We start from the raw sequence: 144,179 nt of genomic DNA on the forward strand, positions 1-144,179 counted from the left end.
AGTCAGGGAGGATGGGTCGAGACTAGAGTTGAGCGACTTTGGTCGGATCGGGTTTCGTGAAACCCGAATGAAACAAAATAAGTTTCAGATGAAACTCGTCCGACTAGAGCAAAAAAAGTCGGAGTTTCGTCCGACTTTTATTTCCCATTGACTTGCATTGGGGTCGGGTTTCGGACGAAACTCCGACTTTGTTTTGCTCTAGTCGGACGAGTTCCATCTGAAACTTATTTTGTTTCATTCGGGTTTCACGAAACCCGATCCGACCAAAGTCGCTCAACTCTAGTCGAGACTAATATTAATAGCCCCCTTCTGGCCAAAAGAGAACTTGGTTCTCCTGGCTGAGGATGTTATCGATCACAGATCCTTGGGTTCTGCCGTATCTCCCGGACCTCCCTTCCCAGGAGCCGGTTTTCCACCCTCGATCAGCGAACCTTCATTTAACAGTATGGAATTTGAGGGGGCGATATTGAGAGAGAGGCTTTTCAGAGAAATTAGTTTCTACCCTTTTAAACAGTAGAAAAGCTGTCACCACAAGAGCTTACTGTAAGACTTGGAGAAAGTTCCTGTACACCTCAGGTGTAAGAGTTCAGGATGGTGTCCCAATTACTGCGATCCCTGAGAGTTTTTACAAAAAGGGCTAGAACGGGGCCTGGCAGTCAGTACCTTTTTAAAAGTACAAGTAGCAGCACTAAGAGCATTATATAATCATGATGTAACGGGTGACCCGTGGGTAGCACGCTTCATCAGAGCCGCCGCTAGATCTAGGCCGATAGTCAGAGGCTACCATCTTGGGATTTAAATCTAGCCCTATCAGCACTAACAAGGTCCCCCTTTGAGCCTCTAGATTCACCTCCTCTCAAAATCCTACCCTTCCGGGCTGATGTTAAAGCCACCAGGAGAGCAGTTTTGAAGGATAGTGATATTCAGGCCTTATCTGCAGGTCCTACCTTCACAAAGATACTGGATGATAGGGTTATTTTAAAACCTGACCCGGCGTACTTACCAAAGGTAGCATTTCATTTCCATATGTCCCAGGAGGTAGTCCTTCCTTCCTTTTGTTCTAACCCTAGGAATAGGGAAGAATGAAGATTCCATGCCTTAAGCCCCCGTCACACACAGCGATCTTGCTAGCGAGATCGCTGCTGAGTCACAAGTTTTATGACGCAACAGCAATCTCACCAGAGAGATAGCTGTGTGTGACACTTACCAGCGACCGGCCCCCCTGCCGGTTATCGCTGATCATCCTGGAATGGCCAGGACATTTTTTTGATCGCTGGTCTCCCGCTGGCCAGCACGCATCACTGCGTGTGGCAGGCGGGAGATCAGTGAGCTGGCGCTCGTAACTAAGGTACACATCGGGTTTCTAAGCGGCGTGCAGCGATTAGAAACCCGATGTGTACCTTAGTTACCAGCACACTGGTGCAGGGAGCTGTATCCAAGGTACACATCGGGTTGCTAAGTGCCGCGCGCCGCTTAGAAACCCGATGTGTACTTTGGTTACCAACTCCCTGCACCAGCGCGCTGGTATCTAAGGTACACAGTGGGTAACTAAGCGACTTACGTTGCTTGTTACCCGCGTGTCGCTGGTGCTGATCGTTGGTGAAGCTGCCTGTTTGGCAGCTCACCAGTGATCCTGAAAAGGTCATATCGTTGTCGGGATCGCTGGTGAGTCGCTATGTGTGACGGGGCCCTTAGATGTTAGGAGATATCTGATTCAGTACCTAAAGTCCACCCAGAAGTGTAGGAAGGATGGATCTCTCTTTGTGTGTTTCCAGGGACCTAGAAAGGGACTCAAAGCCTCCAAGAATACCCTGGCAAGGTGGATAATAGATGCTATAGCCTTGTAGTGTATTTATGTACAGGCACAGTGTTTTTTTCTGATATGCAATATGATAAAGTATATAAATTTTGCTGTTATTATCCTGGAGGTCCTCTGATGCTCTGTAAACCAACTGATGTGAGGGAGATATATAACAGTTGGTATATGGAGTCCGACTGACTGCTCTAGTGACTCAGTCAGAATAAAGGCCCTTTTACATTTAGCGATGCACCAGCGATCCGACCCGGTCAGGATCGCTGGTGCATCGCTAAATGATGGCTAGTGAGCTTTCATACAGAAAGATCTCACAGCGATGCAGCAGCGACGCAGCGCACGATACTTACCATTCACACACAGCGATCCTGACATCCGCCCGCCCGCGTCCAGCGTCGCTCGTCGTCACAGCAGGAAGTCTCAGCAGGAAGCGCCCGACGAGAAATGGAGCCGGACATTCTCGCGCGATCAGCGATGGACAGCGGGGGAGCCGGTCGGAGGTAAGTATCACACATAGCGATATCGCTAGCAATATCGCTATAACGTCACAAAACCAGTGATGTTTTAGCGATATTGTTAGCGATATCGCTTAGTGTAAAACCCCCTTAACTCAGAGAAGACTATTTTAAGATCAGATAAGATAATCCTTTAATCGTCCCACCATGGGGAAATTCAGAGCATTACATCAGCAAGGCAGGAACAAGTACAGATGCATAAAGGCATTACATTGACAGTAGGTAGGTACATATACAAAAAAAAAGATATAACCGGACTATCACAACTTTGGATCTATCAATTCACTGTTTGGGTCGTTCTCTGTTTTGGACAGTGCTGGTTATACAGCCTAACTGCAGCAGGAAGGAAGGACTTTCGATAGCGCTCCCTCTCACATTTTAGGATGAAGTAGCCGGTCACTGACAGTACTGCACATCTTTGTCACGGTCTCATGCATGTGATGGGAATCATTCTGCCCCATGTAGCTCACCTTGGCCAGTATCCTCCTGTCTCTTACGTCCTGAACTGGGTCAAGGGGGGATCCCAGGACAGAGCTGGCCCTTCTAATCAGTTTGTCCAGCCTATTCCTGTCCCGGGTTGATATGCCACTACCCCAGCACGCCATACCAAAGAAGATGACTGATGCCACAACAGAGTTGAAGAAGGATGCAAGGAGTTGCTCCCCTAACTCCGAAAGCTCTCAGCCTTCTGAGCAGATAAAGCCTACTGTGGCCCTTCCTGTACACTGCATCCAAGTGATGGGCCCAGTCAAGCTTATTGAGGATCACACCAAGGTACTTATAGGTGTCGACTATTTCAATGTCATTTCCCTGAATGTAAGGTAACCCCCTACATGCAGAAGAGGGTCCTGCTTCCTTTTCCTAATAATTCACCATATATTGCTCAAATTGATTTTTACTATAACTTTGGAAGGACATGTAACAACTGCAATACAGACGAAAGTGACCCTACTGTCAAGCAGACACACATTCATCTGAGAAGTAATTATTAATAAGATGCTACATATATTGGGCAGCAGGAAAAACACAAACAAACAAACAAATCCCTGATCCGGTCGCCGACGGTCCTTTGTGCCACCAGTCATGGGCGAAAGTCGGAATTCAGCAGGAATGTGGTGGGAGGCCGGAGAACGTGCCCTATGGACAGATCACTACAGAAAGAATATACCAACCAAGTTAGTAATGAGAAATTGCATTTAATCAGCTTTGCTGATTCAATTTGCTTGTATTGCATAATATTGCAGCCTCCCTATACACTTATCCAAGAGGTTTGAACCAACTACTCACACATTAATAGCCTATCCTAAAGGTGATAATACACATGAGAAAAGTCTGCCAAACTTGAAAATTTGAGCAGAATTAGATTACTGTTTTATATACATGTGCTAACTCCTCTCCAACATCATATCAGGAAAAGGAAGGATTGGAAGTGCTGAATTTTAACATGCACAATCCTATGTATTCACTTGAGATGAGCTGCGAAAGTCACCTGAACGTGCTGATTTTGGTGGGACCATCTGATGTGTATGGGGCCATCCGAATTCTCCGCCCAACAAATGATATCAAGGAAGAGAATTGGATCGTTGGACTTTCAACTAGCATCTCCCCTCCACTGAAAACACATGCACACTCAGTCGACCTGAGAGTGCATGTGTATGGGGGAGTCAGGAAAAATACCGTTCCCCACCAAAGTTTTGTTGAACTGAAAATCGCCAGAGGCGTGAGGTTCAGATGGAGTATGGAGGTCTGGGAGTTATGTCTGTAATTCAGACAGTAAAGAATGGCTGTATTTTGGCCAACTAAAACTCACCTTTAGTTGCCAGAAAAAAAGACGACATATCCTCCTAAATTATGGCTGAAGACAATGACCTTGATGGATTGCAATAATTGAATTCTATACCAAAAAGCCCCATGTAGACCTCCTCGTATTTGGACCTCGGCTACTGGAACGGATCAGGATATTGTCAATAAGGAAGACTACAGTAGTCGCTAACCAGAAGGGTTCACAAACTTATTTTCATCAATAACCTTGATTGTTTACGCCATTCTTTAAAGAAAAAAAAAAACCTGGCACTGTAAGAACTAAGCTGTGTGCCGAATAATAGTACCTTTATTCATGATGGTGACTTGGATGAAGATATCATCAATTTTCAGGAGCTTGTGCTACGGACTCATAAAAATCGTCATGTATGACAGCGGTGCGAACGTCATTAGACGTCAGGCAGTCGATGTGGATTCAGAATCATTTTTCCTCAGCCCATGGCTTTGTGTAAGACATGGAAAAGAGGATTGTACTCGAGATGCTGGGCTTTATAGAGAGCGACGTCACCGCTTTATCTGTATACTCACCTACTTGTATGGGAACGTCTCTCCTTGAAATCTAAATAAAATCTGAAATCCTCAAAACTCAAATTAAACCACTCACACGGTCATATAGAGGACTTAGCACTCTATTACATTTATAATTTCACTAATTTCGCTTTACACTAAAAAAGTTTTATGTTGTATGTAAATAAGGGTCCTCGGTGCACCCCTGGGGTGGCCCAGAGCTCGGTGCACCCCTGGGGTGGCCAAGACCTCGGTGCACCCCTGGGGTGGCCCAGTGCTCGGTGCACCCCTGTTGTGGCCCAGAGCTCCGTGCACCCCTGTTGTGGCCAAGACCTCGGTGCACCCCTGGGGTGGCCCAGAGCTCGGTGCACCGGTTTGCCCCCTCGATTACAATCCTCCAGACTGCCCCTTATGTTGATTGACAGAGAGCACTGCCTGATTTAAATCTCCAGCCCTGCACACACTGACAATGTAGGAGCAGAGAGCACACACAGTGTCTGTGCAGGCTACTCTCATCTCTCGCTCCTGTCTGCAGCAGCTACTCGTTGCACGTGGATATGGAGAGCGGGATGACAGCGCACACAATGTGCACGCTCAGCCCCTGCAGTGTCACTGTATTAGCGTTTTCATCTCCCTCTCCTGTCAGCGTTGGCCATCTGCTACTGTGTGCAATGAATAGCTGCTGCAGACAGGAGCGAGAGATGAGCAGCCTGCACTGACACTGTGTTCTTTGCCCTGGCAGTGTCATCTCCCTCTCCTGTTAGCAAAGGACGTCCACTACTGTGTAATAATGTGTGCAAATAGGAGAGGTGGATCAGAAAATTCCTGCACTGACACTGTACGTGCTCTCTGCTCCTGCAGTGTCCGTGCGTGCACGATCTGAAGCGATTGCCGTCCATCATTATAAGGAAGTTGTGGGGGATTGTAAATGAGGGGGCAGAACGGAGCACTGAGCCCTTGGCCACAGCAAGGATGCCCTGAGGACCCCTTATTTACATATGTAATAAAGCAAAATTAGTGAACTCTGTACTATAGGTATAATCTTTATAAGTGATAAGTCCTCGATATTGAGTTTTGGGAGTGACAAACTATCTTGTCCTAACATGGCAAATTATAACTTGTCCTTGCTGATAGGTTGGACCCTCGCTGATCTTGAGAACAGGGGTCTGAAATGCCCCATTTGAATGGAGCTGTGTGCTCCCACTCCATTCATTGTCTAGGGGTCAACTGGAAATGCAGTAGCAAAGTGCAGCACTCAGCTATCTCCAGCAGTCCTATAGACAATTAATGGCGCGCTCGTCACTCCATTCAAACGTGGTGCTTCAGGATCGAGATCTATGGACTGGTAGGACACCCAGCGATCTGCAAGTTATCACCTATCCCCAAGTCTTCCAGTGCCACCAGTCTAAGTGGACCACCGGACTGGTGGAACTGGAGCACTGGGTGACGGACCGAAAACTAGTTGGGTCAATCACATTATCTGTCTACATCTTATTCATTTACTGCAAAACTAAAAATAATGTCTATATATCGAAGTAGCTTTCACATGTTCAATATCAGCCCTGCCCTGTTCATGCACTACAGGACCATGAAGGACCAGGCACTGTGCCGGCGACGTGGTACCACCTATCGGCCATCCAGGGCTCGGTACGGCTTGCCAAAAACGATGTTGTGCAAGGGGTTAATTTTTTAGCAATGACAATAGAGAGAAGGATCAACCTGTTAACTTGGAAGGACACAGCCTGAGAGCTGCCAGACAGGTTTAGGCAGAGAAGCAAGGAGGTATTCTCTTGAATGATCCTAGCTCCGGACTGATAAGCTGCAGTGTGACCTGGGGGGACACAAACAACTGACCCTGTCCACATAGAGAGGGCAGCGCGGGTCTAACACAGTGCTACTGTGCCCATGCCAAAATAGCCGAACCGATCAGGACTCTTCGTGAGAAGTTGAAGGGGCTGCTGTTCTTGGATTTCAAGGAAAACATAAAGAGTCTTATTGATTCCTATAAGCATTGCTCTCACCTAGAGAGGCTGACAAGCGGCAGGCGGTCCGGCACCCAGCAGCGTTATGCGCTCCCTCTCTGAGGACATCTTTACTGCTCCACGGCTGGCAAGTCGATGGCGATACGGTGGTTTTGTTCCCGGAGTGAGAAGGAGAGGTAAGAAAAAGTAAAGGAAATGTCAAATTTTGGCAGAAACGTATTGCTTCTAAGGGTATGTGCACGGTTGTTTTGTTTTTTTTGACAAGCGGGTCTGATTAAAAAAAAAATGCTTAAAAATCTCTTGCTATACATTTCTATTGTAAGGCTGTGTGCACACGCTGCGGATTTTGCTGCGGTTCCGCAGCGGTTTTGGCCGCTGCGGACCCGCAGCAGTTTCTGCTGCGGTGTACAGTACCATGATTCCCTATGGGAATCAAAAACCGCAGTGCAGACAGTGCGGAATTTTCCGCGCGGATTATCTGCGGTTTTCAATCCGCAGAAAGAATTGACATGTCAATTCTTTCTGCGGATTCTCCTGCGGTTTGCCATCTCCTCCATTGAGGAGATGAAAAACCGCAGGGCAAAATCGCAGAGCAATCCGCAGGTAAAACCGCAGGTCTTTTGACCTGCGGTTTCACCTGCGGATTGTACAAAATCCGCGCGGATGAATCCGCACCTTTTCCGCAGCGTGTGCACACAGCCTCAAACCACTTTTGCTGCTCATTTGAGCGTTTCCTTTCCGCTCTCTTTTTTGAAAAACATCAAATAGGAAAAAAAAAGAGAAAGTGAATGTGACATTTTTGAATCGGATCCAAAAGAGACACTGGCTGGTCAAAAAGTTTCAGGGGAAAAAAAAGTTTTGAAAAGTTTTAAAAACTTGTTTGAAAAAGAAAGCCACCCACCTCCAAAAAATCTTTATCTATACTGCTCATTGACTTAATTTGTCAACTAATTACTTCTATGTTGTAAAAAGTTAATAAACCGGCTTCAGACGTCATATGAAAAAATCATGCCTGGCTCCACATGCTCATCGTAGGGCAGACAAGTGGAAGCGCTGCCTTCTATCGCGTGCGCTATTAAAGTGTGCTGCAATAGTGCACGCTGCAAATTGGCACATTGGTAACGGTCCGCTCCATTGACATGCACAGCACACGGACTGAAAACACGCTCGTCTGAAGGAGCCCAATAAAAATCCTAAAAATAAACGTATCTGCACATTTTTGTATAAAGTGCTTAAGAAGAAAATTGGCTAAAAAAAGGCCCAGTAGTTTCTCAGATGCAGGGAGCGGGTCAGAACCAGAGTGCAATGACAGATATAGCGAACATCTGCCATATTAGAGTACATTATATTAAGGGTATTGTATTGATAATGATTCCCTGCTCCATATGCATTTGTCTATATCCATTGATGATTGCCATTTTTCAATTAATATTCAAAATCCAGATAAAATTTACATAAAAGTTAACTTGCAGATACATTACATTATTTACACTGTACTTGAGCTACATCTTGTATTATAGTCCAGAGCTGCACTCACTATTCTGCTGGTGCAGTCACTGTGTACATACATTACATTACTGATCCTGAGTTACATCTTGTATTATAGTCAAGAGCTGCACTCACTATTCTGCTGGTGGAGTCACTGTGTACATACATACATTACATTACTGATCCTGAGTTACATCCTGTATTATACTTCAGAGCTGCACTCACTATTCTGCTGGTGCAGTCACTGTGTACATACATTACATTACTGATCCTGAGTTACACCTGTATTATACTCCAGAGCTGCACTCACTATTCTGCTGGTGCAGTCACTGTGTACATACATTACATTACTGATCCTGAGTTACATCTTGTATTATACTCCAGAGCTGCACTCACTATTCTGCTGGTGGAGTCACTGTGTACATACATACATTACATTACTGATCCTGAGTTACATCCTGTATTATACTCCAGAGCTGCACTCACTATTCTGCTGGTGCAGTCACTGTGTACGTACATTACATTACTGATCCTGAGTTACATCTTGTCTTATAATCAAGAGCTGCACTCACTATTCTGCTGGTGCAGTCACTGTGTACATACATTACATTACTGATCCTGAGTTACATCCTGTATTATACCCCAGAGCTGCACTCACTATTCTGCTGGTGCAGTCACTGGGTACATACATTACATCACTGATCCTGAGTTACATCCTGTATTATACCCCAGAGCTGCACTCACTATTCTGCTGGTGCAGTCACTGTGTACATACATTACATGACTGATCCTGAGTTACCTCCTGTATTATACCCCAGAGCTGCACTCACTATTCTGCTGGTGGAGTCACTGTGTACATACATTACATTACTGATCCTGAGTTACATCCTGTATTATGTTGAATCTTTTTATTGAAAAAACAAATAGACAAATGTAACATACAAGACAACAAACATTATACACCAAGCCGTACAAAATCGCAGTATAGTCAGTCTCGAATAAAGTTGAAACATCTTCTGAATCGAGGGCTCGTAATGTCTCGGGGAGATAAATATTGGTGTATATTCATATACACTACCATGTACAAAAAACAAACCAAGTACTTGGCACTATAGGTTGGTAAGCTCAGCTAAATAATAATTCGTTGTACATTATTTACTTATGTGCATTGGAACAGTTGGAGAAATGTCATTCCTCCCCAAGTATCCTCTGATACATAAGCAGTGCATATGGTCAAACTCAAGAAAACAATTGCAAACAAACGTAGCAACATCTTTACGTGTAGCAGCAGAGGTGTATTTCAGAAGAAGAGAAAAAAAAAAGTGGGGGGGGGGGGGAAGCGGACACCAGAGCTCCAAACCGATCTCTAAGAAGCCTCCTCAACCAATTGAGGTAGTTCAGTAGTTTCCTTGAACAAGATCCAAGGTTGTCACACACGGATTAAACGGATGTTGTCCCCTTCCATTTCAGCCATCAATTCTTCCATATGGAAGATGTCTGCGAATTCCGACACCCATTCCGCCGTAGTTGGCGGTGCCGCCGTGTGCCAGTGGCGAGGAATTACGATGCGTGCCGCGGTCATACAAAACCGGAGAAGGCTCCGTTTCTGAGTGAATATGGGACCCGGAAGGATCGAGAGGATGGCAATTTGCGGGGAGGGGAGAACATACTCTACAGAAATTCTATGATAAGCCAAGAACACCTTCTTCCAGAAGGGCCGTATAGCGGGGCACTGCCACCATATATGGAATAGTGTGCCTCTCTCGGCTCCACACCGCCAGCAGGTGTCGTCTACCAACGGGATAACAGACTTTAGTCTGGGGACAGGTACCATCTGGTCAGTATCTTAAAATTTTTCTCATGTGCGCCCCCAGCCGAGGACATCTTGTGTGTGAAAAGGTAGGCTTTGTCAAGGTTTTCAGCAGAAAATTTATATCCCATCTCCTCTTCCCATGCTCGGATGTAACTCGGTATCGCATCCGAGTCCCCAGCATGGAGTTCCTTGTAAAAAAGGGAAATCAAATGAGAGGGAGGGTCCTGCTGTTGTAGTAAATTTTCTAGCCTTGTCATGGGGGGACGAGAAGTGCGGTCAACCAAATGTCGCCCTCAATTGATTGTATTCCATCCAGGAGAGTAGCCTAGTGGGAAACTTTCCGTAAGGTTTCCAAAGATGGAATATCCCCTCCCACCAGAACCTGTCCCAGGCGTAAGTCAGTACTAATATGCCAACCCAAAAATTGGTCTCTGTGACATCCAGGAGGAAAATCCGGGTTACCAAAGATTGGTGTCAACGGGTTCAGGGTACTGATCAATTTCTTTTTAAATCGGTTCCATAGCTGTAGAGCTTCTCGCGCCAAAAAGCCTGTGGATCCCTCAGGGTTGTCTGCAGCAAAGTCATAGCGTCGGATCCATGGAAGGTGCCGCAGAGGGATATTAAAGGATGTCTGTTCTAGTTGAACCCATTGTTTGGAACGGTGGCCGAATTGCCAGTCGAATAGACGTGCAAGTATGGAGGCTCGATGGTCAAGTTCTAGGTCAGGGAGGCCCGCACCGCCTCTGGATTTCGGGGTAGTCAGGATAGTGCACTTTAGACGGGGCTTAGAGGTCTGCCAAATAAAACGGGTCAGTGCAGATCTGATGGTCTGGAAGAATGCCTTCGGTGGTATAATCGGAACCGCCTGGAACAGATATAAAAACCTGGGAAGAACATCCATCTTAAATGAGTTCATCCTGCCAAACCACGAGATATTCTTTCGTCCGTACTCAAACGTTTCAGGGTCGATTCTAAGAGGGGCAAATAGTTTAGTTTGTAAAGGTCAGTCATGGCGGTAGGATTTGAATACCCAAATATTGAATGGCTCCGGATTTCCACCGAAAGGGGAAATTCCCCATGGTCCTCTCAAGCTCTGCCTGTCCCAGGGATATGTTAAGGGCTTCGCTTTTCTGAAAATTAATTTTAAAATTAATGACTGCACTATATTTTTGAAACTCTGCCATCAACGACGGGAGGGTAATGTGCGGCTGGGATACGTACAACAGTAGGTCATCAGCGTAAAGAGAGACCTTATAATGAGCGCGGTCCACCGATAGACCATGCACACTGGGATTCCTTCTAATTGCCACCGCCAAATGTTCCATTACCACCGTGTATAAAAGGGGCGACAGAGGGCAACCCTGTCGTGTGCCATTCCCAATGGTTATGGAATCTGATATTGCCCCATTGACTCTAACCCTTGCCGAAGGATCGGGATATAGAGCTGCAACCCTATGTAGGAAACTGTTCCCTAGGCCCATCTGTCGTAAGGCTGAAAACATGAAGCCCCAGTGTACACGGTCAAAGGCCTTCTCCGCGTCAATCGACAGCAAAGCCAGTGGCTTGTGTTTTAATTTAGCATGTGCAGTCAAAATGAGGGTCTTGCCTATGCCGTCTCTCGCTTCTCTCCTCCGTACAAACCCCACCTGGTCCGAATGTACAACTAAAGGCAGGAGGGGAGCCAGTCGGTTAGCTAAAATTTTCGCGTAAAGTTTTACATCAACGTTCATGAGGGATATTGGGCGATAATTAGTCACCACCTTGGGGTCTTTCCCTGGCTTCGGTATTACTGTAATAAACGCCTCTAAGGATTGTGGGAGAAACGGGGAGTCGCTTGAGATGGAGTTAAAGACCAACGTCATAATGGGATTAAGTTGTTCTCGAAACATCTTGTAGAAATAAGGGGAGAAGCCGTCCGGTCCCGGACTTGTACCAGCCGGGGTGATCCGAATGACCTCGTCAATCTCCTCAGTCGTAAAATCAGTGTCCAATGGTGTCGTTAAGTCTGTGGCCAATGTCGGGAGGGCAGTATCATGTATATAAGATTCTATTTGTGGTTGGGGGTCCAGGGGCGATTGAGGGGAGCCATCTCCGTTAATATTGTACAATGATAATAACGTCGCATTATGTCAAGGATTTCCGTTGGGTTCGACGTTGTCTGACCGCGGTGTTGCTGGAGAGATGGGATGTATGTGGTCTGACTTCGTGGCTGCAGAAATCTAGCTAACAGACGTCCACATTTATTAGCATGGCCGTATAATATACTCTTAAAGCGATTTCTATGATGACTGGACTTCTCGTTTAGCAGGGACTTCAGGTCATCTCTACATTTGATCAGGTCAATCTGCATCCCCGTCCCCAGACCCGTCTTATGTCTTGCCTCCAGGGTTAGTATTTTTTCCGTGAGGTCCATAATTTCCCTATTTTTCGTTTGTTTCAGGCGGGAGTCGTGTTTAATAAGTACCCCTCTAAGGACGCATTTAAGGGTTTCCCATTTGATAGGCACAGCGGTGGTGTCGTGTGATCTTGTAAGAATGCTGCTATGGTAGTCTTAACATCAGCCACACAGGTAGGGTCTTTTAAAAGATTATCATTCAATCTCCACGTCCACTGGCGCGTCCCCGAGTCAGGAGGACTGATGTCCAGAAAGACTGGAGCATGATCCGACCATGGGAAACTTCCAATGGACGGTTTTGGGTCCCAGGCCAATGCGCAATGACTAAGGAGAAAGAAGTCTATTCTGATGGGCAGATGACATGGTGTAGTTTGCCTGCCCACTCATCGCAGGGTCTGCTTCCCCCTGTACTGTGGCACCATTGGTGGTGATAGGATTGGCGTTAGGGGGGGGTAAAGATGCCTCCCTGAAAGTATGGTGTGGAGAGCTCCGGAGAAATCTCCTCTGGATCCTCGCATGCTTCGCTGGTGCGAGGCTGTACTGGTTTGTCTGCGGGGACTCCCTGTGAGAGACGGGCCTCCATGGGCTCGGCGGTTTTATTATGGGGAGAGCACCCTGTCTCCTGCGGGGCCTCTGAGTTCACCCCGTCAGATCCCCAAGGGGTCCCCCTGCGGTCCTCCTTCCCTTCAGACTGCTCCCCCCCCCCCCACCTTCTGTACCTTGCCTCCCTTTGACGGCGGAGCCGGTTGCACTTTGTGCCGCATCCATCATGGCGCCTGCGGCCTTCTTCCTCCCCGCTCCTGTGAAGTAGCGGGAGATGTTATGGGGAGCCTGTTCGGATGCCACAGGGCCGGTGGACGTGCTCCCTCTGGTTCTCCTGGTGGACATCGGGGTAGAAGGCATCTGAGTAAGTCTCTGATCAGGTCGGTTACCGGTATAGGAGCGTGAGGTCTCCAGAACACGTCCTTACTCCTCGCCGGCCATGCCACGCCCCCTACATCCTTTATTATACTCCAGAGTGGCGCTCACTATTCTGCTGGTGCAGTCACTGTGTACATACATTACTTATCCAGTACTGATCTAATGTACACAGTGACTGCATCAGCAGAATAGTGAGTGCAGCTCTGGAGTATAATACAGGATGTAACTCCGGATCAGTAATGTAATGTATGTACACAGTGACTGCACCAGCAGAATAGTGATTGCATCTCTGGGGTATAATACAGGATGTAACTCAGGATCAGTAATGTAATGTATGTACACAGTGACTGCATCAGCAGAATAGTGAGTGCAGCTCTGGGGTATATATAATACAGGATGTAACTCAGGATCAGTAATGTATGTACACAGTGACAGCACCAGCAGAGTAGTGAGTGCAGCTCTCGGGTATAATACAGGATGTAACTCAGGATAAGTACAGGAGAAGTAATGTAATGTATGTACACAGTGACTGCACCAGCAGAATAGTGAGTGCAGCTCTGGAGTATAATACAGGATGTAACTCAGGATCAGTAATGTAATGCATGTACACAGTGACTGCACCAGCAGAATAGTGAGTGCAGCTCTGGAGTATAATACAGGAGGTAACTCAGGATCAGTAATGTATGTACACAGTGACAGCACCAGCAGAGTAGTGAGTGCAGCTCTGGGGTATAATACAGGATCTAACTCAGGATCAGTAATGTAATGCATGTACACAGTGACTGCACCAGCAGAATAGTGAGTGCAGCTCTGGGGTATAAAAAAGGATGTAACTCAGGATCAGTAATGTAATGCATGTACACAGTGACTTCACCAGCAGAATAGTGAGTGCTGCTCTGGGGTATAATACAGGATGTAACTCAGGATCAGTAATGTATGTACACAGTGACTGCACCAGCAGAATAGTGAGTGCAGCTCTAGAGTATAATACAGGATGTAACTCAGGATCATTAGTCTTTTTTCAGGAGTCTCCCCACTAGAAAAAGTTTTAGTCACTGACCCAAGGTCAAATACAGAACAAACTGTAATCACAAGGGCAATAATATACTCTGATTTCAGGATGTACAGTACCAGGAAACTGGACCAGCAGGTTGTTGTTCTTGGAAGAGCTGCAATTAATTACAGTACCTGCTAGTAGCTAAGTATACAACATCCCATAGTATGAGAATGAGCCTGACCCACTGCTGGAGACTGCACGAGACTGCACCTGTATAATGTCCTGTACCCCCTGACAGAAGTCTGCCTATGAAAGGTTCAGACCAGCAGATGAGATCTGTACAGGGCTATGGCTTGTGATTAAAGGGGTTATCCACATAAAACATTATTGCTTACGGGGTCGATTAAAAACGTTCCACCCTTTGGCATTCAAAGGCTCTTTGTTTCCTTGCACTTTCCACTGTGATCTGGTCTGTGGTCATAAATCAGCTGAGAGGAGCTCAGGAATAGACAGATGAAAAAGCTAAAAACTCTCCAACCAGAAGGAGCTCACTGACAGATTCTCATTTAACTCATTCTGCAGCAAGCAATGGAAGCTAGAAGCTATAAAAGGTGCAACATTTTTAAAGAAGCCTAATTGCAAAAATGATTTTTACCCTCCAGATATAAGCATTTAAGTAAAGAAAAAAATTGAAAAAATGTCCCCAAAGGTGGACAACCCCTTTAAGTCTGCTGATGAGATCTAAGCCGAAACTCAACCCTCTGATGAAATGTCGAGAGATAAACCCACTGTCAGGATCTGATCGACGGTTATCACATGGCATCAGTGACTTTACGTGACTTGTGCTGCTTTTACACAACTGCATTTTATATTATCTCAGCTGTTTGTTGTTGATGGGTAAACTGGGCGCAGCCGGGTTATATTTACGGTTGGCACTGCCCTCATACACCCAACAAGAGTTATTGACCTCCTGAGTGTGTACAACCATCTAAATGATATTTCTGACTGCTACGATAAGCTGTGATCTGGGTGGAGATTCATGAACACATGTTCCGTATACCTGCAGCACCCCCGCAGGATAAAATCGGCATTACACACTTAAAAAAAAAAATCAATGCGTTTTTTTAAATAATACACGGATCTTCCAGACTCACTAAAGTGAGGTAAGCTCTTTATAGTCAATTGTGTAGTTGATTAATAGCTGATGGTCATGACTGCAGCATCCCACTCCGCCCTTTTATAACAGAATTTCTTAAAAGCGTATTTGAAAATCGGTTTCCTAAAACAGACTTCCCCTTCAATTTGTTCTTCTTTTTTCCTAAGCACGGACTTGCCCCATGGGCTCTGACTCAGTCAGTTTTTCTAGTACCCATCCTGCATGCTGACGGTTTCCAGGTAGCAAGATAATATTGAATGAAAAAGGCGAGATTTTACCAGATACGTAAAGTTGGGGATCCGACCTCTGAGACGGGAACAATTCTTGGAATGATGGAAGTGGCGCACTGGTTGCATTTTTCCCTGCTTTTTGGCTGTCCAAGAAGTTTGGCCGCCCGCTCTCCAGGGAAATGCAGCAATGGGGATAGCGCCAAAATAATCACTTTTATGACCATTATTGCACCTTGTAACTCTGACTGAGCTTCTGTGCAGCGAGAAGAAAGTGAGAGGGACACTTATGTTGTATCACTTACCGACTAGTGTCCAGATCACACGATCATTCATTAATTTTGCATCTCTTGCAAGAAGCAGCTGAATTATGCATGCCGGAGCTGAAAGCACACATCAATCCATATAACCTGTGCCTTCACCAATCTCGCTGGATTCTACCTTTTCATGCTTTTTCTCATCGTGTAAATGGCCGATCTTGCAATGCGTGGGCACCGTGGCTATCTATTCTGCAGTCTGATCACAGGGGTTGTCTCACCAACAATCCTATTCATGGGCCACCTCCAAATCTGCGATCACTTGGTGCATACCCCCTGAGATCGCGCAGAGTCCACAGCTCCGTTATTTGGTCACTGAATGATGCCACCTTGGATCACTTTCTGCAGGGTCTTAATATTTTTTGCACTTTGAGGAGTATTAGGAAATGGCCTAGCTCTATTATCTGATGGAATATGTGGGCAGTATATGGCGGTATTATTTTTGCCAATGCATGCTTTCATTATTTTGGCTAAGTATAAAGTATTTTTTGGAAAACTGCCTAATTCTATAACCTGTGCCCTGAATGATGTCACACTTGGGCACTCTATGGTTCCACTGTTTGGGAGATGTACGTAGTGTCATTTGGACACAGTATGGGTTTATTATTTGTCGTACTGGTGTGTATAATTTCCTGCAGGTGTACGACATTCTTGTTTTTCCTGTAACTTTTTTTTTTTAAGTTACTTTGTTTTTAAAGCAAAGTTTGCCCAGGGGCGCCTGCAAATCCTTGATCTTTATATTTTCGCCATAATCCACTTCACTACACTTGTCCTTATTCTTCAGTGACAACCTGTGTGCGATGGACCCCCACAGTACGATGAGGGGAGCAGGACACAATGTTTGTACTTGAAACATTACTGAGCTGATGTTAGAAACTGTCAGCATGTACACTGACCTGGAGTCATATACCGTGTCCGGTGAGTAACGACTGGTAGTCTGACCGTTGGGATCTACATCAATCACTAAAATGGAGGTCCAGATTCTGAATGGACAACCCCTTTAACGTGAGCCTGTCAGCAGTTTTGGCCGCTATAATATGCAGCCACCGCCTTTCAGAGCCGATCTACAGCATTCTATAATGCTGCAGATAAGAGAAATAAGTTTTATTATACTCACCCAGGGGCGGTCTAGTCCGATGGGTATCACAGGTTTGGGTCCGGCGCCACCCTCCTCCTTGCTTCATGGCTCCCCGGCATCGCACTCCTGCGCAGGCGTACTTATGTGCCCTGTTGAGGGCAAAGAAAAGGACAGAGAGGCCCAGCGCCTGCGCACTGCAGGAATCTGCTCTGCACTCAACAGGACAGATCAGTACACCTGCGCAGGAGCGTGATGCCGGAGAGCCAAGCAGCAAGTAGTAGGGTGGCATCGCAAGATGGGAGGTGCTGAACCCAGACCTGTGACACCCATCAGACCGGACCACCACTGCATAATAAAACATATTTTGCTTCTTTTGCATGTCGGATCAGGGGCTTAGCTGCAGCTTATATCAGCTCTGAACGGCGGTGGCCGCATCTTATATCTGCCAAACCAGGTGACAGGTTCCCTTTAACCAGTCGTCTCCTAAACGCCACAACTTTCAACCTGGTTTCTCCCACTGCATCTGGTGGCCAATGCGGGGGTCTGCATGGCCATTACCTTTATTATTGTGCCTCATTAGCCCCCACCTGTGGTTGTGATTTTGGCCACATGAAGGATGGGTATGGCACGCTGTCATCGGGGCGGGCAGCTATAATTGCCAGCTTTCTGATCAGACTATTTTAGTGTGTAATTACAGGTTGTGCTGTTAATAGAGCAATGTAATTAGTGCCATGTCTGGTAAAGTATAGCCAATTAGGGTTATTTACGGTGATGGATTGGTTGCTACACCTATAACATGCACGAGGAGGCAATATCCCCCTAAAAAGTGACCTTCAAAATGTATCTAGCAACCAATCTTACTGAGATCCATGCATCAATAATCTATAGGATACTGTAACAAAGGGAATAATCAGAGAGGTGAGTGCAAAGTGGTGATCTAATGTGCAAAACAAGTGAGTACACCCTGCCGCAGTTGAATGTGAAGGAGCACTGGGGAGGGGGCCACTACCACCTCCAGAGCAGCACATAAATGAGTGCATTCGCTATTGGACTGTACAGGGCTCACATACTGGTCCTCCACAGGAGGCGCTCTTTGGATAGACAGATAAAAAAGCAAAAGCAGCAACAGCAATGGATCCAGGTGCTGTGCCTCTCAGGCACACACCAAACATTCAATATTACAGAAATCATTGGAGGTAGCACACCAGCTTGTACAGGTGAAAAAAAGCTATTTAGTAGCCCATAATGGCGACGTTTCAGCTACAAGTGAGTACTTTAGAATCATACAATGTTAGAGTTGGAAGGGATCTCCAGGGTCCTCGTGTCCAACCCCCTGCTCAATGCAGGGTTCACTAAACCATCCCAGACAGATGTCAGTCCAGCCTCTGTGCGAAGACTTCCATGGAAGGAGAACTCACCACCTCTTGTGGCACTCTGGTCCACTCACTGATCACCCTCACTGTCATATAGTTTTTTTTCTAATATCTCTCGGCCCCCAACAGGTCATGTTTTCAGGATTTCCTTAGTATTTCACAGGTGATTGAAGTATCATCAAGGCATCAGGAATTCTCTCACATGTGTAACACTATGGAAATCCTGAAAACATGACCTGTTGGGGTCTGTGAGAACTGGAGTTTGGGAACCACTGCTCTACACAGTGACATCCCTTCAGATATTTGTAGATGGTTATTATGTCATCTCTTTTTTTTACAAGCTAAACATTCCCAAACCCTGTAACCGTTCCTCGTAGGACATACTTTGCAGTCCGCTCACCATCCTGGTAGCTCTTCTCTGAACTTGCTCCAGTTTTTCAATGTCTTTTAATGTGTTGTCCAGAACTGGACCCAGTATTCCAGATGAGGCCTGACCAAGGAAGAGTAGAGGGGATAAAGACATGACATGATCTAGTCTGTATGCTTGTCTTATTGCAGCCTATAAAACTGCCTTTTTTGCTGCTGCATCACACTGTTGACTTATCAGCAGTCTGTGATCTATTAGTATACACAAATCTTTTTCACTCGTGCTGTTGCTTAGATTCCTCCCATTCTGTAGATGTAATTCTAGTTTTTCTTGCTCAGATGTAGAATCTTGCATCTCTCCTTGTTAAATACTATTCTATTACTTTCTGCCCATTGTTCAAGCTTATCTAGATCTTTCAGATTCCATTTGCCATCCTTTCTAGTGTTACCTATCCCTCCTAGCTTTGCATCGTCTGCAAATTTGACCAGTTAACCTTCAGTTCCCATATCTAGATCACTTATATAAAATGAACACCCCTGGGGCCAGGACAGAGTCTTTTTGTACTCCACTTGAAACACTCTTCCAATTGGATGTGCAACTATGATCACGGGTGCGATCACTAAGCCAATTATGAATTCACCTAACCGCAGCCTTGTCAATCCCATACTTTAAGGTTAGTATGTGATACTTTATCAAATGCTTTGCTGAAGTTGAGATATACTATATCTACCGCATTTCCCCGATCCACCCAGTCAGTGACTCCATCATAGAAGGAAATTAGAGTCATCTGGCATGACTTGTTTGCTACAAACCCAGGCTGGCTCTGGTTACAGTATTCTTATCCAGGTACTTGCATACCTGCTGTCTAACAATTTGTTCCGATAGCTTTCCTCGAAAAAGCCTGAGCGAGGTTCCCACTTGTTGCCATTATGTGCTATTAAACAGCATTTTTTTCACCTTTACAAGCTGCTGTGCTGCCTCCTTTCTATATTAGATACACAGAGACTGATATAGATAGTAGTAGCTGACAGATGTGATAGATGAAGGCTATGACACAGAGAGGTCACTGATGACGTCATGGCAGGCTGTGATACTACGGACAGTCGGTGACGTAACCATCACGTGCCTCTTGTCGCTCAGATCAGTCGCCTGACTGGCACTTGTTGCATTCCGCCGTCTCATTGGCTAACAAGCGACAGAACTCGCAGCCAATCAGCCGCACATGCTGACAGCACGGTCTGCTGCTACGTCACTCTCCAATCCCCGCCCAGGAATCGCGTCATCCTTCGTAAACACATGTCAGCGCATGTCACGGCTCAGCTCCGCCCTTAGTTACCGTCGCTAACCGTTGCTGGCTCGTCTAATCCGTCCCCTTAGTAACACTGAAACTCCGCCCATCTCCTTGGAACGGTCTCTCAGCACAAAGGCCCCTCCCCGCGCCTGCGCAGTAGCCTGTCAGTAGGGGGGCGTGCCGTCGGTTCCTGTCAGTGTGTGAGGAGAGCGGAGCAGCGGACCCTGGGACTTCACGAGTTATCCGCGCAGCTGCTGCTGGCCCGGGCGGCCATGCCCTCCGACTTTATATCGCTGCTCAGCGCCGACCTTGACCTTGAGTCCCCGAAGTCGCTGTACTCTAGAGGTGAGCGGGGCCCGGGGGCGGCTGTGGCGGGGAGAGGGGACCTCCAGCTGCGGCTGTTGCGCCTGACTTTGGTTGCCGCGGAGGATTCTGGGATAGCAGCGCCCTTTCTTTGGGGCTGGTTGTCATGGTAACGTGCTTCTTGTCCTAGGAGCTTGCACTCTGGCCTAGGTGTCGGGTTGCGGCCACTTCTGGTCATTGTGTCATGTCCCAGCGACTGTCCCCACATAACGCCTTGAGCTGGTGACAAGCCTGCCGGGTGTTTAGTGACGAGTCACATGTTACCGCTTTAGTGTGTGCTGCTGACGCCAAAGGTGTCGCGAACCCCCAGTCACACGGCGCCTCCTGACGAACCACAAGGCTCAGCACTGAAGCAATGAGTGACACCAGGCACTGGTGAAGGACCGGTCCCCTGTCCTTGTCCTTCTGTTATTCCTCTGGGAAATGTAGGGCTTTCCTCACATTCCCAGTTCAAAAATAAATGGACATGAAGATTGTCGTTAAAAAATGGTCTGACTCGCATTTCTTGTTCTGTCCTGAACGGAAGCCTTTTTTTGATTTTTTCTGGGCACGTGCGGCGCTCAATAACCGGTGATATCCCTTATCATCCGTCTGCTATAGACTTTAATAAAGAATGGATCCGTCTGCTTCGCTTTTTTTTTTTTTTTTTTAGACCGACAAAAAAAAAAAAATTCTGTCCTCCTCTGTTCCAAAACAGACAGTCAACAGAATGAGGGGGACGTCTTGTAAGGAATGGGGACCGTGGCTGAGCGCTTCTATTTTTATGCTCCCTAAATGGATCCAAAAAACGGAATTAAAAGCTGGCCGTGTGACCGGCGGGGGGGTTACTTGATGGGGGGACACGTGTCTGTGCCCACGCTGACAGTGTCCAGTCGGCGCTGCCTGTGTCACGCTATGAAGGGACGCGCCACCTTCAATGCAAGTCATTTTATTCCAAAATTTCCAGGAGGCATAACGGAGGACTGTCACAACACAGTTGTCAATCAGTTCTGTTATGGTGAACTCCGATGCAGCAGGGGTGACACGTTTTATAAGAGATTTTTCTGTTCTTTGCAGCAAAGAAAGTTTTCTGCGTTTCCTAGCATGCTGGTACTACAACTCCCACAGGAATTCAGAGCTGGAGACCAGTGACTGATGATATTTTGTCACCTGTTATTGATTCCCATCATGACGTGAGACTTTTTTTTTTATTCCTCTGTCCGCAGCATACTTGAGACCCATTGCCTACGTCATAATCGCTCTCTGTTCTGAAGAGCTTACGCTCTGTGTTTGCTATGCGCTTATCCCAATAGATTTGGCAATCTGAGAGTATGGCAGTATTCTGCAACCCGGTGCACAGAGAGAGCTCCCACATTGCCTGGCGCCGGCTGTGCTGTTATGCTAGTAGTTGTAGTCTTAATTGTCTTGTATGCAATCTGTATGGGGATTTAAGCCTGGGTCAATGCATAAGTTTTCACCCCCTAGCCATGGCCTGCTTTCACGTGACAGGAGACTTGCTTGGCTAGTTTCTGGGTAGTACGACATTAACTTGTTAAGTGTAAATAAAATTCCTTGTTTTTTTTTTTTTTCTCTTTTTCTAACCTGTCACCTATAAGACATCTGACTCGTCCCCGAGGACAAGCAATAAAATATTCTAGGTATGCTTCTTTCTAACTGTTTCTGGGAAAGCTGTATGATCATCTGTGCTGGATTTAATTTGGAAGTTATCGGATCAAAACGATTTCATTTGTACTTTGATGGGAGTTGTAGTTGCCCAGCAGCCACAAGTTGCAGAGCACGGAAATATGGAAAAATCCTATAATTTGCTGCTAGTGCCCTGCACAGGATGGCATGTGATCACAGATGCACATGTAGGCGATCTGCTTGTCATGCCGCCTTATGTATAACTATAAATCCCCTATTTATCCTTTGCTGGAAAATGAGCAGATTTGATCACGACGGTATATGCACCTGTAAGTGTATAAAGCGCGATCAATGTAGTCGCGTGAGAAGATTAATTGGGCCATTCCTTCCAATTAAACAAGCGCTGACACTAAGGTCAGGAGCTTATAGGGAAAGCTGCCGCTGTCAGTCACATGGGTGGGTATACAGCTATATCTGCTTAGGGCCAAGGGGGAGATACAGAGGTGCCCGTGGGGTCATGAATTTTTCTAGCGTTCCTATTGAAGAACGCAACAATCTGCATCTACCTAGATTAAAATGGCTGATTACTGAGAACAGTAGATAGAAGCTGTCCCTCAATCTGGACACTGTCACGTTTTGTTCAGCACTAGCTGCCCTTTTAAGACATGAGACGCTTAGATCGGAGGGAGTCCACGTGTTGAGATGTGTAGTGTTCAGTATAGCAAAGGACCAGGAGCCTTTTTTTTTTCTTTTTTTTTTTTAAAGGAGTATTCCCATCTCCCAAGACCCTATCCCGTTATGTAGTAGGTATTATAATAATAATTTTATTATTAGAAAATGTCGCCAATTAGAAATGTAGTATAGTTTTTCTGATTTGCTGTGTCTCTTTCCTCATGTGCAGGCATTGCAGGACCACTAGGTATCCATAGTTAGGACCATTACCAACTAGCTGTCACTATATCAGTGGTTGTAACCATGGATACCTAAAGTCCTGCAATGCCTGCGCATGAGGAAAAGGACATAGCGAATCAGAAGAACTATACTACATTTCTAATTGGAGGCATTTGTTAATATTATTTGACCTACTACATATTGGGATAGGATTGTGGAGTAGGGCGCTCTCTTCTGAGACAGTAGGCTTTCTATAGAGCCTGTAATGGGTCTCAGAAGAGAGTGCAGCTTGACCGTATAATGTTATATTCTAGCGATATTTGAAATGTAGACAATCCCTTTGTATAAGGAGAGTCCTCAAACTTATATCACAGGGGCTCCTGTCATCTGTAACCTTTGATTGTGCTCTGTTTCTATACAGCGCCACCACAAGTGAAATAAAGTATTAAAAGTTCCATGTAAAAGTCAATGGACAGTGTGTGTCACAAGTGGAAATAAGGAGAAAATGGAAACCGGTCTTAGGAGCGCTGGAAAGAGACTCAGACAAGAGATGGGTTTAAACCACAACGCGTTTCGACGGAGGATCCGTCTTCATCAGGTGGAAGTTTAAACTTCTACCTGCTGAAAAAGGATCCTCCGTCGAAACGCGTTGTGGTTTAAACCCATCTCTTGTCTGAGTCTCTTTACTGCGCTCCTAAGACCGTTTCCATTTTCTCCTTGCTACTATCCTCCATTGGAGGTTTTCAGCTGGAGCTGCGGTGGAGACCTGACGACCTTGTCTGCCCCTGGGTTGCTTCCTAAGCGCTCCTGTATGACCGCTTATCACTGACTCTTATACAAATGGAAATAAGTCCTATAAACTAAAAGATGCACGGGAAGTTCCCTAATGAGGGACACCCCATCTATAAACTCGTATTTCGGAATAGGTACAGTTTCTTCCAATGCTGCAGTTGCCATGTGTCATAACTAGAAAAGCTGGGTGACAGTCCATGTGGGGGCTGTAGCCATGCTGGGCCTTCCAGGAATATCACTTGTATGATGATAGGCGTGATCTTAGGCCGGGTAGTCTCATCCGTGTATTTTTATATGCTGATGAAATCACTAAGTTTTGTTCTGCAAATATGTGATATATTTAGAAGCTGTAGGAAAGGGTACTTGCTGCCGTACATACTATGCGGAGACTGATCCTCCCCACACTCTATGCATTGGCCCATGCAAGAGAGCCCTAATCTATTGCTCATTGGCTTGATATATCTGTGATTGGCCCTCGCAGAGATGCTGGGTGACCACCAGGAATGGCTCCTATGACCATGTCCAGAACAGATCTGGACATCCCAGAAACCCTGAGGCCAACGTGCCCAGAAATTTGCAATAATTTCTATCAAGGGATATTTTTATTGTTTGGCCAAGAAAGTCACATTGGCTACCAAACTGATTTTAAGAGTCGCCTTCGATCTGAGCTGATCCTTCTAACCCACAAATTCTCATCAGAGGCACCAAGTCTGTGCCTACCTAATAAAAGGGAAGGAATCTATGTTGATGGTGCCACCTATTGGAGGTAGCGAAAGGTGGCATTTCGAGGTGAGCACTAATCTGCATATTTTTCCGATGGAGTATTGCCAGTAAGATGCCATACACAATAGAGGAGAATGGAGATGGATGAGCAGCCTTTCTGGTTTATATGAGGTCTCCGACATATTATTATTATTATTATTATTATTATTATTATTATTATTTATTATTATTATTTATTGTTCTAGCGCCATTTATTCCATGGCGCTTTACATGTGAGGAGCGGTATACATAAAAACAAGTACAATAATCTTAAACAATACAAGTCATAACTGGTACAGGAGGAGAGAGGACCCTGCCCGCGAGGGCTCACAATCTTCAAGGGATGGGTGATAATACAGTAGGCGAGGGTAGAGCTGGTCGTGCAGCGGTTTGGTCGATCGGTGGTTACTGCAGGTTATAGGCTTGTCGGAAGAGGTGGGTCTTCAGGCTCTTTTTGAAGGTTTCGATGGTAGGTGAGAGTCTGATATGTTGTGGTAGAGAGTTCCAGAGTAGGGGTGATGCGCGAGAGAAATCTTGTATGCGATTGTGGGAAGAGGAGATAAGACGGGAGTAGAGAAGGAGATCTTGTGAGGATCGGAGGTTGCGTGCAGGAAAGTACCGGGAGACGAGGTCACAGATGTATGGAGGAGACAAGTTGTGGATGGCTTTGTATGTCATGGTTAGGGTTTTGTAATGGAGTCTCTGGGCAATTGGGAGCCAGTGAAGGGATTGACAGAGGGGAGAAGCTGGGGAATAGCGGGGGGACAGGTGGATTAGTCGGGCAGCAGAGTTTAGAATAGATTGGAGGGGTGCGAGAGTGTTTGAGGGGAGGCCACAGAGCATGAGGTTGCAGTAGTCAAGGCGAGAGATGATGAGGGCATGGACTAGGGTTTTTGCAGATTCTTGGGTGAGGAATGAACGGATGCGTGAAATATTTTTGAGTTGAAGTCGGCAGGAAGTGCAAAGGGTTTGGATATGTGGTTTGAAGGAGAGATCAGCGTCAAGGATTACTCCGAGGCAGCGAGCTTGTGGGACTGGGGAGAGTGGGCAGTCATTTACTGTAATTGATAGGTTCGTAGGGGGGGTCACGTGAGCTGGGGGAAAGATGATGAATTCTGTTTTGTCCATGTTGAGTTTCAGATATCTAGTGGAGAAGAAGGATGAAATAGTGGACAGACATTGAGGGATTCTGGTTAGTAGGGAGGTGATATCTGGTCCAGAGATGTAGATCTGTGTGTCATCAGCATAAAGATGATACTGAAAGCCATGAGATTCTATGAGCTGTCCCAGGCCAAAGGTGTAAATAGAGAACAGCAGGGGCCCAAGGACTGAACCTTGTGGGACTACGACAGATAGGGGGCGAGGTGAGGAGGTGGTGTGTGAGTGGGAGACGCTGAATGTCCGGTCTGTTAGGTATGATGAGATCCAGGAGAGGGCCAAGTCTGTGATGCCGAGGGATGAGAGGGTCTGGAATAATAGGGAATGGTCCACTGTGTCAAAGGCAGCCGACAGGTCCAGGAGGAGGAGGACAGAGTAGTGTCGCTTGCTCTTGGCAGTTAAGAGGTCATTGGTGACCTTAGTAAGGGCAGTTTCAGTGGAGTGGTGTGACCGGAAGCCAGATTGTAAGCGGTCGAAGAGGGAGCAAGAAGAGAGATGGGAGGACAGTTCAAGGTAGACGTGTTGTTCCAGTAGCTTGGAGGCGTATGGGAGAAGTGATATAGGGCGATAGCTAGATACAGAGGATGGGTCAAGAGAGGGCTTTTTGAGGATAGGTGTGATTGAGGCATGTTTAAAGCTTGAGGGGAAAACACCAGTTGTTAGTGATAGGTTGAAGAGATGGGTTAGGGTTGGGATGAAGACTGTGGTGAGGTTTGGGATGAAGTGGGATGGGATCGGGTCGAGTGCACAGGTGGTGAGATGTGATCTTGAGAGTAGAGTGGAGAGTCGATCTTCTGTAATGGTGGAGAAGTTGGTTTTGAAGGTGGAGGGCTGGGAAGTCGGGAGGAAGGGCTCTGGGGGTTGTTGACCAAAACTGTCCCTGATGTTATCAATTTTCTGCTTGAAAAATGAGGCAAAGTCTTCAGCTGAGATGAGTGGGGAGGGAGGAGGTGCTGGGGGGCGGAGGAGAGAATTGAAGGTGTTGAATAACTGTTTAGGGTTGAGCATATCTGAGCATATGTGCATTGATGATGCATCCCATGCTTACTTATGACGCTCATTATGCAAGCTCTCATGTCATAGACTGAAGTATTAAATAATGGGACAGGTACTTGCATGTTAGCAGACTGGCACCAGTCACTTACAAATAATGGAAGTCGGCCAGTTTGTATTTAATAATATAACCTAGGAATGTGCCAGGGACTCAGCGTATGACGCCAGCCAGATCTCTAGGAAGCATCGGCATCACCGAGGCACCTTTCTGGTCATTTGCCGAAGCTATTTGGTTTTCTTAGTGGGACGACAATTATTGACGCGAGTGGAAAATAATCCAAAAATGTGTTCACCAGTAACAGATGCGTCTATATTTTAAGAGTAACTAAACTTAAGATATTTTTAAGGCATTTTCCATGTCTGCATATCATTGGGGTCCGGCTCCAGAGACTCCCACCGATAGCTGAAGAGTGTACAGCTCTGAGTATTGGTACTCCTCGCTGTGTGCTCTCCTGCATCACTTTATAGCTGTCATGTGGGCGATCAGTGGGGGTTTGGGTCATGGGACATGTAAGGTGCCTACAAAATCTTAAAAAAAGTATATATATTAAAGGGATCAGTCTTCTCTTCTTATTGTCTGTGGGTGAAATCAAGGGGGACCATATGTACTCTTGTCACTTGGTCTGATGAGATTGAATGAAGCTCTGCTAGAATTCTAGGCTGACAGTTCTGTAATACAGTCTAATTCCTTGAAAGCAGCATTTGATGTTTTAGGAAGCTCTGATAATTTGGCATCAATTTCAGTACAGAAGGTTTTGTTCCCATCCACAGTGTCACCCTTGGTCACCCTCTGTGCAGATAACTGCAGCAGGACCCCATGCAAAAGAATGGCGCCAGTTGTAGCTCACTGCACGGACATCTGCTGCTGCATATAGAAAATGTAATCTCTTGGCCAAGCAGGGTGTGTATATGTGTGTGTGTGTGTATATGTGTGTGTATATATATATATATATATACATATATACACACCCCTAGTGGTTCTAAGAATGAAAGTATATCTCTGTATAGGGACCGACTGTGCAACCATCTGATGTGATGTGCAAAGGGAACTTTAAACCAGTGCTGCAGCCCTTTAATTCTCAGGATTGCTGGGAGTCCCTTAGGTTGTATTTTCATTGATTATAAAGTGAATATCTTTGCAAAATGCCATCACGTTATATCCTCCCCTTAGGATATTACCCAAAGGTACCAAAATTCTTCCCCTACCAATGTTTAATTGATACTTATTTTTGTGTCCTAATCGTGGCACTTTGCATGGAAACGCAGCACCGCCACCGCACCCTATAGATCCTTTTGGGTCATTTTTTTACACATTTGTTTATCCTTTGTGGGAAATTAGTATAAAAAGTAGTAGTAGGAAATTGCCAGTCATGCAATTTTCCAACATTTAAAGGGAAACCAATACTTTGTCCATTACCGGTGTCATGGTGCTTTATGTCAGTCGTCTGAGAATTGTGCTCAATTTGCTTACCGCTGTGATATAAACAAGCTGAATTTCCTAATCTGCCCAGTTAGTGCAGTGAGATGTTTCTTGCTTCTCTATAATGGTTTTCCTGCGCTGCCGGATTTTTCCTTTTGCCCCATCAGATAAACAGGTGTTTCAGGTGGCCGGGGTATGTAGCGCACGCAGGCCTATCTGTTACCATGGGACCTGGCCTGCTTCGTCAAGGTCATTCACTCGGCACAGTCGTCCTTGATTTTGCACGAGGAGGAGTCATGGCTTCGGAGGGCTCGGGAGGAAATCGTGAGCCTAACAATGCAGATCACCCGCCTGACCCCCGTACTCTCCTGCCCAGGACTTGCATCCAGCATCTGCTTTTCCGTGACACTTTTAAAGAATGCGAGATCAAAACCGATCTGAATAGTAACGTGACTCTGACATGTGAGGTCACGGAAAGGACTGGATCGAGTGGTTTCCCTTGGAAGTGACAGAATTTGATTGCAGAAATGGTGCCAGCTTTCTGAAACCCTTGGCAGGTCCATTCACGTGGATGCCAAAACTATGGCCAGAGTTATTTTTATGTACAGATGCATTGTGTCCGCACATCCCTGGCAAGACAGCAGGGGAATTGGGGGGGGGGAATAAAAAAAAAAATGAAGTTCCTCTCACAGTTTTCATGTTGCAGGGCTCAGTTGAATTGCATTAGTCTTTGCATGGTATTAATCCAGCCCCAGGCTTTCCTCGTAGATCACAGGCTCCGCTATAAGCCGGGCTGACGTAGGTTTAAACTCCAAAGTATCTTAGCAGCCTAGAAAAATGCAGTCTCCAGCATCGAGGTTATTACCGAGCGCCGAGACCCACAAAGCTCCGGAGAGGGCGGAAAATGAGAGATCCGGAGGACCAGACCTGGTGCACCTTAACACTGTTCATTACCAGTAAGGACGAAACATATAAAATAATAAAAATCCAGAGCAATAGCAAAGCAATGATGGTGAGATAATATAATGTGAGTACATTGCTTTCTTGGTCCTGAGTTACAACTTCTATTATAGTCAAGAGCTGTATACATAGTTCTGCTCTTTGTTGTTGTAAATAATATAGCGTATGTGAGCTACAATAATCCAAGGAAAACAGTTTATTTACTTTCTAGAATGCAGCTCGTCAGAGCAAACGCTCAAGAGACTGAATTAGCATGGATTGCTGCAATATATCCTTTCTGAAGCTTACAAAATTGTGAATGCAGCTTAGGGGTATAAGACCAGGAATGTATCAGAATATTAGAGAGTGCAGCTCTGGAGTACAGTATGTACTTCAGGATCAGTAATGTAATGTATGTACTCACGACTGCACCAGCAGAATAGTGAGTGCAGCTCTGGGTTATAATACAAGATGTAACTCAGGATCAGTAATGTAATGTATTTACACAGTGACTGCACCAGCAGAATAGTGAGTGCAGCTCTGGAGTATAATACAGGATGTAACTCAGGATCAGTAATGTATGTACATAGTGACTGCACCAGCAGAATAGTGAGTGCAGCTCTGGAGTATAATACAGGACGTAACTCAGGATCAGTAATGTATGTACAGTCATGGCCAAAAGTTTAGAGAATGACACAAATATTTTCACATGATCTGCTGACCTCTGGTTTTTATGTGTGTTTGTCAGATGTTTTTATCACATACAGAAATATAATTGCAATCATATTATGAGTAGCAAAAGGTTATATTGACAGAATGAGTTAATGCAGCAAGTCAGTATTTGCAGTGTTGACCCTTCTTCTTCAGGACCTCAGCAATTCTCCCTGGCATGCTCTCAATCAACTTCTGGATCAAATCCTGACTGATAGCAGTCCATTCTTGCAAAATCAATGCTTTTATTTTGTCTGAATTTGAAGGTTTTTGTTTGTCCACCCGTCTCTTGATGATTGACCACAAGTTCTCAATGGGATTAAGATCTGGGGAGTTTCCAGGCCATGGTCCCAAAATCTCTGTTTTGTTCCATGAGCCATTTAGTTATCACCTTTGCTTTATGGCAAGGTTCTCCATCATGTTGAAAAAGGCATTGTTGATCGCCAAACTGCTCTTGGACGGTTGGGAGAAGTTGCTCTGGGAGGACATTCTGGTACCATTCTTTATTCATGGCTGTGTTTTTAGGCAAGACTGAGAGAGAGCCCATTCCCTTGGCTGAGAAGCCACCCCACACATGAATGGTTTCAGGATGCTTGACAGTTGGCATGAGACAAGACTGGTGGTAGCGCTCACCTGGTCTTCTCCGAATAAGCCGTTTTCCAGATGTCCCAAACAATCGAAAAGGGGATTCATCAGAGAAAATGACTTTACCCCAGTCCTCAGCAGTCCACTCCCTGTACTTCTTGCAGAATATCAGTCTGTCCATGATGTTTTTTCTGGAGAGAAGTGGCTTCTTTGATGCCCTCCTTGAGACCAGGCCTTGCTCCAAGAGTCTCCGCCTCACAGTGCGTGCAGATGCACTAACACCTGCCTGCTGCCATTCCAGAGCAAGCTCTGCACTGCTGGTAGCCCGATCCCGCAGCTGAAACACTTTTAAGAGACGGTCCTGGCGCTTGCTGGTCTTTCTTGGGCGCCCTGGAGCCTTTTTGGCAACAAGGGAACCTCTCTCCTTGAAGTTCTTGATGATGCGATAGATTGTTGACTGAGGTGCAATCTTTCTAGCTGCGATACTCTTCCCTGTTAGGCCATTTTTGTGCAGTGCAATGACGACTGCACGTGTTTCTTTAGAGATAACCATGGTTAACAGAAGAGAAACAATGATGCCAAGCACCAGCCTCCTTTTAAAGTGTCCAGTGGTGTCATTCTTAATCATGACAGATTGATCTCCAGCCCTGTCCTCATCAACACCCACACCTGTGTTAATGGAGCAATCACTGAAACGATGTTAGCTGGTCCTTTTAAGGCAGGGCTGCAATGATGTTGAAATGTGTTTTGGGGGATAAAGTTAATTTTCTAGGCAAATATTGACTTTGCAAGTAATTGCTGTTAAGCTGATCACTCTTTATAACATTCTGGAGTATATGCAAATTGCCATTATAAAAAATGAAGCAGTAGACTTTGTAAAAATTAATATTTGTGTCATTCTCTAAACTTTTGGCCATGACTGTACACAGTGACTGCACCAGCAGAATAGTGAGTGCAGCTCTGGAGTATAATACAGGATGTAACTCAGGATCAGTAATGTATGTACACAGTGACTGCACCAGCAGAATAGTGAGTTCAGCTCTGGAGTATAATACAGGATCTAACTCAGGATCTGTAATGTATGTACACAGTGACTGCACCAGCAGAATAGTGAGTGCAGCTCTGGGGTATAATACAGGATGTAACTCAGGATCAGTAATGTATGTACACAGTGACTGCACCAGCAGAATAGTGAGTGCAGCTCTGGAGTATAATACAGGATGTAACTCAGGATCTGTAATGTATGTACACAGTGACTGCACCAGCAGAATAGGGAGTGCAGATTATAACAATGCTTTTTATAAACATGTTTAATGCACTTCTCAATGTTGAGTGAGCAGGACACAAATGTGTGAAATGTAAGTTAATGCTAAATTTTACACAAATTATTACTTTTTAAGCAGTGTAGTTTGTTGTATTAGCAGACAATTTATTTGCTTGATTATTACGTTTACATTCAAGATGAATTACACAGGTCAACGAAAAAAAATTTTTTTTCTGGTGTCCAAAATATTTTAATGAATTTGGGGTATTTTTGGGGTGCTGATTCTGAATATGTCATCAGTTTTGCCAGATTGGCTCAAGTTTTTGAGATTTTTGGTATCTTATTTATAGCACTTGTTGGTAAATGCGACGCATCATCTCATTAATTTCTTTGGATTAGTACTTGAACTGAGCAGTTCTCAATATAGTTTTGTGTTAATTAGTGTTCTAAAAGTTTGTTCATAGCTTGATTTTTGCACTAACTTTATGTTGTTGTCTGTTTTCCAGTGAAAAGCATGAACTCATCATGAAGAAGTTGTCTTAACGATCCAGACTCATTCTGTTACATTTGTGGTGAATATACACTGCCAAAACATAGAAGAAACATAACAGACTTCGTAAAAAAAGTGTATTTTGCCTATTTTGGGGTTATGCTTGGGGACCAAGACAAGTTTTGGGCACCACACATAGTGTGCAAAGCATGTATCGAATTATTACGAAAATGGAGCAAAGGACAAAGAAAAAGCTTCAAATTTGGTGTTCCAATGGTGTGGAGAGAGCCAAAAAATCATCATGATGACTGTTATTTCTGTGCAGTGCAAGTGCAAGGATTCAATAAGCATAAGAAACGAAAATGGGAGTAACATGGAATCTGCAAGAAGGCCTGTCCCTCATTGTGAAGATGTGCCTGTACCTGTGTTTACCATAAATAACAGTCATCATGATGATTTTTTGGCTCTCTCCACACCATTGGAACACCAAATTTGAAGCTTTTTCTTTGTCCTTTGCTCCATTTTCGTAATAATTCGATACATGCTTTGCACACTATGTGTGGTGCCCAAAACTTGTCTTGGTCCCCAAGCATAACCCCAAAATAGGCAAAATACACTTTTTTTACGAAGTGTGTTATGTTTCTTCTATGTTTTGGCAGTGTATATTCACCACAAATGTAACAGAATGAGTCTGGATCGTTAAGACAACTTCTTCATGATGAGTTCATGCTTTTCACTGGAAAACAGACAACAACATAAAGTTAGTGCAAAAATCAAGCTATGAACAAACTTTTAGAACACTAATTAACACAAAACTATATTGAGAACTGCTCAGTTCAAGTACTAATCCAAAGAAATTAATGAGATGATGCGTCGCATTTACCAACAAGTGCTATAAATAAGATACCAAAAATCTCAAAAACTTGAGCCAATCTGGCAAAACTGATGACATATTCAGAATCAGCACCCCAAAAATACCCTAAATTCGATGAAATATCTTTGGCACCAAAAATGCTGTTGACCAGTGTTATCTAACATCTCTGCACATGTAACATTAGGGTCAATTAAAGATAAGACCCCTTATTTCTATTCCACTATTTATAGTTTAGAAAAGCGCCCTCTTGTGTCAGGAAAGGGAAACAAGTTTTGTCCCAGGATAAGTCCATTTTGGATTCTGTAATTCTAGGTTCTTGTCACGTCTGATTGACAGCTCAAAAGAATCATAAAGAGTTAACCCCATTTTGCCAGCCTCAGTGTTTCTAACTAGCCAAACTTTTACACTGAAAAAATATAAGTTTGTCCATTCAAGGTGAATTTTATGGGTGCCTTTTGAGATTGTACCTGTAAAATCATGAGCTGTCACCAGTGTGGAGACTGAGTCATTCCTCTTTCACACAATGCAGCCGATAAGCTTTATAGCCATTGTTTTACCATTGGTAATCCTGACAAGAGGTCGGCCTCTTAATCCATGTATGCGATGTCCTAAAATACAGAGACTCATTTAAACTAAAAAAATTAGCAATGTTTTTATCATTAAAGCCTGTCTGCAGGATTCTCTCCTACAGGGCCTCATTTTCTCAAATGACATAATCTTTTGTTAAAGACCGTTCGTTAGCATGCGTGTTCAGTACTGTAATGGAAATCCTCTCTCTGCACAGACTGCCTGCTGATCTTCTGTGCTTCAGTGTAGCGAGAGGCAAGTGTGGAGACATTACAGGCCATGTTATGTGTAGGCCACTCGGGTTGCTCACAGAAGCACCAGCAACATGCGGCCTGGCACTGTCATATTGAAAACGACTCCTAGGACACTTAGGAGAAATGATCACAAAACAGGATCCACCGTCAAATAGATGTGACCTTGAGCTGTTGCTATACCTGTAGTGAAGACTTTAGGGGTCCTGCTACTGTACGTTATGCCCACCCATACACTACTCCCAGGAGTAGGAGTGATGTGGCATTTCTTCTTCACCATAGCATTTCCCCTGTGGATTTCCAGACCAATTTTTGTCTATCATTGCATCCAAGACAAAAGCAGAGCTTGTCGCTGAAGAGGATAGACCTGCATTCTAGCCTTCAATTTCCATTTGGAGATCATGTGTGCAACGCCGTGAAGAAAACTCTCCACAAAACATAGTTTTTGGATTCTGGCCTCTGTTTATAAATTAGGGATCCTTGAACAGCTCCATGAACGTCTCGAGGTTGTATTACACATTCCTCCCAACAATCACTTGCTACACAGAGATACTCGATGTGCAGGTGTACACCAAATTCAGCTTAGCTATTTTGTGGGTATGACTGGGATGCGCAATGCTGGGGCCTTGAGGGATTGTCCAGTGCCTCTCACATCAGCATCGGACCTAAAAAATGCTGTACACATGGCGTCCATCCAATGCTTGGGCAGGTATCGCGCACCTGCCCTAATAATGCATGATGGACACCACCCCAGCAGCTTGTCTCAGCTCCCAATTTATTGGGTGCTGGTTAACCTTAGTAAAATGTGCCATGATTTAGGAAGTTGTAAACTGGACTTTTTTTTTTTTTTTTTTTAATAACTCATATTAGTCCAGCTCCAAAGCATTTGGGCAGCTGCTTAGGACCCAGAAGCACCTTAAAAACCGCTTCCTACTTGCCTTTCTAGTACATGTGAGGGACCAAGCTATTGAATTTCATAGCTCCCAATTACTGGTGGGTTGTTAGAGCTCATGAGTGCTCCATGAGGAGCTGTTGTAAAGAAAAGGGGCCTATATACCATTTCTGAATATGGGGGGTCCCTTTTAGCTCTGTGCACCCCGGACCAGCTGTGCCATTGATATGCCAGTTTTATTACAAATGCTCATTGCTGTTCATACTAATTGCATGGGACTGACAGGTGACCTAACCTTTCAGCTGTGATCTGAGACTGCACTGCCAGAAGAGACAAACAGCAGATTTTTATTTTTTTTTATACAACTCTTTGGATGCGAATGGAGAAGAAGGTGCAGCGAAAACCAGAGCAAAAAGTTTTTTGCAAAGTTTCATCAACTGCATTTGGCCGTGAATTAACTCCAGTACGATTTGGATCCGTATATATTCCACAGTGATCATATGTGGGCGCTAAATCTATTTATGTACCCGAAAATAATGTGCAACCAGTATCTTAAAAAAAAAAAAAGCCTTAAAAATAAAAGGTGATAAAAAATCCTGTGACCCTTAAAGGCCAAAATTGATTCCGTCCTTATGAGGTTAATATAAAATATTACATAGAGGTGGGGTTTTCCTTTAAGCTTGTCTGTGTAGGGTTTAAATGAATTGTCTCCTCTTGCCAGGAACGCAGCTCCTTCCAGGGTTGTGCGAATTGATCCGTGAGCTGAAAGCTGAGATCTTGAAGTAGTTACGCCTTGGTGACTTGGTTTCGCCGTGGTGACTTGTGACCTCTCAAGCAGACCATTGTAGTAGATGACCATGTATAGGATCTCCGCAGGCCCTGGGTGTATCGTCTTAGTAACTGCTGAGATGCCAGTAAGGGACCTTTAAATCCCGGAGGACTAGTTCTGGGTGAGATCTGTGATCTATGCAGCGGAGGGATGTTTTTCACGAAGATGAAAGCGACCATTCACATTTTGAGCAGAGCTCGTTACTGGCGATGTGCCACATACACAAGTTTACTTAAGTTTCAGCCCTGAAAATACTGTTCTTTTGTGAGAAAATTGTCTGTTTGAATAAGCCGGATTTATGTGATGCGTCGTATTTACTCGGTTATGACTGTGTAGTCTTAACAACACTGCTAATTCCTTCTTGGTCAAGGCCGTGAATGGCGGAGTACAGAATGGCAGATCCCCCATAGACTCGTGTATGATGGAAGCGAGTCCAAGAACCTGATGTACTGATCTGCTAGAGTGCAAGGCTGGAGCAACTTCAGGCAGCCGATGCGCCAAGAAAAATTCTACCAGCTCCCCTAATAATTTTTGGTCTTGTTTATGATATCCATGTCACTAAAAGTGGCCCCTAGCGTAAGCTAAAAAGTTTCTACAATGTTGTAGCCATGCCTTGTTTAATATGAGTTAAAGGAATATTTCAACTGTTATGGCGGCTTCCAATGACTTACTTCCTCATGGGAAGCGAAATATGGATAGACCAGGGTCACTAGTATGGAAAACCCGGTTAGTACCTCTCTGCTCTATCCTCATAAAGAGGGTAGTCTACTGCAAATGAGTCATCCTTTATAATTACCCTATTGTCTTATAGGGCATGTGATAAGGGATTGTCTTTAGTTGCCTCTTCATTTTACATCTGACAGCTATTCTATGGGAACTCAGAATACACATGTATACTAAGCCTCCAAACTTTTCCTGTGTGAACAAAAGGATTGGGCATGTTAGCATCGAGCAGCCCCATCCTAATTTCCTTCGATTTGTCTACATGGGGAGTCAAGAAACCGCTCCATACCCATTATATAGTTGGTGGATTGAGACAACATTTTAAAGGTTTGTCTGGGTAAAAGTTAGGATCAGTCAGATTGGTGAAGGGTCGACAGCCAGCACCCCCCAACTCCGCTATTAACTGGAGCAATGGCTGTAATGGCCATTTTCAGATTGGGTTTTCATCTATTGAAACTGTGGAAGCCAAACCTCAATGTTGATAGTAGGGGTATTGTGTGGACCCTAAGGAACTTTTGAGTTTATGCAAGATATCCTCTGCTCAGGACCCTCATCACTGTCCCTCTCTCTCTCTGGAGGACCTGACCTGTCCTATATTACACCGATAACTTATTAATGTAAATGGATCATGTGTAATTCCTAATTTTTCCCTGTGGTGGTGTAGTGGGTAAAATGAGCACTGATCGCCACTGATCGCTGAATGTCCAAATAGGAGGTCACTTCACCATCTGGTAGTTGTCAGGAATGGTACAAAGCAGAGGACCTTTTTAAAACAATGATCCAACAGGTTGGCCATTTTTTAGGCCTTATGATAAGAATAGGTAGGTAATTCATTGACATAAGCCTGTATAGCTGATTACAGCAGTGGAGATCGTGTTTTCTTGGCTTTCTCTGTTGATAACGAAGAGGGAAATCTCTAGACCATGCAAATCCCCTGTGCAAAATTAAGGATATTTTTAGACAAGAACTCAAGGGGGGCATAGAGAGAGTTAAGAACCCCGGGGCCCCTCCTTTTACCGCGCTGCTTTGTTGTGTAACCAAGACTTAGCATGTTTTGGAAATAGTTTTATACACATGGTGACATAGACATAAGGGCTGCGATTTTCCTACTGATGATGCCGGTGTCTATTACACTGTCGACAAGGCTGGCATCTGTGCCATCACTCATAAATATGGCCAGGGAACCTGATGCTGCTTGCAGCTCGTGCGTGCACGTATGTTTATATCCCTGCACAACTTAGAACTTTTAAAAAAGACAAGCCATTGATATCAAATGCCTCCATTTCCGTCACATCGCTGCTCCCTTCTTGCTGAGGTTACTGTTTAACATGTATGTCGTTAATGCTGGCCTAAGATTGTCCGCGTATGTATGTGAAGGAACTGTAATGGAGGGCATGCTGCATTGTTAATCTTTAGCGTTTTGTTGGCCTACCGTCATCCCCTGCATTCCTTACATACTTGGTTGGCTTTGGAAAGTGGCTTGGCTCTTCATACTGTACTTTAACCCCTGGGTGGCTGAGCAGCCATTCTGCAAGGGGTTAATGCAATGTAGTTATATCAAAGGCAATTCTTATTCTTCAATTGATTTAAAGGGTAATTCCAGTTAATAACAATCCTCTATGTAGTAAATTTGTGTCAAAGGAGCACATTCCTGAGGTTTTCCTAGGCTCCTGTTGCAAACCTATAACTACTTGTAGTTTGGACGTACTGGTAGTAGTTTCCAAAAAGCTACAGAGCCAGCTGTGTAATTATTATTTATTTATATAGCGCCATTAAGTCCATGGTGCTGTACATGAGAAGGGGTTACATACAAAGTTAAAGATATCGTTTGGGCCATGTGCACACGCTGCGGGTTTTTGCTGCGGTTCCGCTGCGTTTTTGGCCCTGCGGAACCGCAGCAGTTCCGCAGACATGGTACTTTACCATGTTAGCCTATGGGTTTTCAAAACCGCTGTGCTCACGCTGCGGTTTTTTCCGCGCGGTTTTGCTTTTTTTTTTTTCCGCAGCATGTCAATTATTTCTGCGGATTCTGCTGCGGTTTCACACCTTTAACATAGTAGAGGTGTGAAACCGCAGGGCAAAACCGCAGGCCAAACCGCAGCAAAACCGCAGGGCACTTTACCTGCGGTTTTACCTGCGTTTCCGCGCGGAAAAAAACGCAGCGGAATCCGCAACGTGTGCACATAGCCTTACAGTAAACAAATTTACCATGACAGACTGATACAGAGGGGAGAGGACCCTGTCCTTGCGGACTTACATTCTACACAATAATGGTTAAGAGACAGAAGGTCGGGGGTGCAGCTGCTCGGGCGGTGGTGAGGCGGCAGAATGGTTATTGTAGACTGTAAGCTTTCCTGAAAAGATGGGTTTTCAGATTCCGTCTGAAGGATCCGGGGGTGGTGGTTAATCGGACGTGTTGAGGCGTGGAATTCCAGAGGATGAGGGTATTCGGGAGAAATCTTGGAGGCAGTTGTGTGCGGAACGAATAAGTGTGGAGGAGAGTAGGAGGTCTTGGGAGGATCGAAGATTACGTGAGGGAAGATATTGGGAGATTAGTTCAGAGATATAGGGAGGGGACAGGTTGTGGATGGCTTTGTAGGTCAGTGTTAGTAGTTTGAACTGAATTTGTTAGAGAATTGGGAGCTAGTGTAGGGATTTGCAGAGGGGAGAGACAGGGGAGAAACTGGAGGAGAGAGGTGAATTAGTCGGGTAGAGTTGCGGATAGACTGGAGTGGTGCAAGAGAGTTAGCGGGGAGGCCACAGAGGAGGGTGTTGCAGTAATCAAGGCGGGAGATGAAGGCATTTACAAGAGTTTTAGTAGATTGAGGGCTGAGGAAGGGACGGGTTCTGGAAATATTTTTGAGTTGGAGGCGACAGGAGGTGGCAAGAGTTTGGACGTGCGGTGTGAAGGACAGGGCAGAGTCGAGAGTTACTCAGAGGCAGTGGATTTCAGGTGCGGGAGAGAGTGTGATGCCGTTTACCATAATACATAGATCGGGTAGGGAAGATACGTAAGATGGAGGAAAGATGATGAGTTTGGTTTAAGACTTTGCCAACAAACAGCAACCTTGTACGCCCTCAGAGTCCTCCTGGATGGAGAAAGAAAAATGTTGTGAAGAAGAAACGGAGAGTGGTGGTCATGGGGGATTCCCTGCTGAGAGGAACAGAGGCCGCTATCTGCAGACCGGATATAACTACAAGAGAAATGTGCTGTCTTCCAGGTGCAAAAATTAAAGATGTGTCTGACAGGATATCAGGACTCTTCAGACCTACAGATGACTACCCATTCCTGCTACTACATGTGGGGACAAATGACACCGCAAGAAACGACCTGGAAATCATCTGCAGAGACTTTGAAGACTTAGGCAAGAAAGTGAAAGAACTGGGAGCGCAGGTGGTCTTCTCTTCCATCCTCCCAGTGGATGGCCATGGAACAAGGAGGTGGAATAAGATTCTGCAGGTGAACAACTGGCTACGTCGATGGTGCCGTCAGCAACGATTTGGATTTCTGGATCATGGAGTGAACTACTTATACGATGGACTACTTGCTAGAGATGGGGTGCACCTTACGAAGACTGGAAAGCATGTATTTGGAAGTCACCTTGCTACACTTGTAAGGAGAGCTTTAAACTAGAACAACATGGGAAGGGAAGCAAAAGACCAGAAAAAGCCATACACCTGACAAATGCTATTGAGAACTCTGCTATTAGAAGTGGAAAAGAAGAACAAAGACGAAAGAATCTAATTAATAAAAATATTGGAGAAAGAGAAACCAATCACAAACTAAAATGTTTCTATACTAATGCACAAAGCATGGGCAACAAACAAGGAGAATTGGAACTACTAACACAGGAAAAGAAATATGATGTCATTGGAATCACTGAAACTTGGTGGGACAATACACATGATTGGAATACAAGACTAGAAGGATACAACTTATTTGCAAGAAACAGACTTGATAAACGAGGAGGGGGTGTTGCATTGTATGTTCGAAACGCGTATATCTGCACAGAGATTGAAGCTTCAGAGACTGGGAGTTCTGTGGAAACTGTTTGGGTAAGAATACAAAGACAGAACAATGGAAAGGACACCATTGTAGGCATTTACTACAGGCCGACTGTGCAAGCCGAAGATATAGATGAACTCTTTATGCATCAGATGGCCAAGTTCTCCAAAAAATATGACATAGTTGTCATGGGAGATTTCAACTATCCAGACATTTGTTGGGAATCTCTCTCAGGCAAAACTAACAGGTCAAGGAAATTCTTATCCTCTCTTGCTGACAACTTTATCTTCCAAAAGGTAAGGGAGAAAACAAGGGGAACTGCTACCTTGGATCTAATCGTTATAAACAGGGAGGAAATGGTTGAGGAGGTAAAAGTGGCTGGGACCCTAGGAGGTAGCGACCATGCTATTTTAGAATTTTGGATAACTAGAGGTGGAAGACCTGTGAAGACTCAGACGTCAAGGTTAGATTTCAGAAAGGCAGATTTTAAGGGATTCAGAAAGAGAATTGGAGGGATCCAATGGCTGGATATCCTTAAAGACAAAAATGTCCAGGAAGGATGGGAAATCTTGAAAAATGAAATTCTCAAAGCACAGTTGTTAACAATTCCGAAAAGAGGGAAGAATAGGAAGCATTTAAGGAAACCAGGATGGATGAACACAGAACTTAAGCACATGCTAAAAAGGAAGAAAAAAATGTTTATAAAATGGAAAGAGGGATGCATATCTAAAGAAGAATATAATGCTGTCTGCAGAACCTGCAGGGCACAAATCAGATTAGCTAAAGCTGAAAATGAACTGAGGCTTGCAAGAGATGTCAAAAGCAATAATAAAGGATTTTGGGGATATGTCAAAAGTAAAAGAAAAGTCAAAGATGCTATAGGATTTTTACAGGATGAAAATGATGAAATGGTAAGACAGGATGTTGAGAAGGCTGAACTTTTAAATTCTTATTTTGCATCTGTTTTCTCTCAGAAAGGAAATGCAACATCAACTGTTATTCACTGTCCTATTAAGGGAATAGAAGAATCCAGGATATCTATAAACAGAAAGATAGTGAGGAAACACTTAGCTAACCTAAATGAATTCAAGTCTCCAGGTCCAGATGAATTACACCCCAGAGTACTGAAGGAGATAGCAGAAGAAATTTTTGAACCCCTCTCCATAATCTTTGAAAATTCTTGGAGAACAGGAGAAGTGCCAGAAGACTGGAGAAGAGCAAATGTTGTTCCTAGCTTCAAAAAGGGGAAGAAGGTGGACCCAGGCAACTATAGGCCGGTGAGTCTGACTTCTATACCAGGAAAGATCTTTGAACAAATTATTAAACAACATGTATGTCAATACCTGGATAAGAATGAAGTGATTAAACAGAGTCAGCATGGGTTTGTAACTAATAAGTCATGTCAGACTAACTTAATTTCCTTCTATGACGGTATCACTGATTGGGTGGATCAAGGAAATGCTGTAGATATAGTATATTTTGACTTCAACAAAGCATTTGACAAAGTCTCTCATACAATCCTTATTGAAAAAATGACTAAGTATGGAATGGACAAGGCAACTGTTAGGTGGATTCATAACTGGCTTAGTGATCGGACCCAAAGAGTGGTCGTAAATGGCTGCACATCCAGTTGGAAGAATGTCTCAAGTGGGGTACCACAGGGCTCTGTCCTGGGCCCTGTATTGTTCAACATCTTTATCAACGATTTAGATGAAGGAATTGAGGGTAAACTGATTAAATTTGCTGATGACACAAAGCTAGGAGGGATAGCTAATACTAGAGAAGAGAGAGAGAGGATTCAAAAAGATTTAAATAAACTGGAGAAGTGGGCAGCAACTAACAGAATGGTTTTTAACAGGGAGAAATGCAAAGTACTACATCTGAGCATTAAAAATGAAAAAAGCATATATAGAATGGGAGGAATAGGGCTAAGTGACAGCACATGTGAAAAAGACTTGGGTATACTAATAGATCACAGACTGAATATGAGTCAACAGTGTGATGCAGCAGCAAAAAAGGCAAATGCAATTCTAGGATGTATTAACAGAAGCATACAGTCTAGATCACGTGAAGTCATTATTTCCCTCTACTCCTCTTTGGTCAGACCTCATCTGGAATATTGTGTCCAGTTTTGGGCACCACATTTTAAAAAAGACATCAACAAACTGGAGCAAGTTCAGAAAAGAGCGACCAGAATGGTGACCGGTCTGCAAACCCTGTCTTATGAGGAAAGGTTGCAGGATTTGGGAATGTTTAGTTTGCAAAAGAGAAGACTGAGAGGAGACTTAATAGCTGTCTACAAATGTCTAAAGGGCTGTCACATTGTAGAAGGATCAACTTTATTCTCATTTGCACAAGGAAAGACTAGAAGCAATGGGATGAAACTGAATGGGAAGAGACACAGATTAGATATTAGAAAAAACTTTTTGACAGTTAGAGTGATCAATGAGTGGAACAGGCTGCCACGAGAAGTGGTGAGTTCTCCTTCAATGGAAGTCTTCAAACAGAGGCTGGACAGACATCTGACTGGGATGATTTAGCGAATCCTGCTTTGAGCAGGGGGTTGGACCAGATGGCCCAGGAGGTCCCTTCCAACTTTATGATTCTATGGTTTTGTCTACATTGAGTTTTAGGGAGCGAGAGGTGAAGGAGGAGGATATGGCTGATAGACACTCCGGTACTTGGGACAGCAGAGAGGAGACATCTGGGCCAGAAAGGTAGATCTGAGTGTCATCCGCATACAGGTGGTACTGGAAGCCATGGGACTTTGAGTTGTCCTAGGCCAAGGGTGTAGATAGAAAAAAATAGGGTCCCCAGGAGGACAGAGCCTTGAGGGGACTCCAACAGAGAGGGGGCGGGATGAGGAGGTAGAGTGAGAAATGCTAAATGTGCGGTCTGAAAAGTAAGAGGGGATCCAGGACAGGGCAAGGTCTTTGATGCCAAGGGAAGAAAGAATCTGCAGCAGTAGGCAGTGATCGACTGTGTCAAAGGCAGAGGGCAGGTCAAGAATAAGGAGGATGGATAACTGTCTGTTAGCTTTGGATGGGAATAATTCATTAGTAATTTTGGTCAGGGCTGTTTCGGTGTAGTGGTGGGGGCGGAAGCCAGATTGGAGGTTGTCAAGGAGAGCGTTTGATGATAGGTAGAAGGAAAGTTGAGCATGGACATGCTGCTCAAGGAGTTTGGAAGCAAACGGGAGCAGTGATATGGGGCGATAGCTGGGCATAGCAGTTGGGACACGGTTTGTTTTCTTGAGAATGGGTGTGATGGGTTGAAGAGATGAGTTAAGGCTAGTGAGCTTGGGGAGCAGGTGGGAAGGGATGGGGTCAAGTGCACAGGTGGTGAGGTGTGATTTGGAAAGGAGATGAGTAAGCTCTCCTTCAGTGATGTTGGAGAGGGAGGTTATTAGGGAAGGGCAGAGGTCTGGTATATGGAGTGGTTGGGGTGGTGGAGCAGTAAAGGTTTGCCTTGTTTGGTCGATCTTACTTTTGAAGTTGGTGACAATGTCCTCGTCTGAGATGAGGGGATTTGGAAGTGGCAGTGGTGGGCGGAGGAGAGTTGAATGTGCTGACCAGTTGTTTTGGGTTGTAGGATAATGAAGATACAAGATTTGTGAAATAGGTCTGTTTAGCAGAGGTGAGGGCTAATTTGAAGGCAAGTGCAGCTTGTTTGAAGAGCAGTGAAGTCGTCTGGCTGGCGTGTTTTCTTCCAATGCTGCTCCGCGACCCTGGATGATTGTCAAAGCTTTTTGGTGAGATTGTTGTGCCAGGGTTGCCTATTGATTTGTCGCACTTTGCCATGTGTGAGAGGAGCGACTGAGTCTATGGCTGATATGAGGGTGGCATTATAGAAAACGGTGGCACTGCCCATGTCGTGGAGTGAAGATATGGAGGACTGAGGTAGAAGAGAGTCTGAGAGTCTGTGAATGTCTAGGTGTGCAAGGTTTCTGCAAGGATGGTCTAGTGGCTGGACATGGGGGGCAGGTGAGGAGGACAGGGATGAGGCGAGTCGGTGGTCAGGGGGAGGGGAGAGGTTGTGAGATTAGATGGGGAACAGTGGCTGGTGAAGATGATGTCTAATGAATGTCTACCTGTGTGGGTGGCTGTGGAGGACCACTGAGTAAATCCAAAGGATGAAGTAAGTGACAGAAGTTTGGAGGCTGGTGGGTGTCAGTAGGGATGTTAAAGTCACCCACGATGATGGTGGGGATGTCAGCAGAGAGAAAGTGAAGAAGCCAGATGGAGAACTGGTCATGAAGGCAGTGACTGAGTCCGATGGTCGGTATGACAGCCATTTGGAGATTAGAGGGAAAGTAGATACGGACAGAGTGGACCTCGAAAGAAGGAAGGATAAGGGAGGGTGGGGGTTGGATAGGGTTGAAGGAGCAGTTTTTAGAAAGAAGGAAACCCACTCCTCCGCCATGTCTGTTGCCAGAGCGAGGAGTGTGGGTAAAGTGGAGGCCACCATTACTCAGTGCAGCAGGGGAGGCCAGGTCTCGCTGAGGGCCAGAAAGGAAAGGTTGCGGGAAGTAAAGAGACCGTGGATCGCGTGGAGCTTGTTGCAGACGGAGCGGCGTGTAATGATACTGTACATACATTACTGATCCTAGGTTACATCCTGTATTATACTCCAGAGCTGCACTCACTATTCTGCTGGTGCAGTCACTGTGTACATACATTACATTACTGATCCTGAGTTACATCCTGTATTATACCCCAGAGCTGCACTCACTATTCTGCTGGTGCAGTCACTGTGTACATACATTACTGATCCTGAGTTATATCCTGTATTATACTCCAGAGCTGCACTCACTATTCTGCTGGTGCAGTCACTGTGTACATACATTACATTACTGATCCCGAGTTCATCCTGTATTATACTCCAGAGCTGCACTCACTATTCTGCTGGTGCAGTCACAGCGTACATACATTACGTTACTGATCCTGAGTTACATCCTGTATTATACCCCAGAGCTGCACTCACTATTCTGCTGGTGCAGTCACTGTGTACATATATTGCATTACTGATCCTGAGTTACCTCCTGTATTATACCCCAGAGCTGCACTCACTATTCTGCTGGTGCAGTCACTGTGTACATACATTACATTACTGATCCTGAGTTACATCCTGTATTATACCCCAGAGCCGCACACACTATTCTGCTGGTGCAGTCACTGTGTACATACATTACATTACTGATCCTGAGTTACATCCTGTATTATACCCCAGAGCTGCAATCACTATTCTGCTGGTGCAGTCACTGTGTACATACATTACATTACTGATCCTGAGTTACATCCTGTATTATACTCCAGAGCTGCACTCACCATTCTGCTGGTGTAGTCACTGTATACATACACACGTGGTCAAAATTGTTTGTACCCCTCATTTAATGACAGAAAAACCCACAATGTTCACAGACATATCTTGAATCTCACAAAAATAATAATAAATCAAAACTCTATGAAAATGAACAAACGTCAGACATTGCTTTTCAACCATGCTTCCACAGAGTTTAAAAAATAATAAAACTCATGAAAGAGGCCTGGCCAGAAATTATGGTACCCCTGAAAATAATGTGACTAAAGGGACATGTTAAATCTTGGTGTGTCCACTAACTAGCATCACAGGTGTCTACATTCTTGGAATCAGTGAGTGGCCTGTACAGAGGCTACAGATACTCACTGTGCTGTTTGACGACATGGTGTGTATCACACTCAACATGGACCAGAGGAAGCGAAGGAAAGAGTTGTATCAGGAGATTAGAAAGAAAATTAAAGACAAACATGGTAAAGGTGAAATTTATAAGACCATCTCCAAGCAGCTTGATGTTCCACTACAATTGCACATATTATTCAGAAATTTAAGCTCCATGGGACTTTAGCCAACCTCCCTGGACGTGGCCGCAGGAAGAAAATTGATTTTATTGAAATTTCAAGACTATCAAGGGATTCTAGAGAGAAATGTGCTGCCAAGTGTCAGAAAGCTTGGTCTCAGTCATAGGTCATGGGTTTTGCAACAGGATAGTGACCCAAAACACACAGCTAAAAACACCCAAGAATGGCTAAGATGAAATTATTGGACTATTTTCTGAAGTCTGGAACCCTAGGAGGTAGCGACCATGCTATTTTGGATAACTAGAGGAGGAAGACGTTTGAAGACTCCGACTTCAAGGTTAGATTTCAGAAAGGCAGATTTTAAGGGACTCAGAAGGAGAATCGGAGGGATCCAATGGCTGGATATCCTTAACCCCTTCACTACCAAGGGTGGTTTGCACGTTAACTACCGGGCCAATTTTTACAATTCTGACCACTGTACCTTTATGAGGTCATAACTCTGGAACGCTTTCATGGATCCTGGTGATTCTGACATTGTTTTCTCGTGACATATTGTACTTCATGTTAGTGGTAAAATTGCATTCAAATAACTTGCGTTTATTTGTGAAAAAAACGGAAATTTGGCGAAAATTTTGAAAATTTCGCAATTTTCCAACTTTGAATTTTTATGCCCTTAAATCACAGCGATACGGCACACAAAAAACTTAATACATAACATTTCCCACATGTTTACTTTACATCAGCACAATTTTGCAACCAAAATTTTTTTTTGCTAGGAAGTTATAAGGGTTAAAAATTGACCAGCGATTTCTCATTTTTGCAACACCATTTTATTTTTAGGGACCACTTCACATTTGAAGCCACTTTGAGGGGTCTATATGATAGAAAATACCCAAAAGTGACACCATTCTAAAAACTGCACCCCTCAAGGTGCTTAAAACCACATTCAAGAAGTTTATTAACCCTTTAGGTGCGTCACAGGAATTTTTTGAATATTAAAAAAAAAATGAACATTTAACTTTTTTTCACAAAAAAAATACTTCAGGTTCAATTTTCTTTATTTTACCAAGGGTAACAGGAGAAATTGGACTGCAAAAGTTATTGTGCAATTTGTCCTGACTACGCTGATACCTGATATGTGGGGGGGAACCACTGTTTCGGCGCATGGCAGAGCTCAGAATGGAAGGAGCGCCGTTTGACTTTTTCAATGCAAAATTGGCTGGAATTCAGATCGGACGCCATGTCACGTTTGGCGAGCCCCTGATGTACCTAAACAGTGGAAACCCCCCCAAGTGACCCCATTTTGGAAACTAGACCCCCCAAGGAACTTATCTAGATATGTGGTGAGAACTTTGAACCCACAAGGGCTTCACAGAAGTTTATAACGTACAGCGGTACAATTAAAAAATCATATTTTTTCCACAAAAATGATCTTTTCACCCACAATTTTTATTTTTCCAAGGGTAACAGGACCCTAAAAGTTATTGTGCAATTTGTCCTGAGTACGCTGATACCCCATATGTGGGTGTAAATGACTATTTGGGCGCATAGCAGAGCTCGGAAGGGAAGCAGCGCCATTTGACGTTTTTGGCTAGAATTGAGATCGGACACCATGTCGCGATTGGAAAACCCCTGATGTACCAAAACAGTGGAAACCCCCCACAAATGACACCATTTTGGAATCTAGACCCCCCAAGGAACTTATCTAGATGTGTGGTGAGAACTTTGAACCCCCAAGGGCTTCACAGAAGTTTATAACGTACAGCAGTACAATTAAAAAATCATATTTTTTCCACAAAAATGATCTTTTCACCCTCAATTCTTATTTTTCCAAAAGTAACAGGACCCTAAAAGATATTGTGCAATTTGTCCTGAGTACGCTGATACCCCACATGTGGGTGTAAACCACTATTTGGGCGTATGGCAGAGCTCGGAAGGGAAGCAGCGCCATTTGACGTTTTTGGCTGGAATTGAGATCGGACACCATGTCGCATTAGGAAAGCCCCTGATGTACCAAAACAGTAGAAACCCCCCACAAATGACACCATTTTGGAAACTAGCCCCCCAAGGAACTTATCTAGATGTGTGGTGAGCACTTTGAACCCCCCAGTGCTTCACTGAAGTTTATAACGTCCGGGCGTGAAAATAAAAAAATCGTATTTTTTCCACAAACATGATCTTTTAGTCCCCATTTTATTATTTTCCCAAGGGTAACAGGAGAAATTGGACCCCAAAAGTTGTTGTCCAATTTGTCCTGAGTACGCTGATACCTCATATGTGGGAGAAAACTACTGTATGGGCACACGTCGGGGCTCGGAAGGGAAGTAGTGACGTTTTGGAATGCAGACTTTGATGGAATGGTCTGCGGGTGTCATGTTGCGTTTGGAGAGCCCCTGATGTACCTAAACAGTGGAAACCCCCCACAAGTGACCCCATTTTGGAAACTAGACCCCCTAATGAACTTATCTAGATGTGTGGTGAGCACTTTGAACCCCCCAGTGCTTCACAGAAGTTTATAACGACCGGGCGTGAAAATAAAAAAATCGTATTTTTTTCCACAAACATGATCTTTTAGTCCCCATTTTTTTATTTTCCCAAGGGTAACAGGAGAAATTGGACCCCAAAAGTTGTTGTCCAATTTGTCCTGAGTACGCTGATACCTCATATGTGGGAGAAAACTACTGTATGGGCACACGTCGGGGCTCGGAAGGGAAGTAGTGACGTTTTGGAATGCAGACTTTGATGGAATGGTCTGCGGGTGTCATGTTGCGTTTGGAGAGCCCCTGATGTACCTAAACAGTGGAAACCCCCCACAAGTGACCCCATTTTGGAAACTAGACCCCCTAATGAACTTATCTAGATGTGTGGTGAGCACTTTGAACCCCCCAGTGCTTCACAGAAGTTTATAACGACCGGGCGTGAAAATAAAAATATCGTATTTTTTCAACAAACATCATCTTTTAGTCCCCATTTTTTTTATTTTCCCAAGGGTAACAGGAGAAATTGGACCCCAAAAGTTGTTGTCCAATTTGTCCTGAGTACGCTGATATCTCATATGTGGGAGAAAACTACTGTATGGGCACACATCGGGGCTCGGAAGGGAAGTAGTGACGTTTTGGAATGCAGACTTTGATGGATTGGTATGCGGGTGTCATGTGCGTTTGGAGAGCCCCTGATGTACCTAAACTATTGAAACTCCCCACAAGTGACCCCATTTTGGAAACTAGACCCCCCACGGAGCTTATCTAGATGTGTGGAGAGCACTTTGAACCCCCAAGTGCTTCACAGAAGTTTATAACGCCTGGGCGTGAAAATAAAAAAAACATTTTTTTCCGCAAAATTATATTTTTGCCCCCAATTTTTTATTTTCCTAAGGGTAACAGGAGAAATTGGACCCCAAAAGTTGTTTTGTAATTTGTCCTGAGTAGGCTGATACCCTACATGTGGGGGTAAAACACTGTTTGGGCACATGGCAGAGCTTGGAAGGGAAGGAGCACCATTTGACTTTTTCAACGCAGAATTGGCTGGAATTGAGATCAGACGCCATGTTGCCTTTGGAGAGCACCTGATGTGCCCAAACAGTGGAAACCCCCAATTATAACTCCAACCCTAACCTCAACACACCCCTAACCCTAATCTGAGCCCTAGCCCTAACCCTATCCCTAACCCTAGCCCTAACCCTAGCCCTAACCCTAGCCCTAACCCTAACCCTAACCCTAGCCTTAACCCTAGCCCTAACACTAGCCCTAACCCTAACCCTAGCCCTAACCCTACCCTAACCCTAGCGGGAAAATGGAAATAAATACATTTTCTTTTAGTTTTATTATTTTTCCCTAACTAAAGGGGTGATAACGGGGGGTTTGATTTACGATTTATGGCGGTTTTTATGTTTGGCGGAGGTCGCACGCTAAAAGACGCTTTTTATTGTAAAAATAGTTTTTGCATCACCACATATTGTGAGCTATAATTTTTCCATATTTTGACCCACCGAGTCATGTGAGGTCTTATTTTTTGCGGGACGAGTTGTCGTTTTTATTGGTACCATTTTCGGGCACGTGACATTTTTTGATCGCTTTTTATTCCGATTTTTGAGATGCAGAATGAACAAAAACCAGCTTTTCATGAATTTCTTTTGGGGGGTGCGTTTACACCGTTCCGCGTGCGGTAAAATTGATAAAGCGTTTTTATTCTTCGGGTCAGTACGGTTACAGCGATACCTCATTTAGGTCGTTTTTTATGTTTTGTCGGTTTTTTGCAATGAAAACAATTTTATATAAAAAATAATTATTTTTGTATCGCTTTATTCTGCGAGCTATAACTTTTTTATTTTTTTGCGGATGATGCTGTATGGTGGCTCGTTTTTTGCGGGACAAGATGTCGTTTTCAGCGGTACCATGGATATTTATATGCGTCTTTTTGATCGCGCGTTATTGCACTTTTTGTTCGGTGGTATGATAATAAATCATTATTTTTTGCTTCGTTTTTTATTTTTATTTTTTAAGGGGTTCGCTAAAGGGGTTAACTAATGGGACAGTTTTATAGGGCAGGTCGTTACGGACGCGGCGATACCAAATATGTGTACTTTTATTGTTTTGTTTTTTTTTATTTTCAAAAAATGGATTTATTGGGGAATATTTTTTTTTTTTTTAACTAATTTATTTAGCGATTTTTTTTAAATTATTTTTAACACTTTTTTTTTTTTTTTTTTTACTTTATTACCTTGTCCCAGGTGGGACATCACTGTCCTGTGACAGATCGCTGATCTGTCACATCACAGATCACTGTGACAGATCAGCGATCTGTCACAGGCACTGCTGCAGACTTCCTCATGCCTGCGCTTTGCAGGCACTGAGGAAGCCAGCTTCCTCAGGCCCCCGAAGGCCCCCGTCGCCATCTTGGATTCGGGGGCCTGGAGGAAGGGAGTCCCCCGCAGCAGCGCTGCACATTGCGCTGCCGTGGGGGGCTCAGGGAAGCACGGAGGGAGCCCCCTCCCTGCCGATGCTTCCCTTTAACCCCCGGTACACCGCGATCGCGTTTGATCGCGGTGTGCAAGGGGTTAACGTGTCGGGGGCGGTCCGTGACCGCCCCTGACACATTGTGCCGGGTGTCAGCTATGATAATTAGCTGACACTCGGCCGCGATCAGCGGCGCTCACCACGTGGGCGCCGCTGATCGCGATGACGTAATATTCCGTCCATGGTAATTAGGTCCATGGTCACATGGACGGAATATTACGTCAATTGTAGGTAAGGGGTTAAAGACAAAAATATCCAGGAAGGATGGCAAATCTTGAAAAATGAGATTCTCAAAGCACAGTCGCTAACAATTCCCAAAAGAGGGAAGAATACGAAGCATTTAAAGAAACCAGGAAGGATGAACACAGAACTTAAACATTTCTTTCTTCCTTTTTAGCATGTGTTAATCAAATGGAAATGAATGATATGTCATCCCCTGATGAAGTGGTATATACTTTGAAACGTGTTGGAAAATAAACGGTTAATCTTTCTCATAACCTGGATAAGTGAATTTGTCTAGCAGCGCACTGAAGTCCATGAATTTATTCCAAAGAATCTAATGGAAAGAGGGAGGCATATCTAAAGATGAATATAATGCTGTCTGAAAAACCTGCAAGGCACAAATCAGATTATCTAAAGATAACAATGAATTAAGGCTTGCAAAAGACGTCAAAAGCAATAAAAAAGGATTTTGGGAATATGTCAAAAGTAAAAGAAAAGTCAAAGATGCTATAGGATTTTTACAGGATGAAAATGATTAAATGGTTAGAAAGGATGTTGAGAAGGCTGAACTTTTTTAAATTCCTATTTTGCATCTGTTTTGTCTCAGAAAGAAAATGTAGCATCAACTGATCTTTACTGTCCTATTAAATGAATAGAAGAATCCAGTTTATCTAAAAACAGAAAGATAGTGAAGAAACACATAGCTAATATAAATTAATTCAAGTCTCCAGGTGCAAATTAATTGCACTCCAGAATACTGAAGGAGATAGAAGAAATTTTTGAACCACTCTCAATAATCTTTGAAAATTCTTGGAGAATAGGAGAATTCCCAGAAGACTGAAGAAAAGCAAATGTCACTATCTTCAAAAAGGTGGACCCAGGCAACTATAGGCCGGTGAGTCTGACTTCTATACCAGGAACAAAATGAGAGAGGAGGGGGCTTTCCTGGTGTGATACCCAGTGGTCAAATAGAGGAGGTTAGGAACAAAGTACACTAACCTGCCGTGGTTATTCTGCGGGCATAACCACGTTTGCAGAGCCTGCTGTGCTTATCATGCACCATTCGTCATCCTGGCTTACAGGTTCAGAGGTTAGCCGGTCACAAGGGGCGTCAGGTGATGCTGATGTCACCACAGGTCCTCCGTCTTTCAGGTCTTACAGGATGGTTGGAAGTCTGCTGGGTCCATGCTGCACCAAGCCGCTCACCCAGAAGGGTGTAAAATGCAAGGAAATAGAAGTACGGTGGCAAAGGCGGATTCACCGCCGAAAAGCTTTGTGAGGACAGAATGACCAAGTAAAGAAGTTTCTTTTCCATCCAAAACAAGTGTCTGTCTTGGTCTGAGCGCCCTAATCAGCCGTACTTCTCTTTCCTTCTATACCAGGAACGATGTTTGAACAAATTAAAGAACATGTATGTAAGTACCTGGATACGAATGAGGTGATTAACCAGAGTCAGCATGAGTTTGTAACTAATAAATCATGTCAGACTAACTTAATTTCCTTCTATGACAGAATGACTGACTGGGTGGGTCAGGGAAATGCTGTAGATATAGTATATCTTGATTTCAGCAAAGCATTTGGCAAAGTATCTCACACAATCCTCATTGAAAAAATGATTAAGTATGGAATGGTTTTTAACAGTGAAATACAAAGTGCTACATCTAGGCAATAAAAATGAAAAAATGCATATACAGAATGGGAGGAATAGGGCTATGCAACAGCACATGTAAAAAAGACGGGTACAGTAATAAATCACAGACTGAACATGAGTTTACAGTGTGATGCAGCAGCATAAAAAAGCCAAATGCAATTCTGGGATGTATTAACGGAAGCATACAGTCTAGATCACGTGACGTCATTATTGCCCTCTTCTCCTCTTTGGGTCAGACCTTATCTGGAATACTGTGTCCAATTTTCGGCACCACATTTTTAAAAAGACATCAACAAACTGGACAAGTTCAGTGATGAGCTACCAGAATGGTGACCGGTCTGCAAACCATGTCCTATTAGAAATGGTTACAGGATTTGGGAATGTTTAGCTTGCAAAAGAGAAAACTGAGAAGAGACTTAATAGCTGTCTACAAATATCTCAAGGGCTGTCACATTGTAGATGGATCATCTTTATTCTCATTTGCACAAGGAAAGACTACAAGCAATGGGATGAAACTGCATGGGAGGAGACACAGATTAGATATCAGAAAAAAAATTTGACAGTTGGGGTGATGAGTGAGTGGAATAGGCTGCCACGAGAGGTGGTAAGTTCTCCTTCAAATAGAAGTCTTCACATAGAGGCTGGACAGACATCTGTCTGGGATGATTGAGTGAAGTCTGCTTTGAGCAGGGAGTTGGACCAGATGACCCAGGAGGTCCCTTCCAACTCTACCATTATATGATTGTGAAAACTACACACTAGACTTCCAGCAGCTTGGATTGTGGCCTCTCCACTCTTTCTCCAGACTCGGGCACCTTGATATCCTAATGAAATGCAAAATTTACTTTCATCTGGAAACAGTACTTTGGACCACTGAGCAACAGTCCAGTTCTTTTTCTCCTTGGCCCAGGTAAGATGCTTCTAGCTTTGTCTATTGGTCATGAGTGGCCTGACACAAGGAATGCGACGCTTGTAGCCCATGTTCTGGATCCTGAGTTACACCCTGTATTATACTCCAGAGCTGCACTCACTATTCTGCTGGTGCCGTCACTGTGTACATACATTACATTACTGATCCTGAGTTACATCCTGTATTATACTCCAGAGCTGCGCACACTATTCTGCTGGTGCAGTCACTGTGTACCTACATTACTGATCCTGAGTTACATCCTGTATTATACTCCAGAGCTGCGCTCACTATTCTGCTGGTGCAGTCACTGTGTACATACATTACTGATCCTGAGTTACATCTTGTATTATACTCCAGAGCTGCACTCACTAACTATTCTGCTGGTGCAGTTACTGTGTACATGCATTACATGACATTTCTTATATCCTGAGTTACAGCATGTATGATATTCCAGAGCAACATTTTCAATTCTTTTTTTTTTTAATTTGTTTATTAACCAAAAGAAAATAGAATGTACACACTTGTATATAGTATTAAACAGGAAGCAGAATGTACATGTTCATATATCATACAAAGCATTTACAGATGGACTATAAGTTTTGCACAATGAACTAAGATTATCCAAGTTTCATGTTACTATATAAGTAATAAACCAATTGACAATTGAACTAGGATCATTGAGTACTATTCACTCTTATACTTGCTCGGTAGTACATGGCTAACATTTTCAATGCTGCTTGCTTCAGAGCAGATATCTCGAAGTCTACCTTGCTGTCTGACACAGAACTTCAGAGATCTGGTAATTTCCATTATAAGAAGAGCGTCCTGCAGCACTATTATGGTTCCTCCACGCTGGTCACAGTGTCTCTGTCTCACTACAGGCTTGTTGGCTGTTTTCAATGCAGCAGATTTGTGACGGCAGCTCTCAAGCCTTTTCTTAATACAAAGTTTATCTTTAGTTCATCTCTCATTTTCATGTGTGACTTCCTTCTGACACCTCGTCCTATCTCGCACCCGTCGTCATCTTGCATGCACTGAATTATTCGAGCTTTTATCAGCTCTTCATCAGTCGTCTCCCCTCGCACATCTCCTATGTAGCAAGCAGCCACAGTCTGTTGTGCAACACTGAAGACCTGGCAGGAGGGCATCGACTGGCACTGCCGATGGAGAATGTGGTCAGATCGCGGACACAGCAGTATCACTCCATGGAGTGTTTGTATTTGGAAGATAAATATTAATGAACACCAGGATTGTGTCGAAGGAACAATTTTATTAAAACCTGTTTGCAGATATTGGAAAATTAATATTTAATTTGCAAAGGCATATGGGCCTCATAGGGGTGTCTGCTCTTCTTTTAGCCGGAGAAGAGAGGACACAACCATGTAGTACATGGGCGCCAGTTAATTGATTAAGGCCACATGTAATGCGACTTACTCGGTGACTCTTTCTCCTACAATCAGAAAATGATTTTTAAGAGTAGCTGGGATTTTAGAAAAGAGAAAGTACAGAAATCCAATTACGGTGCCAGTAATCTTAACGTTGGCCAACATCACAGTAGTCCTGTCCAGATGGATATTCGTCAAGCGACGATTTCCAGACCAATATTTTATTGATTTTGCTTTAGATGATTTAGAAGTAATGCTTGATTTAAAGGCATTGTTGTCTAAAAAAATATAAATAAAATTCTCACCTTGGGATAAATGTTTTAACTGCTGAACCCAGTGACCAAACAACTAATACTGAGAACTTGGGACTCAAAGTTCCCTGTGTTTTAAGGAGTAGTACTGAGCGTGGGCGACCAATGTTGCGGTGGTCGCACATGCTCACTATCGTTCCTTTCACACAACGGACATTTTATCTGATCCCTATTTTTGTAACTGACCACCAGTAATCATATATTTATCCTGTTGATGGGTAATATCTATGTGATCTTTGTGTGTGTTGTAGTCCCTTTACTGGTCTTATGGCTTATGAACCAGGGCTCTGGAGTAGGTAAGCCAAACCTGCGACTCCGACTCCTCAATTTACCTTACTCCGACTCCCACATATATTGATTATATTTAAGTGAAAAATGTATTGTAGTACAATGTGAACATCAGACATTTAATCATTTGTGATCCAATAATCAAGATATTTAGATAGAACATAAAATCTATTTATTGGAATACAACTTTATAACACAAAAAACTGTAATAAATTGTAAATATGTAATACACTGTATAATATCGATTACATACATACAGTACAGACCAAAGTTTGGACACACCTTCTCATTCAAAGAGTTTTCTTTATTTTCATGACTATGAAAATTGTAGATTCATTCTGAAGGTATCAAACCATGAATTAACACATGTGGAATTATAAAATTAAAGTGTGAAACAACTGAAAATATATCTTATATTCTAGATTCTTCAAAGTTGCCACCTTTTGCTTTGATAACTGCTTTGCACACTCTTGGCATTCTCTTGATGAGCTTCAAGTGGTAGTCACCAGAAATGGTCTTCCAACAGTCTTGAAGGAGTTCCCAGAGATGCTTATCACTTGTTGGCACTTTTGCCTTCACTCTGCGGTCCAGCTCTCCCCAAACCATCTCGATTGGGTTCAGGTCTGGTGACTGTGGAGGCCAAGTCATCTGGCGTAGCACCCCATCACTCTCCTTCTTGGTCAGATAGCCCTTACACAGCCTGGAGGTGTGTTTGAGGCCATTGTCCTGTTGAAAAATAAATGATGGTCCAACTAAACACAAACCGGATGGAATAGCATGCCGCTGCAAGATGCTGTGGTAGCCATGCTGGTTCAGTATGCCTTCAATTTTGAATAAATCCCCAACAGTGTCACCAGCAAAGCACCATGACACCACCTCCTCCATGCTTCACGGTGGGAACCAGGCATGTAGAGTCCATCCGTTCACCTTTTCTGCGTCGCACAAAGACACGGTGGTTGGAACCAAAGATCTCAAATTTGGACTCATCAGACCAAAGCACAGATTTCCACTGATCTAATGTCCATTCCTTGTGTTCTCTAGCCCAAACAAGTCTCTTCTGCTTGTTGCCTGTCCTTAGCAGTGGTTTCCTAGCAGCTATTTTACCATGAAGGCCTGCTGCACAAAGTCTCCTCTTAACAGTTGTTGTAGAGATGTGTCTGCTGCTAGAACTCTGTGTGGCATTGATCTGGTCTCTATTCTGAGCTGCTGTTAACCTGCGATTTCTGAGCCTGGTGACTCGGATGAACTTATCCTCCGCAGCGGAGGTGACTATTGGTCTTCCTTTCCTGGGGCGGTCCTCATGTGAGCCAGTTTCTTTGTAGCGCTTGATGGTTTTTGCCAATGCACTTGGGGACACTTTCAAAGTTTTCCCAATTTTTCGGACTGACTAACCTTAATTTCTTAAAGTAATGATGGCCACTCGTTTTTCTTTACTCAGCTGCTTTTTCCTTGCCATAATACAAATTCTAACAGTCTATTCAGTAGGACTATCACCTGTGTATCCACCAGACTTCTGCACAACACAACTGATGGTCCCAACCTCATTTATAAGGCAAGAAATCCCACTTATTAAACCTGACGGGGCACACCTGTGAATTGAAAACCATTTCCGGTGACCACCTCTTGAAGCTCATCAAGAGAATGGTAAGAGTGTGCAAAGCAGAAATCAAAGCAAAAGGTGGCTACTTTGATGAACCTAGAATATAAGACATACAGTATTTTCAGTTGTTTCACACATTTTTGTTAATTATATAGTTCCACATGTGTTAATTCATAGTTTTGATGCCTCCAGAGTGAATCTACAATTTTCATAGTCATGAAAATAAAGAAAACGCTTTGATTGAGAAGGTGTGTCCAAACTTTTGGTCTGTACTGTGTATATGTGTGTGTGTATGTGTGTATACACATACATGTGTGTGTGTATATATATATATATATATATATATATATATATATATATATATATATACAGTGCCTACAAGTAGTATTCAACCCCCTGCAGATTTAGCAGGTTTGATAAGATGCAAATAAGTTAGAGCCTTCAAACTTCACACAAGAGCAGGAATTATTAACAGATGCATAAATCTTACAAACCAAAAAGTTATGTTGCTCAGTTAAATTTTAATAAATTTTAAACATAAAAGTGTGGGTCAATTATTATTCAACCCCTAGGTTTAATATTTTGTGGAATAACCCTTGTTTGCAATTACAGCTAATAATCGTCTTTTATAAGACCTGATCAGGCCGGCACAGGTCTCTGGAGTTATCTTGGCCCACTCCTCCATGCAGATCTTCTCCAAGTTATCTAGGTTCTTTGGGTGTCTCATGTGGACTTTAATCTTGAGCTCCTTCCACAAGTTTTCAATTGGGTTAAGGTCAGGAGACTGACTAGGCCACTCCAACACCTTCATTTTTTGCCTCTTGAACCAGGCCTTGGTTTTGTTGGCTGTGTGCTTTGGGTCGTTGTCTTGTTGGAAGATGAAATGACGACCCATCTTAAGATCCTTGATGGAGGAGCGGAGGTTCTTGGCCAAAATCTCCAGGTAGGCCGTGCTATCCATCTTCCCATGGATGCGGACCAGATGGCCAGGCCTCTTGGCTGAGAAACAGCCCCACAGCATGAAGCTGCCACCACCATGCTTGACTGTAGGGATGGTATTCTTGGGGTCGTATGCAGTGCCATCCAGTCTCCAAACGTCACGTGTGTGGTTGGCACCAAAGATCTCGATCTTGGTCTCATCAGACCAGAGAACCTTGAACCAGTCTGTCTCAGAGTCCTCCAAGTGATCATGAGCAAACTGTAGACGAGCCTTGACATGACGCTTTGAAAGTAAAGGTACCTTACGGGCTCGTCTGGAACGGAGACCATTGCGGTGGAGTACGTTACTTATGGTATTGACTGAAACCAATGTCCCCGCTGCCATGAGATCTTCCCGGAGCTCCTTCCTTGTTGTCCTTGGGTTAGCCTTGACTCTTCGGACAAGCCTGGCCTCGGCACGGGAGGAAACTTTCAAAGGCTGTCCAGGCCGTGGAAGGCTAACAGTAGTTCCATAAGCCTTCCACTTCCAGATGATGCTCCCAACAGTGGAGACAGGTAGGCCCAACTCCCTGGAAAGGGTTTTGTACCCCTTGCCAGCCTTGTGACCCTCCACGATCTTGTCTCTGATGGCCTCGGAATGCTCCTTTGTCTTTCCCATGTTGACCATGTATGAGTGCTGTTCACAAGTTTGGGGAGGGTCTTAAATAGTCAGAAAAGGCTGTAAAAAGAGATAATTAATCCAAACATGTGAAGCTCATTGATCTTTGTGCCTGAAATACTTCTTAATACTTTAGGGGAACCAAACAGAATTCTGGTGGTTTGAGGGGTTGAATAATAAATGACCCTCTGAATAAACTTTTCACAATTTAAAAAAAAATTAAACAAAGAAATAACATTCTTTTTTGCTGCAGTGCATTTCACACTTCCAGGCTGATCTACAGTCCAAATGTCACAATGCCAAGTTAATTCCGAATGTGTAAACCTGCTAAATCTGCAGGGGGTTGAATACTACTTGTAGGCACTGTATATATATATTATATACACACACACTATGACTTATCTCGGCTAAGATAAAGCCTAGATCCTCAGGCTACATTCACACTATGGGCGTAGCCGCGATCAAACCTGGGGGGGTGGGGGCAGAACCTCATACTGTTACGCAGAATTTCATACTGCCCACCTCAGCTGCTGCAGAACCTCATACTTCACACCCCTACACTTGAAAATAAAGCCTGCACCTTAAGAAGATGTGGTGGTGAATGCAGTCTATTTATTCCAACTATCAGTTGATGTTACTGAAGACGAGCAATGCCTGTCCTGGGCGTCCTTTTGGGCAGCTATGAGGTGTACCTGACTGGTGCTAAAAAAAGGAGTGTTAGTCTGTGTGCTATCCGGCTTTCATTCTTTTTGGTACAGATATGATATGGATAGACAGATATGGATAAATGGATAGAGCAGATTTCTAATCTGCTTTTGCTATTGAAAACATTATCTATGAGCTCAAAAACCTTTCAGGTGATGCGGTTTTTTAAAAAGCTGATCTGCTTTTGCAACTGAAAAACGTATCCTCAAAAAGCGCAGGAAAAACGCTGTGTGTGAATGTAGCCTTAGATCAGGAATAGAACAGTCATTTATAGGACATTTCATAACTTTCCCAAATTCCTATGAAAAAATATTCAGCACATTCTGCATTGAACTACTGTACCCGATTTATTATATATTTTAGGAGTCTGAGTCGGTCCATTTTATACCGACTCCACCAAAATGAGTACCGACTCCACGATTCCGACTCCACAGCCCTGTTATGAACAGTGCGGGGTTCTGGGTTAAGGAAAGGAAGTTGAGACGGTTTCGCCTTGGGCCATTTGGCTTGGAGGCACCTTTTTTTTTTTTTTTTTTTTTTTAATTTTCCATGTCTCCATCTACTTACCATATTATTGTAGCCCTGCACAGAGTGGTATTATCACGCCAAAAAGCACACCGTCCTCTGCCAAACTAACCCTCCGCAACACTGCTGCCTCGGTCGTGACGTTGCTGAGAGCGGCTTATAAACTTCATCCATTTCCAACACTTTGCTTTCCTACCATGAAAACGTAAAGGACTGTGAAGCGTCACGTGGCTCTGAACTATTTTCTTTGGTTTTTCCTTGTTATTTTTTTTTCTTTATGCTTTTATTAAGGGTCATGGAGAGTTTATAGGACTGTTTTTGTTGCCTTGTGAATAGTTTGCATACTTTTTTTTTTTTTTTTTTTTTTTTTTTATACAGATCGACCTCATGTTTCCTTTCTGGAGATCTATAGCTAAAAATATTCCACTCCTTGCTTTGTCATGGATTGTAAGCTCTTGAGGTGAGCGTTGGCTGTGTAGGGGATGTTCACGGAATTTTTAGCTTTATTCTTGCAAGGCTTGGGATGAAATTTGTTCAGTGTTTTTGGCGATATACAATTTTTTATATATATATATATATATATATATATATATATATATATATATATATAAAAATTTTCGGAAGGAGGAAATCGTAAATTATAATGTCATAAAATTCCGCTTTTAACATGAAACCCCAAAAAGTCGCAGTATGCACATAATACCCTGCACACATACGGGTGCAAGAAATGCAAGAGCCCTCCACCCCTAAGATCACACCGATGAGTCCATCCACACCAATGCCACATAAGGAGGAGATAGGGGCCATTCTTTGGCATCCAGTACCTCCCAGCAGTGGACACCCAATCAGCAAAAAGCTGAATTTTGCAAATGAAAGCTATAGCCTTTGTATTGGATGCTGGGCATTCAAATGGATGGGCTTGGATCCAGCCATCATTAGAGGCTCTTACAAGAGGATCCTAAGAAGGAAACCCCTTCTGTGACCACCACTCATCCTTAAAAGACATACATATGGGGGGTTGTCCACGTTTAGCAAAACACTGCTGCTTTCTCCTTAACATAGCACTACACCCACAAACGACCAAAGAAACCATCAGCAAAATGTACGAGCTGCCGTTTATGGAGACCTGTATTTAGCCTAAGGAGACGCACATACAAACTGCCCTAAAACAGCTCAGTTTCTAATAAGTCCGTCCATAAATCTAATTTTTACTAAAAGTTACAGGTACGCGGCAAACCATCGGCCTTCATGTTTTTGCTGGTTTGTGTTGGTAGTATTTGCCCTATGTATACACCTATGTGTAAGTCCTGTATATAGTGCATTTTAGGCCACTGTCTCCCACTGTAAAATTACATATGCCTCCTGCCATATGATTTTTAGAGTGTCCGTGTACTGGTATATAAGAAAGTGTCATCAAAGAAAAAGAAAGTTATTGCACACAAGATTGTCAATTGGAATTTGGTTCCCGTGCTTTTTATGGAACCCTTCCCCCTCATATCAGTTGATCTTGATTCCATATATTTAGTGCTGGATATCTCTATCATATGTGTTCATGTGTACGGTATATCTATAAGGGAAACATGCCCCATAGAGTAAAGGTGGACCTGCCACACTCCTTTGCAGCTGGAGGTGGACATTATATACCGTCGGTCCTGTACTACATGACAACCATATCTGGGTAGGATTTAATATTAATCCGAGCCCAGTTGTGAGGGGCCAACTCTCAGTAAAATTCTCAAGGTTCCTGAATACAATCTCGTACATTAGGTCACATTTTATGCCTATGACCTTAGAAGACCGACATGGCATTGGGCCAGCAAAAAAGATCCCTTGTATAGATGTCTTCAGTGGAGGGACGGAAGGAAAACTTGGAATACAGTAAACAAGCCCCTGGTTTTAATTTGGCATCTGGTAGGAGCAGGCCGGGGGTTAAATAGCGCAAGCATTGCTGGCATGGCGCAGGCACCACTTCCTTCTCAAAAAGTTGGCCACTGCAGATACTAGCACAATCACAAGCCCAGGGGGACTTTGTTTCCAGGCTTGGGATCACCTCTCAACCCTTCAGACCTCCCCCGCACATATTATCTTATTTGTTTCTGTTTTTTTTGGAAATTATGTAGACACTGAAGATCTTAACGGTATGGGTACAACAATGTGTTTATTTCTCAGGGAATTGGGAAATTAGTTGCGCCATATCCTTTTCCATGCTTTAGAAGATACAACTATTTGTATGCTTGTTGCTAACCGTATTACTTTTTTAGATTGACATCAGAATGGCTTGTGTGTTGCGAGTGGTCGACCCATTTAGCTTCGGTACAGTCGGGTGATGCCCACCATGGCTTCAATTATTGCACCTCCGTAGGGCCGATCGTCCGCTCTTTTACATGGCTGGTCTGCAGCATTTGAGACTGGAATGTCCTAATGCATCTCAATGGTTGCCAAAATTACCTTTATTACACTTTAAAGGGGTATTCCATCATATGTAGTGATGACAGGTTAGCCCTTTGTGACCCTCAGTAACCCAAATGCCAAGACTCTGATTTATAACTTCAGATCTCCCGACCGCCGTCCCTGCATGGTACTAGATCGGGCCACATCTACTTGAATAGGGCTGCACTACAGGTCCCAACACAACTGGGTCACTTTGTAGGAAAACGAATAGGGTGAGGCTGCGCTAAGTAATCGAATGGTTCTCTTATTCTCACTATCCGTGGTCCTGTATATATGCAATAGAGATTGTCTGCTACTTCTGTAATGTGGCCAGTAGCGGCTACACCTGGGCTACCATATCGTTATGTAAAATGACTAATTTAGTTACACAAGCTGCAGTTAATTGCTCTGAGCATTGACACTCCCTGCACTTCTAATTGACTTTTATCTCCTACTGGTTCATATGTCTCAATTTCGGCTTATGTAATTATTATTAACCCTCTGGCTCCATCTCCATTAGGGACTGTGTTTTCCAAAATCGGACATGTTGGAACAACGTCTCTTTGAATCATTAGTCGCCCAGCGTTCCATAGACATTAGCCCATCGTCCGAACCCTTCGATGTCGGCGTGTTCTGATGACATTAATCTAATGTGTATGAGGGCATAAGATCTATGGCCCATTGTCGCTTCCAACAAGAACAAGCAGGTGGGATTTTTACTATCTGTCCTTGAGGACCACAGATGACTTGGGGTCACTTTAATACTTCTCTCCATAGAAATAATGAGCTCATTCCGATGAGCCAAGCATGTCACAGAGGACGTCTAGCTCAAGAAATAAAAGGTGTTTTAATATCAGTGAAAAAAAAGATTAAATTTACTGATATACTTGAATTAAGAAAGAATCTCTGATCTTGAGATATCGATGCCAGTCTCCTATACCTTTATCAACATTTACCTATGTCTTACTGGTACATTGAGCTTTTTCATTTTGCTTTTTTTTTTTGTTTGTATCTTAATCCATTTCAGCCTGTTCTTTCTTTATTTTTTAGAATCGGTTTATGACCTTCTCCCAAAGGAGCTGCAGTTACCCACATCCCGTGAAACCTCTGTCGCACCAATGAGTCAGACGAGCGGTGGAGAGGCAGGATCGCCTCCGCCGGCCGTAGTCGCTGCTGGTACGCATATCATTTCATCTCTCTAGTTCAATAGATCGATTGTTGTTTTTGCCTTGTTGTTTTTTTTTGTTTTGTTTTTTTTTGTTGTTTTTTTTTAATTCTAACCCTGGCCTAAATGAGCAGCGCTGGTAAAGTGGAGCATGGTTTATGTGAAAATGTCTAAAAAGGCTAAATTGAGTTATTGCAAAAGAAAAAAAAATGGATATAACCTTGAATTCCTTATTTTTTTATATATATATATATATATATATATATATATTTATTTGAGTGCATGCCGTTATTTGCACGCAAACGTGTTTCTGAGCCGGGCAGAATTACACCAAGATTCCAGCACATGAGAAGCATTTATTGCTGCGGAGGAATTGGTTGGCAGCCGGAGCGCTCCCTTTATAAATTATTATGTAATCCTGTTATATTACATCCTAACTCCATCTCTGTTAGACTAGTCGCCCCTTTCCTTTATTTGTTATTTCTCTTTGGTTCTTATTATTAGCATTTATTATAAATGACTGGTTTACCATATGTCCTTTTTATACTTATTTTGAATATTCCAAATTTAATTTCTGACCCCTATAGATAAGGATTCATGGTGATTAAATTGCTTTATATTCGCATTGTGGCCCTGGATATTTCTATTGCTGGCACGATATAATCCAGAGTCATACATACACCCCACTCCACATTTCATTTTTCCTGTGAAATGTATTACTTTACAGCGCCGCTCATTGTCCTGTCTCCGCCATCGGAGTTGCTCCAAATCTGTGGTTTTATTGTGTTTGTTTTATCCCAGTGCAATTTTTTTTTTTTTTTTTATAAACCCAAAAGTTTATTTTTTCCTATTGCACTGCCATTTTTCCCAATAAACCCACAGATTGCCGCGTGTCTATTTTTTTTCTATTGCTTGGTTACTTGTGTATTGCCATACAAATAGCCCTAATTCATTACATGGAATATACCGCCTGTTGCCTCCACGGCTTTTCCCGCTTTTGGACTAAGCTAAAAATAATGTGTCTTGTTTATATTGGCTGCGGGCGGGGCGGTAATTAGAGATTACTCTTATCGGCTGCGGTTATCACAGAATGTGCACGGGTTGATTAACCTACTAAATCAGACCTGACAGTCCGGCGTTGGTACAGTATGATTGGAGTCCGCTCAGGGAGAGGGGGAATGGGAAAAAAAGAATTGGGTGTTATATTTTATCTAAAAATAATTGCAGCTTTTACGCTCCAGACCTCCGTTCACCCCGCAAAAAAAAAAAAGAGAGGAAATGTTGACCTTGGCCGCATGATTGGTGAAATGCAAACTTTTTTCCCTCTGTTTTCCAATAACAAGCGTTTCGGTATATTCCGGCGCTTTTGTGTAAATACATAGAGGATATATTTTGATATCAGGAGACTTCCTGCTGTTTAGATCATCGCAGAATATTTTGGAAAATTCGACCATGCACCTGGAGGTATAATTCTTGCTGCAAGATGAGGCTAAAGTATAAAAAGCCTAAAACTTTTAATGGGTAAATAAAAGTTTGGGAGCGCTTGAAATCTGGAGTATTAAAGGGGACTACCAATTCCAGTCCCTATCGGGGCTGTCACTGTCCGCAGACCGGGGAAGGCGTACAAATTTGAGCTTCAGTGTGACCATTAATGGCGGCCCCAGTTTAAAACACATATATAGACCCCCTCCCACACTCATTGCTTCATGGGAGGGGGCAAAAAATCAAGTTAACGTCCGTAAATAAAGCAACTGAAATAGGCCTTGAAGACTTGAAATATACCACCGCTTGAAAAAAGAAATTTTTTTTCATACTAAGCCCAGGAAGAATTTACGCTATACCAGGACAAGTTCTTGGGAAATAATTTGATATGGACGCCCCCTCCCCCATGACAGCAGTACGATTTCTAGATAACGAACCCCACCCCAATTTCTGAAGTGGGATGCCATGCACAGGCTGTAAATTCTTGATTTCCACGAGATTTCACTGTATGGGAGTTCAGTAGTTGTATCTGAAATTGAATATATGTTGCTAGCAAAGCTGCAGTGTAAAGCATGGGGGACAGCATAATCGCCTGAGCTTCTATGACTTTAACTCATCATACCAAAGCCGAACTAAGAGTAGCCAAGACTAAACAAAACTACAGTAACCCCCTTAGTGTAAATTTCAGTAGATAATTTTTTTTTTATGCCAAGATTGTAAATTACTGCCAGTTTGTATTTCATTATCACCACCGCCCCTAACCGCAGCCTAGACATTTTGGGGGGACACGCAATCAATCAATCCTTTTCCCCCAAGGCAACCGGCTATTGAATTGTGACCCTGCTTACTAATTTAAGCTTACGCCAGCGTAAATATATTTCAGACGTAAACCTGTGTATGGCAGTATGAATTTCGGAAAGATGGGGGTTCGAGGGAGGGGGGTATGCGAATGCAGACACGACAGTATTTCCGAGAGAATGTGGCCTAAAATATTGTTGAAATTGGAATTCCATGTGATAATTGGATTGCTTTATTTTTTCTTTTTACCTTTTTTCTTATTATTTTATATTTGCTGGGATGCTAGCTGTTTTCTCTATTAATACAGTTAACTTGCATTCTAGCTTCTCCACTCAGAGGCAGGCATCGTGTGGTGGGTTGTGTGACTATGTCTGTCTATCAATAGTGAAGACAAATATTGCCAGAGACACTAAACCCATCCAAACTCACCCAGGGTATAGGTCGGTCTCGTTTTCAGACTTCTTCCTAAGCCTTTTTTTTTTTTTTTTTTTCCTTTCTTTCTTTTCTTTTTTTTTTTTATTAATTTTATTTATTTATTTTTTTTTTCAGTTTTAAATAGTGGATTGATGATGAATGTTGGTAAAAATGTTCATTTCTTTTTATTTATTTTTATTCACAATATTTAAAAAAAAAAATAATAATTTGGCTAATTAATTTTGACTATGGATTTGTGGCCACGTTGCTTGTGCATATGTTTTTATATGTCCCTGGGTGTTCGTAATGACCAGTCTACATGACATACTGTCAGTCACAAATTATCGTTTATATATCCAGTACTGGATTTGCTAAAGGAAAGGCATTGGGTATGAAATCTAATATTTTTTATAATTTACTATATGCTGCCCTTCCTTTGTGATCACAGATTTTGGTATTTTAGTTACATCCACAGTAGCGTCACAAAAAGAATTAAATATTTTTTAAGCAAAATTTGAGTGTACACAAACTTAAAAAATAATTTACTTTAATTGATACCTATATTAACGTATTTTCCCACCCATTATTTTTTTTTTTTTCCTATTCCATTACTTATAATGTTAAGAAAATCCAACAGAAAAGTTTTGCTATTTCAAATAGACATTATATGGACAAAAGTATGAGCCACCTCCAGGTGATGTTGTGCAGGAGCCTTTATGACCTCCCATTCTAGATCCATAGACTTTAATATGGAGTTACCGTTCCTCTGGTGAGATTTTCTACAAGGTTTTGGAGGGTTTCTTTGGGAATCTTCCACCATTCACCCCAAAAAACATTTGTGGTACACTGATTTTGGGGGAGGTCTAGCTAATAATCTCCAGTAGTATCTCATTCCATAGCTGTTGGATGGGGTAGAGAGCCTGACTATGTGGTCATGTTCTTCCACCAAACTCTCCCAACCATGTCTGTATAGACCTTGTGCACTGTGCACAGTCATGGAGAACTGGAAAGAACTTTCCCCAAACTGTCCCCACAAAGGTGGAAGCTGCATTTGTCCACAATGTCTTGTGCTGAAGGAGAACTGGAACTAAGGGGCCGAGGCTAAACCTTAAAAAAACAAGCCCATAGCGTTATCCCTCCTGCAGCAAACTGTACAGCTGGCACAATGCCGTCAGGCGAGTAATGTCCTGACACTCCACTGATCATGTTTCCACTGCTTCAGAGTCCAGTGGTGGTAGCACTACACCACTCCATCCAGCACTCTACATAGTGCTTGGTGATGTACAGCTGCATGCAGGTGCTCGGCCATGAAGCTCCTGACCGGGGGCGCAGTGTTTGTTATACCAGAGGCGGTCTGGACTCTGCAGTTAAGAGGTCAGCAGAGCGGTGGTGACTTTTCTTTCCTCGTGCTCCGCACTCGGTGACCCCACTCTGTAACATTATGGGGTCTTCACTTTGAGATTGAGTTGTTCCTTCCACTTTTCTATAATATCACTCACACATGATGGGGGAAGATTTAGGAGGAAGAAATGTCATTAACGGATGAGCTCTGTATGACCTGCCGCTCTGTCACGTTAGTAAAAGCAGACCGCATGGCAGGGGTTTTTACACCGGGGGCGAGGGATCAGAGGTTATACACCAAGGGGCAATGGGGAATGTTATACAATGGGGGGCAAAGGGCCGAATTTTATACATCCAGAGTAATGGGACTGAATGATTAAAATATGGGGCCCAATATGTCCGTCCATTTAGTATTTTTCAGAAAGCGATAGATAAGTGATGATTTTTTAATTTTAATATATATATATACATTTTTAACAAAAATATAAAAATAACTTTAAAAAAATCCTAATGGATTAAGCAAAGTGGCTTCAAATCTGGTCAAACAAAATTAATATACAAGCCTTAATATAAAGCATTTTCTTAATGCATGACCAAGAACAACCACAGCTCCTATACAGTTCTATGATTTTCTTTTTCAATGTGAATGCTTTGGAAAGTCACTGAATTTTTTTTTATTCTATTTTTTTTATTTCAGCTGCAAAGTATAGCAATGTGCACAAACGCTGTGTAAAATGGAACTGATAAGAAAAAATATATTTTTTTTTTTCTTCAATTTCCCCAAAATGGCAATTTTAAGACAAGTCGCCATATTTTTTATTTACCCCAATGTCACCATAATTATAGCTATGGACAAATGTCTGGAATATACCGGTATTCACCCCCATCCCAAAAAGAAAAAAAAAAGAAAAACGCAAATGTTATTTTTAACGGGAATGACTTCTAACACTTGGGGGGACATCCTCTTAATAGTACAAGTTAATTTGTCTCCATTCTGCCAATTTTTTTCTCAGTTTAGTTTGTGACCGAATGTCTTATTTAATAATTGAGTCATTAATTCTTATTATACACACTGCTCAAAAAAATAAAGGGAACACTAAAATACCACATCCTAGATATCTCTGAATGAAATATTCCAGTTGCAATTTTTTATTCATTGCATAGTGGAATGTATTTAGAACAATAAAACATAATTATCAATGTAAATCAAAATGAATATCCCATGGAGGTCTGGATTTGGAATGATACTCAAAATCAAAGTGGAAAATCAAATTACAGGCTGATCCAACTTCAGTGGAAATGCCTCATGACAAGTAAAAGATGCTCAGTAGTGTGTGTGTGGCCTCCACGTGCCTGTATGACCTCCCTACTGTACAATACCTGGGCATGCTCCTGATGAGGCAGCGGATGGTCTCCTGAGGAATCTCCTCCCAGACCTGGACTAAAGCATTCGCCAACTCCTGGATAGTCTGTGGTGCCACGTGATGTTGGTGGATGGAGCGAGACATGATGTCCCAGATGTACTCAATTGGATTCAGGTCTGGGGAACGGTCGGGCCAGTCCATATCTTCAATGCCTTCATCTTGCAGGAACTGCTGACACAATCCAGTCACATGAGGTCTGGCATTGTCCTGCATTAGGAGGAACCCAGGGCCAACCGCACCAGCATATGGTCTCACAAAAGGGGTCTGGGTATCTCATCTCGGTACCTTTACTTCAATAAATTTTTATTGCATATTTTTGAAAAGGAAAAACCTATAAGTAGCAACACCCCCAACGTAGGGGTTTAAACAAGGGAAACATAAGCATAAATGCGCATACTCAGAGATTGACATAATGTATAAAACAGAAAACATATCGACACTTGCATAAAAAAAAAAAAGTCATATGAAAAGATATATATCTTCAATGCAAAGGGGCAGACCTCTGACTAAGTAACCACGGTTCCCATATTTGATCAACCTTTTTCTTGGTAACTGACGAGTGCGCCAGAGATTGATCATATTGACAATGTATATTAATTTTGTCCACCACTTCTCTCATGGTGGGAAGAGATATCCCCTTCCATTTAGCAGCAAAGGTGAGCCTAGCCGCAATCAGAATATGTGACACTATACCCCTGATATTTAAAAGAAAATCAGTTGTCCCTATGCGCAACAGTCCCATTGATGGTGTCAAGTTAACCTGAATCCAAGTCACCTCCCTTAACAACATTATTTATAGTATTCCAAAACTGATCGCCACCGGACAGGACCAGCTTTTAAGGAAATATTTGTTAAAGGAATATTTAGAAGGCTTGAAGCAAATTTCCTCCAATAACATATTGCTGTTGATGCGGTAGGTAGACACGGGGTGTAGTTACTAAATTTAATAGCTTCCATTTCCAACGTAAGCCGCGTAAAGTTCAATTTAGAACAAAATGACTCCATCTGAAGCCACTTGTGTCTTATCCAATAACCACCAGTCTCTAATACCCGATAATACCGCCGCTTTATGATAAGCCTGTAAGTTAGGGGCACCCATCCCTCCAAATTCATAAGGATAATATAGAAACCTACCAGCCACTCTTAGTTTTTTATATGCCCATATCAAGTCATTAGCTATTTTTTTAAGAGATTTAATTATCCTAAGAGGAATCTGGACAGGGATGCAACAAAAATAATATAAATCCTTGGGAAGTACCAACATCTTATAAACGTTTCATCTCGGTACCTAATGGCAGTCAGGCTACCTCTCGCGAGCACATGGAGGGCTCCAAAGAAATGCCACCCCACACCATTACTGACCCACTGCCAAACCGGTCATGCTGAAAGATGTTGCAGGCAGCAGATCTCACTCCACGGCGTCTCCAGACTCTGTCACGTCTGTCACATGTGCTCAGTATGAACCTGCTGTCATCTGTGAAGAGCACAGGGCGCCAGCGGCGAATTTGCCAATCCTGGTGTTCTGTGGCAAATACCAAGCGTCCTGCACGGTGTTGGACTGTGAGCACAACCCCCACCTATGGACGTCGGGTCCATTCCTTTATTGAGGGTGCCAATAATTTCCATCTGTTGTCTATTCCATTTGCACAGCAGCATGTGAAATTGTCAATCAGTGTAGCTTCCTAAGGGGACAGTTTGATTTACTTGCAGTTATGTTCTGTTGTTTAAGTGTTCCCTTTATTTTTTTGAGCAGTGTATAACGCCTCTGTGTGAAATTTGACCAATAGAATGACCCCTTTGGTAAACGGAAACCGTATATTAACATATTATATTATGATTTACTTGCTTATTATTTATGAAAAGCCATTGTATAAAGGCTTGATGCCTTAATAATCCACCGGCATAAATAATAATTAATTTTGACTTATAATCGAACCAGTCTTTCAAGAAAGTGGCATAAGGTCAACGCCCCGTCTATTAATGACCTTAATTACCCCCCTTTTTACATACTATTTAGGGTCCAACTCTGCATCAGTTCCATTTTGCGTAGTATGTGAGTTTGTCTCTTACTACTTCTATTATTTTATTTATTTTTTTTATCTTTTCTTATTTTTAATAGTTTGATGAACTGGAATAATTAGCAGCTGTTTCTCATTTATTTTCTCATATTTTTATTCCAGGATTTGCCTCTGAAGCAGGGAGTGTCTGCATTAAAAATGACCTGTAGTTCTCTGCTTCATAGGTTAGAAACTTATTTTAATATTTTGTGGCTACAGTCAGTCCCATTTAAAAAAAAATAATAAAATAAATACATGTACTAATTGGCAATACATGTTGCTTACCACAAAAACATTTTTTATGGGGGTTCAAATAATTTTTCTTTTTATTTTTGCAATTGTCTGAAAATTTCTAAATTCTATCTAAGAAAGTAAAATTATGTAACTTTTTTGGATTTATTTATATTTTTTTGTAGCCTTTTCTGTCTTAAACGTTATTGGCACAGCCAGTACAGATTGGACATTATTTTTTAGCTATTGGCTAGTGAAATTTTAGCCAATTTTCTTGCAATTTTTTTTTTTTTTTTTTACCAAATTTCAACATTTTTGTGGGAATTTTAAATAATTTGGATATATTTTTGAAGGAAAAAAAAATCATTTAAATCCATTGGGACTGCTGGCCAGTGCCGATGAAAATGTGTGTATTTACTGTTGGATTATACACTGCAGATGCCTCATCTTCCTCCTCTTCCACCATGGGCGGTGCACGCAGTTCCTTTACCACCACTTCCAGCCCTTCTAATTACTCTACCTCACTCACCGATACCAAAGCTATGCAATCCTCTACCACGGGGGTAAGTAAGCCAGGGGTAAGTGACCAGCTGTTAGCCAGTAATGCGGGCCGGCAGCAGTCCGTGCCGTTAAGATGGACAGTCCTAAACATTTCTCCACCCCCGGAAGACCTGCTGGATAGCAGTCAGATGTCCTGCCAAGATGAAGGGGGTGGACTGGATTCTGAGCAGAGCTGCAACATGTGGACGGAAGACTCCGCATCCAATTTCAGCAACATGAGTTCCCATTCTTACAACGATAATACGGAAGTCCCACGTAAGTCACGCAAACGAAACACCAAGCAGAGGCCCGGGGCCAAGAGACGAGATTCCAACATGGACGTTTTTGATGCAGACAGCGCCAAAGCTCCTCATTATGTTCTTTCCCAACTCGCCTCGGACAGCAAAGGCAACGGCCAGGCTGGAAATGGGTTGGTATTTGAGTTTAATACGCATTTTTCCCTCTTGTCCTATTCAGAAAACTTTACTTTTACTGTTCGTGTGTAAATCAGTAGATTCTAGTTAAATACCATCAAGTCCTGTAGGATGGTGGGAACGTCAGAGTGCGCAGTCATGGGCAGTCTAGGCACTGTATACATCGTGGACTCTGCCGACATTTGGTGAAGCCGCCATTGACTGGTGGTCACCAATATTCGTGAAAAAATAGTTTTATAAGCATTTATCCAATTATTGATCCTTCCACAGATGCCCCTTGTAGGTCATTGACTGGTTGTACTCTGCGCACATGATGCATTGCTATGGAAGAGGGCACCATACGTGTGTAGCACTCTGATTTCCAAGTACCATAAAGCTGCTCTCTGTAAAGAGCAATGGTTTTTAGAAAGGTACATTACATAGTGGGTGGCAAACCTAAAGGGGTTACATAGGTAGAGAACACCGGGAAGGTGGACACAAAAGGTTACTCTGCTGCATATAAGGACTACGATATCCTAAATACCACATGGTAGATGGGGGCGCTATTACAGATTTCATATTGGTACTCGGGAGCAATAAGTTTGGCCTCTTTCCATAGATATTGATAAAATGTCTGTGCCCTAAAAAATGGGAAATGTCAACATCAACTCAATGTATTAATTTAACAAAGTGAATATTGATGAGGAGGTAAAGGGGCTCCATTAATTATTATTCAATTACCGTATTTTGTGTATAAGACAAACCAGATTATAAGACGCACCCCAAATTTTGAGGAGAAAAATAGGAAAAAAAAATTTATAAAATGGTGGTGCGTCTTATAATCCATGTGTATTGCTTACCGGGTTGGTGGCTGAGGTGAAGCGGTGTCGCTGCTGCAGGAGGCAAAAGTGGTGCGTTGCTGCAGGCTGGGATGAGGGGGTGTTCCTCTGTGGTGCGGTGGGCTCCGCCAGCATTTTTGTGACAGCCCGGAGCCCGCCCCCGCACATCCATTACTGCAATGCGATGGCCTCCGGGAAAATGGCCCCCATGGGCGTCACATATTCAGATTGAGAACTCGGCAACGAAAGCTCGTTGCCGAGTTCTCAATCTGAGCATGCGCCGTCCCCAAGGCCACCGCTTCACAGTAATGGATGTGTGAGAGGCTCCTGGAAAATGGCCACCAGGGGCGGCGCATGCACAGATTGAGATCTCGCAACGAGATCTCGTTGCCAAGGTCTCAATCTGAGTGCGCCGCCCCCGGCGGTCATTTTCCCGGAGGCCACCGCATCGCAGTAATGGATATGCAGGGGGCTCCAGGCTTTCACAAAATTTTTTGGGGAAAAGTGAGTCTTGTAATCTGAAAAATACGGTAATTGCATTTCTTTAACAGAATAGATGATAACTGCATGATCGCTGGGTGTCCAGCTGCTGAGCCCCCCACTGATCCCAAGAGCAGTCCCCTTTGAGTACGTGTGACCACCATTGTTGTAGACTGTGAATAAAGCATATTGCATATACATATAATAATGCATGCTCCTTGCCACCCCAGGGACTGCAGGACCCTCATTCTCATGATCAGTGGGGGTCAGTAGTTGTCAGGTTCATAGTGAATGCATGGATTACGGGTTTAGATGTCATTGTCTTTTCTGGCAGAATGGCAGAAGCTTCTATGCAGCCTCCAATAGTTGTTCTCCGTTATACATATGATTTGTAGTGTCCCCTGTAATCCCTTGCAGCTCTTGGTAAACATCGCCACAATTTTGAGGACTTCCCTGAGTGATCCTCTGCAAATATCTAATGTGTTAGCGATCATTTAACTTAATAACCTTTTGTTTTAATTTATGGACACTTGTAAAATCCTATAATAAAACTCAGCAGAGATTTTACAGGTTGCTTGTTTGTTTAATTTTTTTTTCAGACCTTTTAAAAGCCACGTTATTAGCCAAACGAGTGTACATTGCACCTGTTCCTTATCATTGGCCTTTGTACATGGCAGCCATACAAGCAAAACACTCATTTGTCCGCTAATTGGATTATGCCGGACTATAAACATCTGCTTGTGGCAATGGGATGTGCTGCCAACAACATGCATACTGTTTGGAGTCACAACAGTTATATTAACTGTCAGTCTGTCATCGTACAGTTTGTATTTGCTTTGAAAGGGCATTTAAGAGTGTGGATCAACTTATTAGCTCGTCAATCGGCGCTCGGTATGGGCAGAGATCCACCTGTGTAAATCTACTTCTTTTGATGACATATTAGAGAATTAAAGGGTTGGCCTTTCCATTCGATTCACATGTTCTTCCTCACCACAACTGCCATCCTGTTAGGGTAATTGGCCCTCTGTGTTCTAGAGGTGTGGAGCATTCATGTATTACACACAGCTATTGATTTGGGATTGCCACATGGTCTTCCAAGTTCAACTAACTGGTGAGGTTAGAAGCTGTGGGGGTGGAACTTGGACAGAACCTCTGGGGTGGAACCTTGGGTGAAACCTGTGGGGGTAAGGACCTTGGGTGAAACCTGTGGGGGTTAGGACCTTGGGTGAATCCTGTGGGAGGCTAGGACCTTGGGTGAAACCTGTGGGGGCTAGGACCTTGGGTGAAACCTGTGGGTCTAGGACCTTGGGTAGAATCTTTAGTAAGAGGAGCCTTAGAACAGACATTGGTTTTAAAGGTTGGGATTGTGACGGCATTATAGTAAGATCTTGCTGGGAGATCACTAATGTTGTGTTTGAAGTGTATCTGAAAAGTTTTGTTAAGAAGGATCTTCTAACATTAAGGGGTGTAAGAAGTATTTTGACCTTCTGCAATGCGCACTGTTAGAGTTTGGTCCCAGAGCATCAATTTTGGACCTTCATGGAAGTGATCCATGAGATCCACACTTTTACGGGTCAGATAACAAAAATATCTTGCATGTTAGCCCAAGATGCGTAGTAAGCAGAGGGTAGAGATGGGGTAACAGGGACATGTGCCCTGGGTGCTGACTCAAGGGGGCACCAACAATCCACTTTTTGCTTTGACCTGGGTTGTTGGATACAGGACTAGGATGGCAAATTAGGACTTCTCACAGAACCATCTTATATGACATATTATATATATACCAAGCACTGGGAACAGACCACTGTGATCGCCAAGATTCCTGAAAATAGGTTAGATTTAGTTGAGGTCACCCCTGAGTGGTCACATTGTATTGAAATGAATGGAAGTAGCTGTCTGAGGTAGTCACTGGCAAATAGTCTAAAGGAAAGTCACGTGGCTGTAGAAACCAATCCAGGTCTATATTATGATGGCTATAGGCGACACTTCCACTTCTCTTTTCTTCCTTGTATGTCATATTGCAGCATAGTAAATCTATTATTGTACTGATTGAAATCCCGAGGCATAAGGCTTAATGTAGCATGTCCACCCCAGAGCCACAGAGTCTCCAAAGGGAGGGAAGAAGAGTCCATTACTGTGTGAGCAGTTTCCATCGAAGAGTGAAGGGAAAGAACTGAAGATTGCGGTACAGCCGGAGACTCAGCACCGCGCCCGATACCTGACAGAGGGAAGCCGCGGCTCTGTGAAAGACCGGACGCAACAGGGGTTTCCTACAGTGAAGGTGGGTGAAGCATGGGCGTGTTACCCTGCCCTAAATATTTTACTCTGGCGCATGTACTGCTCCTGAACTGTTGTGAAACTGCAGCTGTCATAGTGTTGGAAGTGCCAGACGGCATTGACTATAGCTTTAATTGGTGTTTCCGAGATCTTTAATATGACGGCTGCAGATAATCTCTGACATCAGCAGTCGTGTGCCATACATGCAAGCTTTACCGCTGCTTCCTATAACTTATTACAGAGCTGATTTAGCGCCTTGTCTTGAATAGAACAGAGGTGTTCATGCTCTTCCTCTGCTCTGTGGACTGCCAGAGAAAGGCGAGTGCAGCGCTCGACTCTTTACAACAATCCCATAGACCATAAATGTGCATGTGTACCTTCACTCTATTCAAGATGGGACTCTGCAGAGCGCCGCTCTTGGGGTTCCTGGGGATGCCAGTGATTGCACCACCAATGATCATTAACTTATCCTATGGCTGGCTAGGGAATAGCATTTGATTCTGGGTACCCACCTTTAGTTAGGAGTTTTTAGGGAAAAAATATTGTATAAAAGTGAAACACCTTCCTACTGTAATATAGCTCTGTTTGGCCAGGTACCTCCACTGTCAGATCCTGATAGGAAGTCATTTTTTGCTGTGCCATAAGTGTTGGTTATGAAAGGAGACTGGCTGACCTAAGCCAATTCCCCCTTTTCTGTCATTGCATCAGCCAGAGAAGGGGGCTGGCTTAGCAATTAAAATAATCAGTCAGGCAGCCCCCTTCGTATGCTGCTATGCTATTCAAGTACTAACACAGGGAACACTATCCACTGTTGAGCACAGGACTGGAGGTGAGGCAGCCGGATACAGGATGGTGGGGCTACCTGTTCATAAGGACATTTGCTCTAACTGAACTTTTCGCATGGAAAAGTCTGATTAGAACACTGCATTGCCATTTAAAAGTGTGCAGTTTTGATGTAGTTGATGCATTATCTAACTGCACCATGTGAACCCAGCTTAAGGCAATAGAGTGTGTAGCTATTGCATATATTAAGCACATACTGTGCGTCCTACAATATGTGTAATGGGTACGTTTACCAGCATCGTAGGCACCTTATGTTCCAAAACAGTGATGAGATGTCATTCCTCTCTTCCAGCTGGAAGGTCACAATGAGCCTGTGGTGCTCCAAGTGTTTGTAGGCAACGATTCCGGCCGAGTGAAGCCGCACGGATTCTACCAGGCCTGCAGAGTGACTGGAAGGAACACGACTCCCTGCAAGGAAGTGGATATAGAGGGCACCACAGTCATAGAGGTCATGCTGGACCCAAGCAACGTGATGACTCTGGCGTAAGTAAATAATCTACCAGCAGCTCCTACCCCGAGGATCTGAATTGCCGTACCCCTTGTGACAGGTCTCTGTCGCAGTGCCATGCGTGCATGCCTCTTATTATTGGGCCTTATCAGACATCTTTATCTAAAATGCAGAAATTCCAGATTCTATCACTACTGGGCCATGCCAAGAATGCAGACTTTCCTGAAAATCTCCTTTGAGCAAAAGAAAAAAAATAGAAAACCCTACAGTGACCCTATAAATTGTTTTTTTCCCTTGCAAAGCCAGAGCTGAATTGTATAAATCATTCATAGAAGTCAAATTTTTGTAAGCGTGTCCATTAGGATTTCATTAATATTGTTGGGCATGTCTAGAGGGGAATGTTTCTCCTTGTGCAGACAATTGGCAATGCTTTCTAGGAAAAAGCAATGGAATTTTTTTTTATATGTTATACCTTTGTTTATAATCTTTTTCTCCCATTTTTATTGCACTTGTCCTAACCCTAGCTCAGACTGTATTTTTAGGGTTATAAATAGTGGGAAAACAGTAAGCCTGCTCTTGGTAATAAATGGAGGCACCATTTCAGTCTGGGTCGCTGCTGATGCAGGGCGCAGCAGTAATGTGTTTTATCATCGGACGACGCTCTTTGTTATACTGAAAGCTTTGTCATCTCTGTCGCTACATGTGCAAAGCGCAGCAGCCGATGATAAAGCTTATGTCCACTGCTGCGCTCTGTATAGGTGGCTCCGTGCAGGCACTCGCTGCAATTTTCTCAAAGGAAGCAATATTTTCCAACTCTGCTCATTTAGCAGAGGATGAGGTGAAATTTTGCAACCCCATAGACTACCCATCTTTTTAAATAATTGCCAGTTGGGACTTCCGGCCGCTGTCCCCGAATCCCATAAGGCACCGCGGCAGTGTTACTTGCACTGGGGCAGTTCATGGCCACAAGGCCACGAACTGCGCCTGCCCAAGCGACATACACGTCTCCTCTATTCCCACGCATGCACAGTAACAGCCGCATTGTTACTGCGCATGCGCAGGAATAGCGGTGACGTGAATACATAAGTCACTGATCATGGCAGTGCCAATATTGAATAAATGGTGTAGCGGTTTTATTATAAATTTCAGACCCCCATCTTTGTATAGTTTCAGTTACTTTTTGCGTTGAGCCGTTTGATAGCTTTCTAACACACAATCTGCAGATAATATTGGGCTTTGCAGCTGTTTTCCGCTAAGCTGCAGTTTTTGGCATCCTTTCTGTATTATGCACCCCGCGTTCCAGACAGGTTTTTATGGTGTTAATTGCAGTTCAGCGATAATTGCCATAGAAACCATACCCCGCCATGATTTCTGAAAGGCGTTGCATTAAAAGCCTCAGCGTGTTAACCCTTTCCTTACATTGCTCATGCGGCAGGGTCGATTGTGTTGGTATCCTGAAACTCAGGAACGCAGATGTCGAAGCCCGTATCGGGATCGCCGGCTCCAAGAAGAAGAGCACACGAGCGAGACTTGTGTTCAGAGTGAACATCCCTCGGAAGGACGGCTCAGTTCTAACTTTACAGACCCCCTCATCCCCAATCCTCTGCAGTAAGTGTTTTTTCACTGTTTTGTCACTTTTTTTCCTCACTCATATACGCATACCTGCCGGAACACTTGGACCATCAGTAGGTATTCTGATGAATACATTAGAGCAGGAGGAGAAACCCTTGAAGAGTTGCTGTTGTGATATATCAATCACATATTGCGGTCCAGCCAGATCCATGTAAGTGGGGTCTTCTAGGTGCCCTCAATATCTGCACCATGTTAAAGGGGAGCTTACAAGACCGAAGCCAAAAAGGACTTCATTCCTAGGATCTTTGTCGGACCCCATCAATTATTAAGGGATGGCATATCCTAGCAATATGCCATGATTTACTAAGATGAGACTACCCTTTTAATAAAAGAGAGCTATTTTGGGGGGTCTGGAACAGCCAGCTATTATCTGCTTTTTTTGTTTTGGCAGGGTAGGGCGAACAATGATGTGTTTTTAGGGCTTGTGCCCTTTGTCCGTACTTTTCTTTCAATCTGCTGTATACACACAAAATCTATTTCATTCGTGCAGCTGCCAAAGTATACACGGCCCATGTTTTCTGATCAGATCAGCCTGCTTGAATGCAGCTTTGGCACAGACTCCAGAAGTGAAGCTTTGGAAAAGAGCATTATATGTAATACTATGTGATTTGGACTACTGTTCATAGTCGTAGATTGTCCGTGGCTTAACTGGAGCTGTGTTTTGCCAAACTCTCCCCGTAATACCAGACTAGCTGATGTGACTCATTACAGTGACAGTTGTTAGCCTTGTCCACTTTTTTCCTATATTATTTTGGACTAAATAGGAGCTTGTGTATAGCAGGAGTTTGGTGCCTGCAGGAAAAACTTGTTCACATGTAGTTTAATACTGGAGTCATTCAGCCCTTGAGGTTGTCGGTCTCAGCACTGTGATATCTGGTCATTTGCCCTGCACTACTTCAGTGGCCAGCCTCTAGGGGGCAGCACTTTCCTTGGGCACTAATAAAGCTTAGTTCCCCAGAAACCCTTGATTATTTTCTTTTTAATTTGTTACTAACATGCCCTATTCTCTCCTCTTCAGCTCAGCCTGCAGGGGTGCCTGAAATTCTCAAGAAAAGTCTGCACACCTGCTCTGTAAAAGGAGAAGAGGAGGTGTTCTTAATAGGCAAAAACTTCCTGAAAGGAGCCAAGGTTGTGTTCCAGGAAAACATTGCCGGTAGGTATGAATCTAGTGCATGGATCAGCAACCTGCTAGGCTCCACAAAGCAAGTGCACTAGTAGATTGTCTGTACATTTTTCCAGCAGCCATGTCAGACTTCTATTGGTGCCCTGCAAACATGTTCCTAACAGCAGCTATCCCTGGTGCCCCTTTTGATTAGTGGCATGTCATCTATCATGGTGCAACATTGTCATTATGCCAAAAGAGGAGCCGGGGATGCCGGCAGGTTGGAGGTGGTTTGCAGGGCTCGCACCCATTGGACACCATTACGGACTTTGGCAGCTGGATCAGGGTCTTGCTAATCTATTCGCTTCTCTCTAGCTGTCATTATGAGACGAACCCTTTAAACATTTAACCCTCCTCACTAAAAATAAATTTTTGTCGTATTTTGGGTGGGCAGCAAAATGTATATATGTTTTATACTTGGTGGATTTTTGAACATATTTTTGTACTCTTTATTTCAGACGATAACTCGTGGAAAGCTGAAGCTGAAATCGACATGGAATTATTTCACCAGGTACAACACCACAATCAGGGCTAATTGTCCAAACCGGAGGTTATGATGGTGGAAAGAGGGAGAGAATTTCAATTTACTTCTGGTTGAATCTTTTGTCCAGGCATAACTCTTTCACCCATCGTGACATTGGGCATGCACAGCTACTGTTGCGGCCACTTGTTGCCCAGCAAGTGTCCATTGGTCCCATTAATCAGAATAGGACATGTACAAGATGCTCACTGGGTGCTGTACGTTTGCCCAATGTGTGGTTGCACTACGTATTGCTGAATGTCGCATCAGGTCAGAGAGTTTGCCTGGACATCCGGTTTTTGAGTAATATTTTAATATGGTCAGATGACGCCCTTTCTGCATCCCCTTCCCAGTTTTTTCCAGACTTGTAGAGTTCCTGTCTACTCGATTTTGCAGGCGATTGCAGCTGCCACCATTCACTTAAAATGAAGCTGTGCTGCAACAGCTGTCCAGGAATGCCCCAGTGCAGAGAAAAAAAAACCTGATCTGTGGCCCCCAGAAGCTTTGGAGGTCCCAGGTGTTGAACCCCAGTGATCATTAAGTGATGACCTATCTTGGTAATATGCCTTCACTTACTGAGATGGCACTCCTTTAATAAAAGGACATTCCTATTAGGGGCACCCATTATAAGTGGGTTGATAAGAAGTAGTAGTCATAATAGTACACTGTGTGCAGAATTATTAGGCAAATGAGTATTTAGATCACATTATCCTTTTTATACATGTTGTCCTACTTCAAGCTGTATAGGCTTGAAAGCCAACTGCAAATTATGTAAATCAGGTGACTTGCATCTCTGTAATGAGGAGGGGTGTGGTCTAATGACATCAACACCCTATATAAGGTGTGCTTAATTATTAGGCAACTTCCTTTGCCAAAATGGGTCAGAAGAAAGATTTGACGGACTCTGAAAAGTCAAAAATTGTGAGATGTCTTGCAGAGGGATGCGGCAGTCTTGAAATTGCCAAACTTTTGAAGCATAATTACCGAACAATCAAGCGTTTCATGGCAAATATCCAACAGGGGTCGCAAGAAGCGTGTTGATAAAAAAAGGCGCATAATAACTGCCCATGAATTGAGGAAAATCAAGCGTGAAGCTGCCAAGATGCCATTTGCCACCAGTTTTGCCATTTTTCAGAGCTGCAACGTTACTGGAGTATCAAAAAGCTCAAGGTGTGCCACACTCAGGGACATGGCCAAGCTAAGGAAGGCTGAGAAACAACCATCTTTGAACAAGAAACATAAGATAAATGTCAAGACTGGGCCAAGAAATATCTTAAAGGGAATCTGTCACCCCTTTTTTGAGGTATCATATAATGATATTATTCAATTGTGTGTCACATAAGGATTCTCTAAGTACTTTTGCTTCCCCCTGACCCCGCACCTTTTGTGCATAAATACCTTTTTTATATTGGTTCAGATGTATGTAAACTGCCGCTGTCCGGTCCGCTGGGCGGGGCTTATTCACCTGCTCCCCCCCCCCTGTCTTGCTCTACGCATTTCTTATGTAGAGCAAGACAGGGAGGGGGAGCAGGTGAATAAGCCCCGCCCATTGGACCGGACCGTGGCAGTTTACATACATCTGAACCGATATAAAAAAGGTATGTAAACTGCCACGGTCCGGTCCGATGGGCGGGGCTTATTCACCTGCTCCCCCTCCCTGTCTTGCTCTACATAAGAAGAAATGCGTAGAGCAAGACAGGGAGGGGGGGGGAGCAGGTGAATAAGCCCCGCCCAGCGGACCGGACAGCGGAAGTTTACATACATCTGAACCGATATAAAAAAGGTATTTATGCATGAAAGGTGCGGGGTCAGGGGGAAGCAAAAGTACTAAGAGAATCCTTATGTGACACACAATTGAATGATATCATTATATGGTATCTCAAAAAAGGGGTGACAGATTCCCTTTAAGACTGATTTTCTAAGGTTTTATGGACTGATGAATAGAGTTGAGCGACTTTGGTCGGATCGGGTTTCATGAAACAAAATTTGTTTCAGATGAAACTGGTCCAACTAGGGCAAAAAAAAGTCAGAGTTTTGTCCGAAACCCGACCCCAATGCAAGTCATTGGGGAATAAAAGTCGGCATTGAGTGGATGAATGGCCCAAGGCTAGATGGATGGCCCAAGGCTGGATCAGTAAAGGGCAGAGAGCTCCACTCTGACTCAGACGCCAGCAAGGTGGGGTACTGGTATGGGCTGATATCATCAAAGATGAACTTGTGGGACCTTTTCTGGTTGAGGATGGAGTGAAGCTCAACTCCCAGACCTACTGGCAGTTTCTGGAAGACACCTTCTTCAAGCCGTGGTACAGGAAGGAGTCGGTATCGTTCAAGAAAAACATGATTTTCATGCAGGACAATGCTCCATCACATGCATCCAAATACTCCACAGCATGGCTGGCCAGTAAAGGTCTAAAAGAAGAAAAAATAATGAAATGGCCCCCTTGTTCACCTGATCTGAACCCCATAGAGAACCTGTGGTCCCTCATAAAATGTGAGATCTACAGGGAGGGAAAACAGTACACCTCTCAGAACAGTGTCAGGGAGGCTGTGGTGGCTGCCGCACGCAATGTTGATCGTAAACAGATGAAGCAACTGACAGAATCTATGGATGGAAGGCTTTTGAGTGTCATCGTAAAGAAAGGTGGCTATATTGGTCACTGATTTTTTTTTGTTTTGTTTTTGAATGTCAGAAATGTTTATTTCTAAACTTTGCGTTGCTCTGTTGGTTTACCTGGTGAAAATAAACAAGTGAGATGGGTATATATTTGGTTTTTATTAAGTTGCCTAATAATTCTGCACTGTAATAGTGACCTGCACAAACAGATATCCTCCTAAGATAGCCAAATCTAAAAAAAAAACCCACTCCAACTTCCAAAAATATTAAGCTTTCTCGTTCGCCTTATTGGGGGACACAGAGACCATGGGTGTATGCTGCTGCCACTAGGAGGCTGACACTATGCACAAAAAAAGGTTAGCTCCTCCTCCGCAGTGTACACCCCACCGACCGGAAGGGGATTCCTCAGTTTAGCCTAGTGTCAGTAGGAGGTGGACACAGGTCTTTAATTAGACCCATATCTACCTCGATGTGCGTCGTTCCTTTTCAGGTTTTCCCGGAGGGATACAGTGTGAATGGTCACATCTGTACTCCCACAAGGAGTCTGTGAGTACGGCGTGTACTGCCACCCCGTATCCTCGCAGTTCTCCGTAGCAGGACCAGCAGCCTTCCAGGCGGACGCCAACACGAAGATGTGTCAGCGATCCAGAGGGTCCTCGTCGCCAGTCTCCCACCCACTCGCCTACCAGAGCCTGTCGGTTGGTTGAGACGCAGACTCTTCATGTACAGGTACTCTCCCGGGACGGGTAAGTATTGGGACCCTTTGGCCGGCAGCATTCCTCCCCGAGGGCACGTTTGCAGCGTCTTCCCTGGAGCAGGGATGCGGTGGCGCTGCGAACTCCTGCGCCCATCCTGCTCCTACAGCCAGCCCCTTCATCGCCCTCTTCTACCCCGACTCTCCGATCGGGTATTTCAGGGTCCTTTCGCGGCGGCGCTCACTTTGCTGCACCTCCGCGCCAACCCCGTGCTGACAGACGGCCGCCGCTACTAATTTAGGCCCCGGCTTCTGTCGGGCCTACCTTAGCGTCGCGGCCACGCCCCCCGCCCCTTTCTTCTAAGCGGGCTTCTCTCCCGCCTGTTCCAGGCCCTCCCACCGCCCTTCTCAGCCTGTTCCTGGCCAGGGGCGGCGCCGGATTCAGCAGCCGCTTAGCTCCGCCCTCCTTCTTCCCCTGGGAGCGCGTTTTTCCCGGTTTCATCTCTGGCGGTCGCCATCTTTACAGCTGCACAGCCGGACGCCATCTGCAGAGAGGTGGATACCTTCGTCTCTGGGGTCACCGGACCGTGAGTAGCTCTGCATCTGCAGGCTGACACCCTTCTCGGCACCCTGTCCCCCAACCTTCCGGCACTACCTCAGGTTTCTCTATGTCTAACTCCAAATCTGACCGTAACCGCCCTGCGGCTCCCCCCTGCACTCTAGTCAAGTTCTTTGCATGCTCTTCTTGCAATCGCAAACTTCCCTCAGGTCAGTCCACTTCCCTCTGCCTGGATTGTAGCAATCCGATTCAACCTGACGCCGCCCAGGAGCCATCTAGGGCCCCAGGCGAGAGTGAACCCCCATGCCCGGCTTTGCCTCGTCTCTATCACAGTCAGTGGCAGACCTCACCAGGGTGTCTCAGTCCCTAGTTGCCGTTCTGGATAAGTTACCCCTGGACCCCTCTACAGGGTCCAGCAGGCCTCAAGAGGTTCCATCTAAGTCGGCCAGCGTTAGTCGCAAAAGACCCAGGCAGGATCTCCAGCCGGAATCCTCTCCTCGCCCCATGTCATCACATAGTCCTTCTCGGCAGCCTCCCTCCCGGGCCTCCTCTCCCGAGTTAAGTGAAGCGCTCTCGGACAGGTCATCTGAGGGGATCTTAGAGCTGGATTCGGACCAGGATGCGAACATGAGGGTTACTGTACAGAACCTCATTGCAGCAATCCATCAGACCTTCGACATTGCTGACCCCCCTGCGAAATCCTCAGATCAGGAGGTTTCGTTCAGACGGGAGGAAACACCCTCCAGGGTATTTCCTTTACATTCCGAGTTTGGAAAGATTTCTACCAGGGAAAGAGGAGATCCGACCAGACGCTTTCAAAGAGGAAAGCGTCTTGGCGTTCTGTAACCGTTTGCTAAAGAGCTCACGGACAACTGGTCTGCCTCCCCCTCGGTCGATCCACCCGTGTACAGGCTTTCTACTAAAACGGTTCTCCCGCTTTCAGGCGTGGCGTCTCTAAAGGATTCTAATGATAGGATTATAGAATCCCTCGCGAAGTCTGCCTTCGAAGCGGCTTCAACGGCGGTATGCCCAATTTTTGCTTCATCTTGGGCAGCAAAGGCCATAGCTACTTGGGCAGAGGATCTTCGTCAGGGCATCCTAGAGAAAGCACAACCAGATCGATTGGCCGATGTCGCCAATCAGATTTCCCATGCGGGGGATTATCTGCTTTCTGCTTCTTTGGATGCCGCATCCTGTGCAGTCCAGGCGTCAAGTAACATTGTGGCAATCCAACGTACAATTTGCCTCAAGGCCTGGCAGGCGGACCTGTCTTCTAAAAAGTCTCTTACTAATCTGCCTTTTCAGGGAGGGCGCCTCTTTGGATCCCAACTGGACCAGATTATTAAGGACGCCACCGGTGGCACGAGTTCTCTCCTGCCTCAGTCCAAGCCTCGCAGACCTCCACTAAGGCGTCAGTTTCGTCCCTTTCTGGCTTTCCGCCGTTTCAATACGGCGGAGAACCCATCCAACCAACAGAGACCGCAGGCGCGCCAAGACAGAAAGTTTCCTTCAGACCCACTCCTTCCTGGCGATCCCACTCTGCCCAGGGCAGACCATCCAGATCCAGATCTGGACGGTCTACATCGGCATGACTATCGTCGGACACCCGAGGGTCCCTTCCAATTGGGAGGTCGACTTCTCTTCTTCAGGGACGTCTGGCTGGCCTCAGTAGAGGACGCTTGGGTCAGGGAGGTTGTATCGTCAGGATACAAGATAGAGTTCGTCTCTCTTCCACGGGATCGTTTCTTCGAATCCCGTCCTCCAAAAGATCCAGCTTTGGTCCCGGGGTTATTTACGGCCATCGACTCTCTCCTCAGTTCCGGGGTGATTGTGCCCGTGCCCGAATCAGAGCGGTTTACAGGGTTTTATTCACACCTATTTGTCGTGCCGAAAAAAGACGAGGTGGTCCGACCCATCTTGCATCTCAAGCTGCTCAACAAGAGAGTCCGTCTTCGCCACTTCCGGATGGAGTCGGTTTGTTCGGTAATCGCTTCCATGGAGGAGCAGGAATTCATGTGTTCAGTAGACATCCAAGATGCCTATCTACATGTTCCCATATTCTCCGGACATCAGAAGTTCCTGCGTTTTGCGGTTCGCCAGGAACATTACCAGTTCGTCGCGCTGCCCTTCGGTCTCGCCACCGCTCCCAGAGTCTTCACGAAGATCATGGCTGCGTTGATGGCCTTGTTGAGGATCAGAGGTCTCGTTCTTTTTCCGTACCTCGACGATATTCTGATCAAAGCTCCCTCTTTCCAACAGGCACGCCGAAGTTTTTACGATCGTCCTAGACACTCTTTCCAATTTCGGGTGGATCGTCAACAGGAAAAAGTCCTGTCTGGTTCCTACTCAACGTCTTGTGTTTCTGGGCCTCCTGTTCGACACTCGTCGGTCAAGGGTCTTTCTCCCACAAGAGAAGATTCTCTCCCTGCGGCAGGATGTACAATCGCTGCAGACCACACGATTTCCGTCCCTCCGAACAACCATGAGGGTCCTGGGAAAGATGGTGGCGGCGATAGTGGCAGTTCCCTTTGCCCAATTTCACAACAGACCTCTCCAACACGCCATTTTGTCGAGGTGGAACAGGTTGGCTCTGTCCCTGGATCGCCCTGTTCGTCTTTCATGCCGGATCAAGCGGTCACTCAACTGGTGGTTGACGTCACCTCTCATCCTCTTGGGGCGGTCTTTTCTTCCCGTTCACTGGCAGATTGTAACAACGGATGCCAGCCTCCTCGGCTGGGGTGCAGTGTTCCGCCATCACACTGTTCAAGGTCGTTGGTCGACTCAGGAATCTGCTCTGCCGATCAACGTCCTAGAGATACGAGCGATCCATCTGGCTCTCGTCCATTGGGAGAAGCTCCTCAGGGGCCTGCCTGTCCGGATTCAGACAGACAATGCCACAGCGGTGGCATATGTCAACCGCCAAGGAGGGACACGGAGTGTGTCAGCCCTGGCAGGAGTGTCCAAGATCCTTCAGTGGGCAGAGATTTCGGTACCGACAATCTCTGTGGTACACATTCCCGGGGTAGACAACTGGGCCGCCGATTTTCTCAGCCGCGAGGGTCTCGCGGCAGGAGAGTGGTCCCTACATCCAGAGGTATTTCTTCAGCTCTGCCGTCGTTGGGGAACCCCTGACGTCGATCTGCTAGCTTCTTGCCTCAACAGGAAAGTCCCACAGTTTGTATCCAGGGCTCGAGATCCTCTCGCTGTGGGCGCCGACGCTCTGGCCATTCTTTGGTCGCAGTTTGAGCTCCCCTACCTGTTTCCTCCCCTGCCTCTTCTTCCCAAGCTGTTGAAGAAGATCAAAGCAGAAGGAATTCCAGTCATTCTCATCGCCCCGAATTGGCCCAGAAGGTCTTGGTTCGCGGACATTGTCACCCTTCTCGCGGACACCCCCTGGAAGCTTCCAGACAGGGCAGATCTGCTGTCTTAAGGCCCGATTTGCCACCCCAATTATCGGCCGCTCAATTTGACGGCGTGGCTGTTGAGACCGAGGTTTTGAAACGAGCAGGATTCTCCGGTCGGGTAATTCATACCATGATTCGAGCCAGGAAGCCATCATCTTCCAAAATTTACTACCGTACTTGGAAGGCCTATTTCACTTGGTGTGAGGCCAATAACATCGCGCCCATGTGCTTTTCGCTCCCTTCCGTTCTGGCGTTTCTTCAGGCAGGGCTGGATGCGGGGCTTGCTCTCAGTTCCTTGAAGGGTCAAGTTTCGGCGCTGTCCATTTTGTTTCAGAAGACGTTGGCCTCCCGCCCTCAGGTCAAAACCTTTCTTCAGGACGTGGCTCACACAGCTCCTCTGTATCGAGCGCCCGTGGATCCATGGGATCTTAATCTGGTTCTTAAGGTTCTGCAAGGCTCTCCTTTTGAACCTCTCAGGGATATTTCCCTTTCTCTCCTTTCTTGGAAGGTAGCTTTTCTGGTGGCCATCACTTCCATCCGGCGCGTGTCAGAATTGGCGGCTCTTTCTTGCCGCTCTCCTTTCTTGGTATTTCACCAGGACAAGGTGGTTCTGCGGCCTCCGCCTTCTTTTCTTCCGAAGGTGGTGTCCTCCTTTCACCTCAATGAGGATATTGTTCTGCCGTCCTTCTGTCCGAGTCCAACTCACCCTCGGGAGCGGTCCCTGAACAAGCTGGATCTGGTCAGGGCGATGAGAGTCTATCTGTCTAGGACGACTTCCTTGCGAAAGACAGACTCTCTTTTCGTCATTCCAGATGGGGCGCGGAAAGGTCACCCGGCTTCCAAAGCTACTATTGCTCGCTGGATCAGATCGGCAATTTTGGAGGCCTACCGGGTTAAGCATCGAGTGGCCCCTCCGGGGATCAGAGCGCACTCTACCCGGACAGTGGGTGCTTCCTGGGCGGTACACCACAGAGCCTCCGCGCTGCAGCTTTGCAAAGTTGCAACCTGGTCTTCGGTTCACACGTTTGTGAAATTCTACAAGGTCCACACCTACGCTTCGGCGGACGCCAGCCTAGGTAGGAGGATCCTGCAGGCAGCGGTGGTGAGTCCACTGGCCTGATGGAAGTTTGTTTCCCACCCCAGGGACTGCTTTGGGACGTCCCATGGTCTCTGTGTCCCCCAATAAGGTGAACGAGAAAACAGGATTTTTGGGTTGCTTACCGTAAAATCTGTTTCTCGGAGCCTTTATTGGGGGACACAGCACCCTCCCATGTTACACAACTCCTGTTCTTACTTTGGTTGATTGGATACAGTTGAGTTGTTTGAGAACAGAACAATCTATTCTGTTACTTTTCCTACTGCTTTCTCACTAACTGAGGAATTCCCTGCCGGTCGGTGGGGTGTACACTGCAGAGGAGGAGCTAACCTTTTTTTGTGCATAGTGTCAGCCTCCTAGTGGCAGCAGCATACACCCATGGTCTCTGTGTCCCCCAATGAAGGCTCCGAGAAACAGATTTTACGGTAAGCAACCCAAAAATCCTGTTTTGATATCTATGAGCCTTTTGGGTTGATTGAGAACATAGTTGTTGTTCAATGCTAAAAAGAATCCCCTCAAATACAACTTGCCTAATAATTCTGCACACGGTGTATAACTGCACTAAAGACAGAAGGGTTATGCGATAAAGGTCTAAGTTCTGTTCTTAGGGCACTGAGGTTAAGAGCTAAATGGGTTGTCGAGTACTTGGGCAACCCCTTCTTAGTGAATCATTGATACCTCCTGGGCCCGCTCCACTCCAGCCATGTCAGCGGTGCGTCTGCCGCTATGACGTGATGTTATGTCAGTGGATGTGCTGCAGCACTCGCACGTTCCTCGCACCGAACAAGCTGCAGGCAATCAACAGCTGCACATGTAGCACGTAAATTCCATGTGAACATTGTCATTACCTGAGTAGCGCCAATCAGAGGGGGTGAGCATATGCTGTTTTTATTCTAAATATGCAAATTGTCTCTTCAGAGAGGAAGAGGACTAGAACTCTAGTGCCACCTATTGGAGGTAGCAATCCTAAAAGTCAATGTTGACCCTTTAACGAGCCTAGTTACATGACTTAAGATAAAAGTCAAGCCAGAATGTCCATTTGCAGACACTGTGTTTCGGGGTGCTGCCCCTCATCAGTGCAAAGTGGGTGATCTGGTTTGGCTGTGAGAGAGGCGTCTGACCGATATCCAAGAAGTATAACTTCTCCTTGCGGAGAATGACATGCTAAGCATGTCGAGGTGACACCTCGACATGCTTAGCATGTCATTCTCCGCAAGGAGAAATTATACTACTTGGATATCGGTCAGACGCCTCTCTCACAGCCAAACCAGATCACCCACTTTGCACTGATGAGGGGCAGTACCCCGAAACACAGTGTCTGCATATGGACATTCTGGCTTGGCTTTAATCCTAAGTCATGTAACTAGGCTCGTTAAAGGGTCAACATTGACTTTTAGGATTGCTACCTCCAATAGGTGGCACTAGAGTTCTAGTCCTCTTCCTCTATGAAGAGACAATTTGCATAATTAGCATATTTCCCAGAGGAGCATTGCGGCTTTAAGTCTCCTCACCTCGACATGCTTAGCATGTCATTCTCCGCAAGGAGAAATGATACTTCTTGGATATTCTAAATATAACACTGTAGTGGAGAACCCATTTAAATTATATAGTTTTGTCATCCCACAACCATCACTAAGAGATGCATAGGAGCCAAATACTTACTATACCATAACATTTTGTGGCATCACTGAACTTTTTATCTATATTCTTGTTATGTTTTTTCCCTTTTGCTGTAGAATCATCTCATAGTAAAGGTTCCTCCGTACCACGACCTGCAGATCTCTTCCCCTGTTTCCGTTGTTATGTTTGTGGTGACAAACGCAGGTCGCTCTCATGAAGTGCAACCATTCACCTACACTCCAGAGCCATGTAAGTACCACCCTCTTTTCGGATCTGTGTTGTTTGGGGGTCCAGGATGCAATACGACTTGCAGTAAAATCACAGGACCACAATTGCTATGGTCACTTGTGACTTACTGCAAGACACCATTGTAGTCACTCTTACCGTAACCTTCCTGTGGTTAGGTGACTACAATTTAAGGCATAACCTCAGCCTTATACTGCACAATTCTCACATAATGGACCGAGTAAATCTGGATTGACTTTTATATTTTTTTTTTTTTTTTAAAAAGGATTTTTTTTAATTATTTTTTTTTAGAGAATTTTTCTTTTGTCCATTGGGCTAGTGAACAGACATAATCCGTGTCCTAGACCTATGTACAGTCTATAATTGCACTTGCTTTTGGTATCACATGCGCAGTTTTTGGATTGATTCCCCCTTATTTTGGAGGAGGGCAGATATGGCCTAAGAACAGACTCGTTTGCAAATTTTGCACAATGCTTGAATTTATTTTGTAGTACACATTGGTGCTTTACCGAAAGGGATGTTAACACGTCTGTAAGATCCCAGCACAAAAGGGTGATGAATATCAAAATGAGAGTTTATAATGCAGAGTTGAGGAACCTTTTTTTTTTTTTTTTTTTTTTTTTTTTTTTTGTACTAATACCGAGATTTCACCTTGTTTTTTTAACCTTTGTAATTAACTCTTGTCTTCCATTGGCAGCCATTCCTGTAAATGTCCTAATAAAGAAAGAGATATCCAGTCCCACACAGTCCTGTACTTTTGAAGACTCTATGAAAGGTATCCATCTTCTTCATATTGATTCAAAAGTTCAATCAATTCTATATGGACATTAGCTTTTTTTCTTTCTTTTAAAGGGCAATATATCTCCATTATTTTACATGTATTTCTGGAATTAAAGGAAACTCATCAGTTGTAATTCAAATTGTGCTGCTTATCCCTAGACAAATCTTTAGAGTGTTATCTATGATTGAAGGGGTTCTCCTATATTCACAGCTCCTTTTTGTTAGAAAGTCATCTTAATGAAAAGTTGATCACAGCGATCGGCTGTAGTTTCTGAAGCGAGAAGTGTTCAGTTTGACAACAGTGCCACCACTGGCGGCGTTAGGCATTACACTGGTCCTATTCACATAAGTGGTTTGTCTGTATGATGCAGAATAGGACTGGTCCTCCAGAATGGGTGACAATCTTAATACTCTGGTAGAGAGGAATATTTTCCCTTATTGCCTCAGATTTCCTTAAAATGGGGCAAGAAAATGTGTTTTCTAACTGGAACAACCTCCTGATAGACGTGGTTTGAGCCCCAACAAATGCAAAAAAAAAAACTTTAATGGAGCTATTTAATTTCATAAACTTTATTATAAATTTATGGTAGTTCATACATGAGAATAAGCCCCCTCTCCTTGTGTGGAAATACAAGGTCTATTCCATAACAATCAGTAAATAAAAAAAAAAAAAAAAACCTATTTATGGTAATTACCAAAAATCCACTTACTTGCCCTTGAAATAGTTTTATTTTATTGCTACACCATTCATATTTGGAGATCACACTTGTAGTGAATGACTTGTGCTGACCTGCAAGTATTGGCTTGTCGCAGACTTGGAACAGGGCCACCCTATGTATAAGGAGTCATATCGCCAGTTCCAAGTCCCGCTTGCTTCTGATGAGGGACCAGAAAGCACCATCTTGTATTGTTCAGACAAAATCTCTCATATTTTTACTCTTGTCCTGGGAAATTTTGAGAATTTCTGTGAATGAAAAAAAATGCAAATATTATCATCATTTTCAGTAACAAGTTTTGCTAAATACCTTTCCCGAAAATCACTCCCATCGTGCCTCAGGTTTCTTGTTATATTGAAGGGGGGGTTGTTTCCTTTGGAACGTTCTTTTTGCAGATTACCGGTCCCAGTGCAACAGGATTGCAAATGGAAAAGTGGTCTTGCCAAAAGAGATCTTCCTGTTGTATGTCCACACATAGAGATTTTCTGGGGGCCACAATATTGATGGCTTACATTTAGGGGCAAGTCATATGGCTGTATAAATCGGCCAGAGATCAGAATGCAGTGTATGGACCGGTCAGTGGCTCTGCCGACCCAAGCGTGACCGCTTCATGTATTTCTATGCAGCTGTCACGCTCTGGTCAGCAGATCCCATGGACAGTCTGTGCACTGTGTTCCAATCTTGCTCTGATTTATACAGCCGTCTGACTCTGCCCTTAGCGTAGGCAATTGGTATCAGGTCCACGCAGCTGCCGATCTGATGGATGAAGGGGCACGCCTGTGAGTGCTGCATCTTCTTCGTTGTTTACCATGCACAGCACAAAAATTTTTTTTAGTTTGGGACTGTGCCTCATATTGCAGCTTCACTTGAATGGGGAAAAAGCCACAGTGAGTTGCAAGTAAAGATCTGGGTTTGACAAACGATGAAAAGGACACCGCATTTGCTAGAGCCTCGACGTCGTTCATTGCCCGGAGTATCCAGGGCTGTGTAGCTTTAAACAGTTCCTTTGCATCAGTGGGTGAGTACGTTGGTAGTGCACGGCCTGCAGGTATCGGTGACTATGCATGTGTCCTATCCTAATTGGACTGGTGCAGGCTGCCTTCTGGCCATGCATGCATCCTGACAGGCACCACTTTACGCAACCTCACCAGCGCCATTTAGCACTTGATGTGGAAGCGGCACAATAGAAACCTTTAGAAGTATTAGATATTTCATACAACTGATCATACAGTATAACCAGCTGTTGCACAAAACTACAACTCCCAGCATATGTAAGGCTGCAGCTCAGAGACTACTGCACTGCATGATCAGCATATAGCATACATTACCATTCAGTAGTTGTCATGTCAGTAACAATTCATCATGTCACTCCTGTGCTTTTTTTTTTTTTTTTGCAGATTTTTATTATTCATTTGCTTCCCTCCTGTTTTGTTTTATGGAAATGTAATGTGATTTGTTTATCATTGGCGCAAAGAAAAAGGATCGCAGTCACTCTGTAGGAAAATAACCAGCATGTGATGGAGAAATGGTGTTCTCCCCGGGGTCATCTGGGACCACGCTCCGCTTACAGTACGGCCATGCATTAACCCAGGCAGTAAAGCTGTTTACAGGCAGTCCGCTCCGGGCTCCAGCGTGACTAGTGTTTTGGTAGACTGATTTGCATTCCCGTTCTCACAGGCTGGAGCTATGGAATGCAGATTTGTCAATGGTGGACGTAATGGACTTGACTTGTGACTTCGAATAAAGGGGAGATAGAAAATGGAGAGGGCAAATATCCTCCACTAATTTCTTAAACACACAAGCACTGGTGGGAACCCATAGAAAGTGTATAGCCCAGGTGACAGGGGACGTGTTGATGCAAGCCTGTGCTGTCCAGCTGCAGAGGTATTCTCCGTGCCAGACGGTCATAAAACAACGTAGCGTTTGTGGCCCGCTCAGAATAGCGAGACAGACACGGAGTCTCTGCCAAGCAACTTCTGTATGAGAAGGGGAAAAAAAAAACTTTGAAAACCTCAGAGAGACTCAGTTCCTGTTTTTCCTGTACGAGGCCGGCCAAGAAAATAAGATGCCTCATAATTTCCTCAAATAGAAGACCTCGAAGAGACGGCGTAAACTAAAATGAAGGCAGATGGTATAAACGCTAGACAAGTATTACACAGATGATGTAAAACGACGTCCTTTATCAAGTGATGTGAAACTGTAGAATATATATAATAGAATGCTATAAATATCTGATAAAACGGGAAAGTTAGGCAGTAAAGGAATTGACCGGGAGAGAGGAGGCTAGTAAGACTAGTAAAATGGAAAAGTAAGCTACTAATGATAAGAAGGAGCACAAGAAAATGGCAAAACTTCCCCTAAAACCAAGGTAAAGCATAAAAATGGGTTGTCCAATTTAGAAAAGTTTCATTAGTTCTTGAGTTATGATCCTCATTTTTTTGTCCATTAGACTGGAAAGCTGAGCATGCATGGTGACCATTCCAATGGAGGCAGCATGCAACGAGGTCCTGTACTCAAGATTGATGCAAAAGTCAGTGGCAAAATAGACTTTTTGAAGATTGCAAAGTCGGCAGCAATGTCACCGGTTTCTCACTAGTCCCTCATAAAAGAAAAAAAAAAACAGCACAAATTGCTTGCACTGGGTTTCCCAACAGTAGAAGTGTTTTAGCACAGTGAAGGGCTGTAGTGAGTGTTATAATAAACCATACAGCCTTCATGAGGCTTGTTGTGGTCTCTATGATATCCTGAGTAGACAGCTGCAGTGTACAGGAGGGGACTTTTGTAGGTCTAAGTAGACCATGGCCTGCTGCGAACGAGCACAAGAGAAGGGCTGGTGTCAGAAACATTTTTGCTATGCCATCGCTTGCACTCATCAAATGTTCAGCAGCTGTGGTCGTCCTCTTTAAAGTAACCTGATGGCCAAGGTATATCTATTGAAGCAATACACTCCTCTACATTGGAATTTAACCACTCTTGATTTATGGAAATCACAAGATGGATAGTTATGTTACAGATCTGCAAATACTAAAAAAAAAAATGGTGACCAGTTTTGAAAAAGTTATCAATTTATTCAGCATGGAGTGCGAGCGCCCTTTGCAGAAATCCCCGTACTTAAAAGCTTCGACTGCTATCAATGAGGTTATTAATAGTTGTCTGGGAAATGTTGTCCACTCTGAATGCACTTGGGCAAATTATCAAGATCCACTGCTGGCAGCTCCTGAGCAATCACAGATCAATGGCGTCCCAGATGTGCTGAATCGGAGACTCCGCAGGCCATAGTGGCATGTATAGATCACGCAGGATACTCATAGTAGCATGTGGAACATGCGGCCTGGCGTTGTGTTGCAAAATGTCTTCAGGGACAGTTTGAAAAGATGACCGCACCACTGGTTCCACGATTAAATCAATGCAACACCGAGCTGTTGTACCTGGAGTGAATACTAGAGGGTCCCAGCTACTGTACATTGAGACTCCACACCATAATAGGAGTGGGACCGGTCTGACATTCCCTCGTGACTGCTTCATGGCATTGCCCACAGGGTCTCTTCAAAATTGAAAAATGTCGAAGAGAGACTCATTCTGTAGTGCATGTGAATTTAGACGTCACATACCAAGAGTAAGGTGTGAATGTCTATACAAACCATTAGAAAGTTTGTATGGAGATTCTGAATATTGCCGAGCAACGATGTTAGGCATTTTAGTGAACTCTCACATATACTTAACAGAGATCTGAGCATGCAAATATTCAAGGTCCGCTGCTGGCAGCTCCTGTGTAATCAATGAAGTCCCAGATGTGCTTGATGGGAGACAAGTCTGGAGATGCTGCAGCCGTGGTAGCACATTAGCTCATGCAGACTGCTCACAGTAGCACCAGCAACATGCAGCCTGGTAAAAATAAAATTGCGCGATACTGCCTTATTTTATCTCTGTTTTGTTCTTCTTTTGTAATATAGGTTGTTAGCAGGAGCTTAGTTTGCTACGTACACCCACTTGGGGATGTCACCAATGAATAGAAGCAGACTTCCTTTGCTGGAAAAGTTCCATATGCATGAACTCCTTGCCTATAACTGAAATCCCGTCTCCTAGCTCTAGTGATGAGCGAACGTGCTCGGATAACGTGTCATACGAGCATGCTAGGGTGTTATCAGAGGATCTTGGTCGTGCTCGAATAATATATTTGCGTCCCTTCAGCTGCATGTTTTGCATGTCATATGTTTGCTCATCACTACATAGCTCCTTCCATGTTTGACTTCCTGTCTATATTTAAGTACTTCTCTAGAAGAATAAGGCTATGTGCACACGTTGCGGAATTCCTGCGGGAATTCCATTCCGCGGGAAAATCGCATTTTAAATTCCCGCGGAAAAACTAGCGATTTGCAAGCGTAATTAGATTGCAGAATGCTAGCATTCTCCAAGCGATCTATAGCATCATTTGGAGAACTGATTGGCAAGTTGGTCACACTTGTCAAACATAGTGTTTGACGAGTGTGACCAACTTTTTTGAGGCTGCCTATGCAGCATCAGTAGTAAAAAGACCTAATGTTAAAAATAATAATAAAAAAAAAAAAAATCGGGATATATTCACGTTCCGGCGTCTCGCGCAGTACTGGTTTTTGGGCCTCAGCGATGCTTCCTTTCCCAGGAATGCCTTGTGAGACTTTTGACGTCGCGGTCTCACGATACTGTAGCGATCTCACGAGGAATAGGGACTGCTACAGTATCGCAAGACCGCGACGTCATCAAAGGTCTCGCAAGGCATTACTGGGAACGGAAGCATCGCTGAGGCCCGGGAAGGCTGCGCAGGACGCCGTAAGGTGAATATAACCTGATTTTTTACTTTTTATTGTATTTTTTGCAGGGATATGGTACCCACAGCCTGGAAGACAGTCTCCTCTCCTCCACCCCCTGGGTACCATCCGCAAATTTTCTGCTTACTTTCCGCATGGTGGGCACAGCCACATGCGGAAAGTAAGCAGAACAATCCATTTGTATGTGGGCAGAATCCCCGCGATTCTGCAAAATTAATGAGCATGCTGCAGATTTTTCCACGATGCGATCCCGCCACAGGAAAATCCGCAGCATTAGCACAGCATTGCGGAATCCCATAGGATTGCATGGGATGCTGTTTTTTTGCGATTTCGCGGCAAAAACGCGCGTTAAAAACCGTCGCGAAAAACCGCGACGTGTGAACGCAGCCTAAGGCTCAGAATGTCTTCCTGCACTGCCTAAAAACGTGTTCCTTACATCACAGATACTGTGTACTTTAAACAGTTACAAAACTTTGTTTTTTTAAATTATTGATAAGCCTTTACAAAGCTATGAACCTTGATATACTCAATTAACTTATATTGCTTCTTCCTCTCTCAAACACCATGATGGAAGTACTGTTTTGACTGCCTATTTTAGTAGTTGCTTTGAACTGCTGCTCTAGCAATAAGCAATACTCGGAACGCTATTAAAAAAACCACACTATTAAAAAGATAAAAAAAACCTCAATGTTTGAGCATGGGGGAGCAGAGATGTTCACAGAGAGAAAATGTTTCTAATTAGTGTCTGCACAGATTCTGCAAGAGCAACAGTTTAAAGCAGCTTCTAAAACAGCACAAACTAGGCAGTTAAACAGCACTTTCATCATGGTGTTTGAAAGAAAAGAAGAAAAGCAAAATAAGGTTTACTTTTGCAATGGTTGATCAATAAAAAAAAATTTAGTTACTCTTTAAGGCTATATGCCCACGTTAGCATTTTTAAACGCTCAGGAAACTGATCTCCTTCCCAGAAAACACGCGTTTTATTTCCGGGCGTTTCTTGCACTTTTTTTGTACAAAAAAAACGCGCGTTTTTGACGCGTGTTTTCTGGGAACATTGGAAATGGCTAAAAACGCTCAGCAATGCGGAAATTAATGAGCATGCTGCATTTTTAGCAGCTAAGCGTTTCCTGAGCGTTTAAAAACGCATGCATTGGCACAAAAAGCCAAAAACGCATTAAATTTAATAGGAAGCTTCTTTTAAGCGTTTCTGCAGCGTCTGAGCCGGCTAAAACGCTGCGGAAATGCTTACAAAAACGCTACGTGGGCACACAGCCTAAGACTGAGGGCTCAACGCAGAAGATATAGGATCTTAGATAACCGTTCTGCAGTGGGCACCAAACCATTGTGTTGTATGTTTTGTAGCAGGGTGGTTATATTCCACATTTTCACAGAATGTTTGAAAAAGTGAACTTACTTTAAAGTAAATGCAAAATCTGTGCCGCAAAGTGTATATGAAGTTGTAGTGATTTCGTTACAATCGGATGTATTTGTCGGACTCCTGTACTCCGTGTATCACGCCATTATGTGGCATTACTAGAATGGCTCTTTAATGACTTCCAGGTTTTAATCTGAAGGGTAAATGTCAGCTCTTTTATGTAGATGAGATCAGAATAAGAGTCCACTAGATACTCCCAAATAACTGCAGAGCCTTTTTCCTGCGAGCCCCCAGACAGGGAGGAGATCCAGGGCCGGCCATGGTCGCCATCATTCACATTCAGATTCTAGATCTCTTTCCTGGACGCTTTACTCTTCAAAGGTTCCCACATAGATTGGGGAGAACAGAAGGAGCTGATGTATCTGCTAAGTGAAAGAACAGATGGGAACGCAACAGGTTTTGCCACGACCGTCTCTCCGCATCTATTCAGATTAAACAGATCTATTTTTGGTCTTTGAGCAAATATTCCATGTGTGCTGCTGGCTGTCGTCCATCCTCTTCACCAGCCCGTACGAGGCAGTCAGAAATCAGCCAAGAAGGAGACACACGAATGTTGTGCCGACAGCAAAGTGTTTTATTTCGCTTATAAAGATGAAGCAGCTTCCATGTTGTATGGGTGGACTTGCAAAAATCAACCTCACCTGCCTTTTTATGTTTTCAGCATGTTTTCTTGAAGAGATTGAATACACTTTTCGCTCTCTCTTCTTGAAGTTTTTAGCAACTCTTTTCTGGTCCAAGGAAAGCTGGGTGACCAAGTTCACTGGGGACAGTTCACATGTTGCAGAAATATCTGCAAATGCCCGATTCATCTGTGGGTGAAGAGCGGTTACAGAGAGCGTCTCTCGCTCTGAAGGGCCCGTTCTGTCCTGCACTACCCAAACAATGGGCACTGTAATGCTTTGTTTCTCCTGTGGTGGCGCTGCAGACACACTGACACATACAGGTTTCCCAGCGAGATTGTCCTACTAGGCACATTTTTAACAACTGGTTAATTGTGAAGGGACTTCTCTAAAAAGGAGGGCTTGTCCAAAGTGGAGAATCACCTTGAAGGTAGCCATTGGTTTTGCACCATTTTGGCCCAGTGCAATGATGGACTAGTTTGCTCATGGCAGCACCCCCACCACTATCAATGACGTCTTCTCACGTCTCATTGATACATTCCATCTAGAGATACCTATAAATATATCATCGCATTTTGTAAGTTCTCATCTAGGGCTTATACCCTTAATTGCAGTTCTCGTTGACTAACCAGCTAATCTGTTTTGTTCTCTTAACTCGCTGCTCCACATAGCGGATATATAAATTAATCATTCCAAACCCATTCACGCGGTGTGGTGATGCTATCAAAAAATTGGAAATTTTGGTAAAATTATCATATCTGATGACACTGCCGCTCTTCTCCTGAAAGCGGCGTATTTTTTTTCCATTTTGTTCCTGAGATATGACCTCTTTTTCCCTATATATCAATCTAGTCCATTCAGACAAGTGGTTGTGAGCGTGTCTTGTTGAGGACCACGTCTAGTTGGATAAAAAGACTAGATTTACATACAAGAAAGCGGAGACTATCTCTCAGGTGCAGGAAGGAAAGGAAAACCTCGCCGGATTCAGAACAGCACCAAACGGCATAAGAGATTTTCTTCGTTAATTTTTCCGTGTCAGGGATGAAGTGTCTTATGCAGCTTGTATTCCTTCTTCTTTCCTCAGCCGTGACCCCGCCAGGGTGTAACATCGACCAAGTGAATTTGATCCCACCTGCCCGCGGGTCTCCGCACAAGTCAAGCAACGTAATCAAAAATGAAGATGTGGCTCCTATGGAGCTGACCGGAGACCAGAGATCGTCATCGTTGTATAAGGTGCGTCCTGATAAAAGTCTTGTAAGTGCTGCGAATCCGTACAGTGCTCAGATGTTAAAATCCTGTTACCCAATTGTATTTTCTGCTGGCGTTACGATCATGATGACCTGTCCCATGGATAGATCATCAATGTCAGATCGGTCGGGGAGGTCTGAATCTCAGCACCCCACTGATCAGCTGTTATCAGCTCTGGTGGTAGTCGGATGTAGATAGTGAATGGAGCCGTAATGGCTCAGCTCCATACATTTGATAGTGACTGGTCTCAGGTCCTATTAAATTCAGTCGGAGCGGTGCTGTTCCTTCAGCATTCACTATTTACATCTGGCGGCCACCGAAGCTGAACACAACCAGTTTGTGGGGTTGACCAGTGTATATGTTCTTACTTATCGCATAAACGCCAAATTTTGCACTTTGGATTTGCCTTACCGGTTAGAAGTACCATTGATTAGATTTTTCAACTTCTCAACCATGTACTGCTAAAAAAAAAATATATAACCTGAATTGATCTGCTGTGCCAATTTTCACCTTTCGCAGCAATTTTCACCCTTTGCAATGGATCAGGTGAAACCCGTGGCAAATCTAAAGCAACAACGAAAACTGCAAAGCACACAACATGGTGCGGATTGTTCCTTTAGAAAATCCCCAGAGTATAGGTTCAATACTAATGTACACACAGAGCACGTGGTAATTGAGATGAGTGGTGGTAAATGTATGTATACATTTCCAGGCGGAATAATGATGGAACAGCACAGTGTAGCATTCTTAAGACAAAAAAAGATGCCCCAACGCTGTTGTTTTATGGGAATTACCCATTTGCTAAAACGGAGCAGACCGTGCGCGTGCCTAATGTTCTTTATTGCGTGCTTTATTTTCCTGGAGTTTATAAATCCCTCTTCCTAATAAGATTGCATACAGAGGAGCTCCGCGCCGTGTCTCAGTGTGATACAAATGAGGTTTTAGTGAAGGCCATATCCAATACCTATAAACAAAGTCCGATCCCGCTGGCTTCCGGCAATATGTTAGACAGATCCTGGAACATGGACCAAGAAATCGCACTTAATACCATTCTGGATTGTCTTTTAAATAAAACCACAATTGTGTCACATATCGTAGTAGGAGATCCTTTGTATTATGATCTTGCCCTAAATCTCCTTTTGAAATCTTCCTAATAAAATCCAGCATTCCATGCAGTACTGTCTTGCTGACTTTTTGCCTGTGCACTGTAGTTAATTTGGAAAAGAAGAAATGTAATTTAAAGCATGGCGGAAAAGCAGGGAAGTGGGGATCCCATAAAACAATATATGTAATATCAAGAAGATAGGTGATTAAATGCAGAGTGCGACTGCTGGGACCCCAGCTGATCACAAAAAGAGGGGTCTAATGTCCTTTATGTGACTGACGCACTATTGAGCAGGTGCAAGCAGTGCTCCATTATCCTTCTATAGACACATAATAGGGGAGTTTAGCACGCCCTTTCTGGTGATTAGTGACGGACCCCCACCAATCATGCGTGTGCCATCTATCATATGGGTAGGTGGTAAATGTTGTGTACGGGACAACCCCTTCAGACTAGTCACAGATCAAAGCCATGACCACATCTAAGTGTATATGCAGAGGGAGCAGCTCAATGCAGACATTACATATAGGAATGTTAGTCCTGTAGTGCCCCCCAGTGGTACTAATATTTATCACTGTGGTATACAGGTGGCCATACACATTAAATGGCTGAATGAACGATCATTCCACCGATGCAGCCATACTATTATCAATCCATACTGTCTGTCAGTCTTTCAGCTCCTTAAGACGATGGCTGCCGTATGGCTAAGGAGATTGTTCGCTGTTAAGTTTTCCCCAACAGATGGGCATTTTGATTGAAATTGTCCATTTTAATCACTGAGCCATATTGTATATTATTTGCAAAAAGTTTCATTGAGTGATTATATTTTTTTTCTTTTTTTTCTCATTCTAGCAGACATCCAAGATTGTCGTATCAGCCCAGCAGAACCTGGAGAGTTCGCCCGGCAGTGGGTCTTTCTCATCTCCTGTGACCCACCTTCCCCCTGAGAACGAGCAGCAGGCCCCGATTCAGGTGCAAGTGTTTAGCCCGGAGCCGCTGTCCACCCTCCAGCCCCAAGACATTGCTCAGCCCAGCACTTTCCAAGCGTCCCCTCCAAGCCAAAGCGAGAACACCATCATGCAGCAGACAACAGCGTTTCAGGCCATGGAGTCCCAGAGCCGAGACACCCTGCAGACAGATCGGACAATGGTCACCCTGACACAGATGGCAGAAGCTTCGCAGCAGGCTCAGCAGCCTGCGTTACAGGAGCAGACCCAGACTTTGCAGCAGCAGATGTCTAGCAGCTTATTTTCTCCATCTAGTACCCAGATGCAGAACACTATTCACCAGCTTCAGTCTGGGAACTTTCAGTCCGGGGTGAGCAGCAGCAGCAGCACTGAGGTGGACCTGGTCCAGCAAGTCCTGGAGGCTCAGCAGCAGTTATCTTGCGTCTTGTTTTCTAGCCAAGGTGGGGGTGAAAACGAGCAGTCTGCAATCGGGCAGGTAGAAGAACAGATCAAGTCTGGGATATTTCAGCTCATTGGTTCGATGCAGAATGCTCCCAGTCAAAGTATGTTTTCTCCCCCTGACTCTGTGCACAGCAGACCTGAGAACGTCCTCTCTGGGAGGCCTGAAAGTCTTCTTCAGCAAGCTGAGAACTCCATGACTACTCAGCAGCAAGCAATGGAGACCAATGCGTCCATGGTCATGGAAATGCAGCAAAGTATCCACCATGCTCAAGGGCCAATGCAAGCTGACATATTCCAAACTCAGAGTTCAGGCGCAGGAAGCATCCAGTCCCCCGTGTACCAGCAGGCTTCTCACCTAATGAGCGGCCTCACTGCCAGCGAAGAGATGCAGATGCAGTGTGATATCTTCTCCACACCGGGAGTCACTGGGAATGATGGGAACACTGGGCAGCAACATGTATCTGGCCCAAGCTCCAATCTCTTTCAATCTTCCACGGCGACAGACAGTGACAATTCTCCAAGCCAGTCAGAACAGATGCAGAGCAGCGTTTTCCAGTCCATGGTCCAGATGCAGCACAGCGGGGACGGACAAGCCCAAGTTAACCTTTACTCACCCAGTGAAGACATGCTTGGGGTCCAGACAACTGGTGGTCAGCAGCAAGGGACCGGACTGTTCCAGCAAGCTGGAGACATGATGGCCCTCCAGCAAGGTAATTTTCTGCAGCAGTCTCCACATTCACACGCTCCGCTGTTCCGCTCCCAGAATACGATGGCAGATAACCAAACTTTGGCTCAAGATACCCAAGGAAGTCTCTTTCACCCTTCAGGCTCCCTCGGGCATCCGAACGCCTCTTCTTCTCAAGACCAGTTGCAGGCTTCACTTTTCCATCCGCAAGAATCAATCGCGTCTCCTTCCGAGCAGTCAGCCACGAATATGTACGCTATGAGCTCTCTACAGAGCAGCCAAGTGCCTCAAGAGAAGCCGCTGTCGTTCTTCTCCAGCCAGAACTCCCTGCCACAGCTCCAGGGAGCGACCAGCCCGGAGCAGCAAGCAGCCTTCCAGCAACAAGCCCAGTTGTCCCATATTCAGAGTTCAGCGATGGCCCAGGAGCAGCAGCAGCAGCCACCGCAGAACCTGTTCCAAGCACAGAACCAGCAGGCGGCTATTTTTCAGGCCGCGCACTCCATGGTGGGCATGCAGGGCAGTCCTTCACCTCACGAGCAGACTCAGAACATCCTCTTTAGTGCACAAAGCTCTATGGCCAATATGGCTGCACAAGAGCAGCAGCAAAGTATGCTGTTCAGTCAGAGCCAGGAGCCAATGGCGACCCAGGATCAGCAGAACCAAGCCTTATTTCATGCGCAGAACATGGACTTCCAGGCTCAGAGCCCCGTAAACTCTCCGCATGAGCAACAGCAGTCATCCATGTTTCATAACTCCCCGCAGCTGCAGCTCGTTCAAGCCTCACCCACCTCTCCAGAGCAGCAGGTGGCGCTATATATGTCCCCAGCATCCATGTCAGCCCTGCAGAACAGTATGGGCCAGGCGGAGCTCCAGCAGAACAGCATGTTCTCTCAGTCCATCCAGGGGACCACCCCCCCTCCTCAGCAGCAGGCCGCCATGTTTCACAGCGCAGCAGGGGGCGCCATGAGTCAGATGCAGGGGGCATCAGCTTCACCACAGGCCACTGGGATATTCCTATTTGGAATCCAAAACAGTAAGTTACAACCTGATAATGCCAAGTGATTTACTTCTTGTTTATTTCCACATCCCCTGCTGGTTCAGTCTCTGCAGAGCATGCACTGCTATAGATCATCGTGGAAAATGCATTTTCATATCCCCTTTTTCAAGAGACCCTTATCTAAATATTTTGGTGGTTTATACCGCCTTTTCTTGCCTATTACTGTAGTGCCTGGGGCCCAATCACAATGATGATTGCTATAGTGGATTATTACTGTAGCAGTGGTAAATAAATGATTGATCCAATGTATGCTCCCTACAGACTGCAGTCAGCTGATGTCTCCAGGAGCTGGACCATTACCCGACCAGATCCTGGCTCTGGCTCAACCAGGCCAGCCCCAAGGAGACGGACAGACGGTGACGACGCTCCTATCCCAGCAAATGAATGACAATACCTCAATGGCAACAGATCAGAACATGGAGAAAATAAGCGACTTACTGGTGTCTCTCCACAACCAGGGGAACAACATGTCCAGCTCTTTTTAAGCGGTAAGTGGAGAGCATAGCTCCTTCGTCTGTCATCCTGAGCAGCGAGCTCTGCGGGAATAAGTGTACCTACAAAGCTCTCATGTCATCCGTTTTGGCATACATGCAGCGCTTAGATCCCTTTTGCATTGCTATTTTCTCTATCGCTTCATTGGGGGACACAGAGACCATGTCCATGGGTGTATGCTGCTGCCACTAGGAGGCTGACACTACGTACAAAAAAAGGTTAGCTCCTCCTCCGCAGTATACACCCCACCAACCGGCACTAATTTCCTCAGTTTAGCTTAGTGTCAGTAGGAGGTGGACACGGGTCTTTCTTGGACCCATATCTACCTCAGTGTGCGTTGTTTTTCTTTCAGGTTTTCCGGAGGGATACAGAGTGAATAGTCACATCTGTAGTCCCATAAAGAGACTATGAGTATGGCGTGTACTGCCACCCCGTATCCTCATAGCTCTCTACAGCAGGACCAGGAGATCCGAACACGGATGCATGTCAGCGACCCAGATGGTCCTCTTCCCCCGTCTCCCACCCACTCGCCTACCAGAGCCTGTCGGTTGGATGAGGCGCGGACTCTCTTCTACAAGAATCACAGCACACGCTGGATGATGAAGGTACCTTTATTCCCACAGGTTTACCAGAAGACGGATCAGGCAGGGTAAGTATGAGGCCCCCAAGTCCATTCTCCTCAGCAGCTTCAGGCATGGATTCTTCGGGAGCGGTCGCAGCGGCAGTGCTGCGAGGCCTCCGCTCCTCCCAGCGGCTGCCGCATTTGATTCAGGTTCCGGCTTCGTTTTGGGCCTGTTCTGCAGCGACTTCGCCCCCAATTGCATTCTTATGCGGGCTTCTCACCCGCCCGACCACAGCGATCCTCGGAAGCGGTCGCCGCGGCAGTGCTGCAGGACCTCCACGCCTCCCGGCGGCCGCCACATTTGATTCAGGTTCCGGCTTCGTTTTGGGCCTGTTCTGCAGCGACTTCGCCCCCACTTGCATTCTTATGCGGGCTTCTCACCCGCCCGGCCACAGCGATCCTCGGAAGCGGTCGCTGCGGCAGTGCTGCGGGGTCTCCGCGCCACCCCGCACTGACAGGCGGCCGCCACGTTTAATCCAGGCCCCGGCTTCATTTGGGCCTTGACCTGCGTCGCGGCCATGCCCCCCCTGCCTTCTTCTCGGGCGGGCTTCTCTCCCGCCCGCTTTAAGTCCGCCCACCGCCTTCTCCCCTCATTTTAGGCGTCCCTGAGGTGGCGCTGTCTCCACCCACCCCAGAGGACGGCGTCATCTTTAGCATCGGCGGTTAGCCCCGCCCATCCTCTTCCTCGGTCTCTGCAGCAACGCGCGCGCTTCCTACTCTGTTCTTCTCAGGCTGCCGCCATTTTCGCAGCCTGTCAGCCGGACGCTGTCCTCTCTGCCGTCCCCCCTGCAAGCCCAGACGAGCCGTGCTTCTTCAATTGCTGGAAGCCGCGACAGGACACCGGACCGTGAGTAGCTCTGCAACTGCAGACTGACACCCTCCTCCTCCTGTCCCCCCACCTTTTGGCACTGCTTCAGTGACTGTCCGTAATTATGTCTAACTCTAAGTGTGACCGCTCTCCTCCTCCTGCTTCCTCTTGCACCTTAGTCAAGTACTTTGCGTGCTCTTCTTGCAATCGCAAACTTCCCTCAGGTCAGTCCACTCCCCTCTGCCTAGACTGCAGCAATCCAATTGAGCCCGCCATTCAGGAGCCCCCTAATGTTCCACGTGAGAGTGAACCCCCCCCATTCCCGGCTGGGCTTCCCCTCTGTCGCAATCAGTGGCAGATCTCACCAGGGTCTCTCAGTCACTAGTGGCCGTGCTTGATAAGTTGCCCCTGGACACTTCTGCAGCGTCCAGCAGGTCACAAAAGGTTCCATCTGAATCAGCCAGCATGAGCCGCAAAAGGCCCAGGCAGGATCCCCGGCCGGATTCCTTCCCGCGCTCCATCTCACCGCATAGTCCCCAGCAGTCTCCTTCCCGTCCTTCCTCACCTGAGTCAGGCGAAGCATTCTCGGATGCGCCATCCGAAGAGATTCTAGAGCTGGATTCGAACCATGCTGCTGACATGAAGGTTACGATACAGAACCTCATTGCAGCAATTAACCATACTTTCGAGATCACAGACTCCCATGTGAAACCCTCAGATCAGGAGGTTTCGTTCAGAAAGGCAGAAGCACCTTCCAGAGTCTTCGCTCCTCACTCTGAGTTTGTTAAGCTCCTTACCAGGGAAAGAGAAAATCCGACCAGACGCTTTCAAAGAGGGAAGCGTCTCGGCGTGCTGTATCCATTTTCTCAAGAGCTCACTGACAACTGGTCGGCTTCCCCCTCTGTAGACGCTCCTGTGTCCAGACTATCTAACAACACGGTCCTTCTGATTTCAGGTGTGGCGTCTCTGAAAGATTCTAACGACAGGATCATAGAATCCTTGGCAAAGTCAGCATTCGAAGCGGCGACGGTGCTAAGCCCAACCTTTGCTTCCACTTGGGTGGCCAAGGCCATTGCTACATGGGCGGAAGAGCTACGCCAGGGCATTCTTGATGGAGCCCAGCCAGAGAGACTGGCCGAGCTGGCCAATCAGATCTCCCATGGAGGGGAATATTTGGTCTCTGCCTCCTTAGACGCCGCGCAGCTCAAGTGTCCAGCAACGTAGTTGCAATCCGGCGTACTATTTGGCTCAAGGCTTGGCAGGCGGATTTGTCATCAAAAAAGTCCCTTACCAATCTGCCATTTCAGGGAGCGCGTCTTTTCCGTTCCCAGCTGGACCAGATTATTAAAGACGCCACTGGGGGCACAAGCTCTCTTCTTCCTCAGTCCAAGCCACGTAGACCCCCTCCAAGGCGTCAGTTTCAGCCCTTTCGGCCCTTCCGCCGCGTCGCAACGGCGGAAACTTTGTCCAACCAACAAAGGCCGCAAGCGTGCCAGTATAGGAAGAAGGTTTCCTTTAGGCCTACTCCCTCCTGGTGATCTTACGCCTCCCAGGGCAGATCCTCCAGGTCCAGAACCGGATGATCCACATCGGCATGACTATCAACAAAGTTCCGGGGCGCATCCCCAACTGGGCGGGCGACTTCTTTTTTTCAGAGACGTCTGGCTTGCCTCGGTGGAAGACGCTTGGGTCAGGGAAGTTGTATCCTCAGGATGCAAGATAGAGTTTGTCTCCCGGCCCCGAGATCGCTTCATCGAGTCTCGACCCCCAAAAGACCCCGCCTTAGTTCCGGGCTTCTTTGCATCCATCGCCTCTCTTCTCAGTTCCGGGGTGATTGTGCCCGTTCCCGAAACACAACGATTCACAGGGTTTTACTCAAACCTGTTTGTAGTGCCGAAAAAAGGCGGCGTGGTTTTGCCCATTCTGGACCTCAAACTGCTGAACAAGAGAGTCCGCCTGCGACACTTCCGGATGGAGTCCCTTCGTTCAGTAATCGCTTCCATGGAAGCGCAGGAATTCATGTGCTCAATAGATGCAGATAGGCATCTTGAACATGTCCCCATCTTTCACGGGCATCAGAAATTCCTGCGTATCGCGATTCATCAGGACCACTACCAGTTTGTCGCCCTGCCGTTCGGTCTTGCCACCGCGCCCAGAGTGTTTACAAAGATCATGGCGGCGGTGATGGCCCTGTTGAGGATCAGAGGTCTCGTACTCTTCCCATACCTTGACGACATTCTAATCAAAGCTCCGTCTTTTCACCAGACTCTCCAAAGCCTTACCATCGTTCTCGACACCCTGTCCAGTTTCGGGTGGCTCGTAAACAAAAGAAAGTCATGCCTCGTTCCGACCCAACATCTTGTGTTTCTGGGCATACTGTTCGACACCCGTCGATCGAGGGCCTTTCTTCCTGGAGAGAAAATGGTATCCCTGCGGCGAGATGTACGATCGCTGCAGAGTCCAAAGCCTCCATCCTTCCAGTCAGCCATGAAAGTCTTGGGAAAAGTGGTGGTGGCGACGACCGAAGCGATTCCCTTTGCTCAATTCCACACGAGACCGCTTCAACAGGCCATCCTGTTACGGTGGAACAGGTCCGTTCTCTCCCTGGATCGTCCAATTCGCCTCTCGTCCCGGGTCAAACAGTCCCTCAATTGGTGGCTGACATCACCTCTCATTTCCCTGGGCCCGTCATTCCTTCCGATTCACTGGCAGATTGTGTCAACGGATGCCAGCCTTCTCGGCTGGGGTGCAGTGTTTCGCAATCAGACTGATCAGAGTCGGTGGTCGACTCAAGAGACAACTCTGCCGATCAGAAAGTTGTGGGAAGCAGGGTGTGTTGCAGTCCGTGCTGCCGAGATTCACAAATCACCTGGGATGCAAGATGTTGTAGCAGTGTACTCCTTTATTTCCTCCTACGCGTTTCGGCGCCCTTCCTGGCACCTTCCTCAGGAAGGGCGCCAATCCGGGCTAGAAAACCATCGTCTTCCAAAATTCACTATCGTTCGTGGAAAGCCTTTTTCACTTGGTGCGAAGCCAATGACATTCTGCCCATGTCCTTTTCTCTCCCTTCTATCCTGGCGTTCCTCCAGGCAGGCCTATATGCGCTTCTTGCCCTCAGCTCTTTGAAAGGTCAAGTCTTGGCTCTTTCCATCCTTTTTCAGAAGACGTTGGCCTCCCGTCCGCAGGTCAAGACCTTTCTTTTCAGGGAGTGGCTCATACGGCACCCCCCCGTATCGCGCTCCCGTGGATCCATGGGATCTCAATCTGGTTCTGGGGGCTCTTCAGCGGTCACCCTTTGAACCATTCAGGTAAGTCTCCCTATCTCTTCTCTCCTGGAAAGTAGCTTTTCTGGTGGCCATCACCTCCATCCGGCGTGTGTCGGAATTGGCGGCCTTTCTTGTCGCCCCCCTTTCTTGGTGCTCCATCAGGACAAGGTGGTCCTGCGACCGCCGCCTTCCTTCCTTCCTAAGGTGGTGTCTACTTTCCACCTAAATGAGGACTTTGTTCTTCCATCCTTTTGTCCAGGTCCAATCCATCCTCTGGAGCGCTCCTTGAACAAGCTAGACCTGGGACCTGGTCAGGGCAATGAAGGTTTACCTGGCTAGGACGTCTCCCTTGCAGAAGACAGACTCTCTTTTCATCATTACAGATGGTGCGCGGAAAGGTCAGCCGGCCTCCAAGGCTACCATTGCTCGCTGGATCAGATCAGCAATTTTGGAGGCCTACCCGGTCAAGCGTCGAGTTCCCCCTCCTGGAATTAGAGCTCACTCTACCAGGGCAGTGGGTGCTTCCTGGGCGGTGCGCCACAGAGCTTCCGCGCTGCAGCTCTGCAAAGCGGCAACCTGGTCTTCGATCCACACGTTTTCCAAATTTTACAAAATCCACACATACGCTTCGGCGGACGCCAGCCTAGGCAGAAGGATCCTGCAGGCGGCGGTGGTGAGTCCTCAGACCTAATGGAAGTTTGCTTCTCCCTCCCAGGGACTGCTCTGTGTCCCCCAATGAAGCGATAGAGAAAACAGGATTTTTGGGTTGCTTACCGTAAAATCTGTTTCTCGGAGCCTTCATTGGGGGACACAGCACCCTCCCATGTTCTCAAACTCCTGTTCTTCTGTCTGTTGGTTACAGTTGAGTTGTCTGTTCTGTTTTCATTCTGTTTTTGTTTCTTCTCCTACTGCTTTCTCACTAACTGAGGAAATTAGTGCCGGTCGGTGGGGTGTATACTGCGGAGGAGGAGCTAACCTTTCTTTGTACATAGTGTCAGCCTCCTAGTGGCAGCAGCATACACCCATTGACATGGTCTCTGTGTCCCCCAATGAAGGCTCCAAGAAACAGATTTTACGGTAAGCAACCCAAAAATCCTGTTTTTGTGGAGCGGCCGGTGCATTGCTGGGAATATGGAATTTATGGCCTTTTTTAAGCATTTACTACTGGGGTTATTTATACTTTGATAGATCTGACTTTTATGAAGGCAACTTTACCAATTTTGTATTTATTTTTTGTTAATATCCGGAGTGGGGAACATGGGGTCAATTTAGTAAGTTATTTTTTTCTTTTTTAAAGATTTTAACTACTTTTTACTTGTTTAGTTGGAGACTTATTTTAATTGCTTATTTTAATAGCTAGTGTGTTAGTAGTCGGGCACCCCCTTTAAATTTCTTAATATGTTCTGTTTTATTATTACATTTGATCTTTTTTCTTTTTCCCTTCCAGATGCAGCCGAAGCAGCGTTGATGGGATTTGAGCGAAACTGGATTCTTCGTTTTTTTTTTTTTTATCGGTCACGGTCCAAGTAGAAACGGTTTTTAGTGTTGTGCTTCCCCCTCCTCATACTCATCTTTCTTCAGTATTTAGCGACCAAGACTACATAGATAATATGATGTTATGCTCCAGAAAGTTGAGACCTCCCCCCTCCAAATCCCTGCTGGGGGGTGCTCAGCGGTTAGAGCTTTCTCAGTGGTTGTAAAGTTTACCTCTTACTTCACCTTAATGTCCATGTGTTTTATGTAGGCGTGTATGTATGATATATAAATATGTATATAATATATATATTTTTTTTTCTTCCTATTTTATTTTTCTTGGGGGGGGGGGGGGGGGCTGAAGGAATCCATTTAATCTCCCTCCCAAGAAACTGTGATAGTTGTGTTAGCAAGTGAGGACGGCACTTTGGAGAACGCGCCCGATGGCCCCTGGACACGGTCTCCATTCTCGCTGAGGTCTGAGGGGTGTTGGTTGTGACCTTTTAGGCAATTAATGCTGCACTTAAACCTGTTTTCTGCCGCCCTCTGGTGGGCAGCAGATGCAGTGACTTTTATTTTTATTGAGCCATGTAGATATATTTTGGTATCTAATCCATTTCTAGTTGCTCGTTTTCTTCGTGTTCTTTGTATGCGTCTTCTGTAATCCCTCCTCCATGGAGGCATCAATTCAGGGATCGAACACTTTTTTTTTTTTTTCTTCGCTAATCATCATGAAATACCATAAGCCAAAATGCTTAAAAAGGAAAAAAAAAGTGTCCGGTCCCCTGATTTTTTAAGAGTTTTAGTAGTGCAGGTCTATTACCGATATGAAGGGAACTTTTTTTTTTTTTCACAGCAAGGCCCAACGACGGCCGTCTAATTCTCGTTTTCAGTCGTTCCAAGTTTTTTGAATGGTTTTTATCTAACGTGTGTTTTAATTTTTGGAGTTTTAGCTTTTGATTTTTTGGGTTTGTTTTTTTTTCCTTTTTTTTTCGTTTATTGAAAGCTCTATTTTGTATTTAGGTCTTTGCTACATGTACTGAACAAAGTGCGTTAGCAGAAGTATATATAAGAAGTATATAAAAAGAAAAGGTTTATATATAAATACTATACAGAAGATATTCTTTTTGCACACATTTGTGGCAGATTTTGTCCGTCTTTGTCTCTGTAGCTCCTGTGGGAAGGGGACGGGAAGAACTGGAAATGCTGCTTTATATGGAGTAGGGTCACAGGTGTATGGGGAGGCAGGTAGGTCTGGAGAAGGGGTTTTTTTGATACAGTCTATAGTTCCTTCACATAGATCTGTATGCATCCTATCCTCCCTACACAAGGAGCCAGCAGTGCTGACCTTCATTCATGACCTTACAGGCATAATACAGATTGCATACTAACCATGACCTTAAGCTACGGGATTACTGACTTCACATGTGCAAGATTCACATTATGGACCGCTTCTTCCAGATCGGTCTCGGGTCTCCTAAACTCCGCAGCCTCATAAGCATATGAGGAGGTTGATTTAGGGCCAAGAAACCCAGTCCTTGCAAAGATTGTGAAACTTTAGGCTTCACACATCCAACGGTTATTTTGTGCTATATTGAAGGCCAAAGAAAAGGATTGGATTTCTGCTACATTCCCTACAAAAGTAGACACATTGGTAACTTGCACCATCTTTGATTGGAGCCTATTTTTTTTTTTTTTATCCATTTCAACAAGTTAAAAAAAAGCTGGTTTGTATTCTTAATTTTATACCAGTAATTTATCCTCCTTCACCCAAGTGGCTTAGTTACTTAGTCTTAATAAAATTAAATAGTAAATGTGTCCTGCTCGATAAGTAAGTTTCATCAGTCAATATGACTGCCTTCATGTGGAATTTCCACTGTAACAGGGGGTGCAAATTAATGAATGGAGGTCCATTTTTTTTTTTTTTTTTTTTTTAAAGAAATAGATTTTTGAGTCCTGTAAACCAGCCTTAAATGGCAGTGGGACCAATATTAGGGAAGTCACCTTAAGTGACCTGGAGGAACAGTATATTTCCATTAGATCATGTTTCAATATAATAAGGGCCTGTAGTTGTGTCCGTGATATCAGCTGAGGCTGGAGCACGGAGGGATTTAGGACTCGTGATATAATATGTGGCCCCTATTCTGTGATCTTATTTAGTGGTCTGTACGGTATTATTGCCGGTTGTATATTTGAAAAGTTTTGCAACTTTTGGGAATTTGACACCAATTCTGCTAACTTTTTTGACCAAGGGCAAAAATTCTTAATTTACAGCAGAAATATCCGCTGGCGAATACACACTTAATAAATTTGGTGCATTTTCCTCCAGCACTCTCTTCATATTAAGACTGATGTACCAAATACCAGACCAGATGAATCGAGGCCTAGAGAAAGGAATGAAAGTGATATGTAGATAGCGTCCCTGAAGATTAATATAAAAGGGGTAAGAATGGTACAAGGGTGGGCATCAGTTTTTGGCCTTACATATGCACAATGACCAGCAAGACCACTTTTGTACTGGACTGGAAGCTCAGTAATGTACAGACAGTGCCACTCTTGGCCATTGGCTATGCCTGGTATTACAGCTTGACCTCATTGATATAGAGCCCAGCTGTAATACCAAAAATAGCCTGTGGGCAATAGCGGCAGTAAAACTGGAGGGGCAAAAATGTAGTGGTTGATTTCCCAGCTCAGATTCAGCCTCTAGCAAATTATTGATAAGTTTTTACCTTAGAGTGAATCTGCAACTTAATTATTGATGGAATTTGAAAAAAATAAATAAATAAACTTCCTCACCTTGTTGGCTGTGGCCAATGGCCTGCAATGTGGCTACTGTTGTAATGGGGTTGTCAGACTTTGCAAAGTTCACGCGACATGTCCTCTGCCTGTTATTGAGACTGGCAACCGCGTCTCCACACTGAGGCCCAGAAATAGACCACAGATAAGATTTTCTGCTTTAGTTGGGATTGATTTTATATTTCTACTGATTAAGGTCACAAACCTTACTGATGAAGGCATCGAACACTACGGACTGAACACTAACATCTGCTTTATATTCTGGACTTTCAATGGGGTCACTTACTCAATGATCACACTGAAGCTAGTCATCTAGTACAGGGACCAGCTACCCATGGCTTTCCAGCTGTTGTGGAACCACAACTCCCAGCATGCCACAAGAGCAGACCCCTGAACTACACGGTTTAGATACAACATATCTGGCCTGTCTGTACAACGTGACCCAAGCTTCCGCCACTTCCATACCCGCGGCTGCTGCCGGTGGTCCTGTTACTTGTTGTGTAACACAAGGCGAGAAGCTGCAGCAGTCGGGGGGTTACGTTAGTGGTATAGGGGGGGCTCCAGGATGACCTACCCAGCCTCTCCATCCTCCTCCCAGTAGTGAGCGGTGCAGGGCACGGCTCCGGGGGGCACGAGCAGCAGTTTTTCTACCAGCTACAAGCAGTTTGTTCTGTCGAGTGGCAGAGGTATTTTTATTGTTTTTAGCAATCTTGTAATAACGTGTTAAATATTAAACAAAGGATATTTTGCTTCTATCGGGACATTTGTATACTCTTTGCAATTATATTTCTGTAAACTGCTCAAATCAATAAAAACATTGAAAGTTTTCAGTCTGCGTGCCTCGCCTCATTCATTTCTGAAGGATGGGGGAACTACAAGACTAAAGCAATTGTCACCGAGAATACGGCAAGTTATATTCTCTTTAAGATACCAGAATGTATCATCAGCAAATTACATTTAAAGGGGTTGTCCACCAAGCGCTGCAGCTTGGCCATGTGTGAAATGTACATACTGTTGGGATTCAGCGTCACGTGCCGGTTATAGTAGTCTGTGATGATGTGCATGTAATTTGCATACTCGCGGTCACAAGGCTAGGTTTCTACCACTGTTCACAATGTCCTGTTAAGAGAAGTGGCTGAGACTAGTCGGCATATGATGACCGCTGGAATCAACAAGCGGAGCCAAATCTTAACCATGTGTGCATTACAATTCACCAACAGTGGACAACCCCTTTTACATTAGGCTTTTATGTTCAATTTATTATTTTTCCCCCAAATACAAATCGCTACCTTTTAGAAGAAAAAAACTCTTTTGCTATTTTCACACTGGTTATAATCTTAAGCAGTCTCATTATTAAATATATCATTTAAAATAACTGATATCAAATACATAGGCTCTAGGAACCACCATTCACATTGCGATGTCACAGCTCACCTCCTCCTCCTGTTCAATGACTCGTAACACCTCTATATACAGTAGGTAGCACAGGATCCACCATTCACAATGCGATGTCAGAGCAAGCTCGTCTCCTCCTCCTGTACAATGACTGATAGCACCTCTATATACAGTCGATAACACAGGATCCACCATTCAAAATAGGTGATGTCACAGCTCACCTCCTCCTGTGCAATGACTGATAACACCTCTATATTCAGTGGATAACACAGGATTACAAAGGAGCCACCATTCACAACAGGTAATGCCACAGGACACCTCCTCCCCCTTTCTGTACAATAACTTTTGCAAAGATTAATACTTCTATATGAAATAATATGGTACCAGTCTATAGCTGCTAAAGTCTATGTGAAGAACAGGTAATAGGAGCCTAATATTAGGCCTAAGGTTTTCTCATTACCAGCAACCTTTGTTTTTGTTTTTTTTTATACTTGATTTAGACAGGATGTATTTTAAGACATTCCCTTTAAGTGGTATATTGACCACTATATTGGTTGTCACTCACCGTTTGCAGAAATTGATGTTGCAGTATGCAGAAACCTCCACCAGGTGGAGACATTTTTATTTTGGGCATGCTTGTACAATAGTGGTGGGTTTACAATGGTCGACTGCCAATAGGATGGAGATATATATAGTTTTTTTTTTTTTCAGTTAGCAATCATTTAAAAGCTTAAGTCAAGCCGATGGCGCTTCCCATGTACCCAGAACTATCCGTAATTTGATTTATATTTTTTTTTGTGTATGAATAGAATTCCAATGCTCTAGGCAGCACAACATGCTGCCGAGAACAATGATATTTAAGCAAGCTTAAAAATCATTTAAACCGACTAACGAGGGAGTTTGCTCCTTTGACAGGTAATTGGTAGCCTGTTCACGCTGCCCAGTTATCTGATTTGTGTGCGTATTTGACTAGCATCCTGCTGAAAAGGACATTTGGCAGAGGCGTTGACTATGGCCATTGCTTAAGCACCATGCCGATAGTATGGAGATCGGTTTCGATCATCTTTTTTCAGCCAGCAATCTTTTCAATGTCCTTTTCAGTAGAACGCCAGGCTTCTATGTACATCCTATAAGTCCTGAGTGATCATATGAAAAAAGTAAGACTAAGTACAGCGAAATACAAGACAACTTTATTGGACATGATGGCCCCGCGCTCAGAGCTTGGTGCAGCCAGCTTTTACTTGACTGTCAGGGGGGAAGGCTTTACCCCCGTGCTGACCTACAGTTAGCCCATATTTGCTCTTTGCATTCTTCTCTAACACTTCTTTTTTCAGTACGAATCCTCCTGCGAATGAAAGGTCGAAATCCTCATTGGCTGCAAAGTTAATGGGTTTTTCTTCCCAGATGTTGTCCAGGCGAGCTTGCCACGCATCGAGGCTGAGGGAGCGTTTTTCGGGAGGAGCGTGCATAATGCTGTAATTGATCTGAGGCTCCAGCACTTGGAAACCACAAAAGTGCAAGATCCCTCTCTGTGGAAAGAGCACAAAGAAGCTGAAGGGGTTGTACAGAAACAGCGCCACCCTGTAGCATAGGCTGTGTCTGGTAGTGCAGCGCTGCCTTTGGAAAAAAAAAAAAAGTTTTAATGTCAGATGTGTAGGAAGCTTCTTGATTGATGGGGCAGAACTCATTCAAGGGCTCTGCTGCTGCACACGGACACTGTATGACCTGTTAATCAAGATATCCAATGCTCACAATGCAAAGTCAGGGGGCACGTCATAGCCAAAGGACTCAGTGCACCCGAAGCCCCCTAATTTGCATACAAAATAAAATTGTTTATGTAAACTACTTTTTTTTTCTTTGTAAACCTCAACAAGTTATACTACAGGAATGACTTTCACGGGCCCCAAGTCCCTTATATAGATGTATAAGTGGTTTAGGTTTTTGGGTTTTTTGTTTTTTTTTGGGGGGGGGTTCGTCTTTATCAGTACACCCTCTACCCTTTAATACATACATTAAAGTATCAGTTGTATTACCTGTACTGGCCACAGAAGAACATTGATGTCTCCATTGATCCCAATTGGGGTGTACATGGATTCCAGACCCCCAGTCGTGAAGGACAGAACCGCTTTTTTATTCTGTGGAAGGAAAGAAAATGTCAAAGCATTTGTTTTGTGTCCACATAGATTCACCTTTAAAAAAAAAAAAAAAAAAAGGGATCATTTTAAAGAGGATTTGTTTTTTTTGTGTTTTCCACTGGGTGTTTATGCCCCTGTATTGAATCATTTGCCATTTTGTTCTTGTACCTCTCTGTTCCTGAGACTTCCTTGTAAAATAAATCTAGTCTTGGCGGCTTATGAAAGTCCTGTAGGCCCAGATCTAAAATCTTGCAGTTTAACCCACTAGGAAAACTAGGTGAAACCTCCAGCAGAAACTGGGAAAGCAAGTGAAACCCCTGCAGAAACTGGGAAATCTAGGTGTTATCTTCAGCAGAAACTGGGAGAGCTAGGTTGTGAATCCTCTGCAGAAGCTGAAAGCTAGGTGAAACCCCTGCAGAAACTGGGAGAGCTAGTTTGTGAATCCTCTGCAGAACCTGAGAAAGCTTGGTAAAACCCCTGCAGAAACTGGGAGAGCTAGGTTGTGAATCCTCTGCAGAAGCTGGGAGAGCTAGGTTGTGAATCCTCTGCAGAAGCTGAGAAAGCTAGGTGAAACCCCTGCAGAAACTGGGAGAGCTAGGTTGTGAATCCTCTGCAGAAGCTGAGAAAGCTAGGTGAAACCCCTGCAGAAACTGGGAGAGCTAGGTTGTGAATCCTCTGCAGAAGCTGAGAAAGCTAGGTGAAACCCCTGCAGAAACTGGGAGAGCAAGTGAAACTGCTACACAAACCAGAAAAGCTAGTTGAAACCCCCTGCTGAAACTGGGAACGCTAAGTGATATCTCCAGCAGAAATGGGGAAAGCTAGATTAAACCCCTGGAGAAAACTGATAAGCCAGGAAAAACCCTTTCCAGAAACTGGGAATGCTACTGAAACTGGAAAAGTTGGGTGAAACCCTTGCTGAGATGGGGAACACTGGGTGAAATACCTGCAGAAACAGGGAAAGCTAGATGAAACCTAAAGAAAATGGAAACCTGTGTGATCATTAAATATGACTGCCTTCAGATTTCCACAGACTTTTTCTGAGCAATTTTAAGGTGCCTTCTCGTAATTGGCGTTCTTTGTAATGTCACTTATTGATCGCCTTACCTTAAAATGTCCATTGTCGTACATAGATGATAGACTGTAAGCAAATCCTTGCGTTAGAACCCGATCAAACCAGCCCTTGACGATGGCGGGGAGTCCGAACCAGAACACCGGAAACTGACAAATGGAAAATAAACAGATTGATCAAAATAAATGTAATAACAAAAATTGGAAAAATAACACTAAAAGCCTAATTGTTCTTATTTGCATCTGCAACAGTTTCTTTAAGTCCAGTATTGTGGATGCAGGATTGTACCTGAAATATCACAAGATCCGCAGCTTCCAGCTTCTTCTGCTCCGCTACAATGTCTTTGCTGAGCCGTCCCTCCTGCCAGGCAGTCAAGGATTCTGGGCCATATTTGAAGTTATCAGGATTCTGGGCTTCTCCTGCACAATATTATATATTACTCTCCACTCATTACATTGGTAAAAGGTGAATGGCTGCTGCAGTGTAAGCAAACCAATGATAACTACTGTATGTTATAAATAGAACTAGTCCGCCGTAGCCGATAATAAAGAGCAGGTCTGGTGCCACGGGGGATACCGCGGTGTCTGTTTTCACAAACTCCTGCGCTGGTTAGAATTACTTCACCATCATATTAAACAGTGAGGATTTTTTCGTTGCTGGCGGTACAAGGGTTAATGTGTTCTGTTGAAGCTCCTGGAGCTTTCCTACCTAGATTGCCGCAGCTGTTCAGTGTTGGCCACTCCCCCCTGCTATATACGGTCACTTTGCGCACTTAGGAATTGCCAGTGTTAGTTCTTACTTCCTGGTTAGGAGTTGGAGGTGTAGTTTGTGGTTGGAGGTCGAGTTGGCGTTTGGAGATTTGTCTGTGTGCACGTTCTCGTTCTCTCCTGTTTGGTTTCTCCTTCCTTTAAACCCCCCTGCTTTCCACTCTGGTTTAAGTATTTTTTATGATTGTTATTTTAATTTATTTGTGTACATATATTCCCTTAAAAAGTTTTATTGATAGTTTGAATAAAAAACACCAATTCCCGTGTAATCCACAAAGACAAAAAGCCCTAATCAAAGACTACAATAACCTATCTGGACACCTTCCTAGCCGTGGAGGTTGGCACCCTAGAAGAAATCGATTATTTGGAGCCCCCACTCGGACGTCGTCTGTCCCTATCTCCCCTAACTCACCCTGGATACAAAGGTGAGAAAACAATCAATGAAAGGAATGAGATGAAGGAAGGGAAGAAAAAGGTTATATGTAGAATAAATATTAATGGGCAAGAAACATATTATATCATATTAGGAGTGACCCTAAAAAAGGTACTAATCTCAATAAGAGACCAACAATAAACCACATACAGCAATGTTATTGCACCCTAGGTACATGTGCTGATAGAGTGAAGTATGGATATAAAATCCAAAGTTACATCACAATGCGGTTCCTAGACAAATTGAAAAAGTCAAAACATGGCCTACATATATAATGCTCATATGAGATAACATATGGATATAATTTATCCCAAAAATGAAAAAAAGCATGTATGGCCATGCAGTTACTTATCAGAGAGAGTAGAAAATCGCCTTGACGCGTTTCCCCGTTGTTGCGGTTCCTTAGGAGGCCTATAACTTTAGTACCATCGATGCTGGATATGTTTTATGATGCCCCAGATACCATGATGAAAAAGGCATAGGGGCGGTCTCAAAAGAAGGGGGTTATATAGTCCTCATAGTAAACAATCTATCAGCACGCCCAATCAGCATGTCTCACACTAAGCAGTCACAGGAAGTAAAACCGCTCACTTGCCTCACCAATCAGACATCGCTTAAGAGGTAAAAACGATCCCTCTGCGTTCCATCCATAGTCCCATATTATTATGTATTTAATGTTGGTATTTATATCTTTTCATTCTGATTTAAGCTTACTTCTACCTCTTTGTTGCTTGTTATATCAATTTTTGAGGCTTAGCATATTTATCCAGATTTTCTAAAAAAGAAAAAGAAAAAATCCCCGGGCTCTAAAATAGATTCTTTCTATATATCTGTATAAATGCTTTGGGTATAATGATATATCTTCAATGGGTCCTGCGCTAGCGCGGTTTGAAGCTCCTTTTTCTTTAATTACTTAATATATTATTTCTGGGCATGCACAGTGGGCCTTATTTTTATGAGTAATATCTCTGGCATTCATTTTGGACATGCGCTGTTGATCTGATGGATCTCTGATCTATGCGGCCCCTGCGCTTGCGCAGTTTGAAGCTGGCGCTTTGTTTAGGAGGGATATGACATTTCCACACATGCGCAGTTGGGCCTACACGTACGCCGACTATGGATCTATGCGGCCCCTGCGCATGCGCAGTTTGAAGCTGGCGCTTTGTTTAGGAGGAATATGACATTTCCACACATGCGCAGTTGGGCTGACACCCACGCCGACTATGGATGGAACGCAGAGGGATCATTTTTACCTCTTAAGCGATGTCTGATTGGTGAGGCAAGTGAGCGGTTTTACTTCCTGTGACTGCTTAGTGTGAGACATGCTGATTGGGCGTGCTGATAGATTGTTTACTATGAGGGCTATATAACCCCCTTCTTTTGAGACCGCCCCTATGCCTTTTTCATCATGGTATCTGTGGCATCATAAAACATATCCAGCATCGATGGTACTAAAGTTATAGGCCTCCTAAGGAACCGCAACAACGGGGAAACGCGTCAAGGCGATTTTCTACTCTCTCTGATAAGTAACTGCATGGCCATACATGCTTTTTTTCATTTTTGGGATAAATTATATCCATATGTTATCTCATATGAGCATTATATATGTAGGCCATGTTTTGACTTTTTCAATTTGTCTAGGAACTGCATTGTGATGTAACTTTGGATTTTATATCCATACTTCACTCTATCAGCACATGTACCTAGGGTGCAATAACATTGCTGTATGTGGTTTATTGTTGGTCTCTTATTGAGATTAGTACCTTTTTTAGGGTCACTCCTAATATGATATAATGTTTCTTGCCCATTAATAGTTATTCTACATATAACCTTTTTCTTCCCTTCCTTCATCTCATTCCTTTCATTGATTGTTTTCTCACCTTTGTATCCAGGGTGAGTTAGGGGAGATAGGGACAGACGACGTCCGAGTGGGGGCGCCAAATAATCGATTTCTTCTAGGGTGCCAACCTCCACGGCTAGGAAGGTGTCCAGATAGGTTATTGTAGTCTTTGATTAGGGCTTTTTGTCTTTGTGGATTACACGGGAATTGGTGTTTTTTATTCAAACTATCAATAAAAGTTTTTAAGGGAATATATGTACACAAATAATATGGATTTATTCCTTTGCTTATTTAAGAAGTTTGTTATTTTTATTTATCCCTGTTCATCTTACCTTGTTGTTAGTGTATAGAATTACTCTATGGCTTCACGACTCAGTGAGTAGGGGAGGGGACTGATACGTATAGATATAGGAGCGTAGTAAGGCACGTGAACCTGACGTCTACACCTTCAGGAGTAATCCAAGGGACAGGGATAGACTAGGTAAGCATCCACAGTCTCGAGGCGCTGCGTGACATCTGGTATACCGAACCCAAATCCTCCTCTATAAGACCCAACTGGAAGTCTGCATAAAAGTCACCCTCACCCTTTTTCAGCCTTCTTCACCCAGTCAACCTGCAATGGATTACTACTACTACTCTGTTTTTAGGGAAGCGGGCGCAAGACTCACATTAACAAAAAAATGTATAAAAAAGGTATAGCGCTACACACTTGGGCAGGGAGAGAGCGACAGACCCCACCAAGCTATTAAAGAAAAAAATAAATTACAGGATACAAACAGAATATTTGCCAAATGTATTATTGTTGCACAAGCTATATAACAGATTTGGTGCATCTTGACAGACATTTTAGAAAATTGTCTAGTGATGCAGAAAAAGTGTCTAACGCATAATAAATCTGACACAATGTACGTATTATAAAATTTTTAAGCATTAACCGTAATAAATGTGCTCCAAAATATTTCACCTCTTGTTACTTATATGGGACTGTACCTGTAATATCATCTCTGGACACTAGGGGGTTGAACTTCATGGTGTATAGATCAGACACAGTGACCTCCCATCCCTTCCGCTCCAGAGCTTGCACAGCGGCTTCCTTCATTGCATAATTAAAGGACGTCCGCTCCGGATGACCCAGAACCACAAGAGCGCGCTTCCCTGAACGAGAAATAGAATATTTACTAAGAGATTATAGAATATACAAATATCATATAGACATTATGTAATGTAACCGCAAAATGATATTAACCACCATCATCCAAACGGCATATACCGTGCACTGATACAACCAACATTTCTACATTACATGGGTTAGTGACATGGTTTATAACTAGAGCTATGTAATGTATGTACACAGTGACTGCACCAGCAGAATAGTGAGTGCAGCTCTGGAGTATAATACTGGATGTAACTCAGGATCAGTAATGTAATTTATGTACATCGTAACTGCACCAGCACAATAGTGAGTGCAGCTCTGGGGTATAATACAGGAGGTAACTCAGGATCAGTAATGTAATGTATGTACACAGTGACTGCACCAGCAGAATAGTGAGTGCGGCTCTGGGGTATAATACAGGATGTAACTCAGGATCAGTAATGTAATGTATGTACACAGTGACTGCACCAGCAGAATAGTGAGTGCAGCTCTGGGGTATAATACAGGATGTAACTCAGGATCAGTAATGTAATGTATGTACACAGTGACTGCACCAGCAGAATAGTGAGTGCAGCTCTGGGGTATAATACAGGATGTAACTCAGGATCAGTAATGTAATGTATGTACACAGTGACTGCACCAGCAGAATAGTGAGTGCAGCTCTGGGGTATAATACAGGATGTAACTCAGGATCAGTAATGTAATGTAAGTACACAGTGACTACACCAGCAGAATAGTGAGTGCAGCTCTGGGGTATAATACAGGATGTATCTCAGGATCAGTAATGTAATGTATGTACACAGTGACTACACCAGCAGAATAGTGAGTGCAGCTCTGGGGTATAATATAGGATGTAACTCAGGATCAGTAATGTAATGTATGTACACAGTGACTGCACCAGCAGAATAGTGAGTGCAGCTCTGGGGTATAATACAGGATGTAACTCAGGATCAATAATGTAATGTATGTACACAGTGACTGCACCAGCAGAATAGTGAGTGCAGCTCTGGGGTATAATACAGGATGTAACTCAGGATCAGTAATGTAATGTATGTACACAGTGACTGCACCAGCAGAATAGTGAGTGCAGCTCTGGGGTATAATACAGGAGGTAACTCAGGATCAGTAATGTAATGTATGTACACAGTTACTACACCAGCAGAATAGTGAGTGCAGCTCTGGAGTATAATACAGGATGTATCTCAGGATCAGTATTGTAATGTATGTACACAGTGACTACACCAGCAGAATAGTGAGTGCAGCTCTGAGGTATAATACAGGATGTAACTCAGGACCAGTAATGTAATGTATGTACACAGTGACTGCACCAGCAGAATAGTGAGTGCAGCTCTGGAATATAATACAGGATGTAATTCAGGATCAGTAATGTACTGTATGTACACAGTGTCTTCACCAGCAGAATAGTGAGTGCAGCTCTGGGGTATAATACAGGATGTAACTCAGGATCAGTAATGTAATGTATGTACACAGTGACTGCACCAGCAGAATAGTGAGTGCAGCTCTGGAGTATAATACAGGATGTAACTCAGGATCAGTAATGTAATGTATGTACACAGTGTCTGCACCAGCAGAATCGTGAGTGCAGCTCTGGGGTATAATACAGGAGGTAACTCAGGATCAGTAATGTATGTACACAGTGACTTCACCAGCAGAATAGTGAGTGCAGCTCTGGGGTATAATACAGGATGTAACTCAGGATCAGTAATGTAATGTATGTACACAGTGACTAACCCAGCAGAATAGTGAGTGCAGCTCTGGGGTATAATACAGGATGTAACTCAGGATCAGTAATGTATGTACACAGAGACTTCCCCAGCAGAATAGTGAGTGCAGCTCTGGGGTATAATACAGGATGTAACTCAGGACCAGTAATGTAATGTATGTACACAGTGACTGCACCAGCAGAATAGTGAGTGCAGCTCTGGAGTATAATACAGGATGTAATTCAGGATCAGTAATGTACTGTATGTACACAGTGTCTTCACCAGCAGAATAGTGAGTGCAGCTCTGGAGTATAATACAGGATGTAACTCAGGATCAGTAATGTAATGTATGTACACAGTGACTGCACCAGCAGAATAGTGAGTGCAGCTCTGGGGTATAATACAGGATGTAACTCAGGATCAGTAATGTATGTACACAGTGACTGCACCAGCAGAATAGTGAGTGCAGCTCTGGACACACCCCAGAAGAGGAGGAGCGTCGCAGGATTACAGGATCAGTAATGTAATATGACAGCTTTTGTTACAATTAGTAAAGAAATTGCATTGCTGCGGTCGGAGAGTTCAGAGACGTGGTAAGATATGAGCTGTACCCAGGGTTATTATCAGTATGGCTGTTAGTGACTATTCATAGGGAGCAGCAAGTCATTAGAGCAGTTGGTGTTTGAAGTATTTCTAGGGTGGAGTCATTTATTCCTGTACATCACACACAATAAACAGATAAGTGGCGATTATACAGAGATGCGTTAATCGCTCTTCTATACGTTTCCTATATATGGCACAACAATTGCCATTTTCTGTGTGAATCACTCAGGTGTGAACCACAGATTACACTGGAAGAAGTACATGCAAAAGTACAATTTAAAGGGGGCCTGTCACTAGGCATAAATGTGGCGCCCCTGAGGGTTCAGTAGCCACAGAGGTACTGCACCTCCTCCTGAGGTGTGGTGCCCCACCATTCAGGTAAGGTGGAGACACCTGATCACGCTCCAACACCTGCATCCCACACAACACAGTAGTGTAGCAAAGCACCCTTTGGTGGCTCCCTGCTTGGATCACGAAGCGTGCCGGGAGGCGGGTGGAGTTTAGGTTGCATCAAAAGAGCGGGAAGAGTTTAGGATTTAGTCAGTCTGACAGTCAGAGGAAGAGTGAAGATCCCCTGAGTGGGATGGATGAAGGAAGTGCTGCAGCCGACATCAGTGACCTGGGTCCGCTGGCACAGGAAAGGAACTTTGAAAGAAAGCCTGACTCTCCATAAGAAGGAAATGATTAATACGGAACGTGAGGAGAAGAAGAGAACCCTTCCCAAGTTCTAAGCGCAAGGCCGGGGTCCGGTCCCCGAGGTTGTATGGATACTAATGGTCCTGCAGCAGACACCAGAGGAATAGAAGTTGTCACCACTTTATTCCCACACCAGACTTGGGGGCACAACAGCAACAAGATAGTGAGCCGGTACTAGGTAGTAAGGAGTCCCCGGAGCAGGCTACAGCTGTCTGCCGTACAAGTAGAGTTCATAGGAACATCTGACAAGAGTAACTCCAGTGTAACTCAGTACTGTGAGTACTTCACTAAAGGCGCTAAGAGGGAGATGTTCAGAAAAGGCACATATGTTGGCGGAGTGTTGGAAAGGAGTGCTTCATCTTGCCTGGAGGTTGGCTGAGCCCCTGACCCGGAGGACACGGCACCGAGGCGGGCACCTGTACCTGCAACAGACTGAGTAAAGCTTTGGAACTACATGCCCTGGTGTCCTCCACTTATTCCTGCGTCAGCACACCCAGCACTGCTACATCCTTGTGCCTAGCCCTGTGCCCGATACTACACCATCTAAGTGTCACTTCATCTCACTGCCCTGGGACTACAGCCCTACCTGTGGAGGGCTACACCATCATTGCTGCACCACACCATCTGTCCCAGAGGATCTGTCTGAAGTGTCGGCTTAACACCTTCATTGCCGAACACCACAGGTGGCGTCACGAAGCATTCATTCATAAACTTTAATCATCATAAGCACACTGAACTTTCCCTCTTTGTTACAATGGGTGCCCAGGGCCACGGCCGGGTCCCAGCTGACGTGACACCTCCCATTGAAGCTCATCGGGCCCGGTACCGAGTACCCCACGGCCCTGGGAGGGCGACCCAACTTGGCGTGACGAACAGGATGATGAAGCCCGATGCCACCGGGTTATGTGTGCCTAGGATTTATTGGACTTAAAAAGATTGCTGACAATGTGCAGAATAACCAAATTAATAGACTATAAAATGGACTCTAAAAATGGCCACCGGCGTGGAGAAAAAGGGCGTGACAATATGGGTGGTCCTAAGAAAAGACCGCGAACTGTCCTGGGCCTCCCCTGCCTGAACCTCTATGCAACTGCAACATGGCCCACCCCCCGAGCGGTTCGTATACTGGGCTGGTACGGAGGAGTAGGAAGAAGACGCCGCCCTCAGAAGGAGGAGGGAGGGCCGGTGGCGGGAAAAGAGTCGAGACAGGAAGAAGAAAGGGAGAACACCATCATGGAGGACGGGCGGAGGCCAGGAGAACGCGATGGAGAAAAACCAGTTGCTCCCAGGCAGCCCCAGCGGGGCATACGACCGCTGCGATAACATCTACAGCGCCCACCTCTAAACCGGTGCTGCCACTGGATGCGGCCTGCTAGAAGGAGATATATGTGAGTCACGGAGCAAGCGGTGGAGCAGGGGCTGAGGCCCTAGCCGGACCTGGCGCAGCCGCGCAGGTCCACCCCAGAGGTCTTGGCGGACGTCAACCCTGCACCAGTGCCGACGCGACTGCCGTCCGTCTACCAGGCAGCCTCAGGGGTTGTGGCTGCCATCATTCGCCACCCTGTACCCTCACAGGAACCGGAGCTTCATTGTGGAGCACCAGGCACAGTCACTGCCCCGACCATGATCCTGGTGTTAGGGACGACGCCTGTGGACAGAAACGGCCCAGTGATTGCTCAGGCATCAAGCGACAGCATTCGGCAGCAACGGATAGTAGTGCCGCTAACTGCAGTACCACCTGAAATTGAGGAACAACATCCGTTGGTACCAGCTGCAATTTCTGCAGAAGTACAGGCAGCAGAGATATCACCAGCAGCGGTTGACGTGCTACCTATAGAGGGAGATGCCAACCTCACTCCAGGAGAAAAGGAGTATCTGGAATTTTTGGCCAGCAAGCAGGAAGAGGATGTTCACAAGTCCTTCCCTGGAAGCAGCCCAAGTCATCAGCTTCCAGTCCCCCATGAGGGGACCACCAACATTAAAGAACATACCAAAAACTAACTTTGTTACCCAGGAGGGTATTTGCACCATTGTGCCTGTTTTTCTATTTTAGTTATCATGATGTTTCCTGTTGATTCCAGTTTTGTTGACTAGTTTTATTGGCAGCGTTTTTCTTACTGAACTGTGGAGATCATGGACACTGAATGATCCGGAACTGTGATGTATATAGTTGCACCTCTTTAGGTGCCCTTTCTTGGTTTTACATAGCACTTTTTGGAATAAGGACTACCTCACCTGGAGCATGGCTCCCACCAAAAGGACAATGCAAGAGATCCCGGCTGGGAGCGGTGTCCAGCACTTACAAGAATTATTGAAGTTTTGATGTGAAGTATTTTATAATGTACCTCATGAGAGTATTAATAGTTAGAGAACAGCTTTTATACAGAATCTAGTGAATAGCAATAACTATTAGGAATGTTTTAATAAAGAGATGAAGGATTTGAATAAAGATAAAGATTTGAAAGATGCAGATGACGAACCAGGCATCAGCGGTTGTCACTCAAGGTTCATAATAGGAAGTAGAAAATGTGAAAGAAGAAATGATGAAGGAATGTGTTAATGATAATATTTGAAATAGCACTTTGAATTAGGAACTGTAGTAAGATATAGATGGTTAGTTAAAATTGTTTGCAACGTTCAAGAGTCAGTGCCTCCCACATTGGGAAGTTTAGATAAGAACTGTTTATTTAGCATCTCAAAAATGTTGTATGCTCCTGCATTTGTCCATCTTTGCTTTTTTTACAGCCCGCGGACGTGCTGTGTTTAACAGGGGGGTATGTGGTGCCCCTGAGGGTTCAGTCGCCACAGAGGTACTGCACCTTCTCCTGAGGTGTGCAACTCCACCATTCAGGTAAGGTGGAGACACCTGACCATGCTCCAACACTGGCATCCCACACAACACAGTAGTGTAGCAAAGCACCCTCTCTGCTATGGTAAAAGCTGAAATCCACAGCAACATTCAGCGCCGGTGCTGTGAAATGCAGCAGATTTTATAGTCTTAAAAATCTGGATGAAACATTGACCCATATGTTCACACCCCGGCTCCAGGCGCCAGCAAGAGAACGTATCTGGGAGGCAAAGCACGAAGCGTGCTGGGAGGCGGGTGGAGTTTAGGTTGCATCAAAAGAGCGGGAAGAGTTTAGGATTTAGTCAGTCTGACAGAGTCAGAGGAAGAGTGAAGATCCCCTGAGTGGGATGGATGAAGGAACTGCTGCAGCCGACCTCAGTGACCTGGGTCCGCTGGCACAGGAAAGGAATTTTGAAAGACAGCCTGACTCTCCATAAGAAGGAAAGGATTAGTACGGAACGTGAGGAGAAGAGAACTAAGGATTAGAGTTAGAAGAGAACCCTTCCCAAGTTCTAAGCGCAAGGCCGGGGTTCGGTCCCCGAAGTTGTATGGATACTAATGGTCCTGCAGCAGACACCGGAGGAATAGAAGTTGTCACCACTTTATTCCCACACCAAACTTGGGGGCACAACAGCATCGATAGAGAGCCGGGACTTGGTAGCAGAGAGTCCCCGAAGCAGGCTACAGCTGTCTGCCATACAAGTAGAGTTCATAGGAACATCTGACAGGAGGAACTCCAGTGTAACTCAGTACTGTGAGTACTTCACTAAAGGCGCTAAGAGGGAGACATTCAGAAAAGGCATATATGTTGGCGGAGTGTTGGAAAGGAGTGCTTCATCTTGCCTGGAGGTTGTCTGAGCCCCTGACCCGGAGGACACGGCACCTGTACCTGCAACAGACTGTGAGTAAAGCTTTGGAACTACATGCCCTGGAGTCCTCCACTTATTCCTGCGTCAACACACCCAGCACTGCTACATCCTTGTGCCTAGCCCTGCGCCCGACACTACACCATCTAAGTGTCACTTCATCTCACTGCCTTGGGACTACAGCCCTACCTGTGGAGGGCTACACCATCATTGCTGCACCACACCATCTGTCCCAGAGGATCTGTCTGAAGCGTCGGCTTAACACCTTCATTGCCGAACACCACAGGTGACGTCACAAAACATTCATTCAGAAACTTTAATCATCATAAGGACACTGAACTTTCCCTCTTTGTTACAATGGGCGCCCAGGGCCACGGGCCGGGTCCCAGCTGCCGTGACATCTCCCATTGAAGCTCATCGGGCCCGGTTCCGAGTACCCCACGGCCCTGGGAGGGCGACCCATAAATATATAATTGTATTACTTGGTGAAAATGCCGCCGTTCTCCTGAATCCGGCGACGTTTTCCTTTTGTTCCTACGCCTCTCCATTCCTGAGATATGGACCCCTATTCTATGTATAAATCTAGTCATTCTTTTCTAAACGGGTGTGGTCATCAATATCTGAAGACCACACCCATTTGTAAACAAATAAAATAAACAACTAATTTACATACTGGGAAGAGGAGGCCATATCTCAGGAACAGGGAGGCACAGGAACAAAAGGAAAACATCGCCGGATTCAGGAGAACAGCGGCATTTACATCAGCTAAATAAAATATGTATTTATGGCATGTGGCAGATCCTCTTTAAAGCTCAAGGGTCCAATGCAAAATGTGCACAGCAGCCCCACAAGCTATTAGTTGTTATTTTTTGTACTATTGTCCATATCTGGGATTGGCCGTTGGGGCACCCGGGTCTGAATGTAACCTTTGTAATCTGAACATTGGGGACTCCTGGGACTGGGTGACTAACCCATAATAATTTTGCTATTGGTTCTTCCAGAATGTCCCCACTGTAGGGATACATGGGAGGATCAGAGGTGATACTGGTTGGGGCCCAGAGACATAGTGCACCCAAAAAGCAGAGGTTTTGGGCCATTGTAGTAGTACAGGGCTTGTGTGGCAATCCTTGTCACCTGGCAAGAATTCAGAAGAATTGGCGGGTGTTCATGTGCCAGGGCCAAAATATAAGGGAAAGGAGTTGGAACCGTTTAGGTCTTTAGATAAAGTCGCTGTAGGTGTGTGACTACAGAATACAATGAATCACCCTGCAGTCTGTTTATATGGATTTACTGTACCTATGAGCGTAGGTAGAAGTATGATTTAATGTCATGGACCAGTTCCAAATGGATCATCTGGTATTAAACTCAATACAAGCTACTGTACATAGACCTGTATGAAGGTAGCTGCCATGACAGTGACAAGATTTGTGGGGGCAGCAGTTCAGTTATTGGGGACCATAGCAGGAGGCATGTTGCCTATATGGGACCATAGCGGGCGGCGCATTTCCTATATGGGACCATAACGGGCAGCACATTGCCTATGTGGGAAACTAGTGGGTGGCACGTTACTTATATGGGACCATAGCGGACTGACTGCATGTTGCCTATATGGGACCATAGCGGGCGGCACGTTGCCTATATGGGACCATAGCGGGCAGCACGTTGCCTATATTGCACCATAGTGGGCAGCACGTTGCCTATATGGGACCATAGCGGGCGGCACGTTGCCTATATGGGACCATAGCGGGCGGCACGTTGCCTATATGGGAGCATAGCGGGCGGCACGTTGCCTATATGTGTGCACATACCCTCAGAATTCCAAGGCTGCTTCCTTTCAAAAATAGTGCCACACCTGCCTATGGGCCGTTTCTGGTGTTGCCGATTGGTTCCAATGTCTTTATAAGGAACCAGCCATGTATTTCTGATTATGTACAACTCATTTAACCCCTTCTCACTTCGCGATGTACCATGATGTCGTGGCAGAAAGATGGTAAACCTAAGGCGCTGTTTGGTTACGGCATAATGATGGCAGCTGTATTATACAACCGTCACCTCCCTCTCTAACAGCTGACACCATAGCTGCTGCAGACAATGCACAGAACAGGCCCTCGTGTTGTCGGAAGAATGAAATGTTTGGATTTTTAAACTTGAAGATTTATTATCAGAAAAAAATAAAAGCCGTAGTTAAGGAATGCAGAATAACCCAGATACGTTCTCTTGCTGGCGCCTGGAGCCGGGGTGTGATCATATGGGTCAATGTTTCATCCAGATTTTTAAGACTATAAAATCTGCTGCATTTCACAGCACCGGCACTGAATGCTGCTGTGGATTTCAGCTTTTACCATAGCAGAGAGGACCCTCAGAATATACTCGGGGGGAGCAGAGAGGACCCTGAGGATATACTCGGGGGGGGGCAGTAAGGACCCTCAGGAGATACTCGGGGGGAGCAGAGAGAACCCTCAGGATATACTCAGGGGGAGCAGAGAGAACCCTCAGGTGATACTTGGGGGGAGCAGAAAGGACCCTCAGTATATACTCGGGGGGAGCAGAGAGGACCCTCAGGAGATACTCGGGGGGGAGCAGAAAGGACCCTCAGGATATACTCGGGGGGAGCAGAGAGGACCCTCAGGAGATACTCGGGGGGAGCAGAGAGGACCCTCAGGAGATACTCGGGGGGAGCAGAAAGGACCCTCAGGAGATACACGGGGGGATCAGAAAGGACCCTCAGGAGATACTCGGGGGGAGCAGAGAGGACCCTCAGGATATACTCGGGGGGGAGCAGAGAGGCCCCTCAGGATACACTTGGGGGGGAGCAGAGAGGACTCTCAGGATACACTCGGGGGGTGAGCGGAGAGGACCCTCAGGAGATACTCGGGGGGAGCAGAGAGGACCCTCAGGATATACTCGGGGGGGAGCAGAGAGGATCCTCAGGATATACTCGGGGGGAGCAGAGAGGACCCTCAGGATACACTCGGGGCTGGAGCAGAGAGGACCCTCAGGATACACTCGGGGGGAGCAGAGAGGACCCTCAGGATATACTTGGGGGGAGCAGAGAGGACCCTAAGGATACACTCGGGGGGGGAGCAGAGAGGACCCTCAGGATACACTCGGGGGGAGCAGAGAGGACCCTCAGGATATACTTGGGGGGAGCAGAGAGGACCCTAAGGATACACTCGGGGGGGAGCAGAGAGGACCCTCAGGATACACTCAGGGGGAGTAGAGAGGACCCTCAGGAGATACTCGGGGGGAGCAGAAAGGACCCTCAGGAGATACTCGGGGGTGCAGAAAGGACCCTCAGGAGATACTCGGGGGAGCAGAAAGGACCCTCAGGAGATACTCGGGGGGAGCAGAGAGGACATTCAGGATATACTCGGGGGGAGCAGAAAGGACCCTCAGGAGATACTTGGGGGGAGCATAAAGGACCCTCAGGATATACTCGGGGGGAGCAGAGAGGATCCTCAGGATATACTCGGGGGGAGCAGAGAGGACCCTCAGGATACACTCGGGGCTGGAGCAGAGAGGACCCTCAGGATACACTCGGGGGGAGCAGAGAGGACCCTCAGGATATACTTGGGGGGAGCAGAGAGGACCCTAAGGATACACTCGGGGGGGAGCAGAGAGGACCCTCAGGATACACTCGGGGGGAGCAGAGAGGACCCTCAGGAGATACTCGGGGGGAGCAGAAAGGACCCTCAGGAGATACTCGGGGGTGCAGAAAGGACCCTCAGGAGATACTCGGGGGAGCAGAAAGGACCCTCAGGAGATACTCGGGGGGAACAGAGAGGACCCTCAGGATATACTCGGGGGGAGCAGAAAGGACCCTCAGGAGATACTTTGGGGGAGCAGAAAGGACCCTCAGGAGATACTTGGGGGAGCAGAAAGGACCCTCAGGAGATACTCGGGGGGAGCAGAGAGGACCCTCAGGATATACTCGGGGGGAACAGAAAGGACCCTCAGGAGATACTTGGGGGTAGCAGAAAGGACCCTCAGGATATACTCGGGGGGGGGGGGCAGAGAGGACCCTCAGGATATACTCGGGGGGGAGCAGAGAGGACCCTCAGGATATACTCGGGGGGAGCAGAAAGGACCCTCAGGAGATACTTGGGGGGGAGCAGAAAGGACCCTCAGGATATACTCGGGGGGGGGGGGAGCAGAGAGGACCCTCAGGATACACTCAGGGGGAGCAGAGAGGACACTTGTGCACCGAACTCTGGAGATCGTGTCATGGAGATTATAACGTGATGTTTTCTAGTATGTGGACATGTCAAAAATGTCCCACAGTGAACGGCCGCCCTCTTGTCTGAGAACACGGATACTACAAGCCTTTTGTTCCCATCTCATAGCTCGGGCACAGCCTGCTGTTGCTGGTGGGTAAGCACCCATGGGGCAGCATGGTAACACTGGGGCTTTCTTTTTCTTTTTGCTGTTTTCATTGGTTCAGCTCTGACCAAGAACAATGAGATTCCTCCTCTCAGACTCATCTCAGAAAATGAAATCAGCGACCACAAGGGAGCCTGCTCTTCAGTTTCATGACCTGTCTGTGGGCACTGATAGACATATTGATGACTTAGCCAGCAGGTAATTCTATAGTGGCTCAGTGGTTAGTGTGGTTACCTTTCAATGCTTGGGTTCTTAGTTTAATTCTGACTGAGGTCTGAGTAATTCCTCCATACAGGTCTTTCTTAGAAATGGACCTGCTCTAGTTTTTCATGACCTGTCGGTGGGCAGTAATAGACATATTGACGTCGTAGCCATCAGGTAATTCTCAGGCAACATGGTAGCTCAGCAATTAGTGTGGTTACTTTTCAATGCTTGGGTCCTTAGTTCAATTCTGATATGAGGACGGAGTAATTCTATTTCTCAGTTGTACTTTAGAAATTGTAAATGGACCTGCTCTATTTTTTCCTAATCTTCTCATAGGTGCTGAGAGTCATATAGATGACTTACAAAAAGGCTAATTTTCAGGCAGCATGATGGCCCAGTGGTTAGTGCTGCTGCTATCCAATGCTCGTGCCCTGGGTTCAATTCTGATTGAGAACAATGAGATTCCTCCTCACAGGTCTACTTTAGAACTTGTAAATGGACCTTCTCTAGTTTTTCCTGATCTTCCCATAGGTGCTGGTGGTAATATCAATGACTTTGCCAAAGGTTATCTTCTGAGCAGTACAGTAGCCCAGTGGAAAGCGCTGGTGCGTTGCAGTGTGGGAGTCCAGGGTTCAAATCCCACCATGGATGATGTCTGCAAGGAGTTTGTATGTTCTCCCTGTGCTCAGGTGGGTGGTCACCCTTGCTCTAAAGACATACAGGTAGGGGCCAGAGATTGTGTTACCTGTGCAGCATCCAGGAGGGCTGCTTGCCCCCTTCTTTGGGCAAGTAGTCCCAGTTCTTATTGGATGAATGTGCTCATACAAGTGATTGGCTTGTATATAGACAGCTCAGTCGCTAGCAACTGAGCTGTTGTCTTTTATGGACTTAGCAGCGCAAAAGGCTTTTAAGTCCAAAAAGACAACAGCTCAGTGACTGAGCTGTCTATATACAAGCCAATCACTTGTATGAGCACATTCATCCAATAAGGACTGAGGCTACTTGCCCAATGAAGGGGGCAAGCAGCCCTCCTGGATGCTGCACAGTTAACACCATCATTAGTCCCTACCTGTATGTCTTTGGAGCATGGGTGGCAGACCACCTGAGCACAGGGAGAACATACAAACTCCTTGCAGATGTCATCCATGATGGGATTTGAACCCTGGACTCCCATGCTGCAAAGCACCAGCACTTTCCACTGGGCCACCATGCTGCTCGGAAAATGACCTTTGGCAAAGTCATTGATATTACTACCAGCACCAATGGGAAGATCAGGAAAAACTAGAGCAGGTCCATTTGAAACTTCGAAAGTGCAACTGAGAGGTAGAATTATTCCAACCTAAGTCAGATTTGAACTAAGGACCCAAACAATGAAAGGTAACCACACTAACCACTGAGCCACCATGCTGCCTGAGAACTACCTGATGGCTAGGTCATCAATATGCCTATCAGTAACCACCGACAGGTCAGGAAAAACTGGAGCATGTTCTATTACTCAGACCTCAGTCAGGATTGACCAAATTCCTTGCAGATGCTATGCATGGTGGGATTTAAACGCTGGACTCATGTGCTGCAACACACCAGTGCTTTCCACTGGGCCACCGTGCTGCTCAGGCAATAAACTTTGGCAAAGTCATTGATATTACTACGAGCACCTATGGGAAGATCAGGAAAAACTAGAGCAGGTCCATTTGCAATTTCTAAAATGCTACTGAGAGGTAGAATTATTCAGACATCAGTCAGAATTGAACTACAGACCCAAGCATTGAAAGGTAATCACACTAACCACTGAGGCACCATGCTGCCTGAGAATTACCTAAAGGCTAGGTCATCAATATGTCTATCAGTGCCCACCGACAGGTCATGAAAAACTAGAGCATGTCCATTGGCAATTTCTAAAGTACAACTGAAAGCGAGAATTACTCAGACCTCAGTCAGAATTGAACAAATTCCTTGCAGATGTCATCCATGGTGAGATTTGAACCCTGGACTCCCATGCTACAAAGCACCAGCGCTTGCCACTGGGCCACCGTGCTGCTCAGAAGATAAACTTTGGCAAAGTCATTGATATTACTACCAGCACCTATGGGAAGATCAGGAAAAACTAGAGCAGGTCTATTAGCAATTTCTAAAGTACAACGGAAAGGTAGAATTACTCCAACCCAAGTCAGATTTGAACTAATGACCAAAGCATTGAAAGGTAACCACACAGCCACCATGCTCCCTGATGACTAGGTTATCAAACTATTAGTGCCCACCGACACATCATGAACAACTAGAGGAGGTCAATTTGCAATTTCTAAAGTAGACCTGTGAGTAGGATTCTCATCGTCCTCAATCAGAATTGAACCAGGGCACAAGTGTTGGAAAACGCCTTGCAGATGTCATCCATGGTGGGATTTGAACCCTGAACTCCCATACTGCAAAGCACCAGCGCTTTCCACTGGGCTACTGTGCTGTTTGGCAGATAACCTTTGGCAAAGTCATTGATATTACTACCAGCACCTATGAGAAGATCAGGAAAAACTACAGCATGGCCAAATACAATTTATAACGTGCAACTGAGGTAGAATTACTCCAACCTCAGTCAGAATTGAACTAATGACCCAAGCATTGAAAGGTAACCACACTAACCACTCAGCCACCGTGCTCTCTGTGACTTACCTGATGCTTGGGTCATCAATATACCTATAAGTGCCCACTGACAGGTCAGGAGAAGGAAGAGCAGGTTCCATTTGAAGCCTCTGATTTATTTTTCTAAGATGTGTCTGAGAGGAGAAATCTCTTTCAAAGTTGAACTAAGGGCTGAAGTGTAGGATGGCAATGGAGGTAACCACTGAGCCACTGTGCTGCCTGAGAGTTTATTTCTGGCCATATTATCAATAGGACTCTCAGCATTTATGGGAAGGTCAGAAAAAACTAGAGCAGGTCCCATTACAATCACTGATTATAATTTATAAAATACACCTGAGAGGAGGAATCTCATTGTCCTCAGAGTAGAGCCCAGGACACCAGCACTGGACAGCAGCAGTGCTAACCACTGGGCCATCATGGTGCCCGAGTGCTAACCTCTGGGTAAGTCATCTATATCAGGGTTCCCCAACCTCAGTCCTCAAGGCCCACCAACAGGCCATGATTTCATGATTTCCTTAGTATTGCCAAGGTGATAATTCCATCAACTGTGCAATACAAGGGAAATCCTGAAAACATGACCTGTTGGTGGACCTTGAGGACTGAGGTTGGGGCACCCTGATCTATATGACTCTCAGCACCTATGGGGAGATCAGGAATAATAGACATAGCCGCCCAACACATCTAACCAATCTGTTCATTGATTTCAATTTCTAAAGTGAGGTGGAAACTGAGTGCAGTCTGATGGTTTCCACGGACGAACTGAGTAGAATGGCTGATTGGATCTACCTCGGGCATGCTGCCATTCTTTTACTGGGAACAGCTAGATCCGAGGAAAAAAAAAAATCGGACGTGTGTACGGCCCCATAGATCAACATTGGTCTGAATGGCATCCAACGGGATCTGAAATACGTCTATTATTCATGCCTCAGGTTTTTTTGTTTTGATTTTTTCTTTTTTATTATAAATATTCTCACACATGATATTAGGCAATGGGTTTCTGTTTTTTTTTTTGTTTGTTTGTTTGTTTTTCTGCAATCCAAACATGTCGCTTAGGGATTTTTAATTTTTTTTCCTATCTCTTTTGTAAATAAGACATCTCTATGGAAGCGATTACATGGTTCTCCTTAGGGAGGGTCAGGATTTCAGCGAGACTCATTAATAATAATAATAATAATTAATAATTCTATAGCGCCAACATATTCTGCCGCACTTTACATTTTTACATTTTGGCATCATGTGATTTTTTTTTTTTTAATCGACGTTGCTGTTGGTTAGAAAACAAACCGCTGGGGTCTTCAGGTGGGGCCTTACCTGCTGCGGAGGTTATCATTTCCATTACAAAGTGAGTGTTTTTTTCTGGAAACTTTTTTTGTTTGGCAGAGATCTGATTGGACATCAGACATGTGCATTATTATTTTTTTTTTTTTTGTTAATTTTCTCAACCAGCTCTTTTTCAAACTTTCAAAACGTCAAGAGGTAAGAAAAAAAAAAAGTCAACGTATAAATAGTAAAGTGGTTTTACAATAGAAATGAATAGGGCGAGTCTTTTCGGCAATTTTCCGGTGATTTTGGAAGCAGAGCTGCTCCCATACACGCCATGCACATATTGAACTCACTTAAGACCTTGATCACACAGACAGGATTATAGACAATTCTCATCTTTGTTCCCACTTTTCCCTTAATCCTGGAGGCATGCAAAAAATGTCACCAAGTATGGGCTGAGAGAATGAGGTCTCCGGCCAATCCTATAAGGGCCCATCAGAGTGGTCAGGATCACGTGGAATATGGAAAAAAAAAATAAAAGGATAAAAAAAACCCTGGATGAAAATGACACAAACAAGAAATCTCTGCACAGAAGGAATGAAACAGCAGATCCTCAGCCTTCCCACCAGCTCTTAAAGGGGCAGCGCTTACCTTGGGGAGGATTTTAGAGGTCAGCTGCCTTTATATAGTGGGGTCCCTGGTAGGCCAGCACAATGCAGCTTACCTGCCATGTTGACTGACTCTGCCTCTGCTGCACAGCTTTGTGTTCTTGCTCAGAAGGCTACAGATACTGTTACAGCTTCAGGAGAGGAGGATCTGGGAGAGGAGGCCGAGCCCCTGGGAGGTGGCAACTGTGCAAACCATGGAGACCAGGGGCAGCAGAAATACTGAGCTGTCACGAGTCGCAAGCTTGTTGCATATTTCATATGATGAGATTGGAAATGTGATACATTATTGTACAAGAATAATTGTGCAGCAGGACTACTCCCTCCACCATCTGTAGGATAATGAGCCGCTGCTCCTGATCATCTATAGTCACCCAGACATCTGACTACAACCCCCATCCGGGAGAGAAACAATTCCGCTCTTGTTTGGAATTAGTAGTTTTTTGTGAGTTAATAACTTGCTTCCAGATTGCACTTCAATTTCTTTTTTCCGTTTACTGACAGCAAAAAGTTACAGAATTGTTTATTTTATTTTTAAAGTCATGTCAATATGTCTGTCTGCTAATCAATATCATGGAGGGCAAGAAGGGCAAACAAATCAATAGTGGAACAAATCCAGCCACACATGTCACTGGAAGCAAGGATCACCGAGCTACGACTTGCCAACCTTGGACACATCATAAGAGGAGAGCGATCACCGGAGAGCAGGGGCGTAAACACTAAAGTCCCAGATAACCCCTTTATTTACCCCAATTAAACAACAGCTCAAAAATCGGATTCTAGCACAACCCGTGACGGGTATGTGATCTGTATTCATGCAGTCAGGTGCTGACTAGATGAATGCGGAGTATTGAGCGAGAGCCGACGAATGAGGCCGGGAGTCGGTAAATCACATACTCGCAGTCACATGGCCGCCAGCTGCTGAAGTGTCCTCACAGTGTGCGCGGAGTCAGAAGTCTGCAGTAACACAGAGCGACTGCAGACAGTGGCGCAACTAGAGTCCGATGGGCCCTGGTGCAAGATTGTACCTGCCCCCCCATCCTGAATTATATATATGCCCTCCATCCTGGTATATGTACCTTATACTGGGCCTCATCTTTGTATACATTGTCCTTTATGCCTGTGTATATATCCTCCGTCCCCGATATACCGGGTGAGTCATAAAGGACGGACGTTTTTAAACTAATCATAAAATCGTTAAATATTTATTAAATATAAATGTATTCACAGATTTGGTTACGTATACTAATAGCATTTGACAAATTCAAGTGTGGAAAACAACATCTGCCATGTGGTGGCCATTATCAGTGATGCATTTCCAAAGGCGTTCTTGGAAGTTGGCATCAACACGTTCCAACACAACTCTGTCGATTTGGGCAACTTCCACTCGAATAGCTTCCTTCAGTTCTTGTAATGATCGAGGCTTAAGCTTGTATACACGTGATTTGAGGTGACCCCATAAGTAATAATCGCACATGGACAGGTCTGGGGACCTAGGAGGCCAATTAATATCGCCAAACCTGGAAATGATGCGACCAGGGAAGAGAGGGCGAAGAACGTTCATTGTTGCTCCGGCTGTGTGGGCCATTGCCCCATCTTGTTGAAACCACACACTAGAGATGGGGATATGTTGCCGTCGTAACTCAGGAACAAAGAAGTTATTTATCATGGCGATATAACGTTGTGAGTTCACGGTAACAGTATTGCCATTATCGCCTTCGAAAAAGTACGGACCGATCACGCCATATTTGCCCATAGCGCACCACACCGTTACCTTAGGGCTGTGCAGCGGTCGTTCATGTAATTCTTTCGGATTTTCATAGGCCCAATAATGGCAGTTCTGCTGATTAACCATGCCATTGACATGGAAATGAGCTTCATCACTCATGAATAAAATAAGGTTGTCGTTTTGCTCAATAATTGCTTCCATCTCATGTGCGAACTTCAGTCGCGCTGCGTAATCCCCGCGCTCCAACTGTTGCACAATGGCCAATTTATAGGGGTGGAAATGCAGGTCTAAATGCAAAATACGCCTTACTGTACGATTACTGAGGGCAAGTTCTAAAGAATGTTTCCGAGCAGATCGACTCGGACTACGCAGCATGGCTTGCCTGATGCGTTCCACATTTTCAGGGGTACGTGCCGTTCGTGGAGCCCCCGGTGGTCGTTTGTTCATTAGTGTACCTCGTGTACGGAGTGCTTCAACCCAACGTAGGATAGTGTTACGAGCGGGAACAGCTTGATTTCTGTGAATATTGAAATGACGCCGAAACTCACGCTGAACGGCTGTGATACACTCATTATTCTTGACAAAACTGTCGTACGCAAAAACGCGATGTTCTATCGTCCACGGCACCATAGCTTAAACTGAAACTAAAATAAAAACAATGCTTTCACCTCACAAACATAACCCCGCCTCCCGCACATCTCTACCTCCACCTGGTGGTGAGTTATAGCCACTTCAAATACATCCGTCCTTTATGACTCACCCGGTATATAATCCCCCATCCTCAGTATATAAAATCCCCCATTCCCAGTATATATAATCCCCTATCCTCATTAAATCAAATCTTCCATTCACACATCTCACCAGCGATCAGGACCAGCGACGACGGGGGTAACAAGGGCGCGCGTCACTTAGTAACCCGCTGTGTACCTTGGATACCAGTGTGCTCGTGCTGGGAACTGGTATCCAAGGTCAACAACGGGTAATTAAGCGCGCTTGCTTAGTTACCCGCTGTTTACCTTGGATACCAGCTCCCAGCGTCTGCTTACAGCGCTGGGAGCTCGCTGATCGATGGTCTCCTGCTGCCGCGCACAGCGATGCATGCTGGCCAGCGGGAGACCAACGATCAAAAAAATGGCCCAAGATATTACAGAACGATCAGCGATACCCGGGGGGGACGGTCACTGATGTGTGCCACACACAGCGAGATCCCTGTTGCGTCACAAAACTTGTGACACAGCAGCGATCTCGCTTAGGCCGGTTTCACATTTGCGCTTCAGGGCGCAGCGACGGCCTGCGCACGGCCGCCGCTAAGTCCCGCCCCCTGCTGCGCCTCCGCCGGTAGCTCCGCCTCCAGGCACATGACGCTACATGCGTCATGCGTCCCCTATCTTTATCATTCAGGACGCAGGCCGTGCGCAGTATGCGTTTTTGCGGCGCCTGCATCCTTTTGACGGTGCGCCGACCAGCGCCAAACGCAACCTGCTGCAATTTGGTTGCGCTCGGCGCACCATCAAAAGGACGCAGGCGCCGCCAAACACATACTGCGCACGGCCTGCATCCTCAGTGATAAACATAGGGGACGCATGACGCATGCAGCGTCATGCGCCTGGAGGCGGAGCTACCGGCGGAGGCACGGCAGGGGGCGGGGCTTAGCGGTGGCCGTGCGTAGGCCGTCGCTGCGCCCTGAAGCGCAAATGTGAAACCAGCCTTAGTGTGACGAGGGCTTAAGGTTATGCGCCTACGATCTGGATGTAGCAGCATAGACGCGCCTCATGTCAGTGACCGCGCGTGGTCCGCAGGTGTACAGACACGCATAGTGGACAAGAGACTTCTAGAAATCTGCAGCATGACTGCTCACGTGTGAAGTTCACAGGTAGGAAGAGGTGTCTTCCTCAGGACTGGCTTTTTATACATACAAATATATAAGAAGATGGAAATATAGGATTATCAGACAAAGGCATATAGCTTATACCAAAATAATAATAATTACCTATGTAGAGGCCTCTAAGGATTATTAATGCCATAAGATTTATATACAGGTAAAGTAAGTAGGGAAAACACGTGGGGATGTGCAGAGGTAAGTATGGGGCCTACTATCTATTGGAGACGAACATTCAGCTGAAGTGTATTGTGGCACAGAGATCCGTCGAGTCTGTGAGCGGCAATACACTCTGCCAGCTAATCAGAGGGCAGCGGCTTACATCAGCGTGCACGTGACTGGGAGCGGATCGAGGTGACGTCATGCGATCACATCGCTTGCACACTGAATTCAGGTGGTGGCTTCTGAAGAGGGGGAGCAGAGGGAAGGTGAGTATAATGGCTTATTTTTTTTATATATACATTAAAGAACAGCGGCAGAATGGGGTCATATATACCAGGATGGGGGATATACCAAGACGGGGCCCAGGATAAGGGACATATAACAGAATGGCGATATATATTATATATATATATATATATATATATATACATATACTCACATATATATATATATATATATATATACCAGGATGGGGCCCAGGATAAGGGATATATATACCAGGATGGGAAATAGATATACCAGGATGAAGGACACACTGTATTTATATATTCACTGCTCAAAAAAGAAAGGGAACACTTAAACAACACAGTGTAACTCCAAGTAAATCAAACTTCTGTGAAATCAACATGTATAGTTATGAAGCATCACCAATTGTGAATCAATTTCTCCTGCTGTTGGGCAAATGGAACAGACAACAGGTAGAAATGATCAAAAATTACCAAAACAACCCCTATAAAGGAGCGGTTCTGCAAGGGGTGACCACAGACCATTTCTCTGTTCTCATCCTTTTTGCCTGTTGTTTTGGTCACTTTGACATTTTGTCATTGTTCTCACCTCTAGATGTACAGTACTATACAGTAGCATGAGGCAGTGTCTACAACTCACAGAAGTTGCTCAGGTAGTGCAGCTCATCCAAGATGGCACATCAATGTGAGCTGTGGCAAAAGGGTAGCTGTGTCTATCTGCACAGTGTCCAGAGTATGGAGCAGATACCAGGAGACAGGCCAGTACACCAGGAGACGTGGATGGGGCTGTAGGAGGGCAACAACCCAACATCAGGACCGCTACCTTCTCCTTTGAGAAATGAATAACAGGAGAAGCAGTGACAGAGCCCTGCAAAATGACCTCCAGCAGGCCACAAATGTGCATGTGTCTGCTCAAACTGTAAAGAACAGAATCCATGAGGGTGGTATGAGGACATGACGTCCACAAGTGGGTGTTGTGCCTACAGACCAACATCGACAGGGCGACTGGCAATTGCCAAAGAACACCAAGATTGGCAGATTCGACATTGGCTCCCTGTGCTCTTCATGGATGAGAGCAGGTTCACACTGAGCAGATGTGAACGACGTGACAGAGTCTGGAGACGCCAAGGAGAATGTTCTGCT

The 144,179-nt window shown here is 44.9% G+C and overlaps 2 protein-coding genes across 13 annotated transcripts; one reads left to right on the top strand and one right to left on the bottom strand.

Moving 5' to 3' along the window:
- Window positions 1-6,421: 6,421 nt before the first annotated feature.
- NFAT5 (nuclear factor of activated T cells 5) lies at window positions 6,422-115,176 on the top strand. Of its 11 annotated transcripts, none has more exons than XM_073584306.1 (14): window positions 6,422-6,814; window positions 63,781-63,906; window positions 72,081-72,612; window positions 76,009-76,195; window positions 77,327-77,517; window positions 78,918-79,090; window positions 80,133-80,267; window positions 80,735-80,787; window positions 90,900-91,032; window positions 91,727-91,804; window positions 100,473-100,621; window positions 102,594-104,865; window positions 105,151-105,377; window positions 111,525-115,176. In XM_073584306.1, exons 1-13 carry the CDS (start codon window positions 6,724-6,726, stop codon window positions 105,372-105,374), a joined length of 4,344 nt encoding a protein of 1,447 aa, XP_073440407.1. In that variant the 5' UTR covers window positions 6,422-6,723; the 3' UTR covers window positions 105,375-105,377; window positions 111,525-115,176. The 11 variants fall into 11 exon arrangements, with proteins under 11 accessions (XP_073440407.1, XP_073440425.1, XP_073440398.1 ...); XM_073584297.1 differs by having other exon boundaries at window positions 6,423-6,814; window positions 102,591-104,865; XM_073584317.1 differs by lacking the exon at window positions 6,422-6,814 and adding an exon at window positions 20,197-20,406.
- Window positions 115,177-116,909: 1,733 nt separating this feature from the next.
- NQO1 (NAD(P)H quinone dehydrogenase 1) lies at window positions 116,910-139,220 on the bottom strand. Of its 2 annotated transcripts, none has more exons than XM_073584348.1 (6): window positions 139,081-139,220; window positions 122,976-123,140; window positions 119,234-119,364; window positions 118,981-119,094; window positions 117,775-117,876; window positions 116,910-117,270 (listed from the first exon to the last, which is right to left on the bottom strand). In XM_073584348.1, the coding sequence occupies exons 1-6, from the start codon at window positions 139,085-139,087 to the stop codon at window positions 116,956-116,958; spliced, it is 834 nt and encodes a 277-aa protein (XP_073440449.1). In that variant the 5' UTR covers window positions 139,088-139,220; the 3' UTR covers window positions 116,910-116,955. The 2 variants fall into 2 exon arrangements, with proteins under 2 accessions (XP_073440449.1, XP_073440450.1); XM_073584349.1 differs by lacking the exon at window positions 139,081-139,220 and adding an exon at window positions 139,008-139,027.
- Window positions 139,221-144,179: the final 4,959 nt, after the last annotated feature.

The sequence above is a fragment of the Dendrobates tinctorius genome, unplaced genomic scaffold (assembly GCF_039654945.1).
Source record: "Dendrobates tinctorius isolate UK_male_01 unplaced genomic scaffold, ASM3965494v1 ptg000009l, whole genome shotgun sequence".
Lineage (NCBI taxonomy): Eukaryota > Metazoa > Chordata > Amphibia > Anura > Dendrobatidae > Dendrobates > Dendrobates tinctorius.

Bases quoted from the DNA above. Each gene is read 5' to 3' on its own strand.
- NFAT5 (XM_073584297.1), top strand. From the start codon at position 6,724: ATGCGCTCCCTCTCTGAGGACATCTTTACTGCTCCACGGCTGGCAAGT. The intron at 6,815-63,780 runs GTAAGAAAAAGT...TTTATTTTTTAG, and splicing joins TCCCGGAGTGAGAAGGAGAG to AATCGGTTTATGACCTTCTC. The intron at 104,866-105,150 runs GTAAGTTACAAC...TGCTCCCTACAG, and splicing joins CCTATTTGGAATCCAAAACA to ACTGCAGTCAGCTGATGTCT.
- NQO1 (XM_073584348.1), bottom strand. The intron at 119,365-122,975 runs GTACAGTCCCAT...AATATTGTGCAG, and splicing joins GTCCAGAGATGATATTACAG to GAGAAGCCCAGAATCCTGAT. The intron at 119,095-119,233 runs GTACAATCCTGC...TCCATTTGTCAG, and splicing joins CGGATCTTGTGATATTTCAG to TTTCCGGTGTTCTGGTTCGG.